The sequence below is a fragment of the Rosa chinensis genome, chromosome 6 (genome assembly GCF_002994745.2).
Source record: "Rosa chinensis cultivar Old Blush chromosome 6, RchiOBHm-V2, whole genome shotgun sequence".
Classification (NCBI taxonomy): domain Eukaryota; kingdom Viridiplantae; phylum Streptophyta; class Magnoliopsida; order Rosales; family Rosaceae; genus Rosa; species Rosa chinensis.
In genome coordinates, this window is record NC_037093.1 from 36,759,649 (window position 1) to 36,879,057 (window position 119,409).

Sequence of the window (119,409 nt, forward strand, 5' to 3'; positions counted from 1 at the left end):
AGGAAAATTGATTGACTGGTTAATGTTTTACACTTGACAGTGATACATCTCCTCTTCCTGACACTGGCCAGTGGTTTCTTTTGGCACAGAATGAGAAACTACCTCATGCAGTAGTCGAAATATTGAGAGCCCGTATTGTTGGACTGCATCACTTCCTCATGTTGTTTATGATCCTGGCTTTCTCGGTACTGTTTGACTCTGTGAAAGCTCCTGGCCTTGGACTAGGTGCACGGTATATGTTCACCATGGCCATTGGCCGTATTCTTCGTTCTATAACTTTTGTTACAACAATTGTACCATCAGCCAGGCCTTGGTGTGCTACTGTTCGGTTTGGAATTCCTTTATATCCTCATCGTTGGGCTCAGAAATATTATGTCCCTTATGCTTCGGATTCCAATGCTATTCGCCAGGTGATACGAAATGATATGGCGTTTGGTAAGTACTGCATAATAGGTTCAATTTTCCTCCTGTTTTCATCCCTAGATTTTATGTTCTTGATTGCAACTTTACAACCAAAAGAACACTTTAAAACTGACTCTGAACTGACTTTGCTATGAGCTTTGCACTGAATTTCTCCTATGTCTACCAGAAACTGATACTATCAATCTAAAAGTTATTTTCTCCTATGTCAGATAGACTAAATTCATAAGACCATTTTAGTTTTACTTCTTTGTGGGTTTCCCTGTTGTATGACATCCGATAACTTAGCTTCCATTTAAAATTACTCAAGGCTGTTTAATTACGGCCATTTTTGGGAACAGTTATATAATGTTTCTGCTCTTGGAGTTCTTAACTAGTCTTTTATGTATTATAACTTATCTAGTAAGCATGTATAAATGCTGCTTAATGTTTTTCATGGTTTAGAACTTCCTGTGATGTGCTGGATATTTTTTAGTGTGATTATACTGTAGGGAGGTTCTGCATACCACACTCTTTTCAATCTCCAACTTTTTTTTTTTCGCAAATATATTACATGGATGAATCTTAAACGAGGGTACCACTGTATTTGAGAGCTAGGAAAACACCGGAAAAGAGTTGGTTCTAAAGTATTTTCCTATACATTTTTCTGAACTAATGCTGCTCCTTCACTGCAATTATCCTCTTAGAATAAGGTGGTAGGCTTTACAACTTTCTTCATTTTTTTTTCCTACCAGCTGATACTGGAAAATTAATTGGCGACTACCGTCCGGACTGGGGTCCCATGAGCTTCCTGATTGATTTTTTGCGACCCACCGTAACCGATGGATCATGGTATAATTTGCTGAGGACCGCTGGAGGCGGCTGCAATGACCTCGTGTACAGTGGGCATGTTCTAGTTGCTGTATTGACAGCTATGGCTTGGACGGTATATAGTATATACACATTATATGTGTTTTAAATTTGCAGTGCCCCATCACATATCAAGGGACTTTTGTCACTTGAGTCTAAAGGGTAACCTACTTGTTCTGATGTTCCTATGCATCTGATCCAATTTTGCAGGAAGCATATGGTGGTTTTAGCTCGGGCTTCATATGGTTACTTGTCTTGCATTCTGCACAGAGAGAAATACGGGAACGAAACCATTATACTGTAGATTGTGTTGTAGCTATTTATGTGGGCATCCTCCTTTGGAAGGTGACAGGTTTTCTCTGGTCAGCCAATGACACATCCACAGGAAGGAGGATCAATGTACTAGAGAAAATTCAAAATCGACTTACCCAAGCCGCTAAGGATGACAATATGGATGAAGTGAGAGAACTCCTTAGAGAGGTTGAGTTGGTCAGTCAAGAGAACCAGAAAGCACCGAGCAAGGCTATGTGGTTACTCGGTTGTGGTATTGTAATTTCTGCAATCACCATCGTTCTTCTAGCGTTAGTATTGACAAGTGATGGATAACTTTCCAGCATGATACCCTTCCACAGCTTAGGAAGTTGATCATTTTAGTTCCATGTATTGTATGTTGTAACATTATAGATATATGCAGTGTGTTTCACCGTAGCGCGCAGGTTGAGATTTTGTCAGATCGAAGCAGGAATTTAACTTCAGCAGTGTTTTTTCTGGTAAGTTGATATAGAGCTAGTGAATGAATACAATTAGTGAGCACCGATTTTTTAGTGAGAGAAGTGAACATCCTTGAATAGCTGATTTTCATACTCATCTTTGTTTATAGTCATAAGTCAAAACTACAGCATTTCTTCTTATTGAAGCCTTTTATTTGCTGGATACTTTTCTTTGATTATCAACTTTACTACATTTGTTGCCAATATCCTCGATTTTTTTGCCCAATTCATGATCTGATTGCCAGTTCATGATCTGATTAAAACGTATGAACCTCATTCTAGTCAATCTATACATCTTTTTCTTTCTTGATGGAGAGACAATCAGGTGCAGGCGTGCAGCAATTGAGCCATAGGCATTGAATATAATCTTTTATTAATTTTTAGTTTTTCATCCATAGCTTTCCAATTTTTAGGACTGACGCATTATGGTTTTATATTTGGGTGCGGCTATTGCCACCCTACTATTTTCTTTGTTCACCCTACAAATATTTGAATTATTGAAAGACTATATTACCCAAATGCAAAATGACTAATAAGTACACTAATTTTCTAAAATTTAAATCTTTAAGGAAAACTAAATACATAACTAATTAAATACAAAATTCTGATAACGTTAATCTTCACCTTCTCCATCCAAATTTCAATTTATTACAATTTTCTTTTTTATCTTTTTGTTGCGTCATCATCGTTAATTTGTTATTCAATTCACAAAACCATTAGTGTTAACTTCATCAAAATCTTTATAATACTTTTAGAAACACCGAAAGTAAAAAATTTAAAACACGAAAAAAAAATCAATATTTTTTTCATTGCTCATAGTAGCACTTACTAATTTTTTAATATGAATTGAAATAAACGAACATTGAAACTGAATGGAAAAAATAAAAAAATAGAAGTAAATCAAATTATGATTTTATAAGGAAATTTTAATATATTTTAGGACGTCTTTTTAATTGATACAAATTAAATGAGAAATTTTCGTTAAACAAATTTTTTTTTATATGATGGAGGATATTCTTAGAAAGAGAAATGAGTTGGATAAGTAAATCTAATAATTGTAATTAAATTGTAGGGTGTAATGAGCAAGTAGGGTGAATAAAGAAAATTGTAGGGTGGCAATAGCCTCACCCTTTATATTTTTATCACATTGGTACTGTCCAAATCAAGAAGTCATTTTATTTAGTCACAAATATTGATACGTCCTTCTTAGACCTCCTCAAATGAGAATGTTTGCACTTTCTAACGAGTAATTTTGTGAAATTTCAGCAGTATTAATAACCGTTTGGTAGTCAACAATGGTAAAACATTACAGGTAAATATTTAGCCCGAGATGGAATAAAAATGGTAAAATTCAGTAGTCAATGGTTAACTAAATTTCATCATTTCTGTTCTACCTCGACCTACGAATGAAAGGTCCAAATGAGACTAGTCTGGGTAACGAAGGATCTTCTTAAATGCGAATAAATGCCTCATGTTGTAGTAACTGCCGTTTGCAGAATAATACCACGCCACCAAGAGTAGCCAATGAGGTAGTAATTTCCCAAAGTGTTTCCATTTGGATAATATTTCTGCGATAGATTCTGGCAATGGAGTTAGAATCCCATAGCTTTCTTATTTTGGACAACACTTCCCACGACACTCAATAAATTTTTCTACTTTTCCCACCAAATTTTAGCACACATTTAGCGAGTCAAAAAAGAATTTCAAAGCGTAGGGCTGAGCCTCCCAGTTAGGCGAAAATTATTCTATGCACCGACAGTGCAAATGACCCAATACTTATAAGATGATTTCAACTCTTGATATTTATAATTAATATTTTTATTAATAACCTAATAGTGTATTTAATATAATCTAACCATCAATTACATGATTAAAGTATATATACGAAACTACTTCTTTCTGTCGGTAAAAACAGGGGAGTCTTAGGGTTCGTAAAAAACAGGATTTGGTCGTTTGCTTGTCTGGCGGCGCCCCCCACTTCGACGGTGGCCTCTGGTCTCGTCGGCGGGTGGTGGGTGCTGCCGGACAGGCGTGGTTGGGTGGTGGTCAGCGGAGGGGCTGCGGCAAGAAATTCTCTTTCATCTTATGACGGCGGCGACAGTGGCTTCATGGTTCAAGTTTTGGTGGTCAGCCGCAAGTGAGGCGCCGGGTGGCAGCTATGGGATTTGATCACACAGTTGCTTGGTTTGTGGAGGGCTGCTGCGCGGTTGTTGGGGAAGCATGGTTTGGTCGGTTCAATTGAAGTGCACGGTCAAAGTAGGTTTGGTGGGATTGGTTTGGCTGCGTTTGACGGGTCACCAAAATCTGGGTTGATCTTTGCAGACTACATTAGTTTTGGAGGGGATTGACAAAGTGGCTAGTGAGTATATGGATTTGGGGGAAACGTTGGGTGTTCTGGAATTGATGTTTCTGCGGGTATATGCTCTGATTGTTGGTGGCTTGATTGATTTCAAGATCTTTCCACGGGGTTGGTGGTGGAGGTTTGTTCTTTGGCCAAGGTGTGTTATTATTAGAGTCGAGCTTACCGGAGCTGTGCACCTAGACTCTATTGCGGTTGAATCCGAGTTGCTGGAGCTGGCATCGTGGATGAGGAAAGTTAATAGTTGCAGTCTATTTTGTTGTTTTGTTAGGTTTTATTTTCTGGTTTTTGGTTAGGTCTAATAGTCCTTCCTCAATTGAACGAAAGTTTGGTGTCTTGGGTTCGTGGTCGTGCCATTATTATGGTGTCAATTCTAGGGACTATTTGTTTTAATTTCGATGTTTTTTTATTGTCAATGTAATGGGGAGACGCCCCTACACGTATACTGGCGGTTTTGATATATGGTGTCGGAAGGGGATTGTTTCTTCTTGAGGTTGGCTATAAGGATGTGTCGGGACTCCTGGAAAAGGTTGATGGTTAGAGTTGGGCCCCTATCGGCTCATGGATTCTCTAACTGCTAGTTCTACATTTGGGGTATGAGTAGTTCCTCTTCTCTAGTGGAGTAATTGGGATTTTACAGAGTCATCCCAGTCATTGTATTTTCTTGGATTAATGAATTACTTCTATTCTAAAAATAATAATAATAATAATCTAACCATCCAATTATGTTGGTGCAAGTGCACGTCGGTGCACTGAATTCTCCCCCTTTAAAAAAAGAAGGGTATTTCTAAATGTACCCAGCAATTCTTTTACACCCAGCAAAAATAACTAATTTTCTGTAATACCCTTTTCTTTAGTTAAACCCAGCAAACTCGTACATCCAGCAAAACTCATACAAAATACAGACTGACTTTTGCAATATACCATGTAGTTCATCATCCCCGTTGCATAATCCAACATATTTGAGTCACTTTGACATTGCAGAAAAACCCGTACAGGAACAAAAGACAACCTTTTCGTTTTTCTTGGCTTCTGTGGAAATTAGGAATAACAACCATCGTAAAAACTTGCGCAGTTAAGCGGCTCAAGCCCATCAATTCCATCAGACCCCAAGCTATGGTCCGCCTCATTGTCCATGTCGAACAAGAACCAATAACCAAAATCCATCCCCCCCGTAAATCCCAGTCTTTTTCTTCATCAAATGACAAAAAATAAAGAAGCCCATATGGGGTTTCTTGATTGTAATTGGTGATATGCACCATGTGCTTACCACTTACGTGAATGAAATTATAGTGCTCTGTTCTCAGAGGGCTTTGGAAGAAGATAATGATGACAACTAGCAGCAACCTGGTTGTGAAAGTTAAGTGGGAGAAGTTCTTTTTTTTTTTTCCTTTTCTTTTGTCGGAATAACTTCATTCATGGAAATCGAAGGATACAAGAGAGAAGAACAGAACTTAAGGCATGCATGACAGGCCGCAAATGCAATGAGCTATTCAGAGAAGCCACAAGTCCCACGGCTATTTCTGAATGTCTTCATACATGTAAGTTTTCTCTCTTTTCATCTCTGCTTTTGGGATATGATTTTCATGTGTTGTGCTCCATTTTTGTGTCTCTGATTTTCATCATCAGACACTTTTGTGAGGTTTATTTTCAATTTGTTCCACGGAAAACTGCTGGGTGTTTGATATTCTTCGTTAGAGTGTAGGGTTTTGTTGGGTGTATAAGTTTGCTGGGTTTAATTAAATATAGGGGTATTATAGGAAAATTGGATGGGTGTGGTTAGAGATTCTTTAAATTAATTGGGTATAAACATTTTGTTGGGTGTATTTACTGGGTGAGTACATTTAGATAGACCCAAAAAGAAAAAAAGGATTTCGAAAGTAAAAGTAACTTATAGCACAAGATAAGGTAATGATTGCACAACAACACGAATAACCATGTAGCTTACCAGTTAGAGTGATTTTATTTTTTTTTTAAGTAAAAGTTTTTCCTATAAGAAAAATGTGGACTTGTTCGCCCATCTAAAGTGATTGAAATTTTTTTATTGATTCTTTATAAAAGGGAGACTTAAGACAATTAAATGGTAAATTGCAAAGATTGAACAGCAAACAAGGTTTGGAGCTCACTTTATTTTGATCAACCTAGTGACAAACAAAGTTGCGGAAATAAGTTTCATCCTCAAGAAATGACATGGTTTTCGGAAACATCATCACTAACCCTGCTAAAGTTATGTTTGTTATATATTGCTGCTGCTCTTGGTTGTAGTTACTGGAATCAAATCCTCCTAGAGAATGGAAGACAAGGAACATCCAAATCATCAAAAGGAAACCTTCCCTTCCCAACTTTGTTAAAATAAATTTTGATGGATCAATTAACCGCTTACATAAGAAGCGTCATACTATGTTATCAGAGATGAAGATGGGTCCCACATTCTTTCTAAATCCATAAAGATGGAAGAATATTTGACATCAAGTGCTAGTTTTAAATGATTTCAAGTTTATAATTGATTGCATCCACGACTCTTGTGGACACCCCATGATTGATTAACGTAGTTATCCAGGACATTTTCGAACTTAAAGATTCATTCTCTTCATCGTCAATGAATTCTATTAAGAACACATCATGGTTATTTCTTTTGACACCCCAATACGGATTAGAAGTGGCAAATGAGCTGCTAAGCACGAGCACGGCACGGACTCGACACGCTTGAAAGAGGCTCGGCACGGCCCAAGCCCGTTAGTGGCCCTACACGACCCGAGCACGTTAGAATAACGGGCCGGGTTGGGCCTAGGAATATTGGCCCATTGGCCCGGCCCGAGCCCGTAATGGGCCTGGCCTGGCCTGGCCCGAGCACGACATATTGTGGGTCGGCCCGTTACAAACACAAAATTTCATTTTGTTTTTAAAAATATTTAAAAACCACAATGATGAGATTTGAATATTAGACCTCTTTATTTAAAATCTCATGATAATTTCACCAATGCTATTTCTTTATATTGTCAAAATAGTGAAATAAAACATTATATACTTGTTTTGACATAAAGTATTTTTTCTAAACTCATAATAATACAACTATAGAATGAAGGAAAGAATAATATGATACTAAATCTTCATTATATTAATAAAGATTAATCTCACAATAATATACTACAAGCAATATATTTTGAGTTATTTTTTTTCTTTCTTTCTTTCTTGTAGTGGAATATAAAAAATATTAGAAAACTAATCTTAAAAAGTTAAGATTAAGAAAAATATAGTAGAACTTAATTTATTTTAATTTTCTAAATTGTTAAATAAAAGTAATTTTTATTTATTCAAATTAATATTTTAAAATAGTGCTTTATAGTGGGTAGGCACAAGCACGGCCCGTTTATTGACCCGGCACGATATGGGTTCGGTCCATGGGCCGGACCGGGCTTAATGTTTAAGTAAATGGGCCGACACGATAATAAATGGGCCGGCCCAAGCACGGCCCGAAGTACGATTAGGCCAGCTTAAAATGGGTCGGGCCGGCCCGTTTGCCACCTCTAATATGAATTAGTCTCTGGACTTAAAAAGTCTTTGAATATATTGTGTGATCTCGCTAAAAAAAATAAAAATAACGACTAATTACAAAAAAATGTCCAATACGGAAGTACCATTTGGTCTAGTGATAATGTGATATAAGTCTTTTCTTTATAAGTAAGAGGTTGTGAGTCCAACTTATGAAAAACTAGTTATTAGTGGTTGATGTGATAAAAAAAAAAAAAAAAAGAAAAAAAAAAGCAAACATGAAGCGTAAAATGTGACTAATTATTAGGCTTAAAATACTTTGTAGCTCATCTACCTAAAATATGACTAATAACCTTCAAGATACCCAACGATTTTTCATGAATTCTATTGCTTCTTGGACCACATAAAAAAAACCTTAAAAAATCCTTCTGTAGGAATTTTGTGTATCGGTCTATGTATCTAAGCTACATCAGTATGGGTTATTACGTCTTTCTTTACTTTTCAACTACATTTTTGAGTTTTATATTCAAATTTAATCACTATAACGTGAGAAATTTTAAATACACACTTCTAATTACTTAATACACATCCCTATTATTTTATATTTTAAATCAAATTTTATAGGTAGGTTAAATGTCCAAAATGGACATCTATATATTAGAAGGAAAAAAAAATTGAATCACGCCTATATTCTTTTTTACGTCTCTTCTTCTAAACCCTGGACGCTGTAATACATCTTTCTTCTCCACACTTCATCATATCAATTTCGACCATTGACATGGATTCTTAAGACCTCGCTCAACAATCTTCTCTTCAATTATGTCATTTTTGGATGAAATAATTATAAATTGTTGAGAAATTTTAAAACGATGGAATCTACCACTCCATCAATTAGTATTTCCATAAATTGCAATTTTCATTGTTTGGTTATATTTATTCAGAATTTGAAATGTGTAATAAATTAAGAAGATTTAAAAAAAGTTAAAATATTGAAAATGAAAATGATCTTATTTTGGAAACTAATAAAGTAAGAAAAGTAAAAGGAAATTCGAAATGATACATATTTTGATGGAAATTGAAGTGAAGAATTCGGACAATCAATTCATTCATTTCTTTACATAGAGAAATTCATAATTTCCAAGTATAGAATGTCAAATGAGATAATTCATGTTAAGAAGTTATGAACTGCTTATTTTCATTTTAAATATCATCTCTTTTTCCTTCATCCAAACACACGGTTGAGGTGTGTGTTATTCATCTTGTTTATTATTCTCATGTTTAAATATTTGAAAGGAACAGTAATAAATCTTTAAGGATTTCCCAATATTTAACACAAGTAATCAATATGGCCATTTACAAAACGTCAACGTATACTGATCATACTAAATAGTAGCCTTAATATAGTCAAATAATATAATATTTCATGATTTTTTAGATTAAGGGTATTTTAGGTACTTTGGGTTGTGTATTTAGTAAAATATTACAATAGTAAATTAAATGAGTGGTGTATTGAGAATGGAGTGTGTATTAAGTGATTAGGGGTGTGTATTTAAAATTTCTCCTATAACATACTATAAAGTTAAAGCTATGATATGTTAACATTTCTCATACATCAACTATTTTTATCCCTTTAAGGACTCATGTTACCACTTTGAGGACTAATATTACTATTTTGAGAACGCATATGGTAAACTAAGAAAATTTGCCACATTAAGGACTCATGTTACCACTTTGAGGACTAATATTACTATTTTGAGGACTCATGTGTATGGTAAACTAAGAAAATTTGCCACATTAAGGACTCATGTTACCACTTTGAGGACTAATATTACTATTTTGAGGACTCATGTGGTAACTAAGAAAATTTACCACTTTAAGGACTCATGTTACTACTTTAAGGACTAATATTACTATTTTGAGAACTCATTTTACCACTTTTAAGGCAATTGTATGCATGTCATACATTAACACACTGTAGAATTTTCTTACTAATTATTATTTGAAAGAGGACAAGGTTATGAAAATGCTAAGTGACTCCTTGGCTCCTCTCTATCAGTGAATGACTATAGTTTTGAGTTTTAAAGGTTCTACTAATTACTACTTTCTTTGATACATACCAGTGTTGAATGCATAGTATAGTTCTCCATGCATTCAACTCATCTCTTTTTCTTCCTTGAGTTGGACACGTTCTGTATAAGAGTTTATATATTATTAATTATCAAGTTTGAAACATAATACCAATGTTGCTTGCAGGCATTGGATTTAAAAGTGTGTTTCTTGTGAGTTCACAGCCACACATATTCAGCAATGGATATCGTGTCAGATTTAATGAAGAACCAGATCAAAATTGTGGAATGGTATGTAGTGCCTGAATGGGTTAGTGAGAAGCCTTATCTTTCAAGCATATGCGATGTATATGGGGTTGACAAGATATTCGCAACAACTATGTTTATCCTCCCTTTAAAGCCAGATAAGGTGGAAGCTGTTCGAGAGCGCGCAACTGTCTAAGTTGCACCCAGAGCTTCTCCTCTTTTTATCCAAGATAAAGTGTCTATATGTACATGGTTGTAATCCTGAAGGAGCTCACTCAGTGTCTATAGTTTCTATATGTAGCCAGACTGATGATGAGGATCTTAGAGGCAAAACAGCCAAGTCTCATGTTGTTCAACTTTCAGTTAAAGAAAGCATGTGTGATAATCAGGATTTGTGCAAGTACTACTTGTGGGGAGAAGCATTTCCAGTTAAACCTGGGAATAGAGTTGGTATAAGGTCGGATGTGGAGAAATGGGTGGTTACCCTAGCTTTCCCATTTGGAGAAAGACTGAGACGGGGAACATCATGTATTGGTGTCTTTGCTTTCTTGCCAACAGCAATGGTCACAAACTTCCCATTTGTGATTCAAGCTGACTTCATTCTTGCCTCTTCTCGAGAATGTATACTATTAGACAATGTATGGAACTTGGGAATTCTTGAATGTGTTCCAACAGCATTTGTCAATGCTTTCAAGTCTTGTATAAGACAACTCTCTCTGTTTCCTTAAGTGGGTCAGGTGTTTGAATTTTTACCTGCTCAAGCTTAAGTAATTCCCTTGTTTAACAACTTAAGGCAGTGCATCAAAACTAGGTTGCAAGGTCTAAAGATAGTGCCTCATGAAAGGTTTTCTGATAACAGCTCTACATTTTTCTTTTCACAGCCTCAGCATGCAGTTCGGATCTTGCCAAGATTTAGAGATATATTGGTTAAAATGGAAAGAAAAATGGCTCTTTTAATCAGTTTATATTCATTGAAGAATGTCTTGCATTCATCTCTGGACCTTGAAAAATACAGTGCAGCTTTGGACTTTCTAGGGGTGCCATTTGCTGATGACCAATGGTACATAAAGTGCATAAAATCCTCTAATCTTGTGTTGCATGTATCAGATAATGTTTATGTCGATCATCTTGGCTTCATTGCTGATAATGAGACAATATTTTCTTCAGAGTATTTTAAGAGCGTACCTCTTCTTAAATACATCGATCAGCAAGGGAATTTGAAATTTTGTTCAGTTACCAAAACCACCACAGAGGCGCCCAAGATAAGATGTGCTATGGAGCTTGAGACTCACAGATGGCTGAGTAAATGCAGTTTGTTGTTCAGATGTCCTGATACTATGTATTTCTTGCCCACTAGCACACAAAAAGCTCTGTTAAATAGAAGTTCCGATGAAACAAAGAAAAAACACAGGAGAAGTTCTTCTATCTGCAGACTGCAGTTGGCTTTCATACCATGCAGGAGTGAAGGCTTGTACAGCATATCATTATGCTTTTTTGCTTTGCAGTCATGTCGTGAATAAGGAACCAAATTTTGCGGTTGAAGTGGTCAGTTTCCTTTATCATGTCGACAGGAAATGCTTCCTTGATGATAATAAGTAATAACATATATAATCTTTGCCGGAACATCCCAGTAATCGATAGGGCAGGCCATGTCAGAACTCAAAGAACTATAGCCCTTGTTCCTACATCAGGGAACAAATGGATGAAGTTGTTTGGACCTCGAAATCCATTTGTGGGACAAAATTATGTTGATATTGGGGATGTTCATGCTTAAAGCAGCCTGTTTCTAGGAGACTCTGTGCATGAGAAAGATCTTCTTTGTTTTGTTTGCAAGTATTGCAAAGCTGTGGATTTACTAGAGTTGTGTCCTCCCGATGTGGTATTACGGATAGCATCTTCTGAATTGTCAAGTGAACAGGCCTTTTTGCTGCTTGATCGGATCAAATTACTATGAACTAAATGTTCATATATACCTACAAAGTTTATTGAATCCATTTGAAAAGGAAAATGGATGAAAACATACCTGGATTATATTTCTCCAAGACATGCGATACTTCCAGATGAAACTGGAAATCTATTTTTGATATGATGAAGCATGTTTTGGTAGATATCTCCATTTCAGATCAGGACTTTTATAAGAACCGAATCAGTTCTTATCAAGATGAATTGAAATTTCTTGGTGTGGGGCTTGCATCAAATGATGTGGGGAGGCTGGTTAGTAATCGCTTCGAGTCTTTTGCTTCTCCTAGAATCAACAAAGAGTGCACATTTTCTTTGCTGTCTTTCATTAGTTTCTCTAGACAGAGAAATATGGTTGACGAGGATTGGTTATGAAGGAGAAGAAGTGGCTTAAGACTCTTCAGGGTTATAATATGCTCCTAAGGGATCTATTCTCTTGCAATCTGCAATAGAGGCAGAAACCTGTTTGAAAATTACAAACCTTCCCGTTGTTGATGAAGCATTTTATGGAGGTGAACTAGGCTCTTTCTCATCAGAATTGAGGCAAACTTGGAGTTGAAAGTGATACAGTGTAAGTGCAAAAGTTAATTGCAGCGAATGTGACTTTGACTGCAAATCTGTCTTCCTTAACCAGTGATTGTGGTTTGTTGATTCTTAAATGCATCAAATGTTTGGGATCTGAAGCTTCTGATTTGATTAAGAAGATTACATGTAAACCTTGGATAAAGACAGCTTTTGGTTTAAGATGTCCTTCCGAAACTATTCTTCCTGATCCTCAATGGGGTTCTTTGCTGAGTGTTCTTCAGATGCCTGCAATTGATGAAATGTATTACAAGAATGAAATTAGGCATTTCACTGAAGAATTGAAAGCAATGGGTGTGGTTGATAATGCCACAGCAACTGAGAAGATTGCTGCTCAGTTCAGTTCTCTATTGTCTTCTTCTAACTGGCTTCCTGCAAATGTGATGTCACTGTTAGGTTGCATCAGAGAATTGAGTCAAACTATGTTTTTACATCACCCTGAACTAAAGTGGTTGCTTTGTGAGAAGTGGTTGAAAACACGCCATGGCTATAAGGGTCCTTGTGAATCAATAATTTTCAGCTCTCAATGGGGATCAATCTCGTTGTTTGTTGATCTTCCACTCATAGACGATGTATATTATGGTATTGGCATATATAAATACAGAGATGAATTGGAGAAATTGGGTGTCATCACGGATTTTGAAGGAGGAGCGGTGATTGTAGCTAAAGGTCTTTCCTGTCCCATCGAAGATGAACTAATTACTGCAGATGGCATTTTATCATTGCTAGAATGCCTCAAGTGTCTGATGACAAGGTCTCCTGATGAACCTTCACTGAGTAACTTTCTCAAGAACATTGCAAAAACCAAGTGTTTGAAGACCCAGAATGGTTACAAATTGCCAGAAGAATGTGTTCTCTTTGATCCTGCCTGGGAAGGTATTCTGAAGCCATCAGTTGCACCAACCATTGATGAAAACTTTTACAGAACTGACATTTCTGTATACAAGAAGCAGTTAAGAGATATTGGCGTGAAGGTATATTCTTTGGATGTTTGTTCTCTTCTTTCTTGGATTCTTTTTTCGCTGACTGAAACAACTTCAATAACAAGGATTTATAGCTTCCTCAACAAGTTCCAATGGAATCCGGAAGTTCTAGATAACCTTATGTCTCAGGTGTGGATACCTACCCCAAAGGGTACTGGCAAGTGGATCAATTCTCAGGATTGTGTACTTCATGATAACAAGCATGTGTTTGGATCCCGCTTGTTTTCTCTTGACGAGTTTTACAAGAAAGAGCTTCTCCCCCTTTTCTCTTCGGCCTTTGGAGTTACTTGGAGCTATGGAACAGCTGGGCTATGAGGGTTAACTATCAAGTTACTCTTCTGGAGTGTAGCTCTTTTTGGTAACATGTAGTAGACAACTGGAATCAAGAATAAGAAGTTACTCTAAAACAGCAGCTGACCAAATTACCCGCCTTAATGTCCATGTCTCGAGGAATATATCTGATAAACAGAGAGGAAGTATTCATTGCTGATGACATGCAGCTGAAAACAATTTTCACTAGCTTTGATATATAAGGTTCCCCTGTTTGTGTGGTTTCCCAGGAGTGACTGCTTGCCAATTCCTCCGATAAGACTTCAAGAGATTTATGACTCACTTGGAGTTAGAAAGCTTTCCGAATCAGTTGAGTGCAAGGTGCCTCATATTGTATCCTTGAAGGGCTGGGAAAAAGTTGACCCCAGAGCCAAATTAATTCGTAAGGGTCTAATCAGAATTGTTCTGGGTTTTCTTGCTCGTCCTCAGATAAATATGTCCTTAAATCAGAGACACAAGGCTGCAAAATCATCACTTGAACTGTCAGTTTATAAGAGTGACAAACAAATTCATGTCGCTATAAACTCATGCCATCCGCGAGTACAACAATTGAAGTAGAAAAGATTAAGCTCGTACTTTGGGAGAAGAATTTGCAGCGGTTTCTCGTTGATAAATCACGCTATGAAGATGGAAAAGCTGATCTAGAGTTTGTTACTTCTTTTTCAGACGAAATAGCGCAAGGGTTGTTGGCACAGGGAACAGCTGCTGCAGCAGCAGATTCTTTTAGCAAGATTATCCAGATGGGATTCATGTTCGATTTTAATGAGAGTAAAGTGGAGTTTCTGCTGATGAGAGAAAATTTAGAGTTAATGGAGGAGGATATAAATTTTCTTGATGCTGCATTCCTCAAATCAGCAGAGCCTGCTACTAAGAGTCGAAAGCGTTTATATAAGAAGTTAGACCAATTAGGCACTCCCACACCAATTAACTAATGCAAGAAGCATTGTCAATGATAAGGGGCGCTCATCCTATGCGTTTTTTTTTTCTTTTGTTGAAGGCTTGAATTATCTTTTGAGGGCTCTGCAGTTTGAATTTGATGCATCTTGGTATGTATAAATATTACTTTGCTTGCATAATGGGTCTAATTGATGTGTTGCATGTAAGATGGTTTTGTACTGCGCGCACGCACACACACATATAACTCCAGTTTGGGACTGTACTGTCTTGTATGATTTTGGAAGAGTTATTACTGACTTCCTTACTTTTGGAATGTCTATTAGTAGTGGATAAACCTCATGAAGTTTGATTCCTATTAAATTTATTTGATAGTACTTGAAAAATTACCATCAGACAACTTGCAGTTGATCGGTTCTCTTTAGTCCAAGTACGTACCCAAGTCCTTGAAATTTGTTATCTATATTTCAATCTGAGGTGCTGAATTTGCTGTTCAATTTGTTTAGTTTGGTGTTAGCCATATCCTTATTTCGAAACAAATGGAGTTTTCTTTTAACACTTCCTGCAAAGGTACCGAAACTTTAGTTATGAATGAATTATTTGGGAGTCACCAATTTTTAATATCACATAATAATGCTGACCATAAGCATATATAACAATCTGTGAATACTATACTTAAATCGACAAATTCACTATTTCTGAATTTGATGTAGATGATAGATGAACAAGAATTTCCACCACACTTTTCTAAGGAAATAATTTTGTACTTAAATGATTTTTAAGGAAAGAAACTAAAATATTCCTATAAATAGGTATGGTCCTACTAATCTTGTGATATGATGATGTTCATGTATTACTGAATTTCCACCACACAATCATATTTCGTCACAAGATCTGTTTCGAATTTGATTTTCAGCATATGTTTTGGTGTTTGGCCTTATATATAGTCCCTACATAGGATTATATGTTATAAAATGAAAGCAAAAGTGTTTTAGAAAAAGATAGAGTTTGCACGCATGGAGATAGAGTGTATCTATTCATCTCACCATGAGGGGGTTTATATAGGAGTACATGATGTATACAAATAGGCAACGTTTAATAGCAACGTCAATTACTCCTATTCACAATCCTATCAATCACTAATCTATAGTGAAAGACATATATGACTCTCCATCTATTTACATGATATTAGCCATAACTATATACAACACTCCCCTTTGGATATTTAATGTCAATAGTGTTGCCTAGGCTGAGCGCTTCTAAGTTGCCTTGTCAAAAACCTTGCCAAGTAATAAAAACCTTATGGGAGAAAAACAACCTTGGTTGAAGGAGAAAAAGAGCACAACGTGCATGAATATGAAGTAGTCGTATCACAACAGAGATAGGTGAAGTCTTCTTATCAGCATCATAAGTAGATAGTATGTCTACGAGAGGTATGCATTAGAGTTGCTACACCAAAACCTTGCCCGGTAAACCCAGTGGGAGAAACCCGTGGTCGAAGGGAAAAGATGAGCAAATGCATATATGTCAAATCAAAGCTCAAAGCATCTTCAGGATGCAGTAAGTGGGGTGACCATGCCAAAGATGTGTCTCGTCAAAACCTTGCCAGGTAACAAAACCCATTGGGACAAAAATAACCCTGGACGAAAGACGAAAAGAGTACACAATGGTCAAGTGGGTATGCTTCAGGATATTCCCCCTGAAAATTACATGTTAGGTAATTCAGATAGTTTACGTAGACCAATACCTTGAACATGCTTCTGGAATGTAGACTTTGGTAGTGACTTGGTAAAGAGATCTGCACGATTGTCTTCAGATCAAATCTGTTTGACTTCAATCTTCTGATGCTCCTGTTATTGTTGATTGAAGAAGAACTTCGGTGCAATATGTTTGGTGTTGTCTCCTTTGATGAAACTCGTCTTTTGCTCAATACAAGTAGCATTATCTTCGTGGATAGTGGTTGGTTCATCAGTAGTGGAATACAATCCACATATGCTTCGGACATGCTTTGTGATGGCTCTCAACCATATACATTCACGTACTGCTTCGTGAAGAGCTAGAATCTCAGCATGATTCGAAGAGGTAGCAACAAGTCTATTTTGTAGACCTCTAAGAAATTGCAGTATTCCCAATGGTAAAGACATAACCAGTTTGGGATCGCACCTTGTGCAGGTCTGATAGATAGCCTGCATCAGCATATCCAACAAGGGGAGCATCATTCTGAGGATCAAGGGGGTTTGATCCATTTCTTGATGCATAGGGATAGAATAAGGCCATATCGGTCGTACCTCTAAGGTAGCGAAAAATGTCTTTTATGCCATTCCAGTGGCGGCGTCTTGGCACAGAGCTATATCTAGCTAACAAGTTCACATCGAATGAGATGTTCTGTCTAGGGCATTGAGCCAAGTACAATAATGCGCCTATTGCACTTAGATATGGGACTTCTGGCACCAATATCTCTTCATTATCATCTGCAGGATGATACAGTTCTCTCTAGACTTCGGACGACCATGGGTGTGCTTGCTTTTATCCTCATTAAAGCGTCTTAATATCTTCTGGATGGAATTTGGTTGATGGACCAAATTTTCATCTACACTATGCTCGAGCTCCAGGTCGAGACAATAATTTATTCTCCCAAGGCCTTCCATCTCAAATTATGACTTCAAGTGCTTTGTGGTTTCCTTGATCTCTTCAGGAGTATCAATCAAATTCATATCTTTGACATAAACGCACAATTGTAAACCCGGAACTTGTTTCCTTAATAAACACGCGAGGGAATAGTTTATTATTCACATATCTCATCCCGATCAAATATTCACTTAGACAGTTATACCACCTCCGTCTAGATTTTTTCAATCTATAAAGTAAACGCCTCAAAACTAATGGAGAGCGTGTTCCGTGGTCTAGAACTATTTGCATCGGGTATCATAAGTCCTTCAGGAACTTTCATGTATATCTCTGTATTGTGATCCCCATAGAGATAAGCTGTGACCACATTTATATGCTGCATATTCAGTTTTTCGGAAACTACCAAACTGATAAGGTAGCGGAACGTTATGACGTCTATTACGGGAGAATACGCCTCCTCGTAATCAATCACAGGGCGTTGAGAAAATTCTTGCGCCACTAGACGAGCCTTGTGTATCACAATCTCCTTTTTCTCATTAAGCTTCCTTACAAATACCCATTTAAATTCTATAGGTTTAACATGGGGAGGTGTAGGAACAACAGGACCAAACACATTTCTCATTGTCAAGGAATCTAATTTGACCTGGATTGCTTATTTCCTCTTTAGCTAGTCGTCTCTTTGATGATATTGATCAACAAAGCAAGGTTCGAGGTCATCGCATATTATAGATTCGGTGGCCACCGTAAATACTAATATATCATCGATGATAATCTCAATGCGATTCCAAATCTTACTAAATTTACCGAGTTTCTCTATTCTCGGGAGTGGGTTCAAATGTTGGAGCGTCCCCCAACATCGTCTCTTCTAGGACAGACCCATAATCCGGATTTATCTCATGAGATGGATCGGTTTGAGATTGCGATGTTAAGAGGATTCATTTGTGCCAAGTTTACCCTTTTCTGAGGATAAGAATCCTTCTAACCTGATGGTCTACCGCACTTCTGGGCAGGGACATATGACTGGTTAGCCGCCATGGTCGTACCTCGTCTATCTGGGATGACACATCCTATAGGGACTTCTATCCTTGCGCACATTTGCAGCAGGTATATATGATCTCGTCACTTTAGCTAGATCAGAGAAAGTGTCTGGCATATTGTATTCTATACTCTATAGATCTAGAATTGTCCAAACTTCACTATTTTCTTGCGGTTTGGGGATCAAGATGAGACATTGTAGGGACATTCCATGTTAATTCACGCCGTTCATCAGGAACGGTGACGTTCTTATCTCCCCCTAACGATGGGAAGACTGTCTCATCAAAGTGACAATCCGCAAATCTAGCGGTAAAGAGATCTCTTGTCAAGGGCTCTAAAGAGCATATAATGGATGTGATTCATAATCGACATACACGCCCATCCTTTGTTGAGGACCCAATTTTGTACGTTGTGACGGCACAATTAGCACGTGGACTGCATACCCAAATGCGCCTAAGTGCGAAACATCAGGTTCGTACCCAGTCACCAGCTGTAACGCGGAGTAAGGTTGGGTAGCAGTGGGCCTCAACGGGACCAACATAGATGCATGCAAGATTGCATAGCCCCAAGCAAAAACTAGAAGCTTGGTGCACATTACCAAGATTCTATTTGCGAGACCATCTTGGATGTGAACATAGGGAACTATATGTTCAGCATCAATCCCAAGGGATATGCAATAATCATCGAGAGACTTTGATGTAAACTCTCCGGTATTATCAAGTCTTATTGACTTTATGGGATAATCCGAGTGGTGAACCCTCAATTTCATGATTTGGGTGAGAGTTTAGCAAAAGCAGCGTTTTCTTGCAGACAATAGTGTAACATGTGATCACTTTGTCGATACATCAACCAAAACCATTAATATTTAACTGGTCCACATGGTGGTTGGATATGTCCACAAATTTCCCTTGCATTCTGTGCAGAAAAATGGTAGTGTATGTACTAGTCTTTGCATATGATGGTCTAGTATTAAATATTCTTAACGAGTATGGCATAGCTGATACGCTAAAAAGCAAGCGCGCAATTTAACCCTGCATGTAGTTGTTAGTATAGAATAAGTAGGGATCGTTCTTGCCGGGGATTGAGGATACACCTGTAATTGCAAAAACAAGTAAAGAATTAATAAAAGTAAAAAGTATTATTTACAAAAATAAAACAAAGAAAGAAATATATACAAGTAAACACAAACAGGGGGGTTTTAGAATAATTAAATCAAAACTTAAAATAAAGAAAATAAAGAAAATGTAAAAACATGTATATAAGTGTGGAACGCAAGGAATAAAGATCAAAACCACAATCATATGCAAGAAATCCAATCACAATTCTTATAGTTGATTTTCTATGTCATGAGAAAGAAGTTGATCATGTGAAACGTTAGAAAGCAAACGATTTCCCATTTTTTACTTTCCTTGAATAATTAATCTAAGTGAAATCACCTAAATCAATCCTATTGAACATGCAATCATAGTCTAGAAAGCTAGCTAATCAAGCACACATTCAACGCATTAAGAACAAAGAAAGGATGTCAACTAAAGTGCACAACCTAGTTATGAATAAGTTCACCTATTTGCAATCCTCCTTAATTGATTTCGACTTTTGTCCAAAGCCTTTACTACTTAAATCTAGCTCCAATTACATGCATATATCCTAAGTTGGCCCCCAAAGAACACATACATATAAAAGTTTTCTATAATCCAAAATCAATCAAGCAATCTCACATAAGCAACATATAAATCAACATACAGAAATCACAACTTTATTTCAAAACATATAAATAGGCTTTAAACTTTGCCCTTAACGTTTATGTCAACTAGAAATCAAGTTCATACGAAATCAAAACAAAGAAAACCAAAAAGGTTACAAGGAATAAGATAGAATTACACCATGAAGGATGAATGGTGGAAAGCTTGAGACGTTGGGCTTGGATCTTGAAAGCAAGGCTCCAAAGCTTCACGACACAAGGTGGATGATGGCGGCTAGGAGGCTTCATGGCTTCTTCTTCTCTTCTTCTCTTTGCTTGAAGACGCAGAGACTTGAAACTAGAGGATGGAGAGAAAGCTTGACGTTATGGAGAGAATTTTCTGAATGAAGAGGTGTGTCTTGTGGTGTAGCATAGGGGGGGGTTTATATAGGGGAAGGCAAGGCTTCATGAATTTAATTTCTAAGGAATTTTCTGGTTGCACCACACAGCTCCAACCAATGAATTAATGTCACGTCAGCTCTGCCATGTCACTCAACCAATCAAAAAGCTCCAAAATAAATCCATAATCTTTCCAAATATATTATTGCTGATTTTCCCAAGATTTAATCTGATTTTATTCACCATTTTCGGCCAAATATCTAGGCATGAACCTAGACAATGTATCCAGACTCATTTTGGACCTTTTCTCCCTTAAATCTCTCCAAGGCTTTATCCTTAATGTCCTCCCCTTGATTTTCTCTTGATTTTCGTGATAAAATGTAGATTTTATTCTCTAATTTCAGCCAACATATCTTGAGGGAATTGAGGAACGAATCTGGACTTGTTATGAATCTTTTCTTCCTTAAAATTCTCCCTTGATATTCTCAACGTAATCTCCTTGATTTTCCATGCAAAAATCAGATTTAATCTCCCAAAATATCTCTCATGTCATCATGTGGTCTCCTAATGCCTTCAGGTTTCCTAGCCTCATCAGGATTCCTCTCTTTTCGCCATGTGTTTTCATTTCAGCTCATTTCTTCTCCATTTATTCCAATGTACCTAGAAAATAAAAACTGAATTAAAATTTATTTATTTAAGGAAATAACTAAGTAAAATATGAGGAAATAATTATTAAAACGTCGCATAAAAATGCTCCTATCAATAGCGTGTCATTATATACAAGACCCTTATTCAGAAGGGGATGCACCTGCGATGAATTGAGGATACGGTGCATCATACTTTGACCTGGGTGTCCCAAACGGTCATGCCATAGCAAGTAGTTACTTGAATTAGTTAGCTTCTAGCTAACAGATTCCAATTTCTCCAATGTACGCTTCTGGCCACACACTTTGGAGGTTATGCAAAGATATTACACTCATTTTTCTCAGTGGTTTTAGCATGATAACCGTTGGTTCGAATATCCTTAATACTCAATAACGTTCTTCTGGAACATGGAGATTATAAGGCCTCATTAATGGTAGGTTCAGTACCATTGGACAACATACAGTGGGTTTTGCTATAACCTTCTATCAGGTTGGATTGGCCTGATACGGTTATCACAGAGGTATAAATAGACAATAAGTTTGAAAAATATCTCCGATCTGGGAATATGGTGTGCGTAATGACACTTTTAACTAGACAACAAACTTCCCCACAAAATATGCCTATTCATTTATTTAATTCAATGGATCACATGTATGAATAAGTTTATTGAATTAAATATATTCGAACATAACCACATTTCTATAATCCAAAATAATTGAAAACATAAATCATCAAAATCTGAAGATGTTTCATTTATTAAGATGAAATAGATATGGCACAAGGGGCTAATTATACCCATGTCTTCGAGTTCTAATCCTCAGTATGTTCAGTAACTGCCTGAAAATCCGTGATCTCTAGTGTGGAATCGATACAAAATGACCCTTTAACAAAGTTGGTATTTCGAGTTCCGCGATCGGCGTAATACTCATCTACTGCTTCGGCTATCGCACAACAGGTGCAGGACCAGCAGTCAATTTCTCCACATCGATAACAAAGATCATGCTGATTTTGGTGGCAGCGGGTCGGACCAGTGTTCCTTTCAACTCGGGCTTGTTGAGTTATGGCATCATGGTTCCTACCACGTGGGCCTTGGCCACATGGAGCCTGATTACATGGCCTCTTGGGCTTTGGCCAAGTGGCAGATGGTCATACGGGCTAATTTCGTTTTGCCAATCATGTCTTGCTTCAAGCAAGAAAATGGTCATTTGATGGTGAAAGTGCTCTTCTAGAGCGACCCAAAAAGTCTATGTATCCTCTTCATCGGATACTCAACTTGGAGTGTTTTCTCCATATATTTCCTTTTTGAAAATTATGGCACTCATATTAAAAGCCTCAATGATGACATTGTTAGCATTGATTGTTGATCTCATCTTCTTTGCAGTCAGATGAATTTTCACATCTTGAGTTCACTTTAGATAGTTTCTTCTGGAGACCTCCAAAGCAACAAAGTCAAACATGTTGAGATTTGACATTTATTACAGGAAAGGAACAAATAATATTAGTGCTTTGGGTAATATCATCCATAAGCAAGTAATGAGAACTTCAGGTCTATAACATGGTATGAAAAATCAGATTAGACATGTAAAATCTACTGGTTTTATCATGTGTGGTGAATTTATGAAAGGAACTTCGAGTTTCTTAAACGGCATTATCGAAACTACAAGTTCGATTTATGTATGAACTACTGGTTCATTTAGAACTTCTAGTTCATTAGGTACCTACATTTTCTACACATATATTCTAGTGCGGAAATTTAGACAAGTAACATAAAAATATTGAATAAAGTAAATTGTAATAATATCTCACAAATTGGATAAATGGAAATCATAAATCAATTGAGATATTAATTGCATGCTAGTAATATAACAGATTAATTATCACACAATTATGTAAATAAATGCTTCTGGAAATTAATTACACATATTAGATATGGTGAATCTATTTACAATATGAAATCATTTTTCCTTTTATTTTGATTCTGCTGGACCAAAGAAGGAGTGGGCTTGATAGTGAAGCCTATCGGGCTTAGTCTGCGGGCTCGTGACCTAGGCTTTCATGCGCTAGTCAAAGAGTATGTGAGGCCTGATGGGCTGCTAGGTCCTGCGCAGGGAGAGTGGGCCTGCTGGGCTCAAACTGGTCTGCCAAGGAATGAAAAGTTATTACTCAACCCTTTTGGTAGCTCCAATTGAATACAACCAGGTAAGGAAGGATGATGTTTAGGTGGAGCGAGGCTCACTTAAGTACACAGCCTTATCTGAATCTTGCCTAGACATCGCATCCAACTGGATTAGCCTAGTTGGAGAAGATTCATAACCATTTTCATGGCAACACATGGCGAGTTTCTGTGCTAGCCTTGCACCTTAGGCCTGAGCTTCTGTCTCGGATTTGTTGTTGTGACTTTTGGCTTGATTTTAGTTTCTGACTCAGCCACATTTAATATTCTCATTTATAACATAACCAAATTCAATATATATTATTAAATCGTAACGTAAATAAATTAATGCATCGGTTATGTACCTAAGGAAATGGGTTCAAATCCCATTAATGCTTCTAGTATTTCATATAAATAAATTGGGCAAATGCTTCTGGCATAATGTTTATGTAATAATCGTGTAATAATTTAGCCCATAATGCTAGCATAAAGAATTATAATGGCAGATTAAAATTTGTGTAACCAAAAATTACGCCCATAATTCGCGTAATACACAATATTTAGATGTAGTAATAAAAGATACATTGTGAAATTATTATGGCAATTGTTTTGGATAAATGTCAATTAAAACCAAAACATGAATTGAATCAATTGATCAATCACCAATTAAATGGAGTTGAATCTGCTTCTAGCAGTATCAATATTAAATGGTGGTGATAATTACAAATTGGCCATAAGGGCACAGTGGACAACATGATGGGCTGGTATACACTGTGGCTGGGTTCGAATCCCAGAAATAGCAGACTTTATTTTTGCATGATTGATTGATGCACTCTAGTTGTGAATTGGTGCTACTGGACCAAGTGCTAGAAATAGATACAGCCAAAGTATCCTAATTTTTTTCTTTTCCAATCAAACAATCCAAAACACATGAACTAATATATACGACATATATATATATGTATCAACCAAATAAATTAATAAAGTAAATTTGGGGGTTCATGCATCATGGTGATTGTTCAATCAATAGGCTTAATAAGCATGAATGTAAAATTAGATTTTGGAAAACATTACTTGATGAAGGACGGATGAATCTTCAGCTTATGTGTGCAGAACTGAGAAGGTTGTCTTCTCAGCCAATCCAAGAGCTATTCACCTCTTCTGAACAGGTCCCACTTCAAATAGTGTACAGGTCACAAAATGACTCCAATAGGGAAGAAATTTAGAGGGCAGATAGAAGAGGCAGAGATGAACAACTTTGATGAAGGAAATATTTTGATCTGAGGTCCCGATCAAGAGGTTTCTGGGCGTGCAAACAGGCTGATCTGTACAGGAACTAGCTTGCTGCTGTGCTGCAGGGGCAGCAGGAGTGCGATGATGCTGCAGAGGCAGCAGGCGTGCGATGATGCTGCAGGGGCAGTGGGGGCTGCAGGGAGGCTGCGGCAGGGGGGGGGGGTGTTTCCTGGTTAGAGCTTGGGTTAGAGTATCGTGCTGATAACATGTTGTAAAATGAAAGCAAAAGTGTTTCAGAAAAAGAGAGAGTTTGGACGCATGGAGATAGAGTGTATCTATTCATCTCACCATGAGGGGGTTTATATAGGAGTACATGATGTATACAAATAGGCAACGTTTAATAGCAACGTCAATTACTCCTATTCACAATCCTATCAATCACTAATCTATAGTGAAAGGCATATATGACTCTCCATCTATTTACATGATATTAGCCATAACTATTTACAACATTATAGACTCATTGGTTACAATGTGAAAAGGCAGAAATGGCTCCTTAAACATGCTTGAAATTGATTTTTTCAAAGCTTAGGATACATTCAATTGCAGTTTGGTTATCTGGCAATATTAATTTCATAGCTCATTCTGAGTTGTGTGACAGTCAGCTAAATTCACAGCTTAAAAGAATGTCAGGTTAGCTTGTTAACTTTGAGAACTCTAAGCTCTACCCATTTTCTGCCTGATTTCGCTGGTGACCTTGAGTCTCTGGCTCTACCTAATCTAGCTAGGAATATATCTGGGTCTGCTTTCCACTTTGAGTCGAAGCTAGGCTTGTCACTTGGAAAAATAAGACCTTTATTTATGGCAGGGAGATTAACTTTGATTTGTTTAGTCACTTTTTCTGTTCATACATGTTCAATACAAACTGTGAAGCTGCTGATTAGTGTCATTAAGAAGTTGCATTTATGTTGATTTGCCTATTGCCAGTTTCTGGTGCTGTGACTTCTGCAAAATTTGATGCATGATTGCTTGCCTGCAGAACTTTGATAAACTTTCGTGAGATTTCAATGGGGAAGATGGTGGATCTGCTAAACCTAAGAGTTGAGTCTTGGGTGGTCTTGGTTTGAGAAGAGCTAGAGATATGTGCTCTACTGCTAAATCTGCATGGAGGAGGATTGCTCAAAATGATTATAGTCTAGAATTTCAAGTAGAGGGTCAAGTAGCTGGAAAGGCATTCTTTGTGGTGCTGAAATATTGGAAAAAGCCTCATCTGTAGGCTCTGTAAGGGAAGTTGCATCCATTTTTGGTTTCCCTTTTAGGCTGTTAAATGATTTTACAGCTGGGCTTATTGTTGATGATATGTAGGCAGTAGGCTGTGGCTTTTACTGATGGATACTGGAATACGCTTAATCTGAGAAATTTATTTCCTAATATGCTTGTACATTCCATGTTTTGTATTTGTTCTTACTTGAGGATTAACGTGGGATGGCATTGTCATATGTTACTTGGGACAAGGCACTCCCTCCTGAAGCCTTCTTTATTTTTTGTTATTATTTTTTTTCTTATAGCCTTCAGATCGAGTTACCAAATTGGGTCTCAATGAAAGTGACAACAGCACTATGTAGACGGGGATAGCTTGGAATTTGGAGACCTGCTAGTATATTTGAAGATGGTGCTGCAAAATGTTATTTGGAGATCAACTTGTGAATGCTGTTAAGCAGGTAAGTCTAGCCTCAAGTAAACTTCCAAGAACCGAGTCTTGGACATGTTCTCTTCCAGGTACTCTAAAACACTTCAGTTTTTATTTCATATCCCTGAAATCAAGGATCCTAAAAACATATTACTTCCAAGAGTGATAAAAAAATTGACACCCACCATGCATATACTAAGCATCAGAATGCTTTCACATTGTCATCTTCTAGATATCACCTACAGTATTAGTTTTAATTGAACAATATTAACTGGCACACCCCTAGCCTCACGGGTGCCTAGTCTGATAATTTATGTTAGTGAAGGGTGAACTTATGTTTGTCTTAAGTTAGCTCAAGGACCTTAATCTAATAATTAAATTATCAATTATTGTTATGAGAGCCAACTGCTATCTTTATTCCAGTTACTTAATTGACTTGATATAAGGGCTTTCATTTAATTGGTATCTATACTACAGGGATATGCTGATATGTACGTAATTAAACGTTAAAAGTATCAGAGAATACTGAATAGTGATATATATGTAGAAACAATACTTTGATTAACAACCGCAGATGGTTCAAATGAAGAATTAAAAGCTTGCTTGGTGCGATATGAATTTCTTCATTTCCTTAACTAATGAAACCTACTTGCAAATTTATTAACATAATCTCTAGTCAGATTTTGTTCACAAAAAGTCACTCTGGATCAATTGGGTCAATTTCTTGACCTGCCAACTGACATTTGGTGACTTTTTGTGAACAGTATCTGACTGGTCAAGAAAAATGATGGAAATGAAAGGCAAAAAGTAGTGAATAGTCTTGACTAGCCAACTTCAACGAGTGGACTTGCTCTAAGAAAATAAATAACCATCTAGAGATTAGTCCAGTCCAGTGGCATTTTACATCGTTAGCTATGGTCCCAATTCGAATCCCCCTCTCCAAATAAGACAAATAGAATTCAACGTGAGAAAACTTATATTTCATTATAAATCTTTTCTTATTAAAGTTAACCCCAACTGCTTTTGGACTATATCAAGTAGCTTTTAGCAAACAGAGTCAGCTTGACACCAATTAGGTGGAGAGGTTTCTTTCTAATACATAAAACATTCATATAGACAACTATAACTTAACCTAAATTAAAAACAAAAATAAGAAGTTTAAATCATATTTTAACTAATAATGCTCCTATATATTCCACCACTCCGAGTTCAATCTCCACCAAGTAGAGATTGACTGCAATTTAGAAAAATGAGAGTTTCCTACTGCTATCTGCTTCTCCTTTTTCTTTTTCCTAGCTCACCGAAATATTTCAGTCAGTTATGTGGTGCTAATCCTGATCCTACCAATGGATTCGTCTCTGTCCCATTATCAGAGTACAACTTTGAATTACAGAAACCCTATGACATACCACTTGAGCAACGGTACAGTTATGTTGATGGAGTCAGGCATTTGTGGGTCTATGCCGATGACAAGCCACATAACCCGAATAGTCAAACTCAGCCACGCACTGAAGTTCGCATTAGGGTACATCTCGAAAACTAACAAAAATTTACCATCTTTTGAGGAAGGCAGTATCTATTCATATATACTAGTTTTCTGCTCTATATGCGTAAAATTTTTATAATTATTATATTGAGAAAAAAATAGAAATTATTTGAGAAAAAAGAAAGTGTGAAGTTATCTGAATTGTGGGTGGTTATTGCAGACATAGGTAGTTAATTATCTGAAAATTATTTATTTTATTTTTTTAATATGATTTTTAATTTTTCTATTTACCATACTACCACTCAATTATTAGAAATTATTTAAAATTAATACAAGGTCTAAGGGTTTTATTGTCTTTTCACACATACTTTAGCTAACAAAACCTCTTTTCTTAATAATAATATAGATATTCATTTTTCAACATAAGCAAAAGAAATATTTCAATCATCTAGAACACTCAAAAAAGGAGTACATGATGACTAACTCAGAGTGATCAAGTGCATATTATAGTTCAAAAGAAGTGGTTGCTATGGATTTTTGTTTCCTTTTTTCTTTTTAAATAATCAAAGCAATCAGCCAAGGGGATTTAATTGGGTTATTACTTTCCATGCACACCTGTATTTTTCTAGTTAGAATCACATTTCTAAAACCACTAGATGGGGCAACTTTTTGTGTCTGATAAGAAAAATATTTGGCTCCTTAAATGTATAAGATTCTTCTTAATTTGCAAGCAAATCATAACTTAACAATTGGTAATCTTTTCTCCCTTTTCTTGTCTTCTTTTTTTGTATTTCCTTTTATTTCTCTAATAAGGAAGAAGTCCTTAGAGCATCTTTAGCAATGCTAGCCATTTTTGAGTCAAATTTTAGTTAAAGTAGCTAAAAAGTCATTTTGGCTAGCCACTTTAGAAATACGTCTGTATCAGTACTCTCTATTTTAGCTAATTTTGAATTTATATTATTTTTAAAGGAATATTAAATAGTTTAAATGTATTTATAAATTGTATAAAGTAACTCAAAAGGAATGTTTTAAATTATAGAGAGCTTCATCTCGCTCTCTATATTTATGAGCGAGATAGCTAAAAGTTATAATAGAGAGTTACTTAGAGCATCTTTAGCAGACTCTGTATTTTGGCTCCTTAGCTATTTTAGAGAACATGTTTAGCTTTTTATATATTTTAGCAACTGCACCAGACTCCTAAGTGGCTCTCTATTATAACTTTTAGCTATCTCGCTCCTAAATATAGAGAGCGGGATGAGACTCTCTATAATTTAAAACATTCATTTTAAGTTATTTTATGTAATTTATAAATATATTTAAACTATTTAATCTTCATTTAAAAAATAATATAAATTCAAAACTAGCTAAAATAGAGAGCATTGATGCAGACCTAATTCTAAAGTGACTAGCTAAAATAACTTTTTAGCTACTTTAGCTAAAATTTGACTCAAAAATGGATAGCATTGCTAAAGATGCTGCATCTTTAGCAGACTCTCTATTTTGGCTCCTTAGCTATTTTGGAGAGCATGTTTAACTTTTTATCTATTTTAGCAGCTGCACCAGACTCCTAAGTGACTCTCTGCTATAACTTTTAGCTATCTCGCTCCTAAATATAGAGAGCGGGATGAGGCTCTCTATAATTTAAAATATTCCTTTTAAGTTATTTTATGTAATTTATAAATACATCTAAACTATTTAATCTTCATTTAAAAAATAATATAAATTCAAAACTAGCTAAAATAGAGAACATTGATGCAGACGTAATTCTAAAGTGACTAGCTAAAATAACTTTTTAGCTACTTTAGCTAAAATTTGACTCAAAATGGCTAGCATTGCTAAAGATGCTCTTAGGAGTCTGGTGCAGCTGCTAAAATAGATAAAAAGCTAAACATGGTCTCTAAAATAACTAAGGAGCCAAAATAAAGAATCTGCTAAAAATGCTTTTAGTTGTAGGTCAAGACATCTCAAATTGTGATCGACTTATAAGGAGGAACGACTCTTTACATTTAATGAGCTGAGCAATTTTCAGAGAAAATTAAACTCTCTCCATCCCTCTTTTTAATTGTACGTGCCCATGGATATTCTGTCCACGTATATCTATCCGTCCATGTAATTATTTATGCGAAAAGATGCTGAAATTAAGTACTCCTTGCTTAACCACGTGGTGTGGTGTGTTGGTCGAGCTGCCTAGTCTGGAACCCCCAGGTCTAGAGTTCGAATCCCAGCTCCATCCCGTAGCCAGCAGATTTGAGGGACCTGGGTTAGTTAAAACACCCAATGGTTCGTGCGTCTGTGGTGCAGTGATTAGTCTGGCTATGCTGGGATACACTGCATGGGTGTGTGTGTTGGTTCTATTGACGTCTTCCACTCAAAAAAAAAAGTACTCCTTGCTTCATTGGTAAAATAATTTGTTTATGTAGGGACTCGACTATTCATCTGGAATATGGCAATTTGAAGGGTATGGCTTTGTGCCAAATGGAACCTCTGGTGCAACCGTAGCACAGATCCATGGAGCAGCTCAGGGCGCCACCACTATTATACTAAGAATCTACAATGGCGATATGAGGTATTATAGTGGAGACTTGGTGGCTACTGATCTTTACGATAAGTGGTTCAGACTTAACATCGTACATGATGTGGATGGAGGGACTGTGACTGTTTATATTGATGGACTCCGGAAATTTCAAGTGAAGGATAAAGGGCCAGGCGACTTGTACTTCAAATGTGGAGTTTATGCTGCTCCACGTAATATAAGCTATTACATGGAATCACGTTGGAAAGACATCAAAATATATAAAAAGTGCTGATGAAATGATAAAGTACTTTATTAGACTAGCTACTAGCTAGATGTAATGCTAAATTAGCTAAGCTTGTAATTTCTGTGATCGTATTGCGTATTAGTGTGACCAATAAATTAAGTTTGTTGCTATATATTCCATTGTATGAGAGTGACTTTGGTACTCCACATTCAATAGTGTGAGGAGTGCCTGGAGTTGATCTGAGTAATTTCGGTTATATTCCTTTGTATGCAACTTCATGAAATATCTTGGTTATAATATGCACATACCGTATCTTAGACTTATCAACACTTTCGGTATGAAACCAATCATATAGGCATGGCCCCAAGAGCATACAAAGTAGATCGACAAGTCCTGCCGTTGTTTTAGGAAATGTAAAGACTGTTTGAGCCCAAAAGCAATTTTAGGCAAAATCTTTTAGTGGATTCGAACCAGCGGGCCGATACCTGCGGCCCAAAAATAAAACCACTCGGGTTTGGGTTATAACTTCGCCCATTCCGTGTTTCATAAGGAGACGAAACCTTATTGAAATCGAGTAGTAGAGACTAAACAGGAAACTTCAATTAAGAGTCCTTCTGAGGCAAGGAGCAGTCGAAACCCTAGGGTATAAATACAGGGCTAAGCGGCGAAATCATGGACCTCTCTCCAATCAATCGATCCCAGCGATTACAAAGCCTCCTCGTAGCAAACCTTCAACCTCGTTGAAACCCGGTGACCGCCCGCCAGTCCTAGTCTCCTCGCGAGCCGACTGTCAGCATCACCAGAACAACCCGGCGACCGTGCTTCCAGTCCTAGTCTCCTCGCGAGCAGACTGCCAGTACTACTGCCACTGATACAACCCATCGAAGCAAGGGTAACGCCCTCGCAACCCAGCGAAGCTAAATTCACGCTTTAGCCTTCCCAGTGATTGCTCTGCTCAACCTTCAACGTTGAGTATCGATACGGTGAACGCAAAGAGACCACAACCAAAGCCCTTACCCGCGTAAGGCAAGAAGTCCTTTTCCGAAAGGCAAGAGAAGAACCCTGTGACGAGGTTGGTGCTCTCCTCGTCCACAGCGCTTGAAGAAGAAGTCAGGTCAAGGGACTACCCCAACGACTAGCGGTGCTGGCACGCCTGCGCAATCACTCGCCCAAAAGAGACAGTTTGCAAGCCAACTGGTTTTGGAGCCAAACAAAGACCATGGTCGATTGTGCACGATGAAAAACAATAGGTTCATTGTTTGGAAATGATTACTACTTCAATAGTCGTCATTGAAATAAGAAATTGCTTAGTCATTTAGTTATCATTGTGGTCATTTATGCGCTTTGGTGAAACATTATATTCGGTTTATTTTCCAACAAATTTTTTTTTTTTTTTTATGCATGTTTCCCAACAATTTGATGAGTGGTCAATGGCTACAAACAGGCCAGGGTTTAGCTGATGATATTGCGATTCGAGCTCATTGAAGGAGAGATCTTGCACGACTTGAACTGGCAATTACTAGGTCATTTTGAATAAAAACATATATTCAATATTCATCTAAGTTGTATGTACCTCACGATTCGAAACCCTACTTTTTTCCTCTCCCCCTAAACAAACCCCCGAAACCAGTTTCCCCACTTCCTCCCCCTCTCTGGCCAGATCTCGATCAATTTGATTGGGATCTCCAGCTGGAGAGGAGGGAGGGTACTCATTCTTGATCTTGTTTTCTTTTCCGTTTTGCTTGTTTGCTTTTCTTTGCCGTTTTGGCCATTTTCCTTGGAGTTCGTCTCCTATCCAACCTTGCTTGGTGACCCCGTGCGGGTTTGTAGTATGCCGGGTCCTCAGTCAATGTTCCTTTGGGGGATCGGGGAGTGGTGGTTGTGGTGGCGGCCTGGGTTGGTCCCGATCAGTTTGGGTCCAATCTGATGGGGTGGTTTGATATGGGATGGACCCGATTTGGGAAAGGCCTGGGGTGGTCTTGGTGGCAAAGGGTGGAGGGTGGTGGTCAAGCGATTCTGATGGCAGAGGGCTGTTGGGGGTCAATCGGAAATGGCGGTGGTGGTGGGTGTGGTGGCCTGCTGAGAGTTTTTAGTGTTTGGTTTCTTTATTTCATCAATAAGTCTTTTGTAGGTTTTTTTAGTTTTAGCTATTAGGTCGCACTGCAATTTTTGGTATAAACAATCTTCTCTTCACCGATCGAGAGGTCGTTCCTATTCTGGAGTTGGGTCAGCAGCGGTGGCGAAAATGTCTGGCTATAGACAATCATCCTTGACCTTCTAGTGGGTCCTTCCTATCTGAGAAGGGTCGAAGGCGATGGCGATTTGGAGCAGTGGTGGATGGATGGTGTTGACAAGAGGGTGGTGATGGTGTTGAGTTTTTTAGTCCCAGGTCTGATTGTCTGGCAACCCTTTTGGTCGGGTTTAGGTCACAATGAGTGTTGGCTTGGTCGATCAAACGCTGGTCAGGAGGACTCTGGTGGGTGAGTTTAGTGTCAACACAAGTAAGTTGTCTAGTTTAGAGTTCTTACTGGCTGGACGAGAGGTGACATGTCAAGGATTCACTGCTTCTGCGCTTTTGTCTGTCATACAGTTTTGTGTTTGCCTTTTGTTGTAGTGCAAGTTAAGTCTATAGTTGAGTCGGGGCCTTGTTGGCTCCGTTAGTCAGTCATTTTGGAGTTCCAGTGTGAAGTCCAGTGGCCATTTCTGTGTATGAGATGATGCCAAAACTCATTGTATCCAGTTCATTATTAATGAAGTTTCTTCTTGAAAAAAAAAAAAAAAAAAAGTTGTATGTACCTCACGGATTGTGTTTTGTCCAAAATGGCATTGTCTTTAGACTTTATGTTATATATATATATTTAGGGTCACTTTATGTTATATATATATATATATATATATATATATATATATTTAGGGTCACTTTTCGGTCGGACATCCACATCTCAACCGTTCAGTTTTTAGGTACTAATGTATAGATCATCTCTGCAAAATTTCAACGAAATTGATGGTCTTTAAGGTATCTAACTCGCTTAAACCAATGGACAAACTGAATCTGTCCAACCTGAACCGTACTAGCTTTAAGGTAGTTATCAATGCCTTAACGACCATCAATTTGGCTGAAATTTTGCAGAGATGGTCTATACACTAGTACCTAGAAACTGAACGGTTGAGATGTAGATATGCGACCAAAAAGTGACCCTAAACCCTAACCTCACTCTGAAATTTCAAAGCGATGTCTCGCTCTAAATAGGATCTTACACACACACACATATATATATATTGGAGCTTACATCGAATTTGATAAATATGCAACTACGTATATAACAAACCGAATATTAGTCGACAGTTCGACACATTAAAGTACTTGTATACAACATTTGTTAATGCCCAGAGATGTAATCATGATAGCAACTTGTTTTTTTTTTTTTTTGAAAAGATGATAGCAACTTGTTGGTGATGCTTGGACTAGCTATCACGGGTCTGCACAATCGGGTGTTAATTAGTTGCTCGGAATCATAAAAGAACAAGTCATATATTCCAAAATGAATAGATTCGGTTTCGAGCAATCTGAATGCTGCTGGATTCATATATACTTGAATCCATTTACTTCATTGTGTAAACTAATAATCTTACATGTTTTTAACCTTACGAAATTATGAAACATGGAACTCATAATTTTTTCTCTAAGAGCTAAATTAATTTTACAAGCGGTGCAAGTAAATCAAGATATCCATTAGATGTCAGTCGTTGATATTTATAGACAATCTTTTTTTAATAATATAAAATATACTTAATGTTATCCAACCCTCTATTTTTGTTGATGCAACTGCATGTCGGTGCACTGAATACTCTCTCAACAAACTTTACATAGAAAATCGTTTGTGCCCCCAAAATTCTAATTTGATCACATGTGCCCTTGTACTCTCCAGTTTGATATCAATCATCGTTTTTTATATATTCCATCAATTTCTTCATAAATTATTGACGTGCCGAGCTCATTTAATCTAGTTTTTGACCCTGTGTCACTCAAGAAACACATCATTCACATCATCAAGGACAAAAATTGGCACAAGTGGACTCGCCACATCAATAATTGATGGAAAAATTCACGAGACGTTTTGATGGGTATTGATCAAATTGAAGAGTGTAATGTAACATGTGATCAAATTAGAACTCTAGGGTATTCTCAAAAAAAAAAAAAAAAAAAAAAAAAAAAAAACGAACTCTAAGGACATAAACAGTTTTCAGTATAAAATTTAGAGAGGTAAAATGCATTTTAACCTAACTTAAATTAATACTTCTTTTTTTGTTTATTTTGTTACTTTTTTAATATTCAACATTTTTGAATTAATGGTAAGTCCATTGATAAAACTCATGCTAAGAGGGTCATTACATATCCACCCGCTGCCTTACAATAGACAAAACAAGGCTTCATGGTAAAACCACAATGATACATAGAATAAACCAACTATATTCGAACTTATCGCTCACTTATCTAAACTAAAGCCAACTTATAACTATGACAAAAATATAGTTTATAGGCAAGTACGCAAAGTAACTAATACTCATTAGCGCTCACTAAGAACTAACGAGCATAGGGTCCTAAAAAGTAAGGACTTATTAGAAAAAATAAATTAAATAAAGGCCCAGAACTTAAAGAAAGCTAAGCCCTAGGCCCAACAAGTAGGGCCTAGATTCACTCTAAATGCACAATTTGCAATCTGCGTACCCACTAGCGCTAGCCACCACGACTCACCGCAGCAGTATTGACCTGCCATAGCCCTGCCGCACCCAAACCGCCACCGCCTTCGCCTCCGTTTCGCTTCAAGAGCCACCACCGTTGCCCGCCCAAGGATGAAAGAAAAATGATATGCAAAAATAGGTAGATCCACAACCAAAATAGGTGGGAATCCACCGCTTCCAAACCGCCCCACCGCTGCCCTCGCTCGGACCCGAGCCTAGTCCGCCCCCGCCCTCCATTCCTGAAACGATGCACCCAGAAAGCAGCCTGCATCAATCTGAAGAAAACTTCGATCGACCTTCACGGTCAAAACCCTTAAGGCCAAGCCATCTCAAAACTCAGAGGACCATGCATGGACCAAAGCATCACCTGTCTTGTAGCATTCAATGCCGACGAGGCGACTTCAGAATGCCACCGGATGGGATTGCAGAAGTTGGCCCTGGTTTGGTGGCGGCGTCCTTCTTAGTCTAATACTCTTCCTCTGAAAGAGGCTCTCTGATTCTTCCATTGTTCAACGTACATGTTCCCTTATGTTGAAGACTATTAACCGTAAATTCCATGCACCCAATCTCCATTAATATTACTACAATACTACATCTGATCACCCCACCACATCCAACGTACCCTACCAATTTCACCATACAATTGTCCCTGTGGGGACTTAATAATTCAAATGATCGATAACCTATCACTCCAATAATAACTTTTTTTTTACCTTAATTAATGAAAGTTTTGAGAAATTTTAAATACACATCCCTAATTACTTTTTTTGGTCAACAATGAAATTTCATTAAGCCACCAGGGCCAATCCCTAATTATTTAATACACACTCCTTGCTCAATACACCTACCATTAAATTTCTCATTCTAATATTTTTCCCAAATTACCTAAAATATCCTTAAACTAAAAAAAACCATGAAATACACTATTATTTAACTACATTAAGGCTACTATTTAATTTGATTAGTATATATAATTGACCATAGTAATTGCTTGTTAGTTAGTGGGAAATCCATAAGAATTCATTATTGTTCCCTTCAAATAGATGCATAGAAATAGGTTTTGTATTATTTGAGTTCTCCTTCACCAAACATGGAAACACCCTATTAAAAAAGTATAAAATTTTGAGTCAAACATTCAACCAAAACTATATCAGTAGTTTCTCCGCAATGACAAAACTACGAAGTTGTCATTTGGATGGTCAAACAAATTAATAATTACAAACTTTTATACGTGTGATGTTTTATATTAAATAATAAATTAACTAATCATAACTTTTAGGAAAGAAAAAAAATGAACTAAAACGTGGGAGTAAAGCGATATGTTTTAAAAACACTTAATGCCATTGATATTTTGAATTTCAAAATTATATGGTCGCTCACCCCATTTAATTACAATTTATTTAAGAAAAATTTAAATTAGATGGTTTCTAACTTTATTCTTGTTTTAAATGAAGATGTCATTTATAGAAGTTCATTGTGTTTATAATTATAGAATAATATAAGGAAAATATGATCATTATTATTTTTCTTCTAATACATAAATGTCTATTTTGGTCATTTAATCTATCTGTAAAATCTGATTTGAAATATAAAATAATAGGGATGTGTATTAAGTAGTTTGGAGTGTGTATTTAAAATTTCTCGAAAGTTTTTATTTTTTTATTTTTATTTTTTATTTTTTATATTTTATTTTTTATTTTTTATTTTTTTTACAACATGAGTTGTTATACTGGTAACATGAATTGTGAAATTTTTTCGTACATGGCATGTACTACAGCCTTACATGTAATTACACAACTTTTTTTTTTTGATCAAATAAGAACTTCATTAATAAAACGAAGATTACAATGAGAATGAGAGATAAAACCTTCAACCGAAACTTTTCCCACTTTAGACGTCAAAATGGACATCTATACTGACGCACTGTTGAAGCCCAACTAGGCCCCGACTCCAAACATACTAAAAAACTCAACTAAAAATACTAAACTGGCACCAAACAAAGTGGCAGAAACAACAAAACGTATTAGAGCAGACTCAGCCAAGAACACCAACTCCCACCCAGAATCCACCTGGCCAGCAATTGATCGACTAAACCAACACTCGTCGTTGCTTCGAACTCGATCAAAGGGATTTCTGGACAGTTAGACCTAGGACTAAAGAAAACCCAACACCGTCATCCCATCACTACTCCAAAGCACCATCACTTCCAACCCAAATCCTGACAGGAAAGACCTCCTAGAAAGCCATTAATGCTCATCTATGCCACATGCAGACTTTGTGCTGACTCTAAACTAGGCAGGAACGACCCTCAGGAAGGCCAAAGTGATGATTGTCTCTACCACCACCTACAGTGCACCCGACCTAACACAAACCAGCTAAAAACCACAAACCAAAACCAAAACCAGAATAAAAAAAAAACACCAAAACACTGTTTCCCAGATTGGGCCCAATACCACAGACCCAGCCTAACTGCAGCTCCATCATCCCGACTCCCATTGACTGCCGTGACCACAGTTCCCTCGCTCCTTCGCCATCCAAACCTTGGTTGCAGATCGAGACACCTCACTTGTCTTCACATCACCGCCGTTGCGGTCACATCTACCAGGATCGCGGCCTCCCCACTCCACCCATTAGCACCACCCCTGTAACACCCCTCCAGAACCCGTCCGGAGATCGATCTGACTTCAAACCACCAAGAAGTTCCGATCCAAGCAGTAGAGCACCCAAACAAGCCCGATCTGAACCCCACCCATCCCCCCTAAACTAGATCGGGAACGAAACATCACCCTCGATCTGGGGTTTCCCATCCCCAGCCAGCCACCCGACCATCCAAGCCAGGATCGATCCAGCCACCCCCTCCACGACGTCCCCATACGTCTTCTCCATCTAGTCGTGATGAGTCGTTCCCATTCTAATTCATATGTCCATCCTCCGCTGGCAGAAAACCCCGCGAACTCCTGATGGTTGAAGCCCAAAGCCTACTGACTCGACGCCACTACTTGCCGATAAACGGCGACACTAGGCCTACCCGTCCGGCAACAACGTTCGTAGGACGCGTCGCCGGACGAGTGAGAAGAAATTTGAGAGAAACTCTTGCGGCTAGGGTTTTTTAGTACGATTACCTTTCTTAAGCAGTTGGATATTAGGGAAGCTGTAATTACACAACTTGAAATAACTGATCTGGTCATTATTCATTACATACTGATCGAATCGTGTATTAGATTGTTGGTGTGAGAAGTCTCGCAATCGAATGACAGGATGGTCCACAGCAAAACAAAATTGTATCAACCGACGGGTAATAACATAAATCCTCTTGGACCGACGAAAATGTAAGAGATGGATAAGCGAGACTGCTGTTTTGGCTTGACAGGAGTTCCTTTTCAAGTTATTGACCACTATTTGTGCTGTCCATCGAAAAACAAACGGAGAATGATAAGAAACTAGAGATGATATGAAAATGAATGCTAGGTCTGGACTTAATGATCCGACAGGGTAACAGTCCCAAGATAAGTTGACATGCACTCTATCCTTTAGGTTTACTGGAAACTAACCCACGTACTGATCGAGCTGTTTATAATTATAAATATTTGATGGGTAAAATTTAAGAATTCTATTGAAATTTCTCATATAAGACATGCATAGAAGTCCAACTATTGGAATTTATTCCAAATAGCAGCAGCAAAAGAAAAATAACGAAAACCTGAAAGCAAGTATCATGTTGCTGCTATAAATAGGGCTCATTATGTTCTGTGTTGTTATCCATTTCCCTCAGACTAAATCCCCATACATTCCATATTGGCCATTACAAGTTGCATGAAAATGAATTCCTTCTACTACAAGTTGTTGTGTTTGCTCATTCTGAGCTTCTTCGAAGGCCACTATCTTTGTGGTGCTGATCCTACTGATGGCTTCACCCTTGTGCCATTAACAGAAGACAACTTCAAGCTGCAAAAGCCATACAATGAACCCCTTGATGATCGTTACAGTTACAAAGATGGAGTTCGAAGTTTCTGGATCTACAACAATGACAAGCCCTACAGCCCAGATAGCCCAACCAGACCACGCTCAGAACTGCGCATATCGGTATCTATATCTCTCGCTTTCTCACACACACACACACACGCACTCGCTCGACTGTTTTGAATATTATCAATATATATATATATATATATATATATATATTGATATATATATATATATGCATGTTCTGTGTGGATAATTGGACAACATAACATGCCATCTATCTTAGAAGAGAATTCATCCTACAAGCAATGCTAAAGTCACCTCTCTAATCTCTATCAACATAATTGATATATATATATATATATATATATATATTGATATATATATATATATATATATATTGATATATATATATATATATATGCATGTTTTAAATGGATAATTGGACAACATAATATGCCATCTATCTTAGAAGAGAATTCATCCTACAAGCAATGCTAAAGTCACCTCTCTAATCTCTATCAACTTTCTCTCCATGGAAACACCATAACATTTTAACAAGCCATCTGTGTACGCGGGTTTTCTTGCAGGGACATGACTATTCGTCTGGAATCTGGCAATTTGAAGGCTATGCATATGTGCCCAGTGGTACGTCTGGGGTTACAATAGTGCAGATTCATGGTGCAAGTGAGGGAGAGACAACTCTCCAACTAAGGATGTATGAAGGAGATGGTGGAGATCTCAGATACTACAGATACAACTTAGTTGATACTGGTCTCTATGATAAGTGGTTCAGAGTAAACATAATCCACAATGTTGACAAAGGGAAGGTCATAGTTTTCATTGACGGTGTTAAGAAGTTTGTGGTGAAAGATCAGGGACCAGGGGACCTGTACTTCAAATGTGGTGTGTATGCAGCACCGTTTAATTCCAGTAACTACATGGAATCAAGGTGGAAGGAGATCAAAATTTACAAAAAATGATGGGAAAATTACTATATTTCTATTCAGTAGCTAAATATGATGTTATGGAGGCTATGCCATCTTTGTATTTATGAATGTACAAAACTATGGTTTCACTAGAACTCATAAAACTCTATCTCCCTCTTATAGTTCCTTCATTATGCATGTCTATGAAATTTAGTATCACATTTATAATCCATGAACATAGCTACTGCTATTGGGAAATGTTTCAAGTAAAGAATCAATACAATCACTGTTCCAAATTGCCAAAAAAATCTTTCTCAAACTGTGAAAGATTTTTTGGCTTTTCTTTATTAGAATAGCAGCCATGTTTGATGATTACAATCGTGTAATTGATTCAAGCAACTTGGTCCAAGTATGTAAATGAATTATCTAAAAATCGAGAAGAACCACTGCAAGTAAACAATAGTTCGTGTTTCTTTTGATAACATAGCATCAGTTTGTATTGCATGAGACTTCCAATGTACATCCATGATATGCTACAGGAAAATCTTGAACCAAATGCCCTTTCTTTTTTCTTTCATGAACCTTATAAAAATCTCAAGAAGGAGAAACAGGAAACGTTTCAAGAACGCACACAAAAAGTGCAAACAATTGGTGATGAAGCTTACACTGTACATCTGGTACTCTGGTAGTTGTCCAAGTTTCCAAACAATAGTAACTTGTGTATATACAATTTATCAATGTCCCCTCTTGGCAAATTTGTATTCCCAAACCCATTGACCATATCCTGCGTCTTGATACCAAAGTGAAACCAAGGGTTGAGCCTGGTATGTTTTGGAGTGTCGTACCTTCGTATAGAAGGTATGGTGTACAGGAATAGCAAAGTGATTATCCTTATTCTGTCAAAATATTCAAAAAAGAGGGTGCTTCTCTTTGTCTATTCTCAGACATAAACTATGGAGGTACAGATTGCACAGAGCAACGCTAGTAACAAGTAATAGTTGAACGATACCAATTTCTAACAGGCCCCCTCCCACAATTAAGCAGCATATTTGTGGATATATTTTACTCAATTACTTCAACCAAGTCATAAGTATACCCTTCTATATCGAGGAGAACGTTTAAAAAGAATCACATTATATGTACTCATGTCCAGTTCACATCCTTCCCCCACCGTCTTAGAGCAAGTTCACCCGTTGGGTCACCAGGTCACCTACTATTCACTGCTTTTTAGTGTTTATTTCCACTCTTTGGGTCACAGGCACAGTTTCCAATAAGACCTGGGTCACCAGGTCAGCTTGCAGGTCACCAGGGCGACCCAGAAAGTGACACATGGCAACCCAGGGCACGAAATACACTGTGTTCGTGACCCAGAGAGTGAAAATACACATAAAAAGCAGTGAATAGTAGGTGACCTGGTGACCCATGGGTGAACTTGCTCTTAGTCAAACAAGTTACTGTTTCCTAATCCTTCCATCACCACAAAGGAAAATAATTTTAGAGTAAGTTGTTACACTGTCATTCTTCATTTCATCTAAACAACCAAGAAGACCTCTGCAAGTACAAAACTTCTTTAACAACCCCTTAAACTAAAGCAGTTTAAGACTACACACTGTACTAATTCCTCATTCAATAAAACAACTACAAAGCATCAACTCTGACCAGATTTTTCACAAAGTCGAACATTTAAGGTTATCCACACCACAAAAAATGGCCCTCGCTCATTCATAAAAGTAGCACACAAACCACACCTACAAAGCATCAACTCTGACCAAATTTTTCACAAAGTCGAACATATAAGGTTATCCACACCAAAAAAATGGCCCTCGCTCATTCATAAAAGTAGCACACAAACCACACCTCTTGAAGCATATTACCTGCTGTACTGAGCTTGCAAATCAATATACAGAAACTGGTTCAGCCATAAAGTACTCCAACCTCCATATAACCTCAAAAACTCAATTCAATTAACTAGAATTGATCCCAATATCAAATGTTTTTGTGCAAAGGTTTGCGGAAGAAGTAAACGATGGAACAAGCCCATGCAAAATATCTCTTTCCCCAATCATTTAGACGACGATTGATAGATAGCATGCATGCCATTTGGGGGGCAAGCCCTAATCTCTAAACCTGAACTACGTACTATTTCTAACCGTACACATTGTGACTTGAACTCAGAATAAGCATTCAAGTCAAGGCAGCGCGTGGCTTTGCCAGTTACGTTCTCATTAAGTTCATAATCCCCGGGGCTTTTGCTAGGGTTAAATTATTTCTTCAATTACTTCCGTAGTTGTAAGTGCATGTAGGTGAAACTTAACAAAAATTGGAAAAAATTAAAAGCTTACAATTTCGGTGTTGTTAATAGCAAGCATTGAACAAAAGGATATCACAGGACGAAAACCGCTCGACCCAGAGGGATAAGCAAATGAGGGCAAATTGTTTGAGGGACCAGATGAGGATCGATAAGCAGACTGTTGCAGCGGACTTCAAGGTTTCGATCAGGAGTGAAAGGGAATTGGAGAAGGGTTTGGAATTTGAAACGAATGGAGGTTGGGACTGTTCACTCAGGTTAGGGTTAGAGATTTAAAGATTTGGATATAATTAGAAGGAAGCATAAGGGGTCTAGGGTTTAGGGTTTAGGTGGCTCTGTAATGTATATTTTTTTTGAAGATACTCTGTAATGTATATTATTATCCGAAGAGAGTTTCTATTGGGACCTCCAAATCTGCTCACTTGACCTCACTCTATTATGAATTATTAAATGACATATATAATCTACTATAAAATGACTATTAAGGACAATAATTATAACAAAAAAATTGTTATATTTATTTTCTCTAGACTTTCCAATTCAATAATATTATATTGCATTCTTTATTATCTTCCCTATCTATTTTCATTTTCCAATTTCACTACATACTCATTAAAGCATTCATATGTATTTAATAAGAAATAAAACTATGATTAAGATAAAAATGTATGATATGCATATTGAACGCATATTGGTCAGGGAGAACAAAATAAATTGTATTATGACCTAAATCTAAATCTATCCATTATATTTGCAAAAAGAAGAAAAAAATAGAGCTAGCAAATAAAAATAAATAAAAAATATTTAAATAATTAATCATGAGGTACAGAAAATAGAGAAACATTAAGTAAAAATGATTAATCTGTTTTTTTTTTTTTTGCACAGCTAAAAAGAAAAAGTAAATAAAAAAATCACATAATAGTTCATGTTATTTTATTTTATTAACTTTAAAACTCAATACCTTGTGTTTGATTTTTTTATTGGATAAGAGATTTATGTTGTCTGATTAAGGAATGGAGATGTAATTAAGATTTATAGAGTAAGTAAATCATTGAAATGACTAACTTTTTTATTATAAAGATCTTAGTTTGTTTGTAAATTATATGTGTGAGGTTATTTGAGGAACTTTAGTGAGGTTTAATGAGTAAATTTAGTAGTTAAAAATTTGATAGGAGGTGTAAAAAGCATAGAGGTCAAGTGAGTAAATTTGGAGGTTTCAATAGAAAAACTCTTATCCGAAACAATTAACTCATTTGATTGGTTTTACTGTATGCCTAAAAAGTCATAACCAAATGGTAGCGTGACATTTTGGAACTGAAAACTGATATAGAAAATTACTCATAAGTGTCATTTTGACACTTTAATTGGTCATAAGGCCACTTGAGAACTCAAATTTTTCCCTCCCTGATGATTTTACCCTCCTACCTAAGAAACCCAACCGTACCACGAAGCCAATTACAGATCAACCTCTCTCTCTCTCTCTCTGAGTTCAATTCCAAAATCTAGACACTGAATCAACCTCCTCGGTCTGATGGCGCTGTTCTAGTCTGAAGAACTTCGACGACGCTAATCGCAGCTAAAACAGCTGTAAAGCTCCGATCATCGCTCTGATGAAAATGAATGGCGGCCGCACAAGAAGATGAAGAACCTCAAGCTTCCGATCATCGAGCCCGGCGGCCAAGAGCCCAAAATCAAAGCCGAGTCGCTCTCCTCAAGCCGTACTCCAATATTTCATAGTCTCAATGTCTGGAAGGCGTCTGAATTGGAGAATGGCAGCTGCAGCGGCGAGCGATTGAGATATGAAGCATCTGATGCTTTCGAATCAGCTCCGCCACGCGACTCCCGGCCTCAGCATTGTTGTCATGGCCTTCATGCCTACTTGGTCGGTGAGCAATTGTACAACCTTGGTGGATTAATGCGTGGCCAGCGGTATGATCTGATCAGCAAGATCCGCCATGAAAAGTCTCAAGTCTGCAACCGTCATGAGCAGAAAGCCTATTGCCGAGTCACTTCTTACGCCTTTATCATTGACGGCGTCGAGGAGCTAAGTGAGGCAGAGGTAATTCATTTGCTCGGCTTGCTTCCAGATTGCTTTGCACCAGTGTTTTGGGATGATTCGTCATCGTCGCGGTCCGATCTGACAATCAATTTCGTCTATGAGGTGATGGTTTGGATTGGGCTTTCAAATTGTGTGCACTTTGCTTTCAAGAGGATGATGATTCTAATCATGGAAGATGAGTTAGATGATGCAGAGAGAATGATGCTCTAGTGTAGCTTTTGGTAATTCTTATGGATTTTATGGCTTACTCTAGTGAATGATGCTCATGGATACAAATTATGTTGATGGATTATGATATGTGCAATACATTCAAATTTGAGCAGTACAAGGCTTTGACATTGTATATTTGTAGTTGTTTTGATTTTTCATTGTGGCTTCTGTGTTGGTTGGTAATAGCTTTCTCAGTCGGTGATAGTAGTTTTGTTAGGCTATGGTAATAGCTTTCTCAATCTCTGCGAATAGATTTGTTTTGCTCAGTAGTAGCTTTTGGTGATGGTTAAGCAGTTTTTTTGTGTTGGTAACGGTAGCTTTTGTTTCTGGTGACAGTAGCTTTTGTTGCTGGCGACAGTAGCTTAGTGTTGGTGGGAGAGAACAGTAGTTTTTGTTTCTGGTGAAAGTAGCTTTTGTTGCTGGCGACAGTAGCTTAGTGTTGGTGGGAGAGAGTAGCTTTTATTGCTGGTAACAGTAACTTTTATTGCTGGTGACAGTAGCTTTTGTGACTTTGTCGGAAATCTCATCAAAGTAGCTTTTGTTGTTGGTGACAATAATGTTTGGTGGGAATAGCTTTTAGTGGTGGTGACAGTAGTTTTTGTTACTAGTCACAATAGCTTTTGTGACCTCACAGAAGGTCGCTGAAAATCTCATCAGAGTAGCTTTTGTTACTGGTGACAGTAGATTTTGTAACCTTGCCGGAGGTTGCCAGAAATCTCACCATAGTAGTTTTTCTTGTTGTTAGTAACAATAGCTTTTGTGACCTCACCTGAAGTTGCCGGAAATCTCACCAGAGTAGTTTTTGGTGTTAGTGACAGTAGCTTTTGTGGTTGCCGGTGTTCGCCGGAAGTTGGCCGGAGTTGGCTGGAGGTTGATCGGAGACCTCGCCGGAGAGGAGAGAGAGAGGATGATTGTTGACTTTTTACTCTAGTGGCATTTATGTAAATATGTTGGTTTTTATATCCAAAATTGAACACATATTTTAATCTAGTAGCCTTATGAGAAAAAAAAAATTAGTGACCTTATGGCTAAAAAAACATTCAAATATGCACTTTTATACAATTATCTCATACTGATAAACTAAGCCGAGTGAAGCAAAGTGATTGCTAGTTGAAGCCGAGTCCACCACATTGGCCATAGTATCAAACATGCAAAAAAAACAAAAAACATAAAAAATAAAAAAAATAAAAAATGTAGCGGATGCGATCTAAAATAGAGTCCATCACATTCTTCCTTCTCTTTTCTTGCAGTCAAAGTTATTGCCATATGCAACGAAGTTTTTTGCTCACAGTTTCGACTTTTGATTCCATATCTGAAAACAGAACCTGTATAAAAATCGGAAAAATTGTCAAAAGCGTTTCCAGAGGTCTATTTCTGAGACATCCCACCCCATCAAACTTCAGTGTTACTTTTCACTAATCCTGAAGGATCGGGCAACTTATCATGTCTGTTACCTTACTTACTTTGGCGGATCATCAAATCCAGACCTAGCAATCACTTTCATTTCATCTCAAATTGTTCTCAACATTCTCTTTATATTTCGATGGACTGCACAAAACACCGGTCAATGGCTCAAAAGAGGACCTAGCTAGTCAAGCCAAAAGGTAAAAGAGTAGTCTCTCTTTCGTCTTATTTCCCTTTCCTTCAGTTAAAAATCGATAGCTCAGTTCGGCAGTAATTGTACTCCAAAAGTCCATCGACTCATATAAGACATGGATAGAAGTCCAACTTTTGGAATTACAAGAACCAAAATATGAAAGCCACTATCATGTTGTTGCTATAAATAGGGCTGTTCATGTTCCAGGCTGTTATCCATTATTCCATTTCATATAGCTTCAACCCCCATATTGGCTGTCAAAATGAAATCATTCTACTATAAGTTTCTATGTTTGGTGATACTGAGCTTCTTCAACAACCACCATTTCGGTAGTGCTGATCCTACAGATGGGTTCACCCTTGTGCCATTAACAGAAGACAACTTCAAGCTGCAAAAACCATATAACGAACCCCTTGATGATCGATACAGCTACAAAGATGGGGTTCGAAGTTTCTGGATATACAACAATGACAAGCCCTTCAAAACAGACAGTACAACTAGGCCACGCACGGAACTTCGCATAACGGTTTCTCTCTACCTCATCAAATTTCTATATGTCTCTCGCTTCATTGCATAGCATCTCGTGATATCCCACCTTGGAAGCACAGTATAACTGTTTTCTCTCTCGGGTTTCATTTGCAGGGACATGACTACTCTTCTGGAATTTGGCAATTTGAAGGCTATGCATATGTGCCCAGTGGTACTTCTGGGGTTACAATAGTGCAGATTCATGGTGCAACTGAAGGAGCCACAACTCTACAACTAAGGATGTATGAAGGAGATGGTGGAGATCTCAGATACTACAGATACAACTTAGTTGATACTGATCTCTACGATAAGTGGTTCAGAGTGAACATAATCCACAATGTTGACAAAGGGAAGGTCATAGTTTTCATTGACGGTGTTAAGAAGTTTGTGGTGAAAGATCAGGGACCAGGGGACCTGTACTTCAAATGTGGTGTGTATGCTGCACCATTTAATTCCAGTAATTACATGGAATCAAGGTGGAAGGAGATCAAACTTTACAAAAAATGATGGGAATATTACAATATTTCCATTTAGTATAGCTAAATATGATGTATAGGGGCTATGCCATCTTTCTATTTACGAAGTACAAACTATGGTTTCACTGGAACTCATAAAACTCTCGCTCCCCCGTATAGTTCGTTCAGTTTAAGTCCCTACGAAATTTAGTATCAGTTTTATAATCCATAAACATAGCTACTGATATTGGGAAATGTTTCATGTAGAGAATCAATACAATCACTAAAGACTCATCAGTATGCGGTTAAAAAATTAAAATAATAATAATAAATAAAATAAAAACAAGAAAACAAAGAAAGAAAGAAAATATGTGCCAAGTCATTGCCCACTGCTATTTTGGTTAAGATGATCATTACCGGGGACGAAAGTAACCGTTCAGGATTTAGTAGCACTATCATAATCCGTTTAGTCTCCAGTGCAAGTAAAGAACCAACACAACTCATCAAACCGTCTGCACTAACAAAAATGTGCAAAATTGGTGTAAAGCATTTGCAGATGATAGCCAATTTTATTCTCAAAATGTAACTAACTGTCTGAGATCCAAGCAGGGTTGTTACAAGCAAATATCAGATGTACATGTTAAGACGCCTTCAGTCACATTTGTATAATCTGTTACAGGAATTCTACAAACCCATAGATTTTGTTTAACCCAATAATGAGCAGTAAGGAAATAAAAACCTACAATTGAAGCAGACAGTATGAAAGATGGAATAAAAAATTAATTTAATATAATTAGGCTAAGTTCAGCATATATTCTCACTACAAATCAGTTTTTCTAACTGAAAATGAAGTAGACGAAACCTAATTCTCTTACACAAGCCGTCAGAAACCTATAGTAGCTGTATTATTGATCAAACCCACACTGGGAAGCCATGAATGAAATGAATGAAATGTCAGATAAATAACATATGACTATAAAAAAAATAATTTTGAAAAAAAGAAAAGGATAAAAAGAATAAGCTATACACTAGTACAATACAGCAAGAATCCTATGAACCACATGGCAGGCAGCACCATTTCTCAATTTGAAGGGCAGCACCATTTCTCAATTTGAAGAAAGAGCCACCGCAAAGGGTTTGCAGGTTCATCTTCTTCTGAAGATGCAGTTGGTAATGGTAGCTCATGAGGTAATTGCCGGTGAAATGCATCAACTGCAGCTGCAACACCGTCTTCATTCTCTATCAACTTTGCTATTTCTAGTGCTCGAGATTTAACCTAGGATATGTCAAGCTTGGTTAGAAGTAGTACATGTGTTGCTAAGTTGCTCAACCATATAACATCTCGAACTATGAAAGGAAAGCTCAGCTATCTATTGTGAATTTAATAGCATTATAAAAATTCATGTGAAGGATCAGAAAAGAAAAATAAAACATAAAAGGTCACTGACATATGCTCAACTAGGATGAGTTACGCTCCTGATAAGTAGTAGCATTTGTAATTTCTTTTGTCACTTCATGTTTTGGCTAGACACACTAATGACTTCTCTTCTTCAAATCATTTTCAACATAATTTATAAATTGGAATCATATTTTCCTGCTCGTAGTTATTTTTTGTGCATTTGCAGCCCGGCTTTTGGTGCAATAAGATTTTATTCACGAAAGTGTAAATAAATATTCCAACACTAACATGTTAGATGAAAAAATATGACAAGGAGAAAGAAAAATATACTATAAATGCTAGTTCAGTAAAAGCTAATGCAAAGAAAAGCAATTTTATCAGAGGTTCATGAGTTCAAATATCATACATGATGCAAGACATACTGTAAATAACAATGGAGCTTATTCCCCTTTCATATTTTGAGACTTTCTAATCCTCCAGATATTCTTCCTTAATTTCTAATCCAGTGAAAAAAGAAAAATGCATATGGTCCATACCCCTCAAACCTCGAAGTGTCATTTCATCTAGCTAGTAAAATTGTTCATGTTTATGTCAATGACTGTTCAACTAAGTATACCTTGCTTGCATCTTGTGGGATGTTTACCAGAAAAACAGGATTTTGAAAGAAATCTTTTCATATACTAGTAGACATTATACTTTCTATTTGTAAATATGAAACTTAAACAACTCACTTATCTTGAGATTACGGGATATACAGCAATGAAAGATCACCAAATGGTCCATCTGTGACCTTGTTTTTGGCACTCATAAAACAACTAGCCTAACCCCCATCCCCACACCACACCCCCCCCCAAAAAAAAAAAAAAAAAAACTATACAGTAATATAAGGATGCTATTCAAATTTAGTTAATGAACTGTTGAACTTTATTGGATTGTTTAACATGGTATCGGGAGCTCTTGGTGCAGGACATCCTACATTTTGAAATTCCTGATTCTCATCCTCACTTGTCTGTTGATGGAATTACAAGCAAGCAAGGTGATAACTTGATACATTGCTGGCTCATACAGATGTGTATACGTTCAATTATTTCAGCAAAAAAAAAAAAAAATTCTATAGTAACAGCATTAAGTATAGCATTTTTTTTTTGTGCTGTCAAAATCTTAAGCTGTCACCAATTTAAAAGTAACAGTATTAAGTATAGCATAGGAGTTGGAACTTGTTAAAGTCAAAACTATTTCTATATGGCAGTGCACACATCAGATAACATTTTGTAAGATGTATATTTTTCTGATAAAATACAGTATGACATCAAAAATACCTCTGGCTCCAGCATAAATTTAATAGCATTTGAAAGGCTCTCAACGTTGAGCTGGGATATAGGTATTGGTGAAGGTCCCAATCCTTTCTCATGTATCCTATCACCCCAGAAGAACTGATCTCCAAAGAATGGCACTATGGTTGTTGGACACTGTATTTTATAACATTGCCATTAGATAGCATCAAACAAGAAAAGATGATTTAATTGGTAGATTACTGGAAATGTTATTAAAGTTAATTGCACTATGCTTGATTAAATTCATTTTCCTTCACATTGTTATACCTAAATATTCCTTCCCTCTTTTATTTGGGTTTACATGATTTGAATCTAGAAACTACCCCTATTGCACCCCACTCTAACCATCTAAGCCATAGCTCAGGTGGGTTGGTACAAATATGTGTCAGCAAAATGTCAAAATAAACTTATGAAGCTGCTCTCCCAGAAATCAAGGTGATAAGAAAGAAAACAGTGAGTGAAAAGTATTACCCCAGCTCTTAATCCTGTAGCTGTGGTTCCAGCACCACCATGATGAACCTGCATAGTAGTGAAAGTACGTCATCAAGTTAGCCTATAAATATCATTTTACAAAATACTTCTCTGTCAATTTAATTTTAAACCACATCTTTTTGAAGTATGATCAGAAGTTGTCCAGTTGCTTTACAGGCTGCCCCTAGTATTAATTGGTTGAAAACAAAACGCAATAACAATGGAACCATATAGTAGCTGAGCAAATCTATCTATCTAAAACAAAATGAAAACTCATCAAACTTGACAAGATGTAAAATACAACTTACCACTGCTGAACATTGAGGAAACAGCCAATCATGAGGGCAGTCCTCCAAAAGGAAAACACTGTCGGATGCTTCTGTTACTGCAAGAGGCAAATCAAATTAGATCAAAAGTTAAAAACCTTATGCTTTTTCAATATCTTAAGGCAAGCAACTTCAACTGATCTCCTTTTCTCTCCAATAAATTTAATACTATTACATAAGGTTTAACCAGAAAGCATATCCAGAAATTAATATGTATAGTGAATTAAAAGTCAAAACACAAAGAAAATACTGAAATACTAAATGTAATGTGAGAGAAAGAGAGAACAGTTAACATTTGTAAAGAGTAGGTGCCAAACAGATGTAAATAACCCAATAATTTACAAGAACAGTCTTAAAACTGTGAAACGTTTTTGTTTCATCATAGCCCCATTTCTGAATTAGAAGAGAGTTGGATATATATTAACTCGTGAGATTTTCTATAAAGCAATTTCCTATTGCAGGTCTTGTGACGAGACAATTTGATACATTACCAAGGGGTGCTACAAAGCACCTATGAAAATTACAGTTTAAATCTTCTATTTGAAATTTATTGGTGACTTGGTTCTTTTCCCTACCAACTGAGCTGCTGTAGTAAAGAAAATGAGAGAGAGAGAGAGAATTTCAACTTTTAAGATGATTTTGCAACTTAACTCGTGTTTTAATATTATTAGTAATATTCCGATCAGTAATTCAACCAATCGGGTTCTTTCTTATGCATAGAGACTATCCTGAAGCAATATATAATAATTTTCTTTGAGATCTGCAAAACAATGTCCTGGTTTAAAAACTATCTTGACCCCTTGTGAAATTATAGTTTCCATCTCACCTCAGATTATTATTAGTATTATTATTATTTTTTATCATGAATCCCTTGATCCTGATTGCAACAACAAAAATTCAGCTAAATCATTTATGTTTTTAGAACAATTGAATTATCCCCTGATTCAGAAATTGCCTAACCTTCATCAACCCTTACTGCTACTTACCAAATGCTGAAAAAGGAATATAATAATAGATTTCAACCATTTTCCATCTAGTCCAGTGCTAGATCATAAGATGCATAATTGACCCACCAAAGTAGATAATACTTTACTTTAATCAATCCAAGGAACTATAACTATGCAGAGAACTTTTAACAAATCTTCAGATACACCAAAAACATGAAAGTTATTACAAAAAAAAAAAAAAAACTTACAATTCCCTAGGTCTCCCCAACCTTTATCAATTATTCCTCTCTGTCCAGTGTCTTTCAACGCCTCCAATATAATATCAGTAGTTTGCTTGGGATCATCAAGGGGCTTGACAAGCAACAGATGAAATTTGGAATTAAATTCTATTCGAAATGCATGATGCATGATACCAACATTTTTTTATCACATATGTAACATCAGTCAAAATTTTACAGAAAGAAAGACAAATATGAAAGTAGTGAAAGATGAGTAAAGCCTTCAGCCATAACAAATATCAAGTCATTAATTCCTCATTGAGTCATTGTGAAGGACATCGTCCTCTGATTTCCTTACTTTTTGAAGAAAGTGATGACAAGAAACTGACACAAGGAAATATATGAATGAAATAAAAATGGTGGAAATCACCATACCATGCTTCCAAAGCCAATATAGATAGGTTTCGGCCCTTTCTGAATCCACTGAACAAACTTGTCTTGAGGTTGATACTTCGATCCAAGGTTTAAGAAACAATAACCAACAACATCCACTAAAGATCCCCAATCTGCAAATTTCATATCATGTCAAAACCTTCTGACAGAAATATTGCAAAAATAGGAGCTTAAGACAGGTAGTGAACAGTATGTGGGTGTCAAATGACAGCTACTATATTCACAATTTCACATAGAGAAGCATTATATTAAAACATTCAATTCTAGAGTTGGAGAAAAGGACATATTGAAGGGTTCTGCTTAAGAATGTGGGGGGGCAGTCTATATATACAGGTATCAGTCCAACTATAGAACTCCAACTTTCACTAGAGGCACATAAGGCCCACCAAAGAGAAGCAAGATGCAGCCTTTAGACACAAATGCAAGATATAAGCTTTTTATTCCACTTAACATATGGACTCAGACGTAAAGAACCTAATGAAAAGTGAAAGATAAAATATTAGAATATTTATATTCGATTTGCCAAAAAGAACACCAAAGTGGACCTCTGTGGTGAGCTACTTGAGCAAAATGAGTAAATATGAAGATAGCATCACCATCATATAAAGCAAGCTACTCTGTATCCCAGGATCAGTGAATAGCAATAAGGCAATTAGCTCACTATAATAACTTCAACGATTCACCCACGTTATTAATTCCTAGTCCATTACATGATAAATACAAAATTGCTTACCACTTGGTTTTGGTACAACATGAGGACTCCACATATACCCTGTTGGCAAATGAGATATTGATCCGTGGTATGTGCTGAAGTATGCAATAGGAGCAAGCTTTAACTTTTTTTTCCTGAAGTCATTTATATAACTCCTAATGCCCCACCATATCAGTAAATCCACAACAATATATGAAAGCTGGATATGGCAAGGACAAAGGGGAATATGTTTTTCCTTAAATTAGTCCACTTGTTCAAACGTATGAAACAATATAAGTAGAAGCACAACACCAAAACGAGAACATACCCAATAACCAGCACTTTGAGGTACACGTGCAAGTGGGTGAGGGAATTCATAAGTAGGCCTGCCTATAGAAAAGATTGGTGAGATAGCATAATAAAGGAAGGAGTTTAACTCAAAATAAGCCAGTATTAAAGAACAAAGCATGTTTTCGGACTTCAAAAGATGTCTTCTTTTTAGTAATTTCATTCACGTCAACTTAAAACACCGATGTAGTCCATGTGACTAAGAAAGTCCTTTCCTACCTTTTCCACTCTCATGTCAATCAACTTAAAGCAACAACATTCTACGTCAGCGAAAAAGTTTTTTCTACCTTTTCCATTTCCATTTACATCAAATAAACTTTTTAAATATGTCTGACATATCTAAAATTAGAAAGATATATAAGGAGGTAAATCTGGGCCATTACATTCCCATCTACAGTCAGAATAAAATACGCAAATAGGGCTTTAATCATAGACATGAAACAGATCAAATGATTGTGTACCATGTTACCAGACACTTTGGCATCTTATTGTCAGAGTTGTACTGTACATTTTATATACTTGTTCTCGTATCAAACCACTGCCAATCTGAGCCACTACTCAAATGAACTCTAGTTTGAATGAGTGGTCCAAATTGATGGATTAATTACGTGACAGGTAAAATGTCAGGTAAGAGTAAGAGAACATTAGTCAATACACACACCATGGATATTATTAGTCAGTTTTATTACACATGAAAGTGAACCTTGTTATTGTCAACTTAGTATGACTGCTATACTAACCATCGTTCAAGTCAAAACTATGCTCATCTCTGAGGAAAAATAAAAACTAAAATACGTCATATTCATATATAATTTATGCATGTCTTTCTTTTTGTTCGAGATTATGTTAGAGAACATTTGATTTGTAATTAGAATTAACTTTTTGTACCACAGAATGAAAGAAAAATGAGGTCAACACTCACGTCCATGGCATTGTGAAGAAAATGTGAAGGGGTACTCCAAGAGCTTCAGCAACGTGTGCATGTCCTGCAACCCATATCATATATTCAGACAAGTTTTTATGATAGTTTATCTTTTCATATAAGAAGAGGAAAGCATTAAGAATAATTTCATAAATCACACATATCTTTTTATTTAACAAGACGAATAGGTGAACGATTAAGCTGGTAATGTGATTATAAATCCCCAGTCCCCTTCACTTTCTACTTGCACAACTTTTCTCTTCTGGCAAATCTACAAAGACAGTAACTAACATATTCCACAAAACTAATTGCTTAAAGGAAATAGCAATCATTGTCACATATCTGTTACTCCTTAAAAAGGCACAAGAAATAAGGTTTTCATTCTCCTATATGTATTCATACTTCCTGATTAGTTCAGGTCGTTTACAACCTTCTGTTCGTAAATATATTTCTGTGCCTGGAGCCAACCACTTTTGTTCTCACTACAACCACAACTTCTCTCCTCTACATATGAGAAAACTAATTCTGATTTCAATCACAATAGCACCCTATATCCAATGCATACAGTACAATGTCGGGTCTATGGTAAAATCTAATACTCTTAATTATAATGGTAAAAGTCCAATAAAAGATTATGTGAAATGTAAGAAGCCTCAAAAAATTGTTAGCAGGTGCACATACAGGATTACAATTAGAAAAATACATAGGTTCACTGAAGTCACGACTATCAAATTTATAGTGATAAAGTATCCTTCTAACCCTTGACACTGTAATACTAACTGGGAAATAATTGCATTGAAGTGAATCAAACATTCAACTTCTAACCCTAAGCATTCAACTTCTAACCCTAAACATTCAACTCACCATAAGCAGGAGGATTTGATAAAGTATCCTTCTAACCCTAAACATTCAACTTCTAACCCTAAACATTCAACTCACCATAAGCAGGAGGATTTGATAAAGTATCCTTCTAACCATAAACATTCAACTTCTAACCCTAAACAATCAACTCACCATAAGCAGGAGGATTTGATAAAGTATCCTTCTAACCCTTTACATTGACTGTAATAAATACTAACTGGGAAATAATTGTATTGAAGTGACATCAAACATTCAACTTGTAAGAACTCACCATAAGCAGGAGGATTTGCAATAATTGCCTGTGCTTTAAAAGGTACTCCAGTTTCGATATCTGGCTCAGTGCATGCCGGAAGAAGAGACTCAATAATTGCCTTTAGTTGCTTTCTTTGTATAGATATTTCTCCGGGTCCAGATGGAATGAGACCTTTATTTCTGGCCATATCTAAAATTAAAACACACTGAATTTCAGTTATGGAATAAAGCCTCTAAGTAAAGGTATGAGAAAATAAAACCTGAAGTAGTAAAAGAGCTCGAAGAAAGATGGTAAAACTAGAATTTGGTGGTGTAAAACAAGTTGGACAACTATTAGTTATTATTTAAGAAATCAATAGTCAAGTATTCAAGTTGGCCTTCCCACACTCTTGAGCACATGGTTGACACCAATTTGTTCAGGCTATGCTTCAGCTGTGAGAGAGAGAGAGAGAGAGTGGGGGGAATAAAAATGCTTTTGCCCAGCATCTAAAGAACCACAAAATGGCCGATGGCATATGAGGCAAACATAGACAGAGTGACATAGAACATAATTACCAACCCAATATCACCACCACAGAAGCAGTTAAATTGCAATAGTAAAACAAAAGGAAGTTTAATACTAGGCTACCCCTTACATCCTGCCAAAACACGAGGATCACCGCCCAAAGGATAAAATTCTACACCAGCTGATTTTACAAAAGTGCTGAAGTTAGCATGAGTTGCCAACCTGACACGGTGACCAAATTCCTGTAAGAAAACATCAGATCATCTAGAATTAAAAACATATAGATAAAATCTCTGGATAATGCAGTATGATATTTTTCATACAAGGAATACGAGTAATCTGACAATGACATCTGAAACTTATTATAACTATCTTTCTAGCATCATTGCATGATCTATATATAGAGGCAAAATATCACAATTTCATAATATGGACTGTTAAATTGCTAACCTCCCCATCTTGTTACCCCAAAATTTAAAAAACATGTGATATAACAAAAGTGGTAGAAACCTAGATTTAAAAGGACAACTTGATCAACAAAACAATACCCATACAGGTGAACAATATCTTCGATTGCATTAGCTATTGATGCATTAACTTGATAACACAAAACTGACTCACTGAAAAAACACATCTTGAGCATGCACAGGCAATGTACTTTCAAAATATATTATATAGGAATATGTTCATGGATCATAAATGGAACAATGATTAATGAAATTATGATTTGAGGAGAAGCTAATCCTTTTATGAAGAAGTACATAAATACTAAAGCACGAGAAGAAAATTATTACAAAAATCAGCCAGTTATGTTGTTTAACATGCCTGAAATCTCTTCGCCATAGCCAGAAAAGGCTGTACATCTCCTCTTGTTCCAACCACAAGCATGGCAATTTTCAATCTTGGAATTGTTTTTGTTGTACTGGAAGTTGTATCTTCTAAATAGATTGGCACATCTTCAACAGAATGAAGCTCTAACAATTCAGATGCAACAGGTGCACTTCTCTCTAAATCAACTTCTACTGTTCCATCATTTTGTATCTTGACCATCTCAACAATCAGTTTTTTCTGAAACCAAAATGAGAAAAATAATGACCAGTCAAGAAATGAAATAAACATGATGAAAAATGTACAGTAGAATAAAGCCATATAATTTTAAAATATGGTTGTAAGGACTCAGGAGGGGGTGGAAGTTAACTAGAGGCCACAGTGATAGGAGGTGCTAAATTATTCAGCAGCATATAAATCAAATTATGTAATTATATTCCTTTCATAATCAGGTATTGAAGCAGTATAGGATGGTGTAAGGCAGGGACTGCCTTACACTATCATGCTCAGAAATTAAACAGCATTTTGCGTCAATGTATTCAGCATGAAGTTGCAGTTTTATAACGGAAAATATCTATCCCAAATAGCAAGTTTTTAATATTACATGTTGACAATAAAATACAGGACATCAGGAAGACTAAGCTCTGCATAGGAAAATTAAAGACCCCAACATGGTATCTTAGCAAGCAATCTACATGTCAGACCCACATGCAAAACATGCTACTTGTCCCCCAGTAAATTCATGTACACACTTGGTCAACCAACGTCAGAGGGCTTGCTGAGATTATAGAATTACCACTGGGAACTCTAAGCCTTACAAAAAAATATGAAGTTTTGGGCCTCTCCCCCCACTGCCAATCGGTTTTTGGGTGGATGGTCTAACTTTAACTTAAAGGACATCTCTCGTACCTTAAGTACTTATGTTAAATGATAAGTTAGAAGCAGACACGAGAACGCAAACAAACAACAGTATGCATATTATGTTCATATCTACCTTTTCACGTTCAGATAGTCTATCCAGCTTTAGGTCATGCCTGCGACTCTCCCTCCTCTCCGTCATCGACCTAGAGAATTTAATCTCGTGATCATCAATTAACAAATTCTTGGGAGTTCCAATAGGTGCAGTGATCCAATGGTCCAAGCCTTCATTAAGATATGCTAAGACATCAGTGAGTGTGTATCACATAAATTCTAAACAAAAAAATAGCAGTAAATGGCAATTACTCAGTTATATAGGACAAATAAACATCCAGATAATACTCCACAATCCTATATATGAATTCTAAGCTCTCCTCCATTCAATAAAATCTAGCAAACTTAGTTGGTGATGCTTGCAAACTTAGTTGGTGGTGCTTGTTGGCCAAGTAAGAAGGAAATTATTCCATTTAGCTAGAAAATAGCTTTCAGTAAACAGAAAGCCTCTCATCAATATCTTCACTGTAAGGTCTACAAATGTATAAGAACCAAACAAGCAGCACTAACCTCTCTGAGGTGAAGAATCAACATTGAACTCTTTTGACTGAAAAATCTCCAAAACCGAAGAACGCCTCACCGAATTTGTCTTCTGAGTCTCTGCCTTCCGAAAAGAACCTGCATATAACCACTTCATTTGAGAACCAATAACCCATTGCTACTGACTCATAACCATCACTGGCGTACTTAAAATCCTTACCCTGTCCTGGGCTGGTAACGCCTTCATCTTCGGAATGTTTCAAAGGATGGTCTAAACTATTACTTCCCCCATTACTTCCCATTTCAGCTTATGCACAGCCCTCAACAACAGAAACCCACCAAAACCAAAACTCCGAAAACCTCAGTATCAATTCCCAATTTCCAAATTCTTGAATGCACAAGAAACATGAGCCGACTTCTAATAATCAGTTCCCTGAATCTACTAAAATTTGAATCTCATAACGTGAAGAAACACAAACACAAACAGCAAACAGCAAAAAGTACCCACCAAAACCACAACTCTCAAACCCTTCAAAAGCAATCCCAAATATCCAGAACCCTCAAGATTCAAGAGCTACAAACCCCACAAATAATAGAAAGAATGGAAATCATCGAAACTGAGCTGTCGCTTAGGCAGATCATTGCCAGCTCTACTCTCTACTTTGACCCAAAACCGCAGCAGCCACCAGTCAAAACATGGACCAGTTGGTGGCCAAAAGTTCAACCCACCTTTCACGCCTCCAAACTAATACTACAAAGTTGCAGAAAGCTTCTCTTTCGGCTGAGATGTGATCAAAACTGAGAGCAAAGAATCCACACTGCACAGACCAATCTGAACTCTTATGTACAGGAAACACAGCATCCAACGAAGAAGAATTGAGAAACTGCTGAAAAGAATCACTAGAAAACTTTTCTGGGTACTTGAGAGCTGAGAGAGAGGTTGGTTATAGAAGAAGCTAAACGAAGGAAGCTTCACCCCGTGTCGGAGTTTCAACGAAACATCCAACTTATAAGAGACACAGCAGTTTTCTACTGGCTAAGCAGACTGGTCAAATTTTATGTCTCTTTTTTAGGGTCAATCTACTCTTCCGTTTTCTTTTTTTTATCTTTTAGTTCGGAACGAAATGAATATGATTTATAATGACCCTCCAAAGTCCAAAGTGTTACAAGGTCAATGTCACGATATAACCCTAAACGGGGTAAAAGTTTCTTAGCAAAAATAATATGCATTGGTTTTGCATACTTTTTTTTTTTTTTTTGAGGGCAACGGAAGACTAATTCATTGATCGAAATCATGACGACCACACTCGGTCAAGCATGAAGGGTACAAACACCCCTCATATTACAATGCGAGCTCAGTAGAGCACTAAAACCAAAGGAAATCCAAACAAACTAGAGTTCATACTTCACCCAAACTAAAATCCTAAAGGAACTGCTGAAAAAGAAAATGCAGAATTTTAAAAAAACTCCCTACTCCTACACAGCCCTAAAATGGAACCAATGTCCTAAACATCTTGACGCCTAAGACCCTTTTGGTGTACGCCGCAACATTCAGTACATCCACAGCAACATTCTAGGAACAGATGCAGGACAAAAGAGCAAGACAGACGACCCCCCAAAAAGCACAAACCCGGCCTAAGTGTGAAAAAAATATAGGGGAATTGGGCTAACCATGACCCAATTCACTAGACTGCATCTCTGCAGCCCAGGAAGGCAGAGGCCCAAGGCCCACTACCCACACCCTACGCCCCTCACACCCAGCAGCCGACTCTGGCCCTTTCGGGAAGCCGCCCGCCACCGCCGTTTCAGTCTGGTGGCCTCCCCAGGCAGGAGACCACGGCAACCATCTCGTCGCCCACCAAAGCCTGTGCGAACGACCGCACTTGTTGCACCAGGCTGGTTCTTCAAGCACGAACCACAAACCTCAGCCGGCGATCCAAGCGCCGATCTCAAACAGAAATCTCCGACCTCGCTCGTCCTCTAGTCTCGAAACCGTGGCCCTGATCTCCTCCTCGTCAAGCCCAAAGACACCAAAGCAAACGACGGTCTCGTTTGCAAACCCACAGCAAAATCTGTACTTCGCCTCTTTCCTCCGGCCAAAGCAGTTGCTACCCACGACGGAGATGAAACCTTGTCCTCGTACCTCTTGCAGCGCCGAAACGCCCTGTTGCAGATCGGAGCCAACAAGCGCCGCCGCACTGCTCGCGAAACCTAGGTTTAGGTTTCGGTCTCGCTCCGATTTTTCGGGAGCCCTAATTAGTTCTCCAGATTATAACATTCTGGTTTTGCATACTTATGAACAAGTGATAAAAGAAAATAAAGAGTCCTAACACCGGCCATTTTCACTGTAAAAACGCTTATTAGAGTACAACAAGCAATTTTAATTCAAACGTCTCGAATAACCAAAAAGTGTACTAAAGTCTATACTTAACGCAGTCAATCTAAGACTTGTAACCAAGAAATAGAGAATTAACTCAAATTGTACATGTTTCTGCTTAGATCCAAAGGCTGGGAGGGGCCATGTGTGCAGTCAATTTGGTGAGATAAATAAGTCGATGTCACCTGCCAAATGTAGTACATGAGCACCAAGGGATAGACTGGGTTGGCCAGTCTTCGCTTCCCTGATATAAAAAAAAGAATCCCAAGGCTTGTAGCATGAGGGGTACATCATTGAGTAGAAATATATGTGCAAATTTGTGTATGATGGTCCTACTCCCAAGTATAGGAGATTCAATTTTAGTAAAGAGAAAGTGAGAGTATCGTACCCAAAGGATTGAGTAACTCTACCCTAACTAGATTAACACAAAAATAAAACATAAAAAACACATGCAAAGTCTGCTTTTTACAAGTTCAATAGTTTTGGCCCTTTGGAAGCCTAACTACTAAATGATGATATTAACAATGGGAAATAATGAATCGACTTTTGAATTGATTTTTACTAAATTAAAGCTAAATTGAAATAAAGCATACTAAACTAACAAATTGTAAGAGATTTGATCAAATGAGATGAAAAAGGGGTTGTAAGGCATCACACCTAACTTCCTTTGTGTCAGGTCTAAGTAACCAAATCTAACATGCTCATGACAAGATGGACTCCCCCTCGGTTCTCTTGATTATCGAGTAACCAATAAACAATTATACTAGAGAATGTATTTAAGCTATCCCTTGATTATCGGAAATAACTCTCCTACAAACCTTTTAGTTTCTATCCATTCCTTGATTATCGATACAAGTAAACCTATGTAGATGCAAGCTAAGTCCCTTGATTATCGAAAACCTAACCCACACCCACATGATGAGCCCAATTGTAAGGAACCCAAGCAACCTTATTTGATTATCACAAGATTACCATTTCTACATTTGCAAAATACTTTAGTTTATTAAGTTTGTCAAACCTAGCATATATACTTCCATGAAATTATCAACACTTACCAACCTTAGGTGACAAATGTAAGATGCATAAATGAAGAACAATTAAACTAGCAAAATAGAAGTTCATGGCATGATCCATATTAAATTAATTAGATAGTTTGTACACAAATTCGACTAGGGCTAAACCCTAGCTCCAAATTTATTCTACTCACAGCTCATAATTACACAAATCTAAGCCACAAACATGTGAAACATCTAAATAACTAGGAGGTAGCTAGAGTGGAGAAATTGGATGTTATCCATGGGTTTGGTGTTTTTGGTACCAAACCAAAAGCACAAAAGCTCAATCTAGCCTCCTAGATGCAACACAAGGTGAGAAATGCTTTAAAGTATGGTAATTTTGGTTTCTATAAACCCAAATCACCTTACAAATCCACAAAACTCTCAAGCAAGTCCACCCATTGAAGTTGGCTAGTCAAGACTATTCACTGCTTTTTGCCTTTCATTTCCACCATTTTTCTTGACCAGTCAGATACTGTTCACAAAAAGTCACCAAATGTTAGTTGGCCGGTCAAGAAATTGACCTAGAAAGTGACCCAGAGTGACTTTTTGTGAACAATATCTGACTAGTCAAGAAAAAAGGTGGAAATGAACGGCAAAAAGCAGTGAATAGTCTTGACCAGCCAACCTCAACGGGTGGACTTGCTTAGAAACTATGAAGAACAAGGCTTATGAGAACGAAAGTGTTGATTTTATTATCAACCAAAGATACTATAAATCTCTCTCTACACAAAGGCTAAACAAAACTACCTAAAAGATGAAAAATTAAGGAAAATGGAGAGGAAATGGAGAGACAAAAAAGAAGGAAAGTATGAAAAATGTCCAAATGAGGGGAGGGTGTTTTTATAGGCCAAAAGTGATGAATGAAGGGCTAGATATAATGGACAAATGTGTACGCACAAAATGTGGATCTAGTTTTTAACTCCATATGAAAATGACTTAGAAAGCCCATAAATATTTTGGTGGAGGAGATAAAGTAAGGGTATGAAAGTCATTGTGCAAAGAAACAAAGCAATAAATGAGAGACAAATGTATAAGATGTAAGAGGGGACCACTTGTCATCTTTCAAATTTTGAATTTCAAAATAACCTACACGTAAAGTCTTCCCATCTAAAGTCTCTAATCCTAGTCAACGGCTCTTCCATGTCCTCCACACATGTCCGTAGCCGGCCAAGTTGGCCGGAAATAGTCAGAATCTTGTGTTGACCTCCGTTGACCCATTTTTTGTCCGTTTATGCACTTTCTTCTCTTTTCTTCACTCAATTGAATCTCCACCGAGACTGGCATTCAACTTCTTCATAACAAATATTCCGCAATAAGTGTAGATCATCCTGGTAAAATTTCAGAGTTTAGTTCACTGTGGTTTAGTCGAAAATGCTACTGGAATCCGTACAGGTCTGGTTTTGTAGTTTTCATCTTTTAGTAAGCAACCAATGAGAATAGAATGAGTATTTTTATATCCTTTGTATAGGACGGTCTCAGTCCTAATTTCCCTAAGGAACAGGCTTTGTAAAACGAGCGAGAGGCTTTAGAAGCAACCAATGAGAATTTTTTGTTAGACCTGAGCATCTGAAACGCTATTTGAAGCAAGTTGGTGATTGCAACATCTCCTGGGGCACCATCACCATGATGGAAACTATCCATGGTGTCATGGATAGGGACTGTGACAGCCCTAGGCTGGTGGTGGACGGAGGCGGTGCCCTAGGCAGCAGCGTCGGTCACACTAAGTCCAGAGATCAACTTTTGATTCATGCCTCGTTTCGCTCGAAAGAAAAGATGTCCATGTGAAGTCTTTAGTAGATGGATCATCATATCATGACTAGGATGACCTATCCTGTTGTGACAAAGCCAATATGTGTCTAAATCCAAGAGATCTTCTCTCATAACTTTATTAGATTTAATAACTCGAATAGTGACATAAAGTCCACTAGAGAGACACATAAACTTCTCTAAGATGCGCCTTTTTTTGCAATCATTAGAGGTATTGCAAAGAAACTCATTTCCGTTTTCTACATGCGTTTTCGCATGGAATCCGTTGGCAATTCATAGGTGCGATTTGCCCTAGGAGCGTAGAGAGTTTTTGCGACAGTAATCAAGGTGCCATTTGGCAGGTGGAATTTGGGCTATTCCATGTCCTTGAATTAATATTGATGACCCAGCCATCGTAGTCACAAAAGTAATATGCTCAGAATCAAAATTGAGTCATCATGAGAAGAACTCAAAATTTTATTCATAAGCCAACGGAGTTACATCATTGTCTCTTTGACCAAAGAAAATCTAATCCAAAATGCTAGCAAATGCAAAACAATGGTAGTCGTCTAACTTCTTTCAGTAATTCCAAAATAAATGTGACCATGTGAGTAGAGAGATGTCGGTGGAGCAAGGCTCACTTAAGTACCACTAATCTCATAACCTTCCTAGACATCACACTTACTTTGGGTGTGCCTACTTTGAAGAGAAACTAAAGCATTGGCATTTACTACAAAAATATATGGCAATTGCCTATTACATCTATTGAAAAAATAAAGACTTAAACAGAATTGGTGATCTATTGATCCCAGCCAGATTTATAGTCTTTAACCCTTCACTCTAGATCATCTTCTTGATATTCTTGTTCCACATAGTGAGCTTCTCTTGCTTCACAATATGCTTTGTAGGCGGTGACAAGTTCTTCACGAGCTCTACAAATGTGTACCCAATGATCAGACACTTCACATCGAGAACATACATCTCTTTGCTCAAACTCCATTGATTAAGGCGCTTTGAAAGCATCATTTAGATGGCTCTTAGTGTTGGTGGCACTACCAACATGGCCAGAGGCGTTGCCTCCCTCTCTCTTTCCAAGTTGACCTCTTCGGTTCCTTGTTCCCCTATTTTGGCGGTTACCTTCCTTAGTAGAGCGATTATATGGACCAGAACGTCCAAATGTATCCCTAAGATTAGGGTTTCGCTTCTGGCGCCCTCTCTTTGGGGCGCGACTATAGTTGGATTCCGGAATATGCTCTGTTCCCACGGATCTCTTATTATAGTTCTTCACAAGGATGGTGTCATGCTTTTCAGCGACATTCGTAGCTCCAATGACTCATGAAACCTTGTGATCAGTTCTGCAGTAACATCAATTCGATAGTTCTTAGTAACCATCAATGCAGAGACGGGGAAGATAGAGAGAGTCTTCTCAATCAACATCGCATGTGTGATCTCTTTACCACAGAATTCCATTAAGGATTTAATGCGAAGTACTTCCGAGTTGTAGTCAAGAACTGACTTGAAATCACAGAAGTGGAGGCTATGCCATCTCACTTCTAGGAAGCAGGGAGTCACGGACGTTGCCAAATCTTTCTTCGAGTGAGACCCACAGCCTTTTGGGGTCTTCTTCATTCATACACTCGTACTGGAGCGAATCATCCATATGACGAGTCATTAGGATGATGGCTTTCGCCTTATTTGCCTCTAAGGCTACTCTATTTGCTTCCAAAGCTTGAGCTTGCTCAACAGTTAGCACGTCCTGGCTAGGCTCGAGAATCGTACCCAAGATTCCATCGGCCTTGAGATGCTGGCAGATATCACGAACCCACCTGTGATATTCAGAGCTAGTTGTTCCCAATGGAGCAAAGTCCAATTTGTTTAGGTTACTCATCCTAAAAGAGAACAATAAAAAGGGTTAGTTTCGGAGCGAAATAGGCAACCACGAAAACATATAAAATTTCTGAGCGTAATTGCTTCAAAGAAATTAGGAATTTCCCAGCGTAATCGCTTCCAAGAAATTCGATTCCAAGAGATATTGGATAGATCGAAACAATGACGTAAGTGGTCGATCATAAATTCTCTACAAACTCTAAGTTTGGAGATCTCAACAAGCTCTAAGCTTGGAGTGAGCACGAAACCCCCACAATTCGGCTTAATTTGGTCTCCCCTATGATGAAGAAAGGGGGGTAGAAGAAGGGAGGTTGCAAGTCCCCGAGAAAAAGAAGAGAAATAGAATAAAAACTCAAAAAATGGGAACTTTTAATAAAAAAATACCTTGAAATAGGTGGCCGGAAAAAGTCGCCTGAAAAATGGTTGGAAAGTCACCGGAAAGTTGACCTGAATCGGTCAACCGACGTTGATAGGTCGCTGACCGGCATTGACCAGTGCTGACTGTCGCTGACGTGGCAGTGGGGTCCTAATGCTGATGCGGCAGTGGGTCCCTGGGAGCTGACGTGGCAGTGGGGTCTGATGCTAACTTGGCAGTGGGTCCTGGAAGCTGACTTAGCGGGGGACCTTGTCAGTGGGCCTGCGTCCGTGGGCCTCTGGGATTCAGTGCTTTTGGGCTTCCTTCTTTTCCTTTTTTTTTTCTTCTCCTCTCTGCTGGTTTTTCTGGACTAGGATCAGTCGGCCAGTTCTGTACTTTTTAGACCGATTTTTGTGATCTTTCTTCCTGTTCCTGAAACGTCATATTAAGGGGCTTCTGCTGACAAAATTTCGTGTATATTGGATGTTGGGAAGATGGTGAACCGGTGGAATATTTGTTGTGGATTGTATGGAGCTTCCGATGGCCGGTCCGGTAGGTTTCCGGCCGGTTCTAATGGTTCTGTCGCTGGTTCTGGATTCCTGGGGTCGAGGGCTTCAAGTTGTGTGGCGGTGGCAGAAAAGGGTTCAAGGTTTTGTATTCGGATTCAAGGTTTTTAGCTTCTTGAATCAAGGTTTGGCTATTTGTTTTAGGGTTAGGGTTTCGTGCTGATAACGTGTTTTGGGGAATCAGAAATTGAGATAAAATCGCTGTGTGTTCTCATTGATAATAGGGCCTCTTTATATAGAGGATTATAATACATAGAGTCTTGAATCATACACGAAAAGATAATCTCTAGATTCTTCCCTATTACCTCTAGGTCAAATAACATAGAGTTTGGACCAAACACAAATTAGGGTTTTACTTGAACACTTTCAAAAAAAAAAAAAAAAAGGAAAGAAAAGAAACAATAATCGCCTATTATGTGTTTAGTGCAAAGTTACATTTGTTTTCTGGAAAAAAAAAAAAAAAATTGATGCTGCTTCATTGGAAATTGACAATGGTGAGAATTTGATAATTGCCCTCTTTGGGGTGGCCAAAAGTAAGCAGCTGTCGGTTATCTTTGTAGATAATGTTGATCATATTTTATGGAGTGTGAAATTGAAGGTTCGGATGATAGAATTGTGCGGATAAAAAATAGATTTATCAAGGAAAAACAGGCGGTTGAATGGGAGGGAGGTCGGGTTCTTGTGATTGGTTCAACTACTAAACTTCAAGTGCTTGCCAAAGATGCGTTGTTTGAGTTTCGGAATAGGGTATACTAGCATGGATGTCTGCGCGTTGCTGCGGGTTTTAGAATGAAATGTTATTAAAGTTTAGGAGGATAGAGCATCTCATTAAGAACTAACATACATCATGTTTTACTGAAATTTAGTGTTCAAAAACAGATTACAGAATGAAATGTTATTAAAGTTTAGGAGGATAGAGCATCTCATTTAGTTTACATACATCATGTTTTACTGAAATTTAGTGTTCAAAAATAGATTACAGTTGTTGAAACAGCTTGCCAAAAATAAGCTGCTCTACTTATAGGCTAACTTAGTTACAACAAATACCTAATCTGGTTGCCAAAAATAAGCGATGATGTCCATTAGCACATATGCATTCTGAGATGATGTTAGCCTAGTGATGACCAACAGTGGAGGTTGTCCAAAAAGTTGCTTCCCCCAGTTCTATTTACACAAAAGTGTGACACTTCAGTCCATTTTTTCTTTGCTGATGATTTATGTTGATGATGTTGCTGATTCAATACTGGTTTCTCTATCACTGTGAAAGTAAGAAATTATAAATAAATTTCTCTTTGAGCATTTGTTCAAGATCATCTATTTGATGTACTGATGCAACTGGTCTTGCATCTGCAGTTTTAGCAATTAGGTTTTATTGGTGGCTCGATCCTGTTGGTTAGTACCCCAAATTTTGATGATCAAACTAGACATGGATTCCTACTGTACAGTCTTTTGATAGTTAAATTTTGATGAACTCATGAGGAAAACAGGTAGTTAATTCAATTTTTCTTTCGGACCACAACATATCATCTCCAAAATTCTAAATCATGGAATACTTGTGCTTTACCTGATCAACTGTGGTAAATCATGGAACTAACGCTGAGATCAAATCAAAAAGGCAATCTGAGCAAGGTCTTCATCCCCAACAAAAGCAATCGCAGAGCAATTAATTGACTACTTCCCATATCTAATTCCACAAAACACAACTCAAATGCAAACCCACACAAAACCCAGATAAAAAAAAAATGCTAAGTCACCCACAAAACCAAATTCAAATGCCAAACCAAACACAGCTAGATAAACCTACATACCCATGTTCATATGAACCACCAAAAATTGCATGCACCAACCAATACTCATTTAAGGCACATAAATACAAACTCATTCATCTTCCATTCAGTTGATCAAGAAAACTTCTTTATACTAAGAAAAGACGATCCTTTCCTTAAAACTTTTTTTAGCAACTATATATGAGAAACATTAAAACATTTGTCCTCAACAAAATTTACATACATTCATCAAATGATTCATAAGCCAACTGTCCTTTATATCAAATATTTCTGAAAGAAAACCATATAGGCAAATATTGTTCGGATCCGTTCCAATAGTGGTTCATCTCTTTGAGTTGGTATATTGATGTAGCAGAATATATGTGGTTGCTATTTAACAAAATGCTGCATCAGTTTTCTATTTCTTTGATCTACTCATCTATTGCACCATTATCTTTAAAGCTGAACCTATTACCTATAATACAATTACCTTAGGCAGATAATAGTAGCCAAGTCAAAAACAATACCAACTCCAGATCTCCCTTCTTCCTACGCCCCAATTTCCCTACAAAGGAGTGAAAGGATTAGATATCTCAAGTGAGCTAATCTTCCTCTACAAATTAACACTTCTGTTTGAGTATACAGCCAAGGGATTCCACTTTTATAAACTATAGTAAATTGAAAAGATATGCTCAGGTGACCTGATCTTCCTTTACAAATTAACACTTCTGTTTGAGTATACAACCAACGGATTCCACTTTTATGCACCATAGTAAATTGAAAAAATATACTAATATCAAAAATACATCAGTATGATTACTCCAATGCTTTTAACTTTACATGAAACAAATATTTATGTGCTTTGAATTTGATAACAAATGAAGAGAAAGATAAGAAAAGCAATGTTTTTTAGTAAGCATAAAACTGAAATGTTTTTAGCAAAAACTAAGAGTACACACTGATTTTTATAATGAAATAGAAATATTGTAAAATATGAATTATTTCAAATAAAGACATTAAATTGCTCTAATTTTGATATGTATCTTTTTCAAAAGAAACACAAACTGATTCACCCTCCTCTCTTTCTCACTGCAAAAGGGAACCCCATAAAGTAGTTACATCAGGCTCTACTCATCAGATAGATTAAAAAAAAAGACCTTCCAAATTCCGGTCATTCTTAACCATGCGTTTACTTGCTTATTGTTTACGAAGCTTATTCAAACCTGACCTCAGTTAAAACAAAAGATGCAAAGTTTATCAAACACCCAACTCAAACAAAAAGTACAGAAGAAAATGATCCATTAAACTTACCCTGAAGCACCCACTCTCCCTCCTATTGCTGCAAATACATTCACAAATCAATCCAAAACAAACACAAAATGAAAAACAAAAATCAATTCCACAATTAATTCAAATGGAGATTCTCACCACCTCCAAACTCGAAAAAAAGAATACAGCAATAGATAACTCACCAAACCTACAGCTCTCTTCAATGTAATTCTCGTCTCCCTCTCCTTGTTGATGACAAACCCAATTTCACAACCGTAAACTCCTGCATTCACCAAAACCCCAAATCAATCACATGCAAGAAACAAACAAACCTAAACTGAACAAAAACAAACACACTGACGACATGCAGAACCTATTCTCCACGACTCACTCCCTCTCTTTCACTCTGTCGATGACAGAACGCAGAAACTCAGCCGAGAATGAAGAGAGAGAAAAGAGCGCCAGCACAAAGCTTATTAACAGAACTGAAAAATCAAAGCGATGCAACTGGCTTAATCTCAATCAAGAGATTTGATCAGATTTTTGATCGAGATTTGAGAGTGTTCAGATTTGAGAGAGAGAGAGAGAGAGCGCGCGAGGAAAGAAGAGCAGCTTGCACCCGAAGGGGACTTTTATACCTAGGTCAGAAGCGAAGGGCAAAATGGTCATTTCACAGTGACGGCCGGCTTGAGCCGGCACTGTTCATAAGCCGATGAACAGTGCGTTGAGAATTAGTATATAGTAAATATTCATTTACCCTCCTTCCAAGTTAATATATTGTAGGAGTTTTGGGGAGAGAGAGATTCATGGTATGACATATAGTATATTTGCAACATGACCTGACACTAGTATGGAGTTAGACATAATGACGTGCAAAGTACATGTAGAGCTTTTTTTTTATTATTTTTTTAATTTTTTTTTAATTTTTTTAGCAACGAGCCATACTTGTGTTTTTAAAATGTCAGACCAAAAAAAAAAAAAAAACCCTGGTCATATATGCCTGAAGTGGAGCCTATAAATCTGGTATAAGCTAGCGGTTTGGTTTGAACAAATCTCGTTTAACGAGTAATGAGTGAGAATCGCGCTACACTACATCTCACACCAAAGCATAACTACGTTATAATACTACCTGGAAGGCTAGAACACTAGCTACTCACGTCAAACTCGATTGCTATATATCATAACGAACCATTAATATTCCTCAATCCTTTTAGTACTCGTTCTGCAACTCTCTCTCTCTCTCTTTCTCTGTCTCTCTAACATATGGTGATGATAGACATGAATACATTTACAGCAATAAATTTTTTGCTTGTGATGACCTTGGCAATGACAATGATAGCTGACTCGTCATCAAACCCAAATCATTTCTCAACCGACATGCGGAAAGTTGGAGCAGTGCCTGCACCAAAACGTCGAGATAATAACAATTTCTCATCATGTAACGGCTTCTTTGGCGACTGCCACAGTTATTCTGATGAGGATTTTATGACTAGTGAAAGAAGAAGGACAAGAAGAAGACATCTTTATGAAGCCAGAAGGTATATAAGTTATAGAGCCCTACTGAAAGATCGTGTTCCCTGTGGTCAACGAGGCAGCTCATATTACAATTGTGGTATTTCTAGGCAAGCTAATCCTTACAGGCGTGGTTGTAGTGTCATCACACATTGTGCCAGAAGTAGTGATTAGAACTACGTACTTCAGTCTTAACTAATTAGTGTTTTCGATCAAGCTACCAATGGACAATCTCAAAGCTAGTTATAGAATTTAAGAATAATCTGTCTGATGATCAAATTCCCTTTTAATCATCTATGGAATACAATTGCGTTGCTTCTCAAAGAATTAGTTTCTTTGTTTCTTTCAATTTTCAATTTTCTGTGTATAAATTGAGGCTATCTAATTCTAGTCGATTTCTTTATCATAATATTGAATCTCTCTTAGGTAGGAAAATAAACAATTGAGCAGAATGTTTAGACCAATTATATCACAGGGAAATTAAGAATGTGATAATTGATCGAGTATTCTCGATATATTAATAAAAAAATTTAAAATATATATGTTTCTTCCCAATTTTTGAATAACTTACTGAACTAGCTAATACATTCATGTACAGTAATTTCTACATAGAGGGGCGGAGTTAGAATTTTAAATCAGGAGGGTCCGTCACAAATTCATAAATCACAAAGTCATTCTAGTGTATGCCGCCACCGAAGAAGCCTGAATTACTCAAAAGATAGAGAGTGTCAATATTGTCTTTGAGTGTGCACAGTGAGAAATGGTCTTGGTAACAGATTCTATATGTTTTATTTTCATTTTTATTATTTTATTTTATTTTATTTTATTTTTAAATTCTAAAAGGTGTTTTAGGAATTTCATAATGTGATAAATCCAAAAGAAGCAGATCTAGCTCTAGGGTCCTTTTGTTTATTATCTTAATTGTAATTGAGGTTTTGTATAGGAATGTCGATGGGGGAGGGTGTTAGTATAGGACTTTTGTGCGTTGGCATTGCCCTGTACAAAACAATATGAGTTAGGCCTAAGTTAGAACCATGTGAAAGTTTTAGGTGAAGACTAAAAGTTCACTATGCCAATAATAGCTTCAGACGACATATATTTTGTATAGGAATGTCGATGGGGGAGGGTGTTAGTATAGGACTTTTGTGCGTTGGCATTGCCCTGTACAAAACAATATGAGTTAGGCCTAAGTTAGAACCATGTGAAAGTTTTAGGTGAAGACTAAAAGTTTATTGGAACTCGATCGAGATGAAAGTCCCAACTGATCTTTGTGAATCTCTTAAAGATAATTCATTCATTGCATCTCATATATAGCATGTTTGTTTCTTGTGTCATTGCATGAAAAGATTGAATATTGTGTTTCAATTTTGAAGTGGTTAGAAATGCATATGTGCGTGATTACTTTATTTTGCCGATGTCGATGAGGTTCTAAAAAAGAGGGAGAGTAAAAATCTTGTGTTTGCCTTTTCTTTTCCAAATACCTTCCTATTCGCGCGTGAAAGCCCACCAAACGCCCATATTCCATGAGAAATGAATGCCCTAGCCTAATTAAAAAGGAGGACAATACAAAGCTTGTGAACTTAGTTGTGCCTACAAGATCATATACTATATATACCAACTAACAATTAATATTCATGCATTCATTCGATATTCAGACTACTCAATCTGCTATATCTCTTTTCATTCTCTCTCTCTCTCTCTCTAGGTGGTGATGGAGATCAATACATTTAGATTAGTAAATTTCCTTTGTGTGACATCTTTGGCAATGGGAATGGTGGTTGACTCAATATCATCAACCCCACAACACTTCTCTGTTAGAACCAGCAATCATGGAAGGGCAATGTCAACTGCACCACCGCGTCCAGATATTAAGAATATCGATTCTTGCAGTGATGGCTTTTCTGGTGACTGCCTCAGTTATTCTGTTGAAGATGAAGAAGATGGTTCTAATGATGATAGGCCTACAAGAACTATAAGCTATGAAGCCCTAAAAAGAAATATGGTTCCATGTGGTCAACGTGGACATTCGTATTACTATTGTGGTATATCTGGGCAGGCTAATCCTTATAGGCGTGGCTGCAGTATCATCACACGTTGTGCTAGATCTACTGATTAATCAAAACTACTTAATCTTAACTAATTAGTATGAATTTTCAATTCTCAATTACATATGTATGTCTATGGTTGCTCGTTCTACATATGTGGTAAGTTTCTTTTCGATTTTCTTAATCTTCATTGTTTCTCTTATTTTCATTCCTTTCTTACATGAGTGAAAAGAGTACATTTCCAGTTGCTCCAAATCAAGAGTTCACAGCCTCTAAATCGATCACTCTAAAAAGGGAGTATGAGAGTATCAGAAGCATATCCATGCCAGCAATATAACTAGCCTTTCTGTTTATCTGTTATAGCTTTGGAAAGTGCGTTTGATCGATGCCTTTTTATTGATTTCGAAAGAACTATAAAACCTAACAAGTAATAACTCTGCTGCCACAGTTATATGCATCGTATATATTGATTGAGCTATCAAATGATTCAGATCCATATTGAACTGAATTAATTAATTTATTCAAAAAAACTAAAAGACTTTAAGCTGCATTGGAAAAACTTCAGATGAGATGTGTTGTCAATTTTAATTTAGTACTCGCAAGTACACGAATCAATTGTAGAATAGAGGTGCAAGTGTTTGCTCAAAAAATCGTCCGGCCGCGTGTCACTGGGCCGAGGTCTTCTTTGGCTTACACGTGTCCTTCTGGAGTGGTGACGTGTGCGCGGGCGTTCCAACTCGCGGCCGGTAGGCCAAGCGAGGTTTTGTTATAGATTGTAGATCTTGCGCCGATCTGACTTCTGATAAGTTGATTGTGGGCCGAGGAAGGATCGATCTCTACCGCGGGGTTCTCTCTGCCTTGAATGGAAGGACTTTAGCACGGATCGGCCTTAACTAGCCGCAATCTTCGTGCTGTGTAACTCGATGATTGAGGTGAAAGTGAAGTGATGATGATTCTTTTTGTGATTTTGAATAAAGTAAATGACGTAAAGTAAATAACAACAAATAAATAGCATAAACGAAAGTGCAGGTAAAGAAAGTGCAGGAATGTAAAGGTGCAGCAAATAAAGTGCAGGAAGATAAACTGCTTGAATGTAAAGAGCAACAAAGTAAAGTGCAGGAAAGATAAATACCAGTAAAGAAAGCGATAAGATAAACACGTAAAGATTGACAAGTGTTGCTGAAATGTTGAAATGCATTGAGATAAAATTTGTATAATCGCGTAGAGCGTTTGGTCGAAGACCTCTAACAATGAATCCTATGGTCCTTTTTATAGTGAAGCTAAACTATTGAATGAAGGAAAAGAAACAATTTCAGCCTTTACAGTTAAGACCGCATTGATTACAAATAGAACAGTATTCATGTTTGTGATATCATTATCAATGATTAATTCTATCATGAACAATCAATCAGGTCTTGTAACTGATGATTGGCAATAACACCTCCTAATACTCATTCAAGTTAATTGCCCCAAACTTCGGTAACGTTTTTTCCTGACAATCGATCTCTTTGATGAATTAGCCGCGGTCATTCATTATGACTTGTGGATCTGCTGTCATTCATTAAACTTTGTGATTTACTTGATTTCTTCCGATTTAATAATGGCTTTCTGCACACGTTATTTTTAGTCATCAATTTGACCATAAACATTTAATATGCCGCGGCTGCGGATATTCATTACGCTTTGTGGGTCGGGCCCACCTATCTGCCACGTGACAATAAACATTTAATAATTAGCCGCGGATATTCATTACGCTTTGTGGGTTGGGCCCACCTATCTGCCACGTGAGCCTTGCCAAATATAGGTTCAAACAGAGCCCCCCTAGTCCCTTGAGCTTCGGCATAGATGCCGAGTGGTTAAGGGACTAAAAGATTGTTTCAAGAAAAATCTCTTGGCAAGGTTCACGCATTATAGGCGTTGGTGACATTCGTCACGCAGCAGTCACTCACCGCGGCTCTTCGTTATGCCGCGGCTATTCAACCGTTCAAGTGTGGCCCTATGTTGAATCTGGAGCTTACCTATTCATCTGCCATGTAGCTCACGTCGATCAACCAATATATTTATCATTGATTAAAAACACGGCAATTAAATCATAGATTTGGCTGCCAATTCTTTAATAACATCATAGCTCCCTTTTTAATTATCATGGTCATGGCTGCCAAAAGGAATTAAGGGTGCCCAGAAGATCAAGAATCATGGCTACCAATTATACAATAGAATCGTGGCTTTCCAATTAAATATGCATGGCACATTGGCTGCCAATTAATTGCAAAGATCATGATTTTAATGAATCAAAGAATCATGTTATAATATGAAAAACATGGCTGCCATGTAATGAACGGAATCATGGCTGCCAAATTGATCATAAAATCGCTGCCATGTATTTGGATATGCATCATCAATACCCCAATCGATATCTTCATAAAAACTGGACACTCCAATCGATATCTTCAAAAAATCAAGGCAATATGTAATTAATTACATATTGAATGACTTTCAATATGCCGCACTCCCTTTCCTTTTTGGATACTGCTTTCCTTATTCCAATTATCTTCATGATGCTTTGCAGTCGATGAACGTTTACAATCCATATTTGACGAAGAGACAACATCGAATATGTTTTAAATAAACCATATTCAGTTCCTTTTTTAAGACAACTTTCTTTCTCTCCCAATATCTTTAGATCTCCTGCGGCTATTGAAAATCTTGTCAAGCCTTATTTGATGGGGATTCAATCAATGATGACCCTTATAAATACACAGCCGTAGACACCGTTTATGCTCAAAAAACAGACATCCATCCTAAGACTTGCAAATCGTCTGCACACAATGGGAAGCCTTTTTGAAGAAGAAGCCATGGAATTCTCAGAAAAATACGACAAAGCTTTGTCTTCTGTATTTGGAAAAATGCGAAGTGGAGAGATTCACAAATTAGCGGGGCAAATTCCACCAAGCCTTTACTTAGGCCCTCACTTTCCTGATGGTACTCCTCCAATCATCACAAGAGTCCTTTACAAATATCAATCAGATCACTTTAGCCACTTTGTCGAACATGATTGGTCTTCCTGGGCTTGTTCCCGGCCTGAAGGTTGGCCGACCCTCACGGAAGAATGGAAAGCATGGGTGCCAAGAATGGAGTTGTTCTATGCTAACGCTTGGCGGAAACTTGGCATTTATGATGCTATTAAGCTCACAGAGCAAGACATAGTCATTGAGAAGCCCATACTAGCAGCGGCTTTATGTTTTTGGTCATTAGCCACGAACACCATGAACTTGCCACTGGGTCCTATGAGTCCTACAATTATGGATATATGCACTATTTTTGGTCTGCGGCCTGTTGGAGTTGAAATCAGCGCGAATCACAATTTGTCAACTGCTTTTAGAGATAGCTTGCAAGCTCCAAAATTCAAGGATAAAGATGCACAAGCTCAAGCTACGAATAAGTCCAAAAGGTCACGCAACTATAGCACCTTGTACAAGCACTATGCTTTGCTAGGCAGAGAACCAGTCAAGGAGAACGAGCATGCAGCGTTTCTATATTATTGGCTATGCAAGTATGTGTTCTGCTGCAAAGCTTGACAATGTCCTCTTGATTTTGCAATACTAGCCGAGGCATTAGCTTCGGCCATCCAGTTAGCTCTTGGCCCATTTGTCCTTGCATACTTGTACAGGTGTCTGCATAAAATTGTGACTAATGACATGGATCCCAACACTGGTGGACCACTCTGGATGTTCCAACTCTGGTTGCGAGCCTATTTTCCTCAAATGTCAACAGCCGCACCCGAATTTGACTATAAGATGTCGTATGGGCGACATCTTATGGCTACAGCATCATCTCATATGTCAGTGGAGAAGTGTTTTACCATGTTCTACACCCTCAAACACTTTAAAAACTTTCATGTTTGCTACACCAAATGGAAAGTAGCCTTTTTTGCAGACAATGAAGAATCAGATCAATACTTGTCCGATGATGAATGGAAAGGAACCTGGGGTAGTTTCTTAATCTCAAGAGATTTGCACTACGGCCTAACACTTAGCCGTTATTCTAAGCCCGGGGTAGAAGTCTATCTTCCCAATTATTTTGCTTGTCAGTTTGGATTCCTTCAGAGTTGTCCTGTTCTTTTAAACAACTCATTGAATCATCTATGTTCATGGCGTCAAAAGCTCAGGACGCAGGATATGTGTGACTCAGTCTCACGACGTTACCAAGAACGTCTCAGCCGTTTCAAGATGGAGCCTTACCAAACGAGTTGTACGGCTACACCCCCTTTCGTTAATTGGTGGTCAGATTACTCAAAGAAATTCGTTGACCCAAATTTAAAGGAACTGTTCACACAGCGGATTGTCCAAGGAGTTGGTGATATCTTGAAGAGCCAAGATGGAAGGAAAAGAAAGCGGACTACGACTGATGGTCGCAAAGAAACTCCAGCCTTAACACAACAGAGTTCATCTTTTTCTGAAGAATATTCTCTTGCGGGCTCGGATAACAATAGCAGCCATACTATTGAATTAACTATTGATGATGAGCAGGCTGAAACTTTTGCTAATGGTGAGGACCACACTTTAATTGATGAATCAGTTCATTCTTTCCCTGACGATCGTGAGGTACACATTTATTTGTTGGTAGAGAAAATATTCTTTCTTTTATCATTTCATCGCGGCCCTTATTTAGCCGCGGTATCTACTTGTTGTCCTGCTTGCTGACTCTTCAATTATGTAGGCATACATGGAGGTGCAACATACGAGTGAGGCATTAAGTGTTCAGAGAGAAACGACAGCCATTCAACAAAATACTTTTAATCAAGTAAGTCGCATGCAATAATTTTTGTTTTTTTTTTTTTAATATCGCTGTCCATCATGGTTGAGCTCGTCATGCTAACACACCTTTCTCTTTTGCACCTTTGCTGTCTTCAGGCAACTTCTTCTACACCTTTGTTGTCTGCAGAGGCCTTAGCCTTCTTGGACGAGCTTGCTATGCCAACAAAGATGACACCAAAACAGATTGGCAATGATCGGGAGAAGACAGTGGCCGAGTTTGTAACTGCATATTGCCACAAACCCCTTTTGACCGTGGTTGACATCAATCTTTATGACCGCTTCAAACAAGAAATAAAATTCTTGATTTCGGTCAATCATTTTAGTCCCGACCGCATGCAACAAATTGAAGATCATCTCAAAGTTACAGATGTCAGTGTAGTTGCCTATACACATGCTTTGGAAAAATGGGACACTGGCCGCGCTCTAGAAAAGAAATATGGTCCTATTGTGGAGCGTCAATCTTCAAGGGCCGCGAAACTCACCCAACTCCGTGATGAGTTCAACAAAGATGCGCAAGAGTTAGCTGAGCTAGAGAGTCGAGTGAATGTGATCCGGGAGCGCATGTCCACGGCTTCAAACGTTATAAACCAAGAGTATAAAGAACATCATGAAGAGCTCAAGTTGTTTTCCATACATGGTAGGGACATCCAAGCCTTTTTAGAAATCAAGCATGATCTTGATGAAGCAATGAAGAAGAATGACGCTGACTGGGCTGCGTGGGAGAGGATCTTGCCTTGATCGAATGCTGCTTCAATTTGATTTGACGTTTTGGTAGCTGTACTAGAAGATTTCCCTTGCTTTCTCCTTTTTTTTTATTTTATATTGCGACATTCAACAAGCTCTTTAGACTCCTGTGTTTTGAGCAACATTCAATAAACTCTTGATTCATGCCTCTTATTGCCCCTGGTTGTTGAGCATTACACTTGGTCATGCAAACTTTGCTTTCAATTATGGACATTCAACTGCGGTCCTTTGCTAGCCGCGATCATTTGATAGTCGCGGCTATTCAACCATTGATTTGATAGCTGCGGCTATTCAACCATTGATTTCAAGCTTACTCTTTCACAGCCATTTAACCACGATCCATCAAATTAGGGACACTTAGCCGCGGTCCTTTGCTAGCCGCAATCATTTGATAGCCACGGCTATTCAACGGTTAGTTACTGCCAAAAGCTAGAAAAACTCGCCGGTACCATCCAAAGAGTTGAGGATTATAAATTATACGTTCTATATGCCTAGTATACAATTAGTTAACCATGGACCTTTATTAACCGCGTCCGTTCAAGTGCGGCTCTTCAACAACCGTGGTACTCGTGATACCAGATAGCCGTTCACGTACCCACCAAATATGGTCCTTTGCCGGCTACGGTTATTCATTGAATTCATGAGATGTAGCCCCCCCAAGTGAGTCGACTATTGATTGTCTAAGCATCAAGTCGAATCACTTAACTTGTTACTAAGGTTCTGACATCTCCTATGCAGTAGGATAATACTTCTTCAAGTGCTGGCCATTGATAGGCATGTAATGGAGCTCGCCATCAAGGTCCCGAAGATGATACGCTCCATTGCCAAGGATTCGATCCACTGCGAATGGTCCTTCCCACTTGGGTGACCATTTTCCTTATTTTGGATCTTTTGCAGTCGCAGGGAGGACCACCTTCCAAACCAAGTCATCCTGAGTGAAGGTCTTGCCTCGAACCCGTTTGTCATAAGCCCTTGCCATTGCACTTTTTTGAGCTTCAATCCTATTGTAGGCATCCAATCTAGCTTGGTCAAGTTCTTCCAATTCTTGTAGCATTGCTTGAGTATAGTCACCGGTAGTTAGACTATTTTGTTCTGCTACTCGTAGGGCTTTGATTTTTGTTTCAACTGGAAGCATGGCATCATGGCCATATGTCAAAGCAAATGGTGTTTTACCAGTTGCTGACCGCTTGGAGGTTCGAAGGGCCCATAATGTCTCAGACAAAATATTATGCCAATCGCGCGGCTTATCTGTTATCATTCGCTTTAATACGTTAATCACCACCTTATTAGAAGCTTCTGCCTGGCCATTTGCTTTGGGGTAGTAGGGGGTAGAATGAATCATTTGTATTCCCAAATCGTTAGCAGCACTATGCACAGCATCAGAGATAAAGACGGATCCACGATCCGCAATAATTGTTTCTGGGACGCCAAACCGATGTACAATCTCTTGTTTAATGAAGGTAATCACTATTTCACTTGAGATAGAAGTGTACGGCTTGGCCTCAACCCATTTTGTGAAGAAATCTGTCGCGACAAGGATCCACACATGTTGCTTAGATGATGGGGGATGAATTTTTCCAATTATATCCATGGCCCAACTACGGAACGGCCACGGTTTAACAATAGGATGCAATAAATCAGCCGGTACTCGTTGACGTGAACCATGGATTTGACATTGTTTGCAGCCACGAGAAAATTCAATGCAATCCTTCATTATAGTCGGCCAATAGTAACCATGTCTACGAATTAACCAACGCATTTTTATCCCTGCTTGATGAGCTCCACAAATACCCTGATGAACTTCACGCATAACTTTAAGAGCATCTTGTCCCCCGACGCACAATAGAAGCAAGTCATCACCACTTTTGCGATACAGCTGATCCTTGTAGAGTATGAAGTTCGCGGCTAAATATTTGATCTTACGATCATGTGTACCTTCAAGATTGTCATGAAACCGAATTATGGGATATCTCCAATCGGATGGATCCACAGTAATTACAAAAATTTCCACGGGTACGCCACGATCTTGCAAGGCAGGCATCGTTCTCCTCATAACCTTTACAGTTTGACTTGTCTCAGTTTTTCCCAACTGCATACTAGAAGCGAGTTGTGCCATTTCGTTGGCACCAGAGTTTTCCTTTCGCGGTATATGGACGAAAGAAATCCTATCAAAAGCCTCGGCCAGCTGGTCTGCGAATGCATAATACGGTAACAAGGACCAACTTGTACATTTGAATTCCTTAACTAGCTGATTAATAAACTGTGAGTCTCCAAGTATGAGAACACGACGAGCTCCCATCTCTTGTAGCATCTCCATTCCAATGATCAAGGCCTCATATTCAGCTTGATTATTAGTACAAGAAAAATCCAGTTGAAAGGCAAATTGGAACACTTCTCCTTCAGGTGATTCAATCATAACTCCAGCTCCGGCTGAAGTCTCTGTACTGGAACCATCAAAATGCATTGTTCAAAAGTTTTTTTGCATAGGCTTTATATCAATGGTTCCAATTTCAACGTCTTCCGTTAGTTCCATTTCTGTGGACGGATGGTGAGCTAAAAAGTCGGCCAATGCTTGTCCCTTAACTGATTTTTGCGCCACGTATTTAAACGTAAACTCTGAAAGAGCCATAGTCCATTTACCAATACGGCCGCGGATGATTGGCCAAGTAAGCATATATTTAATCAAATCTGTCTTTGATATAATGTGGACTACTGACGGCAACATGTAATGTCGTAGCTTTATGGCTGAAAAGTACAATGCTAAACACAACTTTTCAACAGGGGTGTACCTTTCCTCTACAGGCGTCAGAATTCGACTCAGGTAGTATACAGCTCGTTCCTTCCCTTGATCGTTATCTTGGGCTAAGAAGCTACCAATTGAATTCTCAGCCGCGGCTAAGTATAACTTGAGCGGCCGGCCTCTAACTGGAGGTACCAACACTGGTGGGTTTGCAAGGTAGTGTTTAATGACGTCCAATGCGCGCTGGTGCTCCTCCTTCCAAACAAATTGTTCCTCATTCCTTAACCGTAACAAAGGTGAAAATGGTTGGATCTTTCCTGCTGAATTTGCTATAAATCGTCTCAAAAAGTTAACTTTACCCAAAAAAGATTGAAACTCCTTTTTATTTGTCAGAGGTGGTGCACTGATGGTAGATTTTGCTTTATTCTTGTCCACCTCAATCCCCAATTTATGCACAAGAAAACCCAAGAAATTTCCAGCTAAAACCCCGAAAATACATTTTTGTGGGTTCATTTTGAGTTTATGAGCTCGCATCCTCTCGAATGCTTGTCTTAAATCAGCAATGTGGTTCACTTTCTTGCCAGACTTGACGACGACATCATCTATGTATACTTCTACTGTCCCGCCAATAAGATCATGGAAGATCATGTTCATGGCCCGTTGGTATGTAGCCCCAGCATTTTTAAGGCCGAATGGCATAACAATCCATTCATATGTTCCAAGTGCACCGGGGCATCTGAAAGCTGTCTTGTGCACATCTTCTTTAGCTATAAAGATTTGATTGTACCCAGCGTGGCTGTCCATGAAAGATAAAATTTCATGGCGTGATGCTCCATCTACAAGAAGATCGGCCATGGGCATGGGATATTCATCCTTAGGAGTAGCCGCATTCAGATTTCGAAAGTCAATGCACACTCTAATTTTGCCATTCTTCTTTTTAACTGGCACAACATTAGATATCCATTCCACATACCTAGCAGTACGAATAAAGCCAGCATAAAGCAATCGTTCTATCTCATTTTTTATTTCTAGCTGCACTTCGGCGGAAAATCACCGCGGTGGCTGTTTATGTGGTTTACAATCATTATACAAAGGTAGTTTATGTTCTGCAACGCTCCGGTCTAAACCAGGAATTTCATGATAATCCCAAGCAAAACAATCTTTATATTCCCTAAGTAAAGCTACTAGCTCTTCCTTAAACTCACTGGAAAGCAGCTTGCTTATGAAGAGCGGCTTCGGATTTTCAAGAGTACCAAGATTGATTTCTTCTCTAGGATCTTCTACCTCTGCTGGAGTATCTTCTAACTCGGCTGGAGCAGGGCCGAGCTGTTCCCTTTGGATCTCATCTTCATGTCTACCTTCAGACAAAAACTCTACTAAGTTAATGGCCGCACCTAAGTGGGCGGCCCTCTCGTGCCAATAGGCCAGCAGATTGCTTATGGAATTCTCAACTGCGGCCATCTTCTCATCTTCTTTTCTGGTGTCACTCATTAAGGACTGAATCAAAAAACTTAGCCAAGGCAGGACGCTCCGAGTCTTCCAAAACAGTCTCGGCGCCAAGTGAAATCATCCTGCGCATGGTAACACCAGTAATTTTTCCCGTATGGTCTTCCCTTCGGATCTCAGATGGGCCAACCTGTTCATCATAGTATACAGCCTCTATGACATTAGCCGTGGCCTTGAACGGCTTATCATCAGCCTTCACGATCTCAATCTCATCTTCATTCCAGAATATAAGCATTTGATGAAGAGTGGATGGAATGCACATGTGTTTGTGGATCCAATCGCGGCCCAATATAGCATTGTAGGTGGTATCAGCATTAATCACATAGAAGCCAGTAACGATGCTTTTCCTCCCAACCTTAATCTCCAGCGGAATCACTCCCATAGTCTTCTTTTTGCTACCAGAAAAATCATACACGGCCAGATCAGCAGGTAGAATATCTTTCTCTCCCTTCTTCAACTTTGAAACTACCGTCATCGGAATAACATTAACCGCAGCACCACCATCAACTAGGACTTTAGACACTGGATATCCTTCAAAACATGCGGTGATATACAATGGTCTGATGTGCTTGACCATGTCCTGAGTTGGTTTGGAGAACTGAGCATGAGATTGCTCTTCAATAAGAACTTTTGGTAAAACTGTATCCTCAACATCCCCTTCCATTGACTGTGGCTGGTCAGGCTGCGCTAAAAAATCCATGGGAAGAACATAAACCATGCTTACTGTGGCCTCTCCTCTATCAGCTGACAATGTCATTACCTGATTCAGCGATGATGACGCTACAACTCCTTCATCCACCTCACCTCCTTCACAGTGGCTGGTGAGGTCTTCACCATGGTCGCGGCTATTGAAGATTCCGCCGCGGCCAGTGAAGTCTTCATCACGGATAATGAAGTCTTCTTCAAAGCTAACATCAGTTGGCTTCTCAAACTCTGGCTCTTCTTCTACCTCAATCATTGGCTCCTCATCTTCAATATGGAATTTTCCGTCAGCCTGAACTTGGTTGAATTTTCCATCGCACACAAGGGAACTGGTTTGCTGATGAATTTCATTGCAGTCTATGTCCATGTTCGCTAGTTTTTCTTCCAACTCAAAATCATTATCTCCTTTTCCCAGCTCCGCGGCGTACTCAAGTTCTCGTTGGTGAATGCGTTCTTCCATCTTCAATAGCAGCTTCCTCTCTTGTGGAGTTACCCCATATGTACTGATAACCGAGTACATTCTGTGGTACTCCTTTAGATACTTGAGATCTCGCTGGGATACTGGTAAATCCACCGTGTCAGCTACCAACTCCACACCATCTATTTGTGCTTGATACAAAATCTTCAAACCTGCACTTGATGTACTTTGCACCATTAGATGCTCAAGACCTGGGTTTTCTGTTAACGCTTTCAGAGTATCTAGTTCTTCCCACGTCGGCCCGTACAAAGCTAAAGCCGAATGTGTCTTGTGGTACTCCTTCATGGTAGTCCAACCCGTTGTGGAAAAAGGAGGCAGCTTGTTTCTCAGGACTTCAACTTTCAACTTCCCAACTTGAGAGTTCTCCGTGACTCCAAGGGGTAGCTTGTCAGACGCAGTTGCTGGAGCTATCTCGGTAGCAGGAACATAATGGGCTCCTTTCTTCTCATCCTCTGCAAGTGGCCCTGGGGTTTTTATTGACATAGAAGTGGATCCTGAATCAAATCTCCTTGTTGGATGACGACTACCATGCGGCTTTTGTTGATTTTCTCTCTCCCGGCATCCATGAAAACTTTGTATGTTGCCTTTGTCCTCAAGTTTCTTTTGTACCTCTTGATCTTTTCTTGCCAACGCCAACCTTCTGGCCATGGCAAGTTCTCGTTGCTGCCGGCGTTTCTGGGTTTTGAATAAAGGCTCAATGCGGTGATCTCTAGATACTCTGCCGTATCATCTATTGTCATGGGTGACCGGAGGCTTGTATGTCCGTGGCCTCCTTTCATCATATTCCCGGGTGCCTCCATTATTCGGAGTAGAATTCCTGCTGGCCCAACTAGTGAGGCTAGTACGGTCATACACCACAGGAGATTTTCCTTTTTCTCGATTAGTCTGACCATGCTTTATTGGAGAACTTTCCTTCTTGCTACTATCATAAGGAGGGTTATCATAATAAAGCCTTCTACGGACAGGCTTTGGCTCGATCTTTGCGGCTACTGGTCTCTCTCTCTCTTAGCGGGCTCTTCTCCACGCCTTCTACAATAACTTGGTTCTGTGGCCGAAGATATTCTCTGACCGCTTTGCACTTGTGACTGAGACTTTTGAGCAACCCCTTGATCAACCAGCTTACCTTTCTCCTTGACTCTGTCGCTGTCATGAGTCTTTGGTTGCAGAATTTTATCAAGACCAACCTCCTTCTGGCACCTTCCACATAGCACTGCGGCCACTGGGACTTGAGCAGTTGTTAACTTAGAAGGAGAAAGCTTGATTAAACCCACCATCACTCCTTCAGCCATAGAGAGGTCTTTCTGCTTTGTACTCATGTCGGCTGCCATGGGAATCCCAGCACTAATCATATTCACTTTGGCAGCCGGGAAAGGGTCGCTATCCACCTTCATTGTAGAACTTGACTTGTCAGGGAACTTGAGCTTTCCTTGATCGATTAAGTTCTGCACAACATCACGAAAGATAACACAGTTATTAGTCGAATGTTTCCAGGAATTATGAAACTTACAAGACATTCTTCCTTTCATTTGTTCAACAGATGGTAAAACATGTCCAGTAGATAATTTAATTAACTTCGCGGCTAAAAGTTGATCAAAGATCAAATCAGCCTTGCGAATGTCAAACGAATACGTGCGTGGTGGAGACTTATAAGTGTCGTGTAGAGAACGTGCAACTGACTCTGTTTTCTCTAAAGCCTTGCATACAAAAGGCTGTTTCACAGTAAGCTCGGCCGAATTAATTTCGGCCATATCTTCGTCGCTACTCCACTTTTCAATATGGGCCGCGCCAACGGCCTGACTAGTGTAGTATGTGCCTTTTGAAGCAAGCCTTTTCTGCACTTCCTCTCTCAAAATTGCATCGTATCTTATGACTCTGGATTCAAGTTTATAAAGATCTCTGAATGTCAGACCTTCGAACTTTTTCCTAAACTCGAAGCCAAGTCCTGCCAATGCCATCTCTACAAACTCAGATTCTGGTAACTGCGCTTTGCATCTGGCCCTTAGGAGTTTAAATCTCCCTATATACTCTTGAGCAGTCTCATTGGTCGTCTGAAATGATTTAGCCAACTCAGCTACCGGTATGTTCTGCTTTGCCTTATGGAATCGGTCATGGAATGCTCGCTCAAGATCCCTCCAATTTTGGATAGAATTGGGTGGTAGGTTCACGAACCATGAAAAGGCTGGACCGGTAAGAGAATTGACGAACAATTGCATGCGGTTCTCTTCACTATTTGCCTCACCACACTGTGAAATAAACCGCCCGATGTGTTCAACCGTAGACTGATAAGCATCCCCAGAAAACAAATGGAAAGCGGGAACACGGTATCGATGCGGTAAGGGAACTTGGTCGATATGAGGTGGATATGGCTTCGTATAAGTAGGTCTATCTACCCGCTGGCGCAAATCACCCACCATGCCCTCCACCAGATTCTGAACTTCATTAAAGAGAACAGGTCTATTATGATCACCATGCCATGGCTGCATTGGTTGTTGCTGGTTTTGGATAGGCTGCCATTGTATTCCATGCTACGCGTGATCTGGTGGATTATGATGCAGGGGAACTTGTTGGTCATATGCTTGATTTGCCGCTTGGTTCGGCCAGGGCTGCAGACCAGTAGTTTGTTGTTGCGCATATACATGTTGATTGAGGGGTTGAACATGTCTCGCAACATTATTTTGGTTGAGGGTTTGATGAGCCAGGTGGTTTTGAGGCCGTGGAATCTGGTGTACATGATTCTGGTTGCTTGTATTTTGCCCTAAGTGTCCATTGGAAAAAACTTGTTGAGTTGACACTTGATGAACTGACTGCTGTCGCGGCTCTAAGAAAGAATGTTGTTGACTTAGAGAATGAACAGTCGCGGCTGGTCTCATCGGCAATGGTGCAGCCTGTCCAGTTGGATGTGGTATTTGTTGTGTTTGACTGCTTTGACCTTGCTCAAAAGACCAATTTCTATTGCCTTCATTCTGATTGCTATGCGGCACTTGTGTTCCTGTTCCAGTCTGAAACCAACATAGCCACGCATTCATCATATCAGACTGGACTCCCATGCTGCGGTTGAGTTGCCCAAAACCATTTTCAAGATTGCGGTCTAGCCGAGTGAAACAATTTTCAAAACTTCGACCCAGCCGACCGATGCCATCTTCAACGTTGTCAAGATCATTGTTAAGACTCTGCCAAGATACATCTGCCGTAGTGGCTACTGGTGCGCTCGTAGGTACTAGTTCATACAATGGATTAAATCCTGATGGCCATGGAGTCTGTCCTGTACCAACTGTTGCAGACGCGTTAAGCGGCTCATACAACGGATTATAGCCTGCAGAGGACCCCCAAGGGAACGATCTGGTACTGATTGCAGCTGCTGGTACATTGACTGACTCATAAGGAGGAGTATACCCAGGTGGCAAGCCCCATGGATAAGTTACAGGATCATACGGTCGAGCACCAGCCGCAATTGTAAAATCAACTCGGTTTGTTGTCCCTGAGGTTTGGACGATATGTGATTGCAGCTGCTGACGGAAAGATGGATGACTCACTGTAGTGGAGACTGACACTACCATGGCGGTCGTAGCGACTGATGAAGCAGGACGTGCCATGACTCCACTCGTAGAGATCCCACTTGATGTCGAAGCCGATGGTTGAATTGATGTCACTGGGAGACTTGACATGGGCACAATGAGATCTCTAGAGGCAGCTGATCTGTTTGGACAAAAAGAAGAGGTGTGGCCTTGTTGCCTACACCTGTAACAACGATTCCCTCGAGACTTGACGTAGGGATCTGGTAACATTCACCGAGTGTTGTCCCACTGGGCGTGCCAAAAGATGTTTGCTCAAAAAATCGTCCGGCCGCGTGTCACTGGGCCGAGGTCTTCTTTGGCTTACACGTGTCCTTCTGGAGTGGTGACGTGTGCGCGGGCGTTCCAACTCGCGGCCGGTAGGCCAAGCGAGGTTTTGTTATAAATTGTAGATCTTGCGCCGATCTGACTTCTGATAAGTTGATTGTGGGCCGAGGAAGGATCGATCTCGACCGCGGGGTTCTCTCTGCCTTGAATGCAAGGACTTTAGCACGGATCGGCCTTAACTAGCCGCAATCTTCGTGCTGTGTAACTCGGTGATTGAGGTGAAAGTGAATGGCTTTCTGCACACGTTATTTTTAGTCATCAATTTGACCATAAACATTTAATATGCCGCGGCTAATTAGCCGCGGATATTCATTACGCTTTGTGGGTCGGGCCCACCTATCTGCCACGTGACAATAAATATTTAATGTGCCGCGGCTAATTAGCCGCGGATATTCATTACGCTTTGTGGGTTGGGCCCACCTATCTGCCACGTGAGCCTTGCCAAATATAGGTTCAAACAGCAAGCACGAAGTCCTTCCCTCAAAGACTGATTGAGACAATTTTGTTATGACAATTGTGCTATACTTAAGTGAATTAACAAACTGATTTTTATGATGTAATTGAGTTTTAAACAGAAAATTAAAAAGAAAAACTGAAATTAAAGACAAGAATGAGCAATGAGATTCTTTAGAGTTTAAGAACAGATTATGAAGGTGCTAAAGCATTGAATCCACCACCTAATACTTCTATCCTATTCTCTAGTTGATAACAATTGAACACCTAGATTTCATGCTAAAGATTTCCGTACATAAGCCTTATATATTGATCCCTGTTGAAGGATATCGACATAATGTGTGCCTCTACAAACTAGGGTTTAGAGTTGTAATAGGAAAAGGTTCTAGGTATTCAATTGTATTCGGATTCTATTACCTATTATGTACCTTGTAACTTCCTATTTAAAGGGCTCCTATTATCAATGAATACACACAATTACAATTCTCCTACAACACGTTATCAGCACGAGTTCTAACCCTAGCCCAAAAGAAAAAGAAAAAAAAACCCTAAAAACTATCTCTCACAAAATCTGCCACAGTCCTCCCTAAACCCTAGCTCACCCAGCAGCCTAGCCGCAGCCCACTACAGCCCCTCCTGCCTGCACTGCTTCCTGTCGGCCTGCCGCACGCGCCCAGCCTCTAGCCAGCCTCCCTGCACACCACCACGCTGCCTGCACACCTGCGCTGTTTTCCTGCGTCCTGCCCCCAGCAGCCCAAGCAGCCTGCGCGCTGCTGCTGCTGCTGCCCTCTGCAGACTTGCGCCCCTGCGCATCCTGCAGTCCACGCACCTGCAGCCCGCGCTACTTCCAGCCAACCTACTGCAACCTACCTTTTGATGCACCCCTTCTCCCTGCAGCTGACCGCAAGCCCAGCAGCCCGCGCCCTGCCTTCCTGCGTCCGAAGCTGCACACCTTTTGCCAGCGAAAAAAAAAAAAACAACAGGAAGAAGAAGAAGACGCACAGAAGAAGAAGGGGAAGGAGTGGGCCCGAAAAGAAAAAAAAAAAAAGGGGGAGGGGAGGGGGGGGGGAGCAGGCTTGGGCCCCGAAAGAAAAAAAAAAAAGGAGGAAGAAAAAAAAAAAAGGGAGAAGGGCAGCTCACCAATTGCCAATTTCCGACCAGATTCCGGCAATCCTAATTTAGCTACACGCCTGCATCAACACGCGCGTGTCTTCAAGCCAAGAACAATCACGTAAGTTTTTATAATTAAGGTTGATGCTTTCTTGTATTTAAATTCCTTTTATTTTCTGCAAATATTGGAATATATGTTGCCAAATGGTTTTGAGTATTTAACAAAGCGGAATTGTGGGGATTCACGCTTAACGAACTAAGAGTGTTCATAATTAAACGAACTAAGAGTGTTCTTGTGAACTAAGAGTGTTCACAATGCTTGGACTAAGAGCGTCCATTAGCATCAACTATGACCATATTACAACATTGCTGTTTGGTCTAATCCAAAAGAGATTCTTGGAAATTGATTTCTTGGTAGCTAGGCTCAGAAATCTTATTATTTTAGTTTTCGTGGAAGTTTAGCTCCGAAACTAATATATCTTCTCTTCTTATTTTCAGGATGTCGAATGAACTAAGGCTCGACTTTCCCATGCTTGACTCAACAGGCTCGGATTACCACAGTTGGGTAACCGATGTTGAGAACCATCTCACTTCAAAGGGAATATTACCCATAATCCAGGCACCTAACCCGGATCTTATGTTCATCCGAACATCTATAAAGCATGCTCAAGCAGCTATCTTGATGCGACGCCATATGGACAAGGCACTCAGATTGGAGTATATGTCGATCAAGGATGCAAGAGAGCTATGGGTAGCGCTAGAAGAGCGCTTTGGAAATGTCCAAGATTCCCTCCTCCCTGACTTGAAGGTTCAATGGAACAATCTACGCTTTGCTGACTTCAAATCTGTTGCTGAATATAATTCAGAGGCTCTTCGCTTACAATCCATGTTGAGATTCTGTGGACAACCTATCACAGAGCAAGAGCTAATTGAGAAGACTCTCTCCACCTTCCCCGTTTCAGCCATTGTGGTATCAAAGCAATACCGTACTGAAGTCAATGCTGGACGGATCACGAGGTTTCATCAGCTTATCAATATCATATCTGTAGCTAAGAAACATGATAACATACTCATGAGAAATTATAATTCAAGGCCCATTGGAACTAAGAGCGTTCATGAGGCAAATTATGATGCACCTAAAGGGGGGCGCAAGGAGCGGAACCCTAGGAATAAGGGACATGAGGGACGTATGGGTCCATATAACCGCCTTAATCAGGAAGGAAACCACAAGTTTGGAGCGGATACACGTGGTGGCAATGCCACACGTGGGAGAGAGTGTCGTGGCAACCCTAGCCGTGGTGGCGCTATGGGTCGTGGTGGAGGCGCCAATCCTCCTAGGGAATGCCCACAACGTGCACAACGTGCACCTCATTGAAGGGAGGCAACCACAATGATATGTGTCATCGATGTGGATCTAGTGAGCATTGGTTCAAGCAATGCAAGGCAAGCGAGCAACTAGCTTCAAGATACAAGGCTTACAGGGACCTGAGGGAGCAAGAAGTGTATCTTGCAGAAGAAGAAGAAGAAAATGGTGGAGACGTTAATCTCACCATAGAGGACTTCAAAGCTAAAGATGAAGTGCACAAGGATGTTGCAGACGTTGATTAGAAATAGTCCTCTTTATTTTATTTTTCAAGAATCATGTAATAGTCAATAAATGACAATTGTATTAACTCTTTCTTATGTGGCGTACCCAATAAAATATGATGTCTAGGAAAGTCATTGAGATAATTGGTACTTAAGCGAGCCTCGCTCCACCAATATCTCTCTCTACTTTCCTGGTCATATTTGATTAGAGTTGCCAAACGGATAGAGTGGCTACAATGTGTCTCAGTTTGATTTTCTTTATTTTGGATTAGACCTTTTTGGACCATTTGATGTAATCATTGGCTACATTTATTAATAAAGTATCGTATTATTCAATGTCATGGACATGTTTTTAATTTCGAACTTTATTATTTTTCAGTATGTTTCCTGGAGAGTTGGAATGCCTTGTTGATAGTGGCACCACACATACTATATTGCGACACAGGCAACTATTTCTATGCATGATGTCTAGTCGATCTTCTGTGACTACGATGGTTGGACCATCACAATTGATTCATGGTCTAGGACCAGCTCAATTTATGTTGCCAAATGGCACAAGTATTAATGTCACCGGAGCTCTATATGCTCCTAGGGCTGGAAGGACCCTATTGAGTTTTAAAGATATAAGAGCCAATGGTTTTCATGTGGAAACACATTATGAGAATGGACAAGAGTTCCTTTGCATCACCTCTAATGACTACGGACATAAACGAGTATTAGAGAAACTTATGTGTCGCTCTAGTGGATTGTATGCAACCACTATTCGAGTCATTGAATCCAACTATGTCATGAGAGATGACTTATGAGATTTTGACACATATAGGCTTTGGCACGATCGTGTGGGACACCCAGGTCGTGATATGATGATCCGTATACTGAAGACTTCGTAAACTTTTGATGACTATTGCATGTCCATTGGGATTGAGGTTGAACACCTTGTTCCTCACGTTCACACCCAAAATGGTCTCGCAGAAGCCACCATTAAAAGACTTAAAATGGTTGCTAGAGCTTTGGTTATGCGCACCAATCTCCCTGTTTCTGCTTGGGGCTTTGCAATATTGCATGCAGCAGTGCTTACTCGTCTCAGGCCTACTGCCACTCAACCATTTTCTGCGTCCCAGTTGGTTACTGGATATGAGCCTGACGTCTCACACTTACGCATATTTGGGTGTGCAGTTTATGTGCCAATTGCGCCGCCACAGCGCACTAAAATGGGTCCTCAAAGACGATTAGGCATTTACATTGGATATGACTCCCCAACCATTATCCGCTATTTAGAACCCTTGACAGGCGATCAATTTACCGCAAGAATTGCGGATTGTCACTTTGATGAGACAGTCTTCCCGTCATTAGGGGGAGATAAGAATAATAATGTTCAACAGGAACGACAGGAATTGTCGTGGTCTGTCCCCACTTTGTCTCATCTTGATCCCCGAACTGTACAGTCCGAAATTGAAGTGTGGAGAATTCCCGATCTTCAGAACGTAGCAGACTCTATGCCTGACAAGTTTTCTGATATCGCTAAAGTGACAAGATCACATATACCTGGTGCAAACGTGCCTGCAAGGATTGATGTCCCTAAAAATAGTGGACATGGCGCCACCCCTAGGGGTATTGAGCATGGCGCTGCCACCACTAATGGTGATGGCAATGTGGCTCAGGCCGGGCTCCCAGCAAGGAAACGTGGGAGGCCCAAAGGTTCGATGGATTCTCGCCCGAGAAAGAAAGCGAGTTTGGCACAAAAAGATCCATTAATCATCGACATAAATAACCCGTCTCATGAAGATATTCCGGATTATGGTTAGGTCCAAGAGACATCATTAGGGGACGCTCCAATGTCAGAACCAATTCTAGAGAATAGAGAGATCTCCATGAATTACACTAGTGTACATGAGATGTTGAGTCGAGACTCTATTATCCTTGATGACGTGTTTGCATATTCTATCACTCAAGGAATTATAGAACATGAAGATATCGAACCTCGCTCCATTGAAGAATGTCAATGAAGAGCAGACTGGCCTAAATGGAAAAATGCGATCCAGGTTGAATTGGATTCACTAACAAAGAGACAGGTATTTGGGCCTATAATGCTGACACCCCCAAGTATAAAGTCTGTTGGCAATAAATGGGTCTTTGTTAGAAAGCGTAATGAGAAAAATGAGGTTGTTAGATACAAAGCCCGCCTTGTGGCGAAAGGTTTCTCACAACGCCCTGGAATCGACTACGAGGAGACATACTCTCCCGTAATAGACGTTATAACGTTCCGCTACCTTGTCAGTTTAGTAGTTTCCGAAAAACTTGACATGCAGCTTATGGATGTGGTTACAGCATATCTCTATGGGGATATAGATTCAGAGATATACATGAAAGTTCCAAATGGACTTCAATTACCCAAATTAAGTGGCTCTAAACCACGGAGCGCGTTTTCAATAAGATTGAGACGCTCACTATATGGATTGAAACAATCCGGACGGATGTGGTATAACCGTCTAAGTGACTACTTGATTGGGAAGGGATATGAGAACAATGAAATATGCCCATGCGTGTTTATAAAAAAGACAAGTTCCGGATTTGCAATTGTAGCAGTTTATGTTGATGACATGAACCTAATTGGAACTCTAGATGAGTTCAAAGAAACTGCTAAATACTTGAAATCCGAATTTGAGATGAAAGATCTTGGGAAAACACGGTTTTGTCTCGGACTAGAAATCGAGCACCGTAGTGATGGGATTTTGATCCATCAGTCAGCATATACCCAAAAATTATTAAGGCGCTTTAATGAAGATAAAACAAAGCCTGTGAGTACTCCCATGATCGGCCGTAGTCTTGAGCCTGAAAAAGATCCGTTTCTCCAAGAGATGAGGACGAAGACTTATTAGAGGCTGAAGTGCCCTATCTAAGTGCAATAGGCGCATTATTGTACTTAGCTCAATGCACAAGACCGGACATCTCATTCACAGTGAACTTGTTAGCTCGACATAGTTCTACGCAAACACGCCACCATTGGATTGGCATAAAGACAATCTTTCGATACTTGAGAGGTACGATTGATATGGGCTTATTTTATCCCTACAGAGAGAAGAGAAATAACGGAAGTATGGGATCGGACTCCACAAGGCAAAACGCCACCTTCCGTGCTCCTCCTCCCCTCCATCAAAATGACAACGATGTCTTGATGGGTTTTGTTGATGCAGGGTATCTCTCTGACCCTCACAAAGGTCGCTCTCAAACGGGTTATGTATTTACCATGGGAAGTACTGCGATATCTTGGAGGTCTACAAAGCAGACCCTTGTTGCTACTTCCTCAAATCATGCAGAGATTATTGCTTTACATGAAGCCGTGCGAGAATGCATATGGCTAAGATCTGTAGTTAGACATGTTCGAGGAACTTGTGGTTTGAAGTCTACCACAGCTGAACCTACATGCATTTATGAAGATAATGCAGCTTGTATTGAGCAAATGAAGTTAGGTTTCATCAAGGGCGACAACACCAAGCATATATCGCCTAAGTTCTTTTACAATCAGCAACAACAAGCACTTCTAAATATTGAAGTGAACCAGATCCGATCAGAGGATAATGTACCAGACTTATTGACTAAGTCGTTACCTAAATCCACCTTCGAGAAACATGTGAAGAGCATCGGATTAAGAAAGTTATCCGAACTCCCATGATTGTAGCAATCAGGGGGAGATATTGACATCAGGGGCAGGCATGATGTCTACATGTTCGATCTCAAAGAGTAAAGGACGTGTTGTGCTCTTTTTGTCCTTCAACCAGGGTTATTTTTTTCCCACAGGGTTTTTGTTACCTGGCAAGGTTTTTAACGAGGCAACGATCAAAGCGTCATCACCAAGTTTAAGCGGCACAAGGGGGAGTGTTGAAGGATATCAACATAATGTGTGCCTCTACAAACTAGGGTTTAGAGTTGTAATAGGAAAAGGTTCTAGGTATTCAATTGTATTCGGATTCTATTACCTATTATGTACCTTGTAATTCCCTATTTAAAGGGATCCTATTATCAATGAATACACACAATTACAATTCTCCTACAACAATCCCAGACATGTGCCAAAGTTCTTCTAACCTATGAATTCCAACTTATTGATCATGTATAGAACTCAAGTAGCCAAACTATAATTTACTCCACTTAATGATCAAGTTCAAGCAAACATGTTCAACTCCATTAAGCACAAAAGAACTAGGAAATCATGCAAACAAGAATATCGACTATGATCAAGCACTTGTATCCTTAATTCACAACTCTTTAATCACAAGATTGAATTATCTTTTGGCACCCTAGAAAACATCTACTCATTGATCAAGTATCATGTTCTCCAACCAAATAACTCATAAACAAAACCTAGGTCTTATTGATCCCGAGCAAAGATTCTGAATAAAAGTTCTATTGAAACAGTGATTAAGAGTTTAACATAGAAATCCACAAATTCAATAGCAAACCAACTAAATAAATAGGATAGTCATACTAGGGGCTTCATCTCAGCCCTAGCCTAGAAGTTTAGCAATCCATGACTATGAAAAACATGACTAGAATCAAAGAAAACATGAAACAAACAATGGAAGAATTGAGGAACTCGGGTCCAGCGATGGTGAGAACTTCTCTTCTCCTCGTTCTCTGCGGAATATGCTGCCTCTTGTGTCTCTATACGTGCTAGGTTTTCTGCCTTCTACGTTCCTTTCCAATTCCTACTTGACTTGGGCTTCTTAGGTCTTCTAGTCCAACTTGGAATAGCTTTCTTCTCTCCAAAGAAACGCAGGGTTATTAAAGTCAATGCAAGAAATTACTCCAAAAATATGTCAGACACGTTCAGCCTTGTTCCATTCAATTGCTAAGAACAACGGACTTGGGCCTCACAAGTCAGATTCCGAAAAGATATGCAAAATCCGTCAGAATCTGCCTTCCCGAACTAGGTTCGCTAAAATCATCATAACTTGATCCACAAGAATGCGAATCCACTTCCGTAAAATTCCTCAAAAAGCTAACATCCGTATCTTTCCAGCGGTATAAGGCTCGCCTACTAATTCCTTGTGAGAAGGTACAGTTTAATCCGTGAAGTTGACACACAGCAGAGCCAATTCTGGACAGTCAGGATAGCAAGCACCTTTTCAAACCTGCGTCTGACTTTAAGCTCCAAATCTCTCTTTTCTCTAATTTAACCTACAAAACACAAATACAAAGTAAATGACTCAAAAATGATAAGAACTAAGCCTAGAATCCTACATTTAAGGGTATAAAAATGTATGAAATTATGAACCTATCAAGATGCAAGTGGTTGGAGGGGAAAAAATTTCTGGAGATCTACTAGTGTTTAGCTCCAGCATTATAAGATGTCAAACATCACAGTACTGGAGAACTTTCTGATGAACACGACCAAACCGTGGAATCATGGATAATAACAAGCTGCATTTAGATGGATGTCAGACGCTGAGCTTATCTGTGTACATAGGCCACTTAACGAACCAAGGTTGGCATTGAGTTGAATATGTCTTTAATAGGTAAGCTCATGGCATCTTCAATTGCTGGGTTCATTTGGAAGTGAAGAACAATAGTACCTTTGAAGCCAATTGCAAAATCCTCTACATTTTATTGATGCTTATGGTTCTGTGCTGATTGTTAGGTGATACTAGCAAATGGAGAACAAAAAGAATACTAGAACTGAGATTCTATCTTGGATTAAACCAGCTAATTGATCTTGGATGGTGTTCGAACGATTTCTGGTATTATTGGAGTTCGTAGAGTTATTAGAGGCTCTGCTGGTACTTGGATTGAGGTTTTATATATGGATAATTAACAAGGGGAAAGGTGAGGTGTCGGAAGCTGATGCTTGGGGATTACATTTTGATCTCTCAAAATGGTTGTGGACCTCCATATTAACTCAACATCTTCATTCTCTGTTTGTAAACCAAGTAACCCTGTTGCCGTAGTCACTCATGCAGGCATCATTTTAATGAATGGTGATGCGAATGGTGTACATCAGCTATCCAAATGGATATTGAACTGAGTGCATTTAGTCCGAAACTAGACTATAAGCAATATTGCCACCAAGTTAAAGCCGCATGTCCATAAGCCATTCCTTGGTTACTCGAATCGTCAGTTGATTCGGCTATTAGGGACCGCATGCAGCTAGAGCAAGGCCAATGTCATTCAAGGCTCTCGTTAAACCAACCTGGTGGATATCACTAAAAAAATTCACAGAGAGAGAGAGAGAGAGAGATTGCTTTTATCAGGGCATACAGCCTTTTTTTATTAATTAAATTCAAATGACTGTGGAAAATGACCACCATAACATATTAGCTTGTCGGACCACAATTTCATAACAAACATCGGCCATTCTGCCATCACATGCAAGCTCCACTCTTGCCATCACAAGAAGAACCACTGCAGGAAGTATATGGCATCTGTTTATGTAGGATACTTGACATAATTGACTGGAGTGAAAATATTCATTCTAAATTCTAGACCTATATGATCCAAACAAAATACTCAGATACTAATACTAGATGCAATTCAAAAACTAGAAAAAGTACTCCAACCTTTATTGGATGTTTCATGCAACATAGAAACCTGATGGATCACAAAAAACTCAATGACTTGATGCTGTAATTGCGAACAGAGTTTGTAATTGCAACCACATCTTTAAGTTCGAGTACTATGTGTGGGAGTTGAAGCATACCTTGTATATATTGGGAAAAATTGATCCCATATGCCTTGTGTTGAATCTTCTTATTCCCGTCTAAGTAAAATGACTTGGATAGATCTGACTTTGGGAGTTCTCCTTCCTCATCCGATACAAAGAGCCTAACTTCTTCCAAGACTACATACATCTGTTAATTTCTGGATTCTTGATAAAATATATGTATCACAATTCACAAGAATATGCAATGGAGCGGTAAAGGAAGATAAACAACAGTGAAAAGATAGAAAGTTCATCAAGCACGGAAATTGGCTGCAGGTGGTTTGTAGAAAATTTTTCTGCAAGATCCATGGGGCACTCGAGAAGCAAAAAATTGTTGTATTTAGTTGTCTCCCTTTGCCCAAACAGGTACAGAATATATCAGGGTCCCTAAACAAAATGAGGTGCATATGGTGACTGTGGCGTAGATGTATGCTCTCCAGGGGTATTTACTTTCTCTCATTGCATTAAACTCGGCAATGAACGTAGATACAGTACTCAGGCAACCCAAAAATCCAAATTGTATGCCTGTTGCAACAATATCGCAAGTCTTGGTATTTACCTAGTAAGCACAAACAGAATAATATTAGTCATTAGCTTTGCGGGGATTATGTCATGTAATATTCACAAGTTCAATGCACATGGACCAGGTTAATGCAGCTAGCATGATAACAATTAGAATCAGGAGTCAATAAAGAGAGATCAATGAGCGCGCAGTTATGAAATTCGCATGGTTTGGCACCATGAATGCTCAACTATAGGCAGCATAAGGTATGTTTTCTTGCAGGTTCTTTGAAGAGAACTAACAAATGGCCCTAAAAATCTTAAAGCAAATAATAAAAAATCTAAAACAAAACTAAGAGAAAACTACATTTGTAAATGACTGCAGTTTACAGTTTGCGAACAATTCCTATCCAGTATGAGAGGATGAAATATAAAACTTAAAAGGTGAGGATGTAGGTTTAGTCATGGTATGGGATCTGAACAGAAATCAGATGACAAAACCTTACCTCTCTCTTTACAGTAGCAAGTGCCGCCATGATACAAGCTGCAGAAACATTGGCAATTAGAGTACCAAATGGAACCCATTTTAACAACCCTGTCTTTCCCAATCCACGTCCATTTAGTCGAGCTAAGAACCACCTGACCCAGACTCCTAGAGGTCCAATGATGCAAGCCAACCAAAGTTGTGTCTCACTGCTGCTGCTGTTAAACTCCTGCCTCATCAATATTCCACTCATACTCCATAATCCAGCTAGCAACAGCAGACACACTGCCAAAACTGCCAAGTGACGCTTGAGGCTGTCAACTCTCCAGCTCTTTCTAGAGCTAGCAACACCATACCCTGAACTCCTTACAAGCAGCTGCCTAAAACACTTGGATGTTTCTACCCCAAAAATGATGGAGTAGGCAGCGAGAAACAAACCTGAGCACCAATTACATAAAAGAGAAGCTCATATTAGCCAAGTCAGTTGAGGTACATTTGCATTTGATCGTGGAAAAGTTTTAAAAATGCCCAAACCAGGATCCCAGCCAGATACCTGTGAAATTTAAATACAATGCTTGCAGCAACAATCAACATGTCTACTGTGGCATTTAAAGTTTTCCATGTTACCTATTAAAAAACCGAGACCTGCAAATACCCAATGGCCTTCGACACTCAGTTCAAGCATTTTCTGGTTCCAACCACTAAAAGTTGTAACACTTCCCAGGTAACCTGTTGTCAATCCAATTGCCAAAAAATCTGACCTATATGATATATCTGCTTTAAAAACAACACCGCACCACCCCATCAAGAAAGAGCCAACCTACAAATGCATTGGAACATAATCCAACATTATCCACATCAACACCCTACAAGTATGATGTCAAAATGATATGAAGAAGAGCAAGGACAATGGAAACGAAGGTCATAGGGAAGTTAATTTTAGGCCATGTTCAATAAAGTTCCTCCTGATTCTTGTAATTAAACTATCTTATGGGAAAACATGTTTATCAATAAGTTACCATATTAGAAGGAAGATCAAGGTAAAGAATTGTTTGGTCACTTGTCACACCAGCAACTCTGGGGCCGAACAATTTTTGCAGTAGATATCTCGTTAAGACCTGCATACTGTAACATGTCAAATAATCTATTTGCCAAGTAGGTTTGCTGCTATGAAATAAAGAAACAACAAGGTATATTTACAATGGTATAATCACTCTTGTCGAGAAACAGAAATCTAAAACTTGTATACAAACTTTTCTACCAAAAAGTACTTTTCTACATGATATACGGTAAGAGTTGGTTCTTGCAAGTACATCACAATGAATATGGAGCTATGGAAATTGTCAATTGTTTCACTAATGCAACTAGTATATGAAGATCCAATTTTTGTTAAATGAATGCTGCCAATAGCTATAAAACTCAAATGGTATTAGCATTGAAACAAGATGCACCAAAGAATATATACACTGAACAATATTTAACTGTGTTACCCCAAGAATGCCAAAGAAGGCTAGATGAGTCATACATGAACCATACTCCAACAATTTTGGTATTCTTTCTGTACTTGCCTGCACATGTAAAGAACCATAAGTGTTTCCTACAAGCATGATCTGACAAAGAAAAAGAAAAAATGTAACATCTTTAGTTTTGTTGGTTTCCTGATCAATAGACATGAAGAACAAAGACCATGTCCATGTTCTGGGACCTAACAAAGATTTCACCAAAATCTCACTTGGTTTTTCTCCTCATCACGTACTATGGCATCAGTAGACAGGGGAGAAATGATTTCCTCTGGCAAAGGCGACACCGTGGAGATTGCATGGGATGCAGTAGGATCATGACACCAGAATCCATAGGATTGCAATTGAATATCTTCTGCAGATGAGAAGTTGAAACTGCCACTTACACTGTACCTGTTGCTGTGAAGAGCTCGATCCCCAATATCTCCCACCTCTGACACACTATCACTTTCAATGTCTTCATCTACTTGAGAGGGATGAGCACCTAATGAACTTAAAGAGCGCCACCTTAATGAAGAACTGGCACTTCTTGTCACATCGATTGATACACTTGCTCTCAGTTCAGAGTCATTAGTCCCACTGTACTCGCCCCCCTCCATGACCATGTAGAGGGCTTGATTCTTGTTTCAGTTACTTCACGAGTACCAATATATCACAAAATCAAAATGTTGATTAAAAAAAAACAGATATGAAAAGGAAGAACCAACGTTGTAGTCAAATTGACAAAAGTACTACTGCTTCTAATGTTGAAATGTCATAATTCGTTCCTTGTAAGAAAATGCCAAGTTTCCCACCTGCTAGTCTAGACACAAACAAAATGATGCCAATTCTTTCAGCTCTGTAAAGAAGAAGTCAGATCTAAGATATTAAAAATAATGTTGAAATGTCATAATTTGTTTCTTGCAAGAAAATGCCAAGTTTCCCACCTGCTCTACAGTTTAAACACAAACAAAATGATGACAATTCTTTCAGCTCCGTAAAGAAGAAGTTAGATTTAAGAAATTAAAAATACTTGATATTTTTGATATATAGCATAGCTCTGTCAGCTATGACATGGAGGAAAGAAAGACCCCAACCGACTCTTCAAGATGTCCACAAATCATTCAACAATAATACAACCTATATCCTAAACAAAAATATTTTGGATAATGTTAAATATTACTTTGTTTAATAGGATTTTAGATACATCAATGTCCTTGATATGTTTAACAATGGGAGAAGTCTACACACAAAATTCCTTCAACAGGTACTGCAATCCAAGTGTAACTGGCCGTACTGAGTCTGTGTGAAATATTTCCAAGTGAAAAAGACCCTAGCTACAAGTGTTAGCTGTTACAGATAACTAAGATAGTAATAAATAGGTTAAATTTTCTTGTCGTACAAGTTATGAACAAGCTAAAACCAACTATAAGCCTCCAGCAGTACATTTACCCAGTAACTTGTGATACAATTTTTCTTTTGGTCAAACTTGAGATTATGGAATACAAACAAATACCAAATTTGTGGAGAAGAAACCTTCCGCAGCAGTCAAAATCTATGGTCTTCGCGAGAAAGAAAGCTTATGTTGAGTCACTACTACTACATATTTCTCCAATTCCTCAGGGCGTAGAATTCCACAAATTTCAAAATTGATGAATCTAAGCCATTAAAAGTACCATCTTGGAGGAAGATTTCATATCTGTTTGATATGGAGAAGTATCAAGGACCCTGATCTAACCTAATCCTAACCTCAATTCTCTGCCCACCATCACTACTTGGGCTAAACCGAAGGGCTCCCAATCACTTTAAAAACTCGAAATTTAGCTCTAGTTAAAAAATAAATAAATAAATAAATAATTATTTTAGGGAATCAGAAATTGAGAGATAATCGCTGTGTATTCTCATTGATAATAGGGGTCTCTTTATATAGAGGATTACAATGCATAGAATCTCAATCATACAAGGAAAGTAATTCTACATTGATTAGGATTCTAGATCCTTCTAATTAAATCCTATTACCACTAGGTCAAGTAACCTAGAGTTTGGGCTAAACACAAATTAGGTTTTCCTTGAACACTCCCCCTTGTGTTGCCCAAACGCGGTGCTTCTCTCGTTGCCTCGTTAAAAACCTTGCCGAGTAACAAAAACCCAGTGGGACAAAAATAACCTCGGTCGAAGGGGAAAAAGAGCACAACACACCCTTCACTATTCGAGACGAACATGTAGACATCCCCCCCCAGATGTCTGCGCCTCCCCCTGATGACTACGATCACGGGAGCTCAGATAATTTCCGCAAGCCAATTCTTGCCACATGTATCTCGAACGTGGATTTGGGCAATGACTTAGTAAACAAGTCTGCAGCATTGTCCTCAGATCTAACCTGGTTTACTTTGATCTTGAGGTACTTCTGTTGTTGCTGATTGTAGAAGAATTTGGGCGATATATGCTTGGTGTTGTAGCCTTTAATGTAGCCTTGCTTCATTTGTTCAATGCAAGCAGCATTATCCTCATAAATGCTTGTTGGCTCATTTGTGGTAGACTTCAAACCACAATTGCTTCGAACATGCGTCACTATGGATCGAAGCCATATACATTCACGAACTGCTTCGTGAAGAGCAATAATCTCTGCATGATTCGAAGAGGTAGCGACTAAGGTCTGCTTTGTAGACCTCCAAGATATCGCGGTCTTTCCCATGGTGCAAACATAACCAGTTTGGGAGCGACCTTTGTGCGGGTCAGAGAGATACCCAGCATCAGCAAAACCTTCCAAAACACTTATATCGTTTTGGGTTGGGGAGAGGGAACGCAGTCCACCATGTGTAGCGTTCCTGGCACTTGATGGGTCCGAATCCATCATCTCTCTATAGGGATAGAACAAGCCCATATCAATCGTACCACTTAGGTATCGAAAGATATCTTTAACACCAGTCCAATGGCGTCGTGTTGGCGCAGAGCTATATCTAGCTAGCAAGTTCACTGCGAATGAGATATCCGGTCTTGTGCATTGTGCTAAGTACAATAATGCGCCTATTGCACTTAGGTAGGGCACTTCTACCTCTAGCACTACTTCATCGTCATCTTTTGGACGGAATGGATCCTTCTTTGGATCAAGACTACGGACGACCATTGGGGTGCTTGAAGGCTTAATCTTATCAGTGTTGAAACGCCTAAGCATCTTTTGGGTATAAGCTGATTGATGAATCAGGATACCATCTCTACGGTGCTCGAGTTCTAAACCGAGGCAAAACCGTGTTTTCCCAAGATCTTTCATCTCAAACTCGGATTTCAAGTGTTCAGCGGTTTCCCTTAACTCTTTAAGGGTGCCAATTATGTTCATGTCATCGACATAAACCACTACTATTGCAAATCCGGAACTTGTCCTTTTTATGAACACACATGGGCATAGTTCATTGTTGACATATCCCTTTCCAATCAAGTAGTCACTTAGACGGTTATACCACATCCGTCCGGATTATTTCAATCCATATAGTGAGCGTTTCAATCTAATCGCAAACGCGCTCCGTGGTTTAGAGCCACTTGATTTGGGTAACTGAATTCCGTCTGGAATCTTCATGTATATCTCTGTATCTAGATCCCCATATAGATACGCAGTAACCACATCCATAAGCTGCATGTTCAGTTTTTCAGAAACTACCAAACTGACAAGGTAGCGGAGAGTAATGACGTCCATTACGGGATAATAGGTCTTTTCATAGTCGATTCCAGGGCGTTGTGAGAAGCCTTGCGCCACAAGGCGAGCTTTATATCTTACAATCTCGTTTTTCTCATTACGCTTTCTAACGAATACCCATTTGTGACCAACTGGTTTGGTGTTGGGCGGTATTGGCACTACTGGTCCGAATACCTTTCTTTTCGCTAGAGAATCAAGTTCTGCCTGGATCGCATCTTTCCACTTTGGCCAATCGGCTCTACGTTGGCATTCATCCACGGAGCGTGGTTCGATGTCATCGGTCTCAATAATCTCACGCACCACTGAATACGCGAATACATCATCAATGATGATGGAGTTTCTTTCCCACGTCCCATGTACACTAGTGTAATTAACAGAGATCTCTACGTTCTCAGGGATAGGTTCTGACATTGAGGCGTCCCCCAATGATGTCTCATGGACATAACCATAATCCGGAACATTCTCATGGAACGGATTTTGAGTATCGATGATCAAAGGATTTATCCGTGCCTCATTCGCTTTCTTTCTAGGGCGAGTATCCTTCGAACCAATTGGTCTACCGCGCTTCCTTGCGGGACCTGCGGCCATAGATGCCACATCATTGCCATGTTGGGCAATGACGCCATCCCCTGATGTCATAGGGGTGGTGTGATGTCCAGTATTTAGGACATCGATCCTTGCAGGCACGTTTGCAGCAGGTATGTGTGATCTTGTCACTTTGGCAACATCAGAAAACGCATCAGGCAGAGTGTCTGCTGCGTTCTGGAGCTCGATTATTCTTCGCACTTCAAGTTCGGACTGTGCGGTACGGGGATCGAGATGAGAGATAGTGGGGACAGACCATGACAATTCCTGTCGTTCCTGTTGAACATCTGTGATCTTATCTCCCCCTAACGATGGGAAGACTGTCTCATCAAAGTGACAATCCGCAAATCTAGCGGTAAAGAGATCTCCTGTCAAGGGTTCAAGATAGCGGACAATAGTTGGAGATTCAAATCCAACATAGATGCCCATTCATCTTTGTGGACCCATCTTAGTACGCTGTGGCGGCGTAATAGGCACATAGATGGTACACCCAAAAATGCGTAAATGCGAGATATCAGGCTAGTATCCAGTCACTAGGTGTAACGCAGAGTAGGATTGGGTTGCAGTGGGTCGTAGACGAATGAGTGTCGCTACATGCAATATTGCATATCCCCAAGCAGAAACAGGGAGATTGGTGCGCATAACCAATGTCCGCGCTATCATTTGTAGTCGTTTGATAGCGGCTTCTGCGAGACCATTTTGGGTATGAACATGGGGAACTGGGTGTTCTACATCAATCCCAAGTGACATACAATAGTCATCAAACGTTTTCGATGTAAACTCCCTAGCATTATCAAGTCGAATCGACTTAATAGGATGGTAAGGGTAGTGACCCCGTAGACGGATAATCTGGGCGAGGAGTTTAGCATAAGCAGCATTACGAGTGGACAATAGCGCGACATGTGACCAGCGTGTCGACGCATCAACCAATACCATAAAGTATTTAAAAGGTCCGCATGATGGTTGAATTGGTCCACAGATATCCCCTTGGATTCTTTGTAAGAACGTAATGAGTATTTTGGAATCCTTTGCGTAGGACGGTCTCGGTCCAAATTTCCCGAAGGAACAGGCTTTGCAGAAAGAGCGAGGGGCCTTAGAAGCAACCAATGAGGATTTTGGTTGGGTCTAAGCGTCCGTAGCACTATTAGAATTAAAGTGTGTGACTACATCTCCCATTATGGCGTTAGAGCCATGGAAATTGGTGTGTGTGGCGTCATGGCCACTAGGAGGAACAACCATGGCGTCATGCTCATGGTTGGCGCCATTAATGGCGTCATCACATGGGACGTGGGCGGCCTTATGGCGCCCCAAGACGGCTGCAGCTCCAGATGCTGCAATTGTTGCGGTCTTGCTAAGTCCTGGAATCAATTTTCAATTCTTGCTTCTTCTCACTCTGAAGAATGGATGTCCGTGTGAAGTCTTTAGTATACGGAGCATCATATCACGACCAGGATGTCCTAGTCGGTCATGCCAAAGCCAATATGTGTCTGAATCCAAGAGATCTTCTCTTATGATATTATTGGATTCAATAGGTCGAATTGTAGTGACATAAAGTCCACTAGATTGACACATAAGCTTCTCTAAGATGCGCTTTCTTCCGCAATCATTAGAGGTAATGCAAAGGAATTCTATTCCGCTCTCACTATGCATTTCCGCATGGAATCCGTTGGCTCTACTATCTTTAAAGCTCAATAAGGTTCGATTTGCCTTAGGAGCGTAGAGAGCTTCAGTGACTTTAATCAAGGTGCCATTAGGCAAAAGGAATTGGGCCATTCCATGTCCTTGAACTAAACTTGATGGCCCAGCCATCGTAGTCACAGATGAATATGTAGGCAACATCTCTAAGAATAATTGCCTATGTCGTAGAATGGTGTGCGTAGTCGCACTATCCGCAAGACATTGAAGTTCATCCATTCCTTGAAAAATAGCCGGAAATCTTGACCGGAAAAGTCGTTGAAGATGGCCGGAAAAAGGTCGCCGGGGCTCGCCGGAAAAGTGGCCGGAGCTAGGCAGGTTGGTGCAGGGCAGTTGCGGAGGCGTGCGGGGCTGCTGCAGGGCTTGTGCAGAGCTGCTGCAGGGGCTGTGCGGAGGATGTGCAAGGCCTGTCGTCAGTTGCTGCACAGGGGCTCGGCAGATGTCGGCAGGTGTGTGCGAGGCTGTCGGCAGGGGCAGGCACTCGTCTCGGCAGGTATCGGCAGATGCAGGCACAAGGCTCGACAGATGTAGGCACAAGGCTCGACAGATGCAGGCACAAGACTCGGCAGGTCTCGCAGGGGCAGGCACAGGGCAGGGGCCGGTCCGATTTTTCCGACGGCCGGTTCAGGGGTTTTCCGGCTGGTTTCGGTGGTTCCGCCGCCGGTTCTGGGCTCCTTGGGAATAGGGCTTCGATATGTGGGGCGGTGGTTGCAGGATTTTGAAGGTTACGAAATTAGGGTTTTCAGGGTTAGAGCTTCGTGCTGATAACGTGTTTTAGGGAATCAGAAATTGAGAGATAATCGCTGTGTATTCTCATTGATAATAGGGGCCTCTTTATATAGAGGATTACAATGCATAGAATCTCAATCATACAAGGAAAGTAATTCTACATTGATTAGAATTCTAGATCCTTCTAATTAAATCCTATTACCACTAGGTCAAGTAACCTAGAGTTTGGGCTAAACACAAATTATGTTTTCCTTGAACAATAATCTAATTTACAGTGGTATTCCTTTGTTTATGAGGAGAAGTAAAAGACTACATCAAGTTGTAAACCTGCTTCCAGTCTTTTCCTGATTGTGTAAGGTTACGCCATAAACCATCCCAGATTACATAACTGATAAACCATCATCCTATATTTTAGAATTCTTTAAGTTGGCAGCCATTCCGAGCTTCACTTGGTGAGAAACAATCCATTTGAGAATCCCAAAACTATGTGTTCTGTAGTGTTTTCGATTGAGGGTCAGATGTAGAAGAATGCTGAGGATCAATAGGGAAAGGCAGAGCTACCACTCGTGGTAACTAGGCCTTGATCAGTATCGTACAATTGGGATGTGCCGGATTTTGATAAACGAGCTTGAAAAATGGCTTAACGAATTTGGAATTGAGAGGTTAGTGTTGCTTTCTACACAAAAGGGGTCTTTCAATACATGGACTAGCTAGCTAGTACGTACTTCAATTTCTTGAATTTTAAGGGCAGTGACTGATGATCAAATATATCACAACTCGGTGCTCAATTTCTTGAATTTTAAGGGCAGTGACTGTTATCTGCCATATCACAGTCTTGAAGCGCCCAATAATGTCATCACGAGTCATGAGAAAGCTCAAGTTAGTAACTACTAGATGGACCACTAATTATTCTTCAAACCGTGGCAACCTATATATTGCTCCCGCCTGAGTTGGATGGTCTAATTAACTGGTGATATTTCCGATGATGGTTTGCCTGCCAAATTCTTCCAAACGAGCAACGGCGGAGCTAGGAATTTAAAATAGGGTGGGCTAAAAAAAATTTTAATAAAAGTTTACTAATACTTTAAATTAATTTTTTTGCTAAGTTTTACTAGTAACATGTTTTATTCTTTCCTTAAATTAAACCACATCATATATTAATTACATATTAAATAATCAAATAGCTAACTGATAAAAAAAAAATCAACATTATAACGTTTGATAGAAATTTGATAACAAAAGTTTAAGACAAAAGAACATATCTACTCAAGTTGTGCTCTTGAATAGAACCAAAAATCTTTAATTATTGAATTTGTATCATAACTCTCAGTCAACTCTTATTCTGACCTAATTTACCTAAAAAATAAAACACAATCCCACCTGCTTTTTGTGCGTGCAAATATGTCTCTTAAAGTAGAATAGAAAATAAAACACAATCAAATACTTCAAGCAAAGAAATAACATAGATATGACCCAAAAAAAATTAACATATGGGCTAACTTTAGAAATTTGAAGTGGGCTACTTTTTAATATTTAATTTTTTTTGTAACTAAAATTAAGCTATAAATTAATGTTTTTTCAAATTTGGGATGGGCTGTAGCCCAACAGAGCCTGTGTGTAGCTATGCCTTTGCAGATGAGATGTAACGTTTATGTGTACGCAGGGCATTAGTTCTATGTTCGAGTACTGATAAAGGTGAATTACCTTGGGACCCCTTGACGATACTTTCATCACTCTTTTTCCCAAGGCCAATAGCCCCTACATCGATAAAGATGCATTAGTAATTGGCAATAGCCATGCCACGTACAAGGTGGTGAAGAGGTAGGGGCTGTATGACTATTGGTACAAAACAGGATGTGGAAAACAATAGTTCCACGTTGGAACAGAGACACATAAGGAATATGAGTGGTTGAATTATTCCTAATGATATCTAAGGTATTTTGGGATAATACCCCACATATTGACGTTACGATGGTTAAGTAGAGACAATATCGGTACCATTATGACTAAGAGTATTTATTTGTCCACAACAATTAGTATTAGAGTCAAAAGTTCAGCTAGGACACATCATCATTCAACAGCAGAGGCAGATAGCCAAGGTGACAACTTATAGATGCAAGGGCGAATAGAAGAAAAAACCTATCAAGGTAGAGTCAGGTTGAAAGCTCAGGGTGAATTAACTTGAAAGGTAGGTGGAGCAAGGGCTCGAGTAAAATCTTGATCATAGGTGGAATTGCAAGGGACCATGATATGACTCAAGAGAATGATAGTTGGTGGGAGATTTATACCAGTATCTCGCCAAAGTGGAGATTGCTGGAGTTGTGTGGCTCGATACGAATTTGGATGTGGAGAATGAGAGTTCCACATTGGAACAAAGACACAACGAGATAAGGAATATAAATTGTTATATTATTCCTAATAATAATGAGGCCTTTTTGAATAAAACCTAACATGCTACCTCAAAGGAGGAGGCTGGAATGCGCAGGCTGTAAGTTACAGCCGCTGACAACTGCTTAGTTGGCGTAAGGAGAACCACACAATCAATCAAATTAGGGGTATTTAGTAATTTCCAAAGCGACAGTCGTTAAGGATTAAAGTGGTGGCCGTTAAGGTAACAAAATGGGGGACTGATTCATCTATTGTCACAAAACGACAAAATAACCAAGCGTATTCGATGAACCAGCAGCCCGCCGCGTCTCTTCTCCATCTCATTGATCAGATGGAGCCTCTGTTCATCAACCCAGCAGGGACTTTTCCTCTGCAGAAAGCAGCACATCCAAAGTGAAGGAAAGTGGTCGGTCAAACATATATCGACAAGGTCTTCGTGAAGATCAGTCCGAAGAATGGTGTAGTCGCCTCCAGTCCACTTGGGATTCTCTCTCTCAATCTCTCATCACTCACATGTATTGCCTCCAGTTCTCCCTCTCCCCTTCCACCACCATCACCATGTTTTCAAATATATGCAAATGGGGCTTGATTATAAGCTGGCAATGTGTATAAAATTAAAAGTCCAAATTAGTGGAAGTCAATGGCAGCAATAAATTCAAAAATCCCACTCAAAGATTGATTTCTCCCTTTGTAGTTGATCAATTGATAGTTTTGATTTCTTCAATTCTACTTGGAAGAGTTTGATTTTGCAACAGAAATTAAGGGAACATAGAAACAGAAATGATGATATCAGTTTGACTAGCCCCAAAACATTGTAAATTTCTCACTCTATTTCTCAGAGAGAGTAAGAAAAGAAGAAAAGAGATGTGAGAGGAACTTCAGGAGGAATAGAGATGAGTGAGAATCGATCCACAATAATACAACCGATCGGGTTCACGATGTCGATCGCAAACAGATTGCCGACACGTATGGGTCTTAAATCCATTCTAGAATTCATTCAGTTTCTTGCCTCTCAAAGTCTCGAAGCTGTTCCTTGAGGATGTGATGAGAGGCCCAACGTTCGTCACGTGAGAAAGATCAAGTTACCACACTTTTTTTAACCTTATTACTGCCTCTGTCTTTAGCGCTTTGAAATGTCCACATTGTCCCTCTGTTATAACAGTCGTTTGCGCTGTAAGTTGCGGCCGTTGTATTCCAGACTTCTGCTACCTGAAATCTATCAATCCTCTTTTCCCCATTGTCATTCACTCTCTCAAATTGCTCGCAAAATTTATATGAAATCTGTACCCACTCCATATTATTGTGGTAAAGATTTTATTGGTGAGTTCTTAACATTTTGAAAAATGCTAGATGTCAACATCTCGACACTGTTGAATTGGAATTGCACAGGGCATGTAGTTCTTCTTTTGTCCTTATACTCATATCAGATTCATCTGCCTGGCCTGAATTTCCTAGCACAAAGTTAATGTTTGTTATTGAAGTATATCAAGATTATGTGTGCCTTACCAAACTAGGATTACTTTCTATAGTTGTAATAGGAGAGAATGTTCTAGATTTCTAATTCTGTTTAGAATAGGATTCCTTGTACTCAAACATTATGTACTTGTACTCCCTATACATAGGGGCTCCTATTATCAATGAAAGAAACAACTATTCCCCCAAAATTCTTTCTATATTTCTCTTTTCCTTAACACACGTTATCAGCACGAGTCCTAACCCTGAATCATAAGCCAAATTTCCTCCACTTTTCTCTGCTTGCCGTGATACCCTAGAACCGTACCCTAGGTGACAGGACCTGACCCAAGCTTCACCCCGAAACCCGGATACTAGCCTGTGGGGCCCACTTTAAGTGAAATCCTACTGAAAAATCGGCAGAACCTCCCCTAAATAGGCTACCCAGAATTTCACAAAACCTGGACATGAATAGTAATAAGTTCCTACTCAGATACAGATTCCAATATTTACATTCCACATGTATAAGTTACATTCAGGAAGTACGAAATCCACCCTAACTTCAATTATGGTTACAGATTCTCAAGCATTAACATTCTCCAAGTTAAAAGGTTATCAAAGCAGTGCTACATAACTAAGCCGATATCAAACAAGGTAGGTTAAGTATTAACCTACAGTCAAAATGGAAGCGCTGATTCCTATGCCTCGAGTTCCTGGACGCGATCTCGGCAAATCTGAAATCTGGGCATTTGAAACCAAAAGGCCCAGGGGAAAAGCATTTAAAAACCGTTAGAGTGAGTGGACGAAACTAAAATAAATTATGAAATCAATGCTTGAATGCTTTCCCCTTTTCTCATTAATAAAATCCGACATGCAGCGGAATTTATAAAACAGTTCCAACTCATTCCTTTGAAAACCTTCCTTTCAAGGAACATCGTTCGATGACTAGAGAAGACTGCTATCTAGTCATCTCATGCCATCTGGAGGGGACTGCCGTCCAGATGACGCATCAGAGAGGACTGCCGACCGGAATGTCGAAGGCGGTGGTTAACCACAGGTAGTTAGAGGGGACTACCGACTAACTAGTCATGTCATCTGGAGGGGACTGTCGACCAGATGACTCACCGGAGGGGACTACAGACTGGGATGTAGTCTGGAGGGGACTGCCGACCAGACTATTACCTAGAGGGGACTGCCGACTAGGTAATGTACGCATGCGCCCAAAATAGCCTCCTTGCCAACTCGTCTCTTTAAACACATTTCTTTCCACGAAAACCTCGTTAATCAAGTTATAATTTAATGCCATGCTGCATGCATCATTTAAATAAAATAGATGTCCACTCACAGGTGAGTCTCGCAGCTAATCCTACTGCCTGCCCATGTCCTCCTCGCTCGAGGGCTCAGTACGTCCTGAAGTAAATGGACATGATATAATTAACCATAATGAGGAATAATCTCAAAATCAAAACTCATTCCCTGTGGAATTAGTATTTGTTACTCATAAATTCTTATAAAAATCCCATACTTCAATTTGGGATTTAAATTCTTCAATACGGAATTTCCTTAACGATTCAACACCCTCACTTGAACTTTAATATTCACAAGGATTGTTTCTATAACTTAGCCAATTAAATTCCAATTCCTTAACCAAATAATTCAAAACCGATATATAACCAATATATTTCAACCAAAATAATTATAAACCAAGTCCAACACCAATTTTCCAAAGAAAACTCGATACCCAAACCAACTCATGCCAAAAACAATGCTAATCGAGGGTTCCCAACATAAAGTATAATTCAACAGTTAAAAATAAAGCATTTCTAATGCACTGATGGAGCCTCCACACGCCACCAACAGTGGCGGCGCGTGGCATTCACGCGCCTCCACTCCAACACCCATAACCGGCCACCAAATTTCACCTACACAATCTCCACAACAAGCCCAACAATTAATATACCTGCAACAACAACCAATTCAAAGTAGAAATAGCCGGAAATTCAATCCCAAAATCAAGAACTCGTCTGCTACTATTCACAATCTCCTTCACCTTCGATTCTCCCTCCACAGGCCAACACAAGATGCAAGAAGTTAGGGATGAGGATTAGCGTCGCCCCAATAACCAAATCCCCAAAGAAAGCCGGCCGGAAACCGCCGGAAAATTGTAGATCGGAGCCAAACTCCGGTTTTCCCCATTTATGCAATTCTCTTCAAAACTCAAAAACCAAAGCTACCCAAGGTGAAAAACTTACATGACTAGGTAGAGAAGGAGGAGAGGATCACGCCATGCTAAGCGGTTCGTCCTGGGGTGGCTGGACGGCAACGAAATCACCAGAAAACCAGAAACGGCGAAAAGGAGAAGAAAGGAGGAGGGGGAGGTCGGGTCTGTCCCGATTTGGCTGCTTTGACTTCTCTCTCTTCTATCCCAAAATGGAAATTCTTTTTAAAAACAATAACTATGAATAGTAACTTCCCTTTTTGGTCACAACTTTCCTGATATAACTCCGATTAACACAAACTACGTATCCACGAACTCGATTTTTCGTATACTACGACATTCTCAAAGAAATTTCCTAATTTACAGGACTAATGAAAAAGTCACTCTTCGGTCAACCATGGTAAAATGTAACTATTAAAAACTTTAAGGTACGGGGCATTACACTAGGAATACCTCGAGAGCACCCCAGTGCCGCGCCACCACGTCCTGTAGTCCTACACGCATGCACGCCTGCATCAACATGGGCGTGTATCAAAGTTTCAACTTCGAATTTTACTAGTAAGATTTTACATTAAAGTTCCCGCTTTTGAAATTTGAATTTAATTTAATTTTTCCTCAGGGAATTCCAAAATCCTTTCTTCTTCATCCCACCTTTCTTGTAACATGGGTTCGATTCATAAAAGCGGAACCATGGGGAATTCAAGCTGTTAATGTAAGTGACCGATGATGCGCTAAAAGCAAGCGCGTAATTTAACCCTGAAATGTCATCATTAGTATATGGTAAATAGGGATCGTTCTAACCGGGGATTGAGGGTACACCTGTCATTGTAAAACAAATAAAGAATTAAAATAAATACAAAGTATAACATTTACAAAAATATATACAAATAACTAAATAAAAGGGGGATTTAAGAATTAGAGTTTCAAAAATTAAACTAAATAGAAGAAAGAAAACACAAAAACACATATACAAGGGTGGAACGCAAGGAACAAATATCAAATCCACAATCATATGAATGAAATCCAATCACAATTCCTATAGTTGATCTTCTATGTCATGAGAAAGAAGTTGACCATGTGAAACGTTAGAAAGCAAACGATTTCCCATTTTTTACTTTCCTTGAATAATTAATCTAAGTGAAAGCACCTAAATTAATCATATTGAACATGCAATCATAGTCTAGAAAGCTAGCTAATCAAGAACACATTCAACGCATTAAGAACAAAGAAAGGATGTCAAACAAAGTGCACAACCTAGTTATGAAAAAGCTCATCTATTTGCAATCCCCCTTAATTGATTTCGACTTTTGTCCAAAGCCTTCATGTTAACGTTTAAGAGTCCAGCGGTAGCTGGACCCTAGCTAACGCTGATCCGGTGGGCGGATCGGTACTTGTGTTGTTCTCGAAGCTCCCGTTACCTGTCAAGTGAAATACAATGGGCGTCAGAGGGAGACCGCGCCGGGCGGTCTTCTGCTCTCCGATGCCTAAGTTAGTCAATGTATTTGTGTTGACAAAGTAACAGTAGATAAGTATTGAATGCGTAATTAATGAGGAGAGAGGAGAGAACCTTTTATAGGTGAGGAAGAGGTTGATATTCTCTTTGTTTTCGATGTGGGACTGATATGCTTCAGTTCCCAGTTTCAGAAGCTTCTGATGCCATCTTGGCGTGGCACGTGGCGGCGCGTCGGCGGTGATCTGGAGGTGGTCCGACGCTGAGGCTGTAGCCTGCCTGGCGGTGTGTCTGCATGTCATTCCTTTAGTTGGAATTAGTACCTTTGGCGGTACAATGAGCGTGGCCCATTATAGCTAATTATGTTTGCAAATGTACATGTATGTACAAGTCCCCCAAGTCCCCAGTCAAGGAGGGCAATCTTGGTTGGGGAATTGTTCGGCGGTTTGAAGCGTTTTCTTCCGCTAGACTTGCAAGAGCATAATTAGCGTCAGTGCGTTGTCAACCGTTGGTTTTACTGAGCAAACGCTTTATACCCTTTCGGGTGGGCCCCTGCTGGGCCCCCAGGGAGTCCCCCACTCCCCGGCGAAGATAGACCTCCGGATGGTCGGCAAGTTGTTTGTTGAGGGGGAGCTGCACGGAGCAGAGGGTGTTGGGTAGCGAGCCCAACGTTTAGCACCCAGATGACGGGGGTCAACGTGCCTGATCAGGGCCGTCGTAGACTGTTGACTAGTCCCCGTGTCCCGTAGGGACGGTCTGACGGTAACGCCGCGTGGCGGTCGTTGTCAGAGAGGCGTGGCCTCGGGATACGCGTTTTGGCGGATATCCCCCAGCTAAATGTAGCAGGAAGCAGTGTCCGGCAGACGTGCCTGGCGATATTTTGTTTGAATGATATTGCGTTTAAACAAAGCACGCAGTTTGCAAGATGAAAGTGGGTTCCGCCAGAGGTGTATAGCGGAAGATACCCAGCTTGCAGGACGGTATAGGGAGAAGTTCTGCCGGCAGAGTTTCGCTCAGCGGAGACTTCGTCACCTGGAAGGTGGCAAGTGAGAAGTTCCGCTGGCGGGGTTTCGCTCAGCGGAGACTTCGTCTCTTGGAAGATAACAAGTGAGAAGTTCCGCTGGCGGGGTTTCGCTCAGCGGAGACTTCGTCACTTGGAAGATAACAAGTGAGAAGTTCCGCTGGCGGGGTTTCGCTCAGCGGAGAGTTCATCACTTGGAAGATAACAAGTGAGAAGTTCCGCTGGCGGGGTTTCGCTCAGCGGAGACTTCATCACTGGGAAGATAACAAGTGAGAAGTTCCGCTGGCGGGGTTTCGCTCAGCGGAGACTTCGTCTCTTGGAAGATAACCAGTGAGAAGTTCCGCTGGCGGGGTTTCGCTCAGCGGAGACTTCATCACTTGGAAGATAACAAGTGAGAAGTTCCGCTGGCGGGGTTTCGCTCAGCGGAGACTTCATCACTTGGAAGATAACAAGTGAGAGTTTCCGCTGGCGGGGTTTCGCCCAGCGGAGACTTCATCACTTGGAAGATAACAAGCGAGAAGTTCCGCTGGCGGGGTTTCGCTCAGCGGAGACTTCATCACTTGGAAGATAACAAGCGAGAAGTTCCGCTGGCGGGGTTTCGCTCAGCGGAGACTTCGGACGGTATTGTGAAGTCGTCCCCGTGGTGGTTAACACGCGTCGAACCCATAGAGGGTTAGCGTGCGTAGGCTTGTCTCCTAAGCTTGTCCGTCTTCTTGCCTTTAATGATAGTAAATGTGGGTTTCGTAACCGAGGTGACTCCTCGGGTACTCCGGAGAGTGAGTGGAGACTTACGACACGTGTACGGTTGGTATGTGATGTCGTTATGGAGCGGACGGCTTAGGACGCGTTGATGCTGACATAAAAGGGGGGGGGAACCTTGGGAGATTTCATCACTTTGTGAAAATTTGAAAACCTAGTCATCGTCTTCAAGCTCTGTTTGTCCGAGACCGAAGAAAGAGTTTGCCGAAGCTTGGGTATACCGTTCCCGGAGAGACGACGATCGCAGCCCCTAAGATTACTGTGCACCACTGTGTCGTAGACTTCATCACCGAGGTTGGTATCTGGATTTCCCCCTTTTTTTTTTGTTTCAGTGGGTCTGCTATTTTCTGGGTCTTGTTGTTTTTGTCTTTCTGGGATGATTGCTGGTTTTGTTGGGCGTGTTCTGAGGTGTAAAATGAGATTTTTTTGGGGGGGGGGGGGGGGGGGGGGGGGGGGGGGGGGGGAGGGGTTGAATTATGGTTGGCAAAGCGTTAGTGCTTAGGGATTTAGATGGCCGAATCTGGGTTGAGTGCGTTTGTTTTTATTTTGGCATTTTCTGGGTTTTGTTCTTGATGCCCTTGGCTATAACTGATGTAAGAATAGGCTAGATCTGTGTTTGTGCTAACTGATGTGGGTTTTAGGGTTTGGGATGGCTAACGTCATAGAGATTTCGAGCAGTGAGGATTCCGGGTCTGACGTGTCGTTCAGCGCGGCGGATAGGATTTTTATTGATTCGTTGCGTCCGTCTGCCCATGCAGGAACCTCACTGCCAGAACCGCTAGAAGTTGAGCCGCTACAGACCATCCCCTGGGAAGTAGCTATGGGTCGTGGTTCGCGTCCAGTGAGCTCTATGGCGGGTGAGGCCGCTGCTGCCAAAGCTAGGCGCGATGAGCGTTTGGCGAGAAACAGTGCTGCTAGCGGCTCCGCTGGAGAAGAAGAAGTAGCGGGGCAGAATGCTGAGTCGGCGTGGTTCCTCTCGGATGGCACCGCCGTCGACGAGGCCGGAGGGCGGATGGACGCCGCCGCTGTTAACCGAATGAAGCAGACGTTCCGGTTGCCGGGCTCGGTGAAGCTGCTCCCGCCGACAGTGGATGAGAAGGCCTCGATTCTCCCAGCGGGATTTGCTGCCGTTCATGAGGCGATATTCCGCCAAGGAGTGACACTCCCGCTGGTGCCAAATCTACAAATCCTGGTGTGCGAATTTGGCCTTGCCTTTGGTCAGATTTGCCCCAACATGTGGCGGTTGATGTTGGCCATGAACTCACTTTGGCGGTTGTCCGGGTGCGAGGGGCCTACTGTGGCGGAAGTGCTTCACTTCTACGAGCCGGTGAACGTGAAGCGCCGAGGTTGCAAAGGGCAAGTGAACTTGAGCCGCCGGCAGGGAGCGCCCAAGCTGATCGAGAATCTAAGGGACTCAATGTCCTACTGGCGGGGGACCTTCTGCATCGCCACAGAGGGTTGGGAGTATCATGCCAGGTCGAACGAGGAAGGGCCGACATTTAGGATTAAGTCGGAGTTCCAACCCATTCGAGGTTGGTAACCGGTTTCCGCTGAACGTAGTTGGCGGGTTCACGTATTTGCACTTGTATTCTCACTAACGATTACCGTTTTTGTGCAGCGGGACTGCGGTACACGCTAACGCGCGAAGAAGAGTGTCACGTAGCGAGGATCAGAGGTTGCTGGCGGAACCGCAACTTGCTGGATCTTCGACTTCTGACTGGTTGGGAGTTGCTGGTCGACCAGCGGTTAACTCGTTCCATTGGTGAAAAATCTCCGCCATACCGTTTTTTTTTTTTTTTTTGTAAGTGTGATCCGGACTGACTGGTGGTTTTTTTTTTTTTTTTTTTTTTTTTTTTAGAAACCCCGCCGGGTAATAAATAGAGTCGCGACGCTTTTGAAAAGGCCATGGACCGTGCGGAGATAGACAACTTTCTGGAGGCCATGTACGCAGAGGGGCTGGCGGCCCAGCAGACGCTGGTGAACCCCGAGACACTGGCGCTGAGTCAGTCCGAGGTTCCTGTGGTGCTGCCTATGCCTCACCACTCCCATCTTGGTGAGGATGGTCTGCCGGTAGTGCAGGCGGGGACCCAAGCGGCTGGCGGGGAGAGGGGAAGCGTTGCCGCTGGGCAACAGAAGGAGCGGATGCCTGCTCACAGGCGTGGTCCTCAAAAGGGGAAGGTGGTGCAACCGGCGGAGAGTGTCATTGTGACAAGGGAGGAGCCGCCAGTGAGGGTGACGAGGACCGCCGCCGGGAACCAAAGGGCGCTGGAGAGAAAACGCCGGCAGGTTGATTCTCCTGACGAGAAAGAGGGAGAGGAGGTGGAGGTGATCGGGGCCCGCCGACAGAAGAAGGCTCGACAAGCTCCTTCGAAAACTGTTGCGGTGGAGGGAGAGGCCCCCGCCGTTAGTGAGCTGGACTCGTTTGCCGAGTATGCTGTGTTCATGATAGATGGTGAGCGGGAGTTCCTCTTCCATCTATGCGAACGGCTAGGGTTCGGCGGCCTAGCGGGTATCTCGCGCCCCACGGCAATTGACCAATCGCCTTTCAGCTCGGCGTTTGGTCAAATATCGGCGGGACTGCACGACATGTTCGTGGCGGCGTCGAAGCTGCCCCTGATTGAGGGGGAGCTCAGGGATGAAATCCAAGGTCTTCAGAGGGAGTTGGCGGAGGCGAAGGAGAAGCTGGCGGAGGCAGAGCGGCGGCTGGCCAAGGCGGATTGTGACTATACGGACGTCCGCGGTAAGCTCAACGTGGCCATCGAGCGGGACTTGGAGAGGAATGAACGTGTCTCCAAGTTGGAGCAGGAGATCGCCCTGCTGCAGGAGAGGATAGCCGCCAAGGATAAAAAACTCATTATTGTGCAGCGGGAGTCCGCCGAGAGAATGACTGAAGTGAAGCGGCTGGGGGGTGAGGTTACCCGCCTGAGGGCTGAAGGGAGTACGGCTGCGGCCGCCGCTGTTGAGGCGTTCAAGCAGTCGGCGGAGTTTAAGAAGGCGATGACCGAGTCGGCGAAGGCTGGGGCCCGAGCAAACATAGACATGCTGAAGCGGAATGGCGCCATTGACTTCGCCAAAGCGTCACAGCCTGACGCGCCGCCGGCTGAGAGTATCCCGCCGGAGACAGAAGTCGTACCTGCCCCAGCTGGAGGTGCCCGCTCGGGCAGCG

At 39.5% G+C, this 119,409-nt stretch overlaps 7 protein-coding genes and 1 long non-coding RNA gene across 14 annotated transcripts in view; 5 read left to right on the plus strand and 3 right to left on the minus strand.

Moving 5' to 3' along the window:
• Positions 1-2,202, plus strand: part of LOC112173550 — a 5,933-nt gene extending 3,731 nt beyond the window's left edge. Inside the window, exons 2-4 of the mRNA XM_024311188.2 lie at positions 41-435; positions 1,155-1,345; positions 1,480-2,202. Coding sequence (XP_024166956.1) covers positions 41-435; positions 1,155-1,345; positions 1,480-1,875 — 982 coding nt within the window. The 3' untranslated portion in view covers positions 1,876-2,202. The remainder of the gene's footprint in view (positions 1-40; positions 436-1,154; positions 1,346-1,479) is intronic.
• A 6,395-nt stretch (positions 2,203-8,597) lies between these two features.
• LOC121050120 lies at positions 8,598-25,955 on the minus strand. The gene is made up of 3 exons (XR_005802028.1): positions 25,818-25,955; positions 24,828-24,830; positions 8,598-8,608 (listed from the first exon to the last, which is right to left on the minus strand). It is a non-coding gene; the product is annotated as an uncharacterized LOC121050120 (long non-coding RNA).
• A 1,698-nt stretch (positions 25,956-27,653) lies between these two features.
• Positions 27,654-30,706, plus strand: LOC112170064 (citrate-binding protein). The gene is made up of 2 exons (XM_024307209.2): positions 27,654-27,938; positions 30,320-30,706. Exons 1-2 carry the CDS (start codon positions 27,663-27,665, stop codon positions 30,704-30,706), a joined length of 663 nt encoding a protein of 220 aa, XP_024162977.1. The 5' UTR covers positions 27,654-27,662.
• An 8,514-nt stretch (positions 30,707-39,220) lies between these two features.
• On the plus strand, positions 39,221-40,347 carry LOC112170065 (citrate-binding protein). The gene is made up of 2 exons (XM_024307210.2): positions 39,221-39,484; positions 39,955-40,347. Exons 1-2 carry the CDS (start codon positions 39,221-39,223, stop codon positions 40,345-40,347), a joined length of 657 nt encoding a protein of 218 aa, XP_024162978.2.
• Positions 40,348-46,709: 6,362 nt separating this feature from the next.
• LOC112170067 (citrate-binding protein) lies at positions 46,710-47,502 on the plus strand. The gene is made up of 2 exons (XM_024307213.2): positions 46,710-46,993; positions 47,110-47,502. Exons 1-2 carry the CDS (start codon positions 46,730-46,732, stop codon positions 47,500-47,502), a joined length of 657 nt encoding a protein of 218 aa, XP_024162981.1. The 5' UTR covers positions 46,710-46,729.
• Positions 47,503-48,210: 708 nt separating this feature from the next.
• Positions 48,211-59,540, minus strand: LOC112170066 (sterol 3-beta-glucosyltransferase UGT80B1). 2 transcript variants are annotated; one of them, XM_024307211.2, is made up of 15 exons: positions 58,678-59,540; positions 58,488-58,595; positions 58,000-58,163; positions 57,003-57,245; positions 56,308-56,419; positions 55,692-55,862; positions 54,560-54,623; positions 53,618-53,675; positions 53,332-53,509; positions 52,581-52,711; positions 52,176-52,278; positions 50,963-51,039; positions 50,655-50,702; positions 50,169-50,318; positions 48,211-48,726 (listed from the first exon to the last, which is right to left on the minus strand). In XM_024307211.2, the coding sequence occupies exons 1-15, from the start codon at positions 58,757-58,759 to the stop codon at positions 48,532-48,534; spliced, it is 1,884 nt and encodes a 627-aa protein (XP_024162979.1). In that variant the 5' UTR covers positions 58,760-59,540; the 3' UTR covers positions 48,211-48,531. The 2 variants fall into 2 exon arrangements, with proteins under 2 accessions (XP_024162979.1, XP_024162980.1); XM_024307212.2 differs by having other exon boundaries at positions 58,000-58,148; positions 58,678-59,536.
• Positions 59,541-72,758: 13,218 nt separating this feature from the next.
• LOC112171262 (protein RALF-like 33) lies at positions 72,759-73,109 on the plus strand. Its single transcript, XM_024308472.1, has one exon. The coding sequence runs from the start codon at positions 72,759-72,761 to the stop codon at positions 73,107-73,109; it is 351 nt and encodes a 116-aa protein (XP_024164240.1).
• A 22,431-nt stretch (positions 73,110-95,540) lies between these two features.
• LOC112168791 (fluoride export protein 1) lies at positions 95,541-101,187 on the minus strand. 6 transcript variants are annotated; one of them, XM_024305708.2, is made up of 8 exons: positions 100,489-101,187; positions 100,247-100,366; positions 99,776-99,874; positions 99,384-99,576; positions 98,779-99,194; positions 97,769-98,330; positions 97,629-97,659; positions 97,310-97,473 (listed from the first exon to the last, which is right to left on the minus strand). In XM_024305708.2, exons 1-6 carry the CDS (start codon positions 100,879-100,881, stop codon positions 98,112-98,114), a joined length of 1,440 nt encoding a protein of 479 aa, XP_024161476.1. In that variant the 5' UTR covers positions 100,882-101,187; the 3' UTR covers positions 97,310-97,473; positions 97,629-97,659; positions 97,769-98,111. The 6 variants fall into 6 exon arrangements, with proteins under 6 accessions (XP_024161477.1, XP_024161476.1, XP_024161475.1 ...); XM_024305709.2 differs by lacking the exons at positions 97,310-97,473; positions 97,629-97,659 and adding an exon at positions 95,541-96,252; XM_024305707.2 differs by lacking the exon at positions 97,629-97,659.
• Between the last annotated feature and the right edge of the window lie 18,222 nt (positions 101,188-119,409).

Excerpts from the sequence above, each read along its gene's own strand:
- LOC112170066 (XM_024307211.2), bottom strand. The coding sequence starts at position 58,759 with ATGGGAAGTAATGGGGGAAGTAATAGTTTAGACCATCCTTTGAAACAT. Across the intron at positions 55,863-56,307 it reads TCCTCGTGTTTTGGCAGGAT|ATATGGCCAGAAATAAAGGT; the intron begins GTAAGGGGTAGC and ends TTTTAATTTTAG. Across the intron at positions 50,319-50,654 it reads CTACAGGATTAAGAGCTGGG|TGTCCAACAACCATAGTGCC; the intron begins GTAATACTTTTC and ends TATAAAATACAG.
- LOC112170064 (XM_024307209.2), top strand. The coding sequence starts at position 27,663 with ATGAGAGTTTCCTACTGCTATCTGCTTCTCCTTTTTCTTTTTCCTAGC. Across the intron at positions 27,939-30,319 it reads GCACTGAAGTTCGCATTAGG|GGACTCGACTATTCATCTGG; the intron begins GTACATCTCGAA and ends TTGTTTATGTAG.
- LOC112168791 (XM_024305709.2), bottom strand. The coding sequence starts at position 100,881 with ATGGTCATGGAGGGGGGCGAGTACAGTGGGACTAATGACTCTGAACTG. Across the intron at positions 99,577-99,775 it reads TTGATCTTCCTTCTAATATG|GTTGGCTCTTTCTTGATGGG; the intron begins GTAACTTATTGA and ends ATGCATTTGTAG. Across the intron at positions 98,331-98,778 it reads TTGCTACTGTAAAGAGAGAG|GTAAATACCAAGACTTGCGA; the intron begins GTAAGGTTTTGT and ends TGTGCTTACTAG.
- LOC112170067 (XM_024307213.2), top strand. The coding sequence starts at position 46,730 with ATGAAATCATTCTACTATAAGTTTCTATGTTTGGTGATACTGAGCTTC. Across the intron at positions 46,994-47,109 it reads GCACGGAACTTCGCATAACG|GGACATGACTACTCTTCTGG; the intron begins GTTTCTCTCTAC and ends TTTCATTTGCAG.
- LOC112170065 (XM_024307210.2), top strand. The coding sequence starts at position 39,221 with ATGAATTCCTTCTACTACAAGTTGTTGTGTTTGCTCATTCTGAGCTTC. Across the intron at positions 39,485-39,954 it reads GCTCAGAACTGCGCATATCG|GGACATGACTATTCGTCTGG; the intron begins GTATCTATATCT and ends GTTTTCTTGCAG.
- LOC112171262 (XM_024308472.1), top strand. The coding sequence starts at position 72,759 with ATGGGAATGGTGGTTGACTCAATATCATCAACCCCACAACACTTCTCT.